Here is a 144,179-nt window from a genome sequence, read left to right as displayed (position 1 = left end):
GAAAATTAATTGCCACAGTGTATACAAAGGGCATAAACGCGTGCTTGCTGAGTTGCTAGTCAGTTTCAGCCGTTACTCCATGCATAGACGCACTGCCTGGGCTCGGATCCCCGTGAGCTGTGATCTGGCTGCTTGAAGTGCCCGAGTGATAAAATGGGCAGAGTGCTTTCTCCATAGAATTGCTACAAGAATCAAGTAAATGCTCAGAAGAGAGTCTAGTGCATGCTGAATTCTCAGGTATATCCTACTTTTGCTGTATTTTAGGTAACTTTATTTAATTGTTCACATTTATGAGGTATGACGTGATATATAATTCATTTATACACTGTATAATAATCATAATCAAATTAGCATGTAGAAGTTATCATTTCTTGGCAGTGAGAAGATCCTAACTTCCCTTTTCTAATTACGTTGATCATAACACATCACCGCTGACTTACAGTGTTTGGTTGTGGTAGAACAGCGGAACTCACGCTGCCTTGCTGCTGTAACTTTGTGCCCGTCCACTGATTCCTGTCCCTTCTCCCCCAGCCCCGTGGTTTTCAGCCTCTGCCAATCAACCCTTCAACCCCATACTTCAATGAAATCGCTTTTTATTTGTATTCTAACTGTGAGATCATGTCATGTTCTGTTTCTGGTTTATCTCATTTAACAATATTGAGTAAGTTTATCCATGTTTTACTGATGAAAGAGTCCCATTCTTCTGTGGCTGGGTAGTATCCCATTGTGTATGTGGACCACATTTTAAAATCCATTCACCTACTGATGGACACTTAGGTTGAGTGCACATCTTACTTGCTGTATGTACCTTTGGATACACAGCTGGGTAATGAAATTGCTGGAGTGCAGCTATTATTTTAAACTATTAGCTTCCTAAAATAAGAGTGTGGAACTAGATTTTTAATAGTGGGACCAATACACACACACACGTATAATTAGATATTTTGATTAAGAAAAAGGACGTGCTCTCTCTCTTTCTCCCTCCCTCCCTTCCTCCCTCCCTTCCTCCCTGTCTCTCTAGCTTTGAATAAAAAGCCTGAAATCCAGATTCTGTAAATGCCACTATCTCAATGCACACGTGAGTTAATTAATTCATTCATGAACTCAGGTGATATGAATTACAGTTCAGTTGTTAACTAACAGAAATGAGGCTGAAACAAGGAATTCTTTCCTAGCCTATCCAGAGAAATCAAAGGGACAAACTTTTGTTATTGTTTGCTTGTTTTTTTAATCATTTACTAATGTAGTCAGTGTTATGGAACTGCCTCAACAACCATGCCTGCCTTCTCAGAAGCAAAGTGCTCTGAAAGAGTAATGTCTAAACCTTTAGTGTATGTCCCATTCTGGGAAAAACTCGTGAGACTAAACTGAAGGCACCTGAAACTAAAACCAGACCGAGGGCGCGGCCGCAGATCAGCTGTGCACTTCCAACAAGATTTGCAGAACAACACTGCCACCTGTTGGACAGAAAGAAAACGGTAGATTCCAAATCTTATTTGTTAATGGTACTCCTATGCCCCCTCTGGTAGATGCAGTGTTAGTGTGTATACGAAGAAGAAGAAGGGGGGGGGGGGGGGAATCTCCACTATTTGGCAACCAGACAAAAGGCCATCCTACTTCCTAGTTCTCTCAAAGTCTGTGTTTGAAAACCTCAGCTCTGCCTTCCCATGCCTTAAAGGATTCGCGTTCTCTCGCGGCATTTGCTCGGTTGCTCCCGCACATTTGAGCCTTCATCCACCTGTGGGAGAAGAGCAGTCCCCAAAACTGTGAACTCTTTTGGCATCACTTTACTAAGTTTGATTTTATCCTCAACTGACTTGTTATCATGCCATTATAGTTATTACCTACGATACAATTATGTATGTATGGGACAATGGGATTCTTTAACTCGTTGTATATTATTTTAATGATTAAATCAGGGTAATTAGCATATATCATATTCCAAACCTTGTCATCCCTTCGTGGTGAGAATGTTAAGACCCTCTCTGTAGCTATGCAGCACATGACTGTGAACTGGCGTCTCTATATTGCACAGCAGTGCCAGAGTAAGAGAAGCCAGTATTATAATCTTATCTTCTCTGAGATCAATTTTTTTATACCCCACAAACGTGACTTCCTTTGGGGAGCATCACTTAATAAAAACCTAGACAGACATAGTACGTGGGAAGTGAGTCAGAAAATCAAAGACCAGAAAAAGGAAAAAAAAAAAAACAAAAAAAAAAAAAAAACAGAACTACCTTCTAAACATTTCTGTTTCTACCCAGAGATTGTTTGGCTTCTAATACTTGCCAGAGAAACTTTTTTGTTGTTGTTGTTTTTACAACAGGTAATAGTCAATGAAGAGATTAAAAATTGGTCAAAGTGCTGAGAATGGGAGCACTCAGTCAAGGACAAGAAACATCTATATCACACGACCCAAACACCCCCCAAACACACACACACATCACACACACCACATACCACACATACACACACCCCACACACACCCCACACATACACATATACACCCCACACCCACACATGTAAACATACCATACATGCCAAACACCCCCATACACACACACCACACACCATACACATACACACACACACACACACACACACACACACACACTACCACCACCACCATCACCATACCACCACCATACACACAGGGCTCGGGGACTGTTGCAGAACAAGAAGTAGAAACAGTCAGAGGAGGGAGAGGAGAGTGCACAATGCTGCACCCAGAAATAATGAAGTCACACCAGCTGTGGTTACTTGCATAAGACCTGCACAGGATCAAGCCAATCACAATTCCAGCATAGATGGAGGGGCACATGTGGGTTAAAGCTTCTGGGGACCCACCCATAACTGCTGAGCTATGGGCATCCATGGCTGCTGAAGGAGGAAGAATTACTCTTCTTTGGAGGTACAGCTGCTGACAGGTTACCCAAGCCCAATTGGATGGTCCCACACCTATGGCTATATGGGCAGCAATAATTGGACTCAGAGGATTATTAATTTTAAAAACAAAGGCATGAAGTTGGAAGGGAGACGTTTTGCAGGGTTTTGAGACAGAGGTAATAGAAGTGGACATGGTTAAATTGCAATGTATATGTGTATGGAATTTTCAAAGACTAGTTATTTTTTTAAAAGCTGGTTAAAACACAACAAAAACAAAAGTGCAACAATTAAAAGGGACAAATAAAAAAACAGACATGTCAAAAAAACTTAAGAGGACTACAGAAGGCATCTGATGCTTTTGTCTGTATGTGTGGGTTAAGGAGATTACACATATACATACATACATACATATATATATATATATATATATATATATATATATATATATGTAGTTTTTCAAGACAAGGTTTCTCTGTGTAGCCTTGGCTGTCCTGGATTCACTTTGTAGGCCAGGCTGGCCTCAAACTCACAGAGATCCACCTTACTCTGTCTCCTGAGTGCTGGGATTAAAGGCATGTACCATCAACATCTAGGTAAAATCTTCTTCTTCTTCTTCTTCTTCTTCTTCTTCTTCTTCTTCTTCTTCTTCTTCTTCTTCTTCTTCTTCTTCTTCTTCTTCCTCTTCTTCTTCTTCTTCTTCTTTTTCTAACTACAAATATTATCCCACAAAGGCAAAGAAAAATATGCGTGTATTCATAATAGCAAATGCCAAGGCAAGATGTAATATCATGTGAGTGACTTGCATTATTCAGAAATACAGCTAATAATAATTACAGTTGAGATAAGCAAGGGAGACCAGGAAGCGAAAATTAGAGAAGATTAAAACAAGAAGATCTAGTGTCCGGTGAGAAGTAGAGCCAGTCTATGGGAGGCACTATTGGAAGTATTTCATTCTTCCCACCTACCATTCTTCAGGTACATAACATGGTTGCATGATCCTACCTTCTTTGAGAGTTAGCCATGGTCATATAATATACACCAATGGGGCAGGAAGAAAACAGTGGCTATTACAATGTTCATGTTTCTGGCCTCCACAATTATGGATGCAAATGTTATGATGGAGTGTCTCTCAACCAGTATCTAAGAAGATCAAAGTTTCTCTGCTGACTCACACTGGCTCTGTACACTAATTTCATTGAACCATAAAGACTGAGACTTATGGTTGTTAGAAAAGCATAGTTTAGCACATACTAACACACAACATACCCATATAAGGCAATGTTAACAGTAAAATTATAAGGAACACTTTTCAGGGAACATAAATTTTAAAACATTAGTTTGGAGAGAACTGGGGGGATGAAGGTTTTAGCAATGAATAAAAAACAAATGTGTTTCATGGATGTAATAAAAATGTGTATATTTTGAAAAGATCTTCCCAAATGTATTCAGTTTACCATTGGATAATATGTTGCTTGTTTTCTTGTATCCTACACTCCCAAAATAGTAGCCTGGTGTGTTTTTCCAGCACAGAGGCTTCAAGCCATCTTCTTTCTTCTACTGTAAATATTCTTTATCACTTCACAAACTGAAATCATAGTATTAACTGTGTTTCCTTTTTTATTTTCTTTTTTTATTTTTATCTCTTTATTAATTAAGCATCTTTTATTTTTTACATATACATTTGTATTATTAGACATCTATACAATAAACTACCTATAGCAAGAAGAACCATGACACAAACAGGAATTATATAAATGATATATTCTTAGTGTTTTGGCTATTATTTGTATTTGTATTTGACAGCCTTGCAGAAAACATCTTTCCTATCTTGGTGCATCTAAAATTTTGAATGTAAATCAATCTCCATCTCATCTTGTCATTATCAACTTAAAACATCTATCTAGACCTGAAAACATCTTAACCCCTAAACAACTAAGCTTCGTTGTAAAACTGTGCTACCTGATCTTCAATTCCATCAAAGACTTGAGAAGGAATAAACTTGATTGTCTGAGTCTGCCAGGAGTGCATGTTAGTAGCTTTTCAAATGAGAAGATGACAGAGACAGTTTGCTACCTGAATAGTCACCCAAAGCTCTCTGTAACATTGGAGCATCTTCTTGAGCCTTCTGGCCCAACATATCTGACGAACATATTTGTGAGGCAGGAACTATTGAGGACTTGCTTACTTTATCTTGGCAGAGTTTGGCCATCAACTCTGCTTGCATCCAAGCTTGCCCTTTTTTAGGCAGACTTCTGTCTGTGGTAGAAATGAGGACCTTTTGCCCAGTGGCTAGTTTGCCACATTTGAAGCCATCTCCAAAAGGAGGTTCTTTGATGCTCATCATCCTCTTTGAGGTAGGCTGAGTGTTGCCAGGACTTAACCTGTCCCATTGTCAGTGAATTTGTATGTGTGTGTGTGTGTCAGGTTTTTTTTTTTAATTTATTATTATTTTTTTATTAATTTATTCTTGTTACATCTTAATGTTTATCCCATCCCTTGTATCCTCCCATTCCTCTCCCCCCCCCCCCATTTTCCCATTATTCCCCTCCCCTATGACTGTTCCTGAGGGGGATTACCTCCCCCTATATATTCTCAAAGGGTATCAAGTCTCTTCTTGGCTACCTGCTGTCCTTCCTCTGAGTGCCACCAGGTCTCCCCCTCCAGGGGACATGGTCAAATGTGAGGCACCAGAGTACGTGAGAAAGTCATATCCCACTCTCCACTCAACTGTGGAGAATGTTCTGACCATTGGCTAGATCTGGGAAGGGGTTTAAAGTTTACCTCCTGTATTGTCCTTGGCTGGTGCCTTAGTTTGAGCGGGACCAGTGAATTATTAAAGTAATAAAAAACATGTCTCTGAGGTTTTTGAAGACCTTATCTAACTATCCTACCTTATCTATCTATAGAATCATATCTATCTGCCACACCTAAGGTGTTTATTCTTGTGATAAAAGTAGAATAATAATTGACATGACCATGATTTGATCAACTAATACTTAACTTTTATAACTTATTTATCCTAAACACCTGCAATAGAACTTTCAAAGTATTGGAAGTGAAACCTGTATTATAATTGTCATATGAACACAATACCTAATATTAGAGTAGAAATGTGCATATATGTTTATATAGAGTGTGTGTGAAGAACAATCTTACACTTGAATTCTATACCACTATATCTAGAAGTAAACTTATTTTGTGTCTATATACACAATTCTATACCAGTAAATTAAAAATAACCTTGTGAGTGACAATTGAGGCATTAAGTTGAGGAGTAGATTCGATAATATACTTTTTGTTCTATCTTCCCTATATATTTCTATATTCTTCCTTCTTTCTTTTCAACCCTATCTCCAAACCTAAGAATGTAAGATAAAGGAAAAGAGAAACACCACTGAGTCTAACCTTGTTTTCTCTCTAAATAAGGCCAATAATAACTTGTAACCAACTCCCATTGAGAATAACCCTCTATAGGCCAAGAAAGCAACCAAAAACCTACCCGACCCCACAACTCTATTTCTTGCTTCTGCTTAATCCATGGAGTCAGTCTGTAAAGAAGCCAGAAGAAACTGTGCAAACTTCAGCCAGGCTGTCCTGCTCCTCTGGACAGCGTCCTCCCGTGGTTCACCATTCACTGTGGAAAGTCAGCCATAGATGGAGCTTGTAAGATCCTGGGTGAACCTCCCAACCATCTCAGACTTTCTCTCACTCTGGGTGTCAGTCGCTCCTTCTACACACAACTGTTCCTTGACTGTATCCACTACACTCTGGCATCTGTGCCAACAATGTTCCGCCTCATATGTGGATATCATGTCTTTCTCCCATTGCTTCTGCACTCTGCTCAGAAAGACACCATTCCAACCCCACACCCCAGTCACTGTCCACTGTTGAGCAACTCCCTCTATCACAGGCACGTGTAATAATTTGCTTATCTATCTATTAAGATATTAAGATATCTATTAAGAGTTACCTATGGGCTGCAGAAGAAAACAAAGACCAGTGTTTACCTGTGTTTATTCTTCCTGTATGAGGGAGGTGTTAAATACCAACATCAAATGCTTTCACACATGCTATGCCCCTATGGATAGAGGTGATAGCCTTGAGCCAGAATCAGAAAGTATTAAGTTTGTATCTTAAATGCACCCCCTCCAAAGGCCATATATTGAAGATTTAATCAACCAGCTGGTGGTGCCAAAAGGAGTGATGGACTGAACATTAACAGAATAAGAAACAAAACATTGTCTCTAAACCTGGGTCATGACCCCTTTTGGGACCAAATGACCCTTTCACAGGGGTCACCTAACACCATTGCAAAACACAGATATTTCCATTATGATTCATAGCAGTAGCAATATTACAGTTATGAAGTAACAACAAAAAGAATTTTATGGTTGAGGGTCACCACAACATGAGGGACTGTATCAAAGGGTCTCAGTGTTAGGAAGGGTGATAGCCACTGAAATAGGGCCTCATGAAGGGGAAGCCAGGGGTTTGGGAGTGTGCCATTGAAAGGGATCCTGGAATATGGCTGCTGGTTTGTTTGCTTTCCAACTGCCCTGGGGTGAACAGCTTCTTCCCATGCCTCACTATAGGCACCCAAATCATAAAGCTAACTTACCACAAACTAATGCTAGGACACTAGAAAGGAGCATTTGAGGGAAGAAAAAGGATCTTAAGTGAAGGAGACAGTATAATACAGTTGATAGGAAGGGGAAAGGGAGTAATAGGAAGGGAGCTCAAATGGGAAAGAGAGAGAGTTAGCTAACACTAGAGATACTTTTAAAAGCCATATAGAAACCTACTATTTGATAAACTTCCTAGCAGATAACTCAACAGATACATTGAAGTGGTTTAAACCAGCCTTATTTCTAAATGAAGGATGGTGCTTTTCCCAAAAGCCATACGTTGCCAAACATAAAGCTCACTACCAGGTACTGAATACCTCCTTTTGAGTTGTTAACAGATGGAGTGGGTTTTGGAGACCACCAAAACAGTGCAGGCTATTGTCATTGCTCTTGAATGGCAAGATACTATGGTGGATTCATCTAGAATGGCCCCTATAGGATTATATATTTGCATGCTTAGTCATTGTCATTGGGAATGGCTGGTGCTATTTGAAAGGATTAGAGGGATTAAGAGGTGTGGCTAGAGGAAGTGTGTCACTGTGGGTAGGCTTTGAAGTTTCAAAAGCCTATGCCAAGCCCAGAATCTCTCTTTCTGCCTATGAATCAGGATGGAGCTCTTGGCATCTCTGTTGCCATGTGTGCTGCCATGTTCCCTACCAAGATGATAATGGACTAAATGTCTGAAACTGTAAGAAAGCCCCCAATTAAATGCTTTCTTTCATAATAGTTGCCTTGGTCATGGCATTTCTTCATGGCAACAGGACATGACTACAACAGACAGTCACAACTGGTCACAGGCCTTGGAGAAATAGAGCAGTTATAGAACTAGAAGCTGTCTCTCCCCTGGCCAGCTTTTATAGTAACTGAAGGTCCTGTGCTGGCTGCTGAGAAAGAAAAGTCATGGATAGTCTCAGACAGCTGAGAAACCTGAAAACTACAATATCAACAGACCTGGCTGTATATGCCATGAGTGACACAGTGGAATGAATGTGTAGGAATAGTTAACATGGAAGGGGGGGGGAATCTCACTGGGCCTCTCCCTAGACAAAGAACTACAGGTAACTGATGATTTCTGAGAGAAGAATTAGTTTTCCCAGAGATGAGGCCCCTAATCAGTTATCCAATACAAAGTGGTCAGCCCTGAAATCACAAACATTCAAGCAACACTAAGTAGATTCAGCCTGTTGGACTTAGATGTGTGTGTGTGTGTGTGTGTGTGTGTGTGTGTGTGTGTGTGTGTGTGTGTGTGTGTGTGGTGTGTGTTTGTGTAACAATAATAACAAATGAAAAAGCGGTCATGAATTTGAGGAGGAGTCAGGGAGGAATTGGAGGAGCTAGAAAATAGAAACAATGAGACTGGAGAGTAGAGAAAGAAGAAGGGAAGTCAGTCAACTATATTTTAATTAATTATATTTTAATTAAATATGTACCTCAATACCCATAGGTTGGTACAGCTTAATTGGGGTTTTTATTGCTTCAGTGAGACACCATGACCAAAATCCAGTTAGAAATGAAAGGGTTTATTTGTCTTACACTTCTATATCACTGTTAATCATTGAAAGGAGTCAGGACAAGAACTCAAACAGAACAGGAGCAAACCTGTGTGAATGCACATTTTTTTCTATTCTTTGGGTAAAAGGCCAAGAGGACATGAAGCTGTTTAATTTGGATCCCAAGCAATAGCAACACTTTGTGAATTTATATATATATATATATATATATATATATATATATATATATATATATATATATATATATATATATATATATATATATATCAAGCAAGTCAACAGTCCAACATGGATGGGGGAGCATGCCCCATTCCTCACACACTCACACACACATGCTCTTGCCCTTAGCTGAGGTGCTATTAACAATTGATGACTGTTATAAGAGAGTCAGTTTCCTTCAAGCATGTGGTCCATGGTAGGTTGACTATGCTCTAGTGGATGGCCTCACATTCTTATGTATTTGACCAACACTAACTAGACCCAGTGAGTTATAAAAAACATAAATAACACATGAAATAGGGAGAAAGTGTGAAGGAGGATGTCCAGTAATAGTTGGGGGTGGTGATGATTATGATCCAAATACATTGTATATGTGTAGGAAATTCTCAAATTAAAAAAAAAAAAAAAACAACTAATTTAAGCAAACCTTGGATACTGTGACCCAAAATGAGATGTTCTTCCTTTTAAATTGTTTGTCTTAGACATATTTCATAGCAACAGAAACATGGCTGTCAGAAGAGCCTTGCATTAGTAATTGAATAGTGTTACTGTTCCCTGGGATCTGAGCCAGGTGGTTCCATGTTCTTGGCCCTCTTGTCCAAAGAGCTGAAGAAGAAGTGTTCCCACAGACTTATGAAAAATAGCACAACAGATGAAGGGTTGGTGAAGATCTTTTCCCATTCTGTAGGCTGTCATTTTGTTCTCTTGACAGTGTCTCCTGCCTTACAGAAGCTTCTCAGCCTCATGAGGTCCCATTTATTAATTGTTGACATTAAGGCCTGGGCTGTTGGTGTACTGTTCAGGAAGTTGTTTCCTGTGCCTATGTGTCCCAGGCTCTTTCCCACTTTTTCCTCTAACTGAATTAATGTCTCTGGTTTTAAGTTGAGGTTTTTAATCCACTTGGACTTGAGTTTTGTGCATGGTGACAAATAAGGGTCTAATTGCATTTTTCTACATGTAGACATCCAGTTAGACCAGCACCATTTGTTGAAGATGCTATCCTTTTTCCATTGAATAGATTAATATCCAAAATATATAAAGAACTCAAGAAATTAAACACCACAAAACCAAACAACCCAATTGCGAAATGGGGCTTGGAACTTAACAGAGAATTCTCAACAGAGGAATATCAAATGGCTGAGAAACACTTAAAGAAATGCTGGTCCTTGTTAGTCATCAGAGAAATGCAAATCAAAATGACACTGAGATTCCATCTTACACCCATCAGAATGGCTAGGATCAAAAACTCAAATGACACCACATGTTGGCGAGGATGTGGAGAGAGAGGAACACTCCTTCATTGCTGGTGGGAATGCAAACTAGTACAACCACTTTGGAAAGCTATCTCAGAAAAATGGGAATAGGGCTTCCTCAAGACCCAGCCATCCCACTCCTTGGAATATACCCAGAAAATGCCCTACCACATAACAGGGACATATGCTCACCATGTTCATAGCTGCTCTATACATAATAGCCAGAACATGGAAACAGCCTAAGTGTCCCTCAGTAGAAGAATGGACTAAGAAACTGTGGTATATTTACACGATGGAATACTACTCAGCTATTAAAAACGAGGAAGTCCCGAAATTTGTGGACAAATGGATTGATCTAGAAATTATCATAACGAGTGAGTTCACCCAGAAGCAAAAAGAGACAAACGGTATATACTCACTTATATCAAAACACTAGTCCAAGGGATACGTACCATGAAAATCTTTACTTACCAAGAAAGTGGGTCAGAGGAGAGGATATCCGATTGAGACTTTAGGCAAGAGTAGCATGGAAGAAAGAGGAAATAGTAGGACCCACAGGGTCCTGGAAACCTACAAGAAAAACTTTATGACAGGCAGATCTGGATCCTGGGGTCCTCCTCAAACTAAGGCACCAGCCAAGGAGAATATAGGCAGTAAGCTTCGAACCCCTACGAAGACCTAGCCGACAAACATGATACTCTCCACCGTTGAGTGGAGAGTGAGATCTGACTCTCACACGAACTCTGGTGCCCCTTTTCTGACCATGTCCCCAGGATGGGGAGACCTGGTGGCACTCAGAGGACGGATAGCTAGTTACCAAGAAGAGACTTGATATTCTGAGAGCATATATAGGGGGAGGAGGTCTCCCTCAATCACAGACATAGGGGAGGGGAGAAGGGGAGAAATGGGAGGGAGGGAAGAATGGGAGGAAACAGGGGAGGGCTAACAATCGAGATGTAATATGAATAAATTAATTTAAAGAAAAAAACAAAAGAAGAAAAGAAAAATAGCACAACACCTTTATTTAGAGAGAAGCAGTAGTACAGATTAGAAAGGAATACACTGTTAAAACTGACACCAGGCTTCATGCCTAAGTACTCATGGGCCCTGACTACTGCTTGGAGCTTCTTTCTAATAGATTCAAGAGGAAGAAGTTGATTCCTAGCTGGTGTCACCAGAGTGGTCCTCTATCTGTTGTTTTAAATTCTGTGCTTATTTACTGTCTGGGAGGTGTGTGCATGCAGAGGCTGGGCACGGGCATGAGAGGACTTACTCAGAAAGCCAGTTCTCTCCTTCTCCCATGACGGATGGAGATGGAACTCAAGTTGTCATGCATGGTGGCCAGCACCTCTACCTGATGAGCATCTGGCTTGGATTCCATTTTAATATATAGGTCAGGTCATATAGTAATTTTTCTACTATGCATCCTTTCCATAATGCATCGTATTTTAATTATATACATGTCTAATTATATGTACGCATAAGATAGTAAATGGGGAATTCTCCATAAAAAAAAATTTTTGCTTAATGGACACAGTTTTGCATTATGGTGCATGCACTCCAAACCAATTCAAGCTGAATGTCTCTGTCCACTTTTCATATTTGGATACGTTTGGGGATGCATTTGAATAGAAACTAAGTTTGCTTGTTTATAGAGGAGGAGAAAGCCCATCTTGCTGTTCAAGGTGGAGTGTGTGCGCATCGTGATGCAGGGAAAGGCCTGAAATTGAGAGGTGCTTTCTTCACTGAGGAATGGATGTGGTGTAGAGTATGTAAGGAAAGGGTTAGGCTGCCAAGTGCGCTGTTAGAGGAGAGAGTACAGGACCGTATCCACATAGAGGTTCAGGCTCCCGAGAACTCCCTGTGCTTGCCTGCCTCAGAAGCGGAAATACATTTTCTCTTTTTAGTGATTTTACAAATGTACCTCAGTATTTCTTTGTTATTTAAAAGAATAACACAGAAAAATATGGAATAAAATATAAAGGCCCTAATGCCTTCCCTTCCAGAGCGAACAGGTTTGCATCTATTTCTAGATCTTTTTTTCCTATGTATTTACATATATGCATAAGTAACCTTTTAGAAATAGCATATGGAAATCTTGTAAGTCAGTGACAAAAAAAAAAGAAAGAAAAATAAGTATATCCATGCGTGCCAGTGATGCTCATGTCAGTGTGATCAAAAAATAGCAAAATAGCTTTATTTAGAGAGAAGCTAATATGAGAAAGTATGGTGTGAAAGCAGTTGGCAAAGTATTAGAGACAGCAAGGTTTAAAGCAGGATGGGTGCCAAGGGACCGAGAAAAGGCGTAAGTCATGGGAGGGTCAGCAAAATTGATTCTGTGTAGAAAACTCATTTGAAGCCTACTACTACTTAAGCTAACCAAAATACTCACTTTCTTTCTTTCTTTTTTTAACTCTTTTGAATAGAGATTTCTTGCATGGGTTGACAGTTCTGCTCCCAGAAGTTAACAGTTTTAGGAGAAAATCCCAGTGCCAAGAGTAGAATGCCTCTCTATGAGTGGTTGGCCAGAGTGTCCCCAGAGGCTCCCAAAACAAAGCGAAGCATTGCTGCTGCTGCTCTTAGTTGCCCACCAGAACTATATGGGAAGACCTTAGTGCTGACCACACCATGTGCTTCGGATACAAGCACAACAAAATCAAGCAGAAGCTAAGCTGGAAGCATCCTCCCAGCCGGCAAGCTCACATAGCGCCAGGACGTACTAGGCAAGCCCCTGAGATGAAAGTCACCAGTAGATTTCTCAACTGCCGACCCTGCCTGCTACAATTCTGACCTGCTAGGAAAGCCCTGCCCATTGATGTAATAGGTGCAGGACTGTTTTGGGGTCAACCAACTGCTTTCTTACTGGATTCGAGTCCCACTCCAGGAGAGAAGATATACCTGGTACTGAGCCTATTGCTGGAGAGATCACAGGCCTCACAGGAGAGTGTACTATTGATACTTTGCTAAATGGGCATGTGGTCAAAAATGCCTTCTAGGTATTTACATGTTTTATTTATTTATTTTAAAGATTCATTTATTTATTATATATACAGTGCTCTGCCTGCATGTACACCTGCAGGCCAGAAGAGGGCATCAAATGTCATTGCAGATGGTTGTGAGCCACCATGTGGTTGCTGGGAATTGAACTCAGGACCTTTGGAAGAGCAGTCAGTGCCCTTAACCTCTAAGCCATCTCTCCAGCCCTTTACCTGTTTTATTTAAGAGAGATTTTCTCATATAACATATTCCAGTTATGGATTCCTCTACATTTCCTAGTTACTCCTCATCTCCCCTCCCATCCGGATCCATATCCTTTCTATTTCTTGTTGGAAAAAAAATAAAACAAGGCATCTAAAGAACAATAATAAAACAGAATAAGATAAAAATCAAATAAAAATAATCAAATAAGAATAAAAACATACCCACAAAATAGTGGTGCTGTCATCATGGCTCTAGAAAGCTTCTTTCAGCAGAGGACAACAGTAAACAGAGACTCATAGCTGGTACAAGTGTTAAGAAGAGGTGGCTGTGGAGTGCTCAGCCTATATCACCCCCTTTGAGGCCCAGGAAACATCCAAAAGAGGCTGAGGTTGAAGAGAAGTGCTAAGAAACAACCTTCTGGGTATAGTGTGGTCACCCCAACCACCAATTCACAGCATTTATGGATATCTGGAAAGAAAAAAGAAGACAACATGTTGCGGTAGGAAGGGGGATTGGTTAAGAAAGAAGTAAACAGTAGAGAGAAAAGGATGTGAGAGAGAAAGGAGCTAATTGGGTATGAATACGGTCACAATATACTCTATGTAAGTGCACAACTATCAAAAATAATTTTTTTTAAATTAAAGACTATTATATAGTGTGCAGAAATAAATATGAATGGCCATAAAAAGAGAAGTGTGTGACTTTTATTCCTATGAACATGGTATTAAAATACGACTCCAAAAGTCAGCACTGAAGTTGCATGGGATATTTAGGGAGGCTACAGACTCAAGAAAGTTTGTCTCAAGACAGTGAATGAGCATCAGTGCCAAGAGCAGAGTGGACCGAATGAGTTAGCACAGATTAGAAGGCTGAATGGAAGGGAGGATTGGGTGGTGGTGGGGCATTCCTGGATGTTCTGTTTTCTCGCATACCTCTTGCTTGCATCCTTGAATGCTGCTTTGTACCATCTTTCTCTGTGTATATGTATGCATATGTGCTCAACAAATATAGTAACCAAACTCCAAACTCTAATGTAAGGGGAAATACCCTTAGCCAGAGGGCTTACCCAGTGTTCAACACTAAATAAACACTGAGCATCTTCCTCACTCACTTCCATTTTTAGTTAGTCTCCTTCAAGAGCACTTGATTGCTCAAGCTGATAAGAAGTCCTCCCTCGATGGACCCCACTTCCCTTTAATAATATTGGCTCATGAAATGTCTTTAAGTTGTGTTTCTTGTTGTCTGGGCATCTAACCCATAAGCAGACAGAGAATACCAAGTGCATGCCAGATCACAACCAGCAAGGACTAGTCATCATGGCTTACAGGAGGAATGGGGTGTGATTCCTTTGTAGAGCTTATGCCTGTGCAAAAGGCTCAAATTCTCATGGACCTTCTTCTCTCCCAGCATGCCTTAACTTCTACATGGGCGACATCTGGGCCACATCATAAAGTATACAGTGGAATCAGCATTGGTAAACTCAGAAAATCATTGGATTCCAGCATAAGGAAGAATCTTAGCTAGACTTTAATTCAGCGGGCATTTTTCTTACAGTTATGTGATAAACACTGCTAGCAAATTTCCCAATACAGTTACATACACTTAGGAAGTTTCTTTTCCACAAATTAAGATGTAAAAATCTTCCATCTTGAAGCCTACTCTTTGATTTGTTCACTAACTAAATATTTTGAAAATTGAGCTCTAAGCTTATGATAATGCCAAGTTCTAGGCCATATTTGGAGGGTAGACAGATGAGAAAAAGATATCTCCTGATTTCAAGAGCTTTCATAAGTTGATGGTAAAATGGTCACATAAATAGTACAATTCATGTGGTGATTTACGTGAAATTATGGGTATCTGTGCATAACAGGAGGATGGAGGTTCACCTAAGCTCATCCAGGCTGATGACAGGAAGGAAAGAGGGGTGCCTGAAGGGTGTTGCATATATACATACTTCTCTATTTTTTTCTTTTTTTCTTTTCTTTTTCTTTTTTTTTTCATTCTTCTCTAATTTGTTAATCATTAAACTGTTTTATCAGCTGCTAATTGATTCAGCTGTAGCACACAGTCAAAAACACCTACATTGGCAGAGACATGTGACTATGTCCCATCATGTTTTCTCCACTCTGTTCTCCCACCTCTATGTAGAGACAATGAAATTTAAGTAATTGTTGCCCAAATGTAGGCACAGTACCTATTCCTTGCTAAGACCCTTAGTCTTAGCTATCCATGCATAGCATTTCATTGATAGTGAAGACTGGGTAAGGGATGGGCACATTGTATTGGTAAAAATGTGTTCAGCACTTGGAATGACATGTTCTCTTACACCCTCTTCTTCTAGAGAGGAGTGAACAACATGGAGCCTACTTTTCACTAGAGTAACTGACATGAATGATGATGCTGACACTGCTGTCAGGTCAGAAAAACAGAAAGAACCCGAATTCTTGGTCACATTATTAACCTGCTGGGGAATCATCCCTGACATATGCTCCAAAATATGGAAGTCCAAGAGTGAGTGGGTTTGATTTGATTGACTTGGGCCTCAAGCCCAGTCCACACTGTTCGATTTGCTGACAGCCTTACTAAATAGAATATTATATGGATGCCTTTCTTTCTTCCTTTCTTTCAAATTGCTCAAATAATATCAAGTGTGAGAGTTTCTTTGGCCCGCCTTATTTTTGTGAATTAATTAAGTGAGGTTCCCAGTACCTCCAGTCACATTTTCCTGGAGAAATGTTCTTGATTCACTTAGCATATGAATAACAGTTGGAAGCAATTCAGTGCCGCACATATTGATTACATAGCTCCACTTTGACCTGCCTTATGGTAGGTACCAAGTTATATGCAAAGTAGTTCTGAATAAGGTTTGCCTCCTTTCTTCAATGAGCTTAAAATCCCTTTTGAAATGTGATATCATCAGTTTGAGGTTTGGCTTCATACACTCAGTTTCACAATCTGCCTCGCCTGTTATGCACCGAGCACTAGACAAATGCTGTCTTGTCTAATCTTCACATTGACAATACAGGTGATTATTTATGAATGAGGAAATTAAGTTCAAAGACATAACTAACTTTCTCAATGTGACTTGTCAGACTAAATAGACTAAATAGTGCTGGGAAATGAGTGGATGTCAGAGTTCCAAACCAAAAGTATGTCCAATGTTTAAGTGTCATCAGAATATGTCATTAACAGCTATGCACCCATGACAGCCAATTTATGTCTATTGTGGCTTTTCTGTCTTGGAGATATGCTCTGAAGTCAAAGGTGGTACTCAGTTGGTCCTTTAGAGGAAAAAAAATCTCATAAATCAAACAAAAGCTCATATGATGGCAATTAGAGCCAAAGACAAGAACATTAAACAAGACTTTAGCTATTCATCTATTAAATGAAGATTTATTATAGCTAATATAGGATGAGCATTGTGCTAAACACAATGAAGATGACAAAGATTCATGAGGTTCATTTCTACTCTAAAGAAGCTATGACCTTTTAAGTAACAATAGCTGCATGTGTTAGATGCCTACAAACCACTAAGCATTTTTCATAAGTTATCTGTTGTCAAAAAAAAAAAAAAAAAAAAAGGATTGCAGGATGTTTTTATTCCAATTCTATGGAGGGAGATCTGTGGCTGTAAAGGGTATCATCAAGTCACACAAGTGAAGGCAACATTTGAACCCATAGGAGTCACTCTGTCAGTTATATCTCAAGGGGCTATGAGATGGCTCAGCCAAGCTTGAGAGTTTGAGTTCAATCCTTGCAACTCATACAGAAGTAGGAGAGAGATGATTCCGACAAGTTGTTCTCTTTCATCTACCTCCATGCCCTTACATGCATGCTTCCTCCCTCCCTCCCTCCCTCTCTCTCTCTGTCTCTCTCTCTCTCTCTCTCTCTCTCTCTCTCTCTCTCACGCACACACACACACACACACACACACACCAGATCTGAAGAAAGAAGAAGAAAAAGAAGAAAGAAAAGAGAGGAGGAATGTCAGTGGGTGCGTGGGCATATGCCTGTTTGTGCACACATGCAAAGGCCAGCTGATGTCAATGTTTTTCTCTATCACTCTCCACCATATTTTATTAGGCAGACTCTCTCACTCAACCTGGAGCTCATCAATTAAGCAAGATCAGCTGGCCTGCCAGCCTCTGTGATCTGCCTGTCTCCACCTCCCCAGTGCTGGAATTACATGCACAACTCCCCCCAATGCTTATGTGTGTGTGAGAGACCTAAACTCGGGTTCTCATGCTTGCACTCTGGCACTTTGTCCACTGGGCCATCTCCCCAGCTTGAGGCATTCCTCCCTTACTACCCACCTCTACTGTGGACTTCCTACCTCCCTCAGCACCACACATGCCAAACTCTGCTCTCTGCAGACACTCCATGAATTCACAGGATGCATTTTTAGCTCTGTGATAGAAAGTATCATCTATCTCTTCCTGGTGCTAATCAAGTGATTGAGTCCTTGAAATCTGTGATATTAACATTATAGTTCAAGTTCTATTGGCCATAATAGGCTTCTTGCCTCTGCCATACGTGCTACGCATTTCACTAGCTGATTCATTTTACAAACAATGAGCCATGTGCAGGAAATGGTTCCAAGGTCACTCACATCACAAGTGAAGGGCCAAGACTCAAAATCCAGTACTCTCTATTATGTAGCTTTAAGTAATATGCCCAAACTTTGCAATATATTTTCAAGGATAGCCAAGATTAGTACATTTTCTGCTAAAACAGATGTGAATGCATTCTATGGTGCTTATGGTGAGAACCACTTTTCTTCAAAGCATTTGTTCTTTGTTCCTCTCGTTCAATGTCCACTACTGCTTTCAGAATATTTCACATGCATGCAGACCCTGCTTTTCCTCCACTGGGGTCTCATGATTACTGGTCCTAGACCCACATTCTCCCTCATAACTATTCCCAGAGGTCATCCATCACCAGGACATAACCCATCTATCAGCTAAGTTTTCATGAAAATGTCTCTTTTGTGCCATTTACCAGGGAGAAAATGTCTCCCAAATGCCTTTAAATAGACTAGGGCAATGCTTTTCTCATAGTCATTTTAAATATCCTCAACAACAACAACAAACTTGTGATTCCTCCTCCCCATAGAAGCCAGGCAGTTTGACACATGAAAACCATAGGGGTTGACTCTCTTCAAACCCTTGGCCTGACGAAGACAGTGATTTATAGTTCTGAGACTCGGGTAGTCTCTGAGGAATGCTTTCTTATTTTCAGAAAGAAGACATAATTGAAATTAAACTGTAAGATTTACTGTTTTTAATCAGAATTTATGATAAAAACCCCGTAGAGTGGAGTGCTCATTTGGGTGGAGGTCACAATGGCTTTTGCGCCTCTTCCTATGTACCTTTCCCTCTATTTCTAGCATAACATCAAACTGGTGGGAGGTTTCAAGAGTTGACCCTTGAAGGGAACTATAAGCGACAGGGTCAATGAGAGAAGAAAGGGGTCAGCCCTTACTACGTCTAAGCCATTGAAAGCATTTTTGGAGTTCCATCAAAAGAACCTTGGAGTAAAGTAAGATGAAAACTACTCTCTGGTTGTAAATGTTTAGTCACAAAGAGCAGAGAAAGGATATTTCTAGGCTTTGAGAGGCTATCCAAAGTCATGCCTTCAACTAACACTTCCTAGCAACATAATAAAATGCAAAGACCAAGGGGTAGTGTTCTGATGGCCAAATCCCACCTGAGTGACTTTTAACTGAACTGGTGTGCTCTCTCCAGATTAGTGGGAGTTAGTACCTGAGAGGACTTGGGTGCAGCTGATGTGAGATGACACAACAGGCACCATGCGCACTGATTCCTGGTGCTGAGAGAACATCCTGCCTGTTGCTTTCATTAGTTTCCCAATGTAAATCTTCTGCCCAGTCCAAGTGGCATGACAGGACGTTGCCATTTGGCTGTCTGGTAACCGCGCCAAGTTTATAACCCTGCTTAGCACAAATGTATTATTGTGAGATCCAGGTCAAAGGACAGATCATTGATTTAGGAAACAGATAAATCACCCACTCTCTTGTCAACCCTGTACTACATTCATGTTTGTTGACACAATTAACCTTTATATCCAATAAGTGGCTAGATTCCCCAGGGCATTGACGCAGAGGGAGATGCGTCATTCAAAGTCTTAGCGTTAATAACCTCAACCAAACAGCTCTAGAACTTGTGTGATCGAAATCCAGTATTTTGAGGGGAAGAAATCTTGACAAGAAAGAACTGGAAAGCTACCATGCAATATGAGGGGATTTGAGAAAAGAACCATAAATGTGTCAATCACTTGATCATTCTGATTGTTAAAAATCCCTTTATGGGGAGTAGCTCTAGCTCTGGAAATCAGTTTTTATCTAGTGCTGTTTTTGCCATTTTTTAAAGAGAAATGTATAGCCTTGAACACATTAATAGCCTATCTTTGCCAGATCTCAGTACAATATGAATGGTGACTGTCTCACTGTGTTCTTATGCAAATGAAAAGTATTTGGCACATATTAGCTGCTTAATAAAAGGTCATTGGTAAAAAAAAAAAAAAATCCCTTTATGAGAATTCCTTGGCAAAAGGAACAAGCGGAAGGAGGTTTGACAATACAGGAGTTTGCACATTCCATAGACTGTTTTAACTTTACTTTTAAAATCAGATTCAAAATATCCATAGTGTTTGTCAACCAAAAACAATGATTCTGTCTCCTCCAACTGTGTGTTGGTTCTGAGTTTTGAAAACAGCCACCTTCAGGTCAAACAAGCAGTGATTAAGTTTCTTCAAGCCAGAGTAAGTATTCCACCATTCAGATTTCCAGCATTTGCCCAATTAGCTGACTATTTAGAGACTGTCAAGACCAAACAGGAAGAGGCCTGACTCTAGATCTACCCTTTTCTTACCTTGCCCATCAATATTTCTTTCCCAAATAATTATTCACTAACTTTTGCTACAATGTGTCTGAATGAAATAAAAATTATTGAAATTCAGTGGTTTAAAGGAACAAGCCTCTATTTTCACAGCAGTGTGAGTCGGCTGGGTTGACTGAAATGGAGGCCAGCTGGTGGGTGGCGTCAGACTCCGAGTAGGCATTGCTTCACATTGCTGGTTGGTGAGCCAGATGAGGTCACTTAGTTCTGCCTCTCTCATTGTCCTGGGACCCCACAACTCACCTAATCACACCTTTCTTATGGAGGAAAGGGGGGCATTGTAAACTGCACACGTAACTGGCTTCTCTGCCCTACCTACATGGACAAAGGAAGTTACATGACCAAATGCAAAGTCTATGAAAAAAAAAAAAACTGTGAAGCTACATATGTCACCCTGAACTAACATCTAGCCTGAGCTAAAGATGCTTCCCTCTAAATAATTTTTAATTTCTTTTGAAAAGATTTCTCTTCTGTCACTTTTCACAATCACGTGACGCTCTTGAACCACTTTTCCCCTGTCCAGAGCCTGGAACACCTTCTTCCCATTCCCTGCCTCTCGGTGGAAACTTTCTCCACTCATTGTTTATCAAGCATGACTTCTTTTTCTGTTTGATTTTCCTTTTCAGTTGTTTGGAAACAAATCTGTAAGACTCTCTTTGGAAGGACGGCTTAAGAATTTGTGGCATTGTCCCAGTCGTGACCATAAATAATAAAGATGTAAAGTTTACAATACACCCTAACTATAAACTTGAATGGATCACTAAAGTGAAAAGAAGCTAATCATTAGCTAAGAGTTACCTGACCATCACCACGAAGTGTTTGAGCAGATGGCATAAAGTTGGAGAAATGACTACACCATTTCCTGTGAAAAATAAATCTACACACAGTCCCAGCTGCATCACTCCACTCAGCAGTCACATGATGAGGAGTAGCAGTGTGAACTGGCTGGTGTTTTGAGCCTTTGATGACTATTCGCCACCATGCTACTTTTGTCCTCAAGGGATGCAAACTGTCAGTGAAGGGTAAGAAGGCAAGATCACACGGCACTGTGACTAGAGCAGAAGTAATATGGATGATGCGCTCTCTTGGCTTCTATTGCTCCGCCCCACCCCCACCCCTCCTCTTTCTGTTGATATCGGAGAACACACAATCAAAAGTAAGTTTCTTCACAAGTAATAAGTAAGTCAGAATATATCACATCTGTGTCGGAAGCCATTGGTCCATGATAAGGATACATGCTTTACTGACTAAGGCTATGTACTATTCTGATGCGTTACTCTCTAATTTCTAAAACTAAATCATTGTGGGGAAGCTGTCCCTTGAGCCTGCTTCAGCATTCTCCATTGCGCTTAGTACTTCTGTGTTCTAACTTGTGTGTATCCATCATTCATCCATAATCTCTGAGAAGGAAAAGAACACCTGCCCTCCTCATTGTTTCTTCCTTTGAAAAAGTGCCTGGCATGAGGTCAATGCTCGTGGAGCATTCACTGAGAGACATAAACACCAGCCTAAATATGACATAGCAAAATAAAGCTGAAGCGTTTTTCAAACTTTGAATGTAACATAGATATAATTATTATAATATTAATAAATTATATCAAATGAGAAAAATTACAATAAATAAACCAGAGATTAAAAAAGAAACAACTCACTATCAGCTCAGGCAATCTGATAGCTTTACAATGGTCTGGTTTGGGGTTTTATATTTCTATCTAGGCATTCTCTTGCTCAGTGTATTCCTAACAACACAGGCTCTGGGATATATGAACATGCTTGATGGTGGGGCATAGGCTTGTATGCACTGGCTACACACGGACCCTCACATTAGTGATAGACAGAAAACCTTGGACTCAACACTGAAATGGTTTCACCAAGGTTGTGAAATATAACTGAAATTCAAGTGCAAATTAAAATATGAGTCTCACCAGAAGGAAAATGCACTTTTTTCCTCTGCATTAAAAAAAAAAAAAAAAAATCTTCCCTCGTAACGATACGACCATAATGATTCAATTTCTCCTTCACCAATCAGCATCAGGCCATGAGATTCAGACCTGGCACATGGAAACTTCAGCCTTAAGTCAAATATTATTTCAAAGTTAATGACAAAATCTATTTTTGCAGTGGTCTTGTTTAAAATATTTCCCTTAATACTCTTGAAATGCTGTAATTGAAAGCAGTTATTTGAGATGCCAGGGCATGCTTCTTTAATTATGTCCCATGCCATCTGTTTCCAATGGAAGCAGAGTATCTGTTTGCAGTTACTGATCTTATGAAAAACAGGCTTGTCCCGAAATAGATTGGAACTAAAACCAGAAAGCGTTTCTTTCAGAGGCATCCTTTCAAGCCAATTAACTTTAATCATTATAGAAATGTTTACTTCCCATCTTGGTCTCTCTTCACATGTAAATTCCTTCAGGGGAAAAGATCTCTTTTTGTGACTGTTTGAATAGTTCCAATTTGGATTAATCAGAACCCGCTGGCCTGCTTATGTCCCAATTGTGAATGCTGGCAGCTTTCTTGATGAGAGAGGCACACATTTCCCACAGACAGACCCTGAGGCGCAGTAAATACACACCTACCAGTCAAAGCAAGCTGGCAAAGCTCCCAGCCCCCGTCCTTGTACCACTGCTCCCTTCCAGAGCGAGGACCCATGAAGCCATTGGTTGGATAAGAGATCCACAATCCTAAGTATCATCACTGAAAACCCATTTTCTTTCCCCAAAGATCTCAATATCATCTCAGACCAAACCTTTACATGTCACTCTCAGAAAGCTGCAAGAAGCGTTGGTGGCTTTGCAATGTCTGTGGTGGTGGCTTAGGAGCACCATCAGTCTACCAAAGAGAATATTATGTCTGAATTGCCTCTATTATTTAAGGGACATTTCTACCATAGGTAAGAATGTTTAAAACAATTTCGGATAAATGTAGATTAAGGAACTTCATTTATCCTTTCACTCATTCACTCATACAGAATATAAGCTCCTGAGTATTTTCTTTTTACTGTTTTAGACATTCATGTATCTCAAATTAGATAATGTCTCCATCAATATTTGGTGAAATTTTTCACTTCTCTAGACCCTAGATACACATTAATATAAGATATGAAGAATCTTTATTCTTACAGGCCTTTGTTTAACATGATCAATCTTAAAAATGGTTTTAAAAAGATGCTGTCTAAAGAGACACAAGGAATCATATTACTAACTATTTACCTAAAATAACCTTACAACACACATAATTCTATGTATAAATATACATATATAATTTTTCATAAACTGTTTTTTCTGGGCCAAAGTTTCTCCCACCAAGAGCTAAAACCTACCTAACAAAATGAAAATACATAAGAAGCCTTCTTTTGAGTTGTTGGTCAGGGATGTCCAAGAGACTCCCAAAACATATAGCCTATTGCTGTTGCCCTTGATTATCCCCAGAAGTGGAAGATGAGTCCCTGTTGCTGAAGACACTATGCACTTCAGAGTAGGATCCAGAAACCCCTAAGATGAACTGACTTCAATGCCTCCTCCTTGAAAACTAGCTTTCATGGTATCAGAAGGCGCCAGGCAAGCTTCTAAATAAGAAAGGAAACCAATATTCCTACCCAGCTATGACACCTTTTGTACCATATCAATGATCAGAATGGCACAATAACCCCAAGGGTGCAGTGTGGCACACATGCCTTGGTAGTAATCAGAAGCTCTCTAATGGATTTAAGGCCATCTCAGCAAGAGGGAAACTGTGCTTGGAAAACTGGCTGACTGCTCATTAAACTTGTGATTATTGGAAGAAAATCTACAAGCACCAACTTACTCAGCCAGCACAATCCCTAACAACAACATTTGTCCTTATACCCACAGATAAGTATGGTCTTCAGCCCTCATCTAGGAAACTTCCCTTCGCAACAGACAGAGGCCACTACAGAAAACCACAACCAATCAAAATGCAAAGTGATGGCCCCCAGTTCCATTGGCTACATCTATAAAACAACTCCAAAACCTCAGGCTCAGGGAACATTATGGAAGAGGGGGCAGAAAGACTGTAAGAGGCAGAGGGTCAGGAAGTTCGTTGTAAGATTGTGACTTCTAGTAATGTCAGAAGCTCTCCCCATAAAAACCTCGCCAACATGACTGGCCAAATATAAGCAGAAGAAGAATGACACCAATGGACGTGCCAGGGTAAATGACAAAGGCCATGGAGTCTCAGCTCTACACGGAGAACTACAAGTAAATAAAAAAGGCTGAGAGCAGAAGAGGTGGTCTTTTCCTGTGAAGAGCACATACCATTTGTCCAGTGCCAAATGGTCATACCACAAAACATACATACAAGTAATATTAAATGGACTAAGCAACTTATATTTAGGAACATAAATGTATGTATGTATATATGCATGTATTTGTATATGTATATATACATATATATGTATATACATATATGTATGCAATAACAATTAGTGAAAAACAGAGGTCATGAATTTGAAAAAGAGAGGGCAGGGTATGTGGGTATGTGATGTGGGTATTTGGACAGAGGAAAGGTAAGGGAGAAATGTAATTATATTATAATCTCAAAACTTTCTTTTTTGAAATCTTCAGGTTCCACATAGCATGAAAAAAAATCTTAAAGCCTTATGATATATAAAGTCAGCTTCCCAAAGACTAATAAGAAAAAGAAAAAGAAAAAGCACACTAACTGCAAACAACTGAAAGATAGATCAAGTGTTTAGACTGTGTCCTGTTCATCTCTGTGCCTAAATGCAAAGTGTCTGGTGCAGATTTGGTGTTTAATAAATACTTGATTAATTTCACTCAGCAACCATGCATGTGTTGGCCACCATCTAAGAAACCTGCCATTTACTGGGCTTCTAATAAGTTCCACTTGCTGCAATGAATGCTTTATACACATGAGTTCTCTAATGCTCAAAACAAACAAATAAACAAGACTGAGGGAAGCAGATAGTTAATGTTTCCCATGTTCAGAGGAGGAGCTTATGTATGGGGAAATCACTTGCTAGGGCTCATCAGTTAGTACATCCCCGGATGTGATTAAGAACTGGGGTCTGTCTTAAAGTCAGAATTCACATCTGCTTCCTGTTATCTTCCGTGACAACTCCAAGTGTCGTTTAGAAAGGCTTGCCTCTGACATGTCAAACTCATGGCCACATATTTAAAAACCTGAAACCACCTCATCATGGGGGAAATGCCAGCTCTCATCCCCATCTCTCCCTTGAAGTTCCCGGGGTTTTATACTGACTGGGCCATTAAGAGCAACTGTATCTTTTAAGCTGGGTTTCCTGAAGCTTGCATATCTGTGGTTTTCGGATCTCATGGGCTCCATCCAAGAAGCATATATTCTACTCAGTTCCCAGGGATCATGAGAGTCAGCAATGCAGCTTTTTTTTTCTTTTTGGAGTTGAAAGTTATCCTATTAGGTTGGATGGACTTGGCAGTAAAGAAAACCACCTATCTATCCCAGGCTTTCTTCATCTGATGATTCAAGTAGAAGTGTAATAAAATCTCCCCCAAGCTTTCCTAGTTTAGTCCCATTTCAAACTTTCCAGAAATCAGTCAGAAATTCCTGTGGGAACACCATATGAGAGGCGGTACAGGATGATGCAACAAAAGCAAGGGTGGAGAGAGATAATGTAAAGTTGGGAAGGAGTGCCAAGACATCCTAGTTACACAGCGACCAGTGACTGAACATCTAAGCACACTCTTCTGAAAGGATGTGCTCCCAGATGAGGCTGGGTGCAATTCCCTTGAGGGAGAGAAGAAGGAAGAAAGAAGGGGAAAAGAGGAAAGGAGAGAGGAAGGGAAGGAGGGAGGGACAGAGGGAGGGAGATAAATGTTCATGCATGGAATAAGTGTTCTTGCAAAGAATATGAATATCAGGGTAAGTAGGAAAGAAATGAACATGAATTTGTTGAGTTGAAAAGACTAACAATACAACAGCAAAAGTCTTAGTCCCGTGTAGTTAGTGTCCACCGTATTCCAAGACTTGGGCCTCAAAGGACCTTAGTTGCACCATCTATACTATCTTCAGTGTATGAATTTAACACTGTTAAGGATTCCAAGAGATCTGCGTGTCTAAATCTTACCTTACTCCCATCTCAGAGATCTCTGAGGAAAGAAATAACTGGGAAAGCCAAAGTAAGAAACAACACACTGGTACTTGAGTTTTCCTTCAGTCACGTGAGAACATCTCAAGCTTCTGTCTTCCGTGAATGGCTCTTCATAGCACATGCCAAGTTACACTAAGTACACAGTTCCATGGAGAACAGCCAACCTACTCAGCAATCCAGGGGCAAGAGACTACAGAGTCCAGAATGTGGGCTACACTTCCTTCCAAATGGACCAACACAGGAGCAGGGTGGTGACAAAGTGGCAAGAGAGGGGAGTAATGAATCTCTAAATTGACAACCAAGGGCTCTCCTGGTATTAAGAGTCTATAGAATAATGAATCTGGCTGCCTACCAGCCAACCAGTGTTAACAAACATATGATTAAAAAGCCCATTATGCACACAAAAATAATGGTAAGATTAAAGGCAGCTTTTAGGCAAGAACAATAGCTATCAAAGAGGACAAAGGGATAAGATATTAAAAATGCTGCAAATGATGGTGGAACCAGGCTATTTTTGTTCTTGTTCTATGTAAGAGGAAGGAGAAAAATGTTTACCATGCAGAATTTCTCACTGAATTCATTAAAAATTATAGACTCAATGACTTTGTCATTTTTCAGTCAGGCAGTTCCCAGACTGACATGGTTTATAGCTTTTTTCTTTCTCTTCTGCTGGCATTTCTTGAATGTCTCTACCTTGAAGGTGGAATCCTTGTGCTCACTTGAAGTCTGCTTTCTCTAGACCCTGCTCAAATATCTATAACCCAGGACTTTATGTCTAAAAAGCCTGGAGCCCACTTAGGTTCTATATTGATCTCTTTCCCCTTGTTTGTTATCTCATATGTTGTAGTTTGAATGTTGGATGCTTGGCCCACAGGGAGTGGCACTAGGAGGAGGTGTGGCCTTGTTGTAGTAGTTGTGGCCTTATGGGAAGAAGTGCATCACTGTGGGGGGCGGGCTTTGAGGTCTCCTGTGCTCAAGCTGCTCCCAGTGTGGCCCACAGTCTCCTTCTGCTGCTTTCTCAGCTCCTTCTCCCGTGCCATGTCTGCCTGCACGCTGCCATGCTTTTTGCCATGACAATAATGAACTAAACCTCTTAAATTGTGAGCCAGCACGGATTAAATGTTTTCCTTTGTAAGAGTTGTTGTGGTCACGGTGTCTCTTCACAGCAATGAAACCCAAACTAAAGACACCACGAGTGCCACCAATACTACAGAATTAGAGGTGGCTTGGGCAGGCACTGGAGCTAGAGGCTGGACTTCTGGGCAGTCGGGACCTCAAAGTAGTATGTGAGACTCTTGAGTAAATGGAGGAGAGTGAGAACAGAGAACAGAGTGAGTATTCCAGGTGGTTGGGAAAGGTATGTTTGCCAATAAGGAGGGTGGAGTGTAATTTGTTCAACAATTTGTGGTCTATGTACACAACTGGTAGATATTTAGATACATGGTATATGGGCCTCCGACTCTATTTAACTGGAAGACCTGCAGAACAGTAGAAGAGCCCTGAAAAAAAGGGGAGAATTGAAGTGTGGAGTGCCAGAAGCCACAGTAGGCATGGAAATTAACAAACCATGCAGCAAATCATTGTGACTATAAAAATTAATGACTCAAACATTTGTGAGCTAAAAATAGTAAAAAGAACACACACACACACACACACACACACACAAAGCAAGACATTTTCTTGTGATGTGTTAGTGAGTATGTTACAAAAGAAAGATGCAAATATTTTACCATCACAATTTTAGAGCTTGTTATTCCCCAAGGCAAGCCTAAGTGAATAGAAATTCTTAATGAACACAAGAGAGTGGCACACTCTGAGCTGTCATTCACACTTCTTTTAATTATTAAAATGTGAGTTTGTTTTATCTTATTCTGCAGTTTTCTTTGCTCTGCTGTGAATTCCTCTGCTTCCTACCCAACTTTGTGTCTCCCCCTCCCCCCTTTTTTAACTGACCAAGTCCAATTTCTCCCATCAATATCCTTTGTCTCTCCCAGCATCTATTGATGTCAATAGCTCCTCGGCTATAGTAGAACTTTCACCTGTATACCGTCTCCATGCTGAGCTTTTCGTGTAGCTTGACCTTGAGCAGTTCTGTGTGTGCAGTCACAGTACCTGTGAGCTCATCTGTGACACTGCTCTCCTGCCTTCTGGAAAAACACCTTTCCTTGTAAGCATCAATAACGTTTGGCTCTTCCAAAATGGTCCCTCAGCCTCAGGAGGAGAGATGTGTGACATTCATGATCCATTTTGTAAGGGTCCGAAAATCACTGAAGGAAGACCCTAGAAGCAAATTGTCTGTAAAAACAGAGTGTTTATTCTGCAGAAACAGACTGCATGCAGAGGTCAACCATCCATACAATGTGGCAGGGACCCCAAAGAGGAGCTCACAGGCTCTTTTAAAGGCTTCTAGGGGGATCCTATCTGTGGCTATGTGACTCTAATTGGGACTGGTCAGTGCCTGTGGAGGCGGGGCTGGTGCTCGTGGAGGGTACTGTGAGGTGACTCTCGCCACAAGCCTTTTAGCAATGTCTAGTCCTCTCAACTTAGAACTGAACATTCTGCAGTCTTTTATTTCCTGTACCTTGGCCCACTATGGCTGTGTTAACTATCATTGACTTCAGAAAACAAAAAACAAACAAACAGCATCAGCCACTTTCTCTGATGGGGGCTAAGAGATGCACTGTGTTCCCCCCCCCTGCATAATCTCTGCATTGGTTTTCATACTGGCTATATCAGTTTATACATCCAACAACAGTGAAGAAATGTCCCCTTCCCCTACCGCTATCTCAGTGTTTATTGCCATTTGTTATTGTGGTCTTAGTCATTCTGACTGGGTTAAGAAAAAGCCTCAAAGTAACTTTAATTTACATCTCCCTGATAGATAAGGATTTTGAACATCTTTTAAATGTTTCTTGGCCATGTATATTTATTTTTAGGGATTTTTTGGCCTGCTTCCATGGCCCATTTTTAGAGCATGTTGTTTGTTTTATTGGTTTCAATCTTCTGAATGCTTTCTGTATTCTAGATACTAATCCTCTATCATATGAATAGCTGCAAAAAATTTTGCCCACTTTATAGGCAGCCTTGTCACTTTAACACCAGTTTCCTTTGTTTTGCTTTCATGAGATCCTTGAAAACTTTAAGCCACTGAAAAATTGAAGAGCATACCAGAAGGTGAGAAGACTGCCCTTGTTCATGGATTAGTAAGTTAGATATTGTGAAAACAACCATCCTACCAAAGGCAATCTACATACAAAATGCAGTTCCCACTAAAATTCCAATGCAAATCTCTCCAGAAGTTGAAAAATAATTTTACATTTCTTCTGCAAACTCAAAGATCTAGAACAGCCAAAACCAATCCTGAACAATAAAAATTGCTGGTGGTGTCATCATCCCAGATCACAATTTATACTACAGAGCTATAGCAATAAAAAGAGTGGTATTGTCATCAAAACTGACACACTAGTCAATGCAATATCATTGAGGACCCTCATACCAACCCACATTCCTACAGTCACCTGATTTTAGACAGAGAACAATACACACTAGAAAAAAGAGAATGCTTTCAACAAATGGTGCTGCTCAAACTGGATAGCTAATTGTTGAAGAATGACACTCAATCATTTTCTCTCTGCCTCCATACAACTCAACTCCAACATACATCAACAACTTCAACATAAGACCTGATATCCTGAATCTGAGAGAGAAGAAAGTAGGAAATATGCTTGAACTCAATAGCCCAATAAAGGACTTTCTGTCCAGGATCCTGGGAGTATAGGTATTAATACCAACAATTAGTAAATGTGACTTTATGAAACTTAACAACAGTTTAAAGTAATTTCCATTATTTCTATTATACAGAATTTCCCTCTTGAGCTGTCAGTTTAATTGATTCTTCATTTTGGGAAATCTTTCCTCACTGCAGTCTTTCTTTACAGTGTGGCAGTCTGTGACTTCAGGAATTCCAGTTGCATTTCTGGAAGGTGTAATTATTATTAACACATGACAATGATAAGAAGGTGATAAGATGTCAGGCAGCAGATATTATGTTATAAAGGAGTTTATAAGATAAACATGAGAGGAGAAAGAAAAGGGGTAGGGCTACCCCAGAGAGAGACAGAGACAAAGACAGAGGAAGAGAGAAAGGGGGTAAGAGGTAAGAGAAGAGAGGGTAGGGAAAAGAGAGCTGGTGGGGGGGGGGACATGAGTAGGGTTTGTCCTTTTATATAGTCCTGGGCAGGGCCACACCCCCATGGCAGCTAATCAGTGACATCACAGGTAGGCAGACTGAAGCAGAATTCTAACAGGTGTCACCTCTGAGTGTCCTCTGGAGTTGTTCAGCTCACAATTCTTAGTAGTAGTTAAAGCCCTCACTAATTTGATTTTTCTAGAATGTGTCAACACTTGCCTTCGGTGTTTGTTGCTTATACTTAAACCTTTTATTTTTAAGTATGAATTTCTGGAGGATGCCACAGAAAAGTTCCACTTCATCTCATCTATTCAGCATTGTTCTGGCAATCCTAGCTAATGGAAGAAGACATAGCAAAGAATTATACGGCTAAGACTTTACTGTATAAAAAACCAAGAAACATATTACCACTCTGCTAAAGCTAATGTACTCATTAACCAAAGATCAGGGTATAAGGGAAATGTGCTTGAAGTAAATGGTATTTAGAAAATAAGGCTTTAAAACTATATCTAGTAGTTATCTAAGACTCAATTTAGAGCTGGATACAGTGATTGTAAGTGCACAAAAACATAAACCTTATTAATAGAAGTTGAGAACATAAATAAGTAGGGAGGGCTATCATGGACATATATTAAAATACTCAGTAAGGTGATGTTAATTAACCTATTGTCTCAGAGCTGTATCAACGAAGCTACAACGCTTTATTTTAATTGAGCTGATTATCTACCTTTAAAAAAAACTGTAAGAGAATGCAAGGCACTGTGAACAGTCCTAACAAGTCATATTGAAGATATTGTTGTGCTTACTTACATAAAATGACTGAATAATTAACACTGTGAAAATGGCTATATTGTGGTAAGCTATCTACAGGTTCAGTGGAATAGCCATCAAATCACATTCCTTATAGGGATGAAGAAACCTGAAATGCAGGTGGAAGTACAAGAGATCATGACCAGCCAAAGGAATCCTAAGCAAAAAGAATAATGCTGGACACTGCCTTGGGTACTGTATTAAAATATCCGATTTCAAAATTGTAGTAGCAAAACCATCATGGTACTAGTGCAAAAATAGACACACAGTTCAGTGAGATACATTAGAGGACCCAGAAATAAGCTCCTGCGGCCATGGCCATCTGATTCTTAACAAAGAACTCCCAAAATTATGTTGGACGAAAGGTAGCCTTTTAATAAATGGTGATGAGAAAATGGTATATCCACATGAGAGTTAGATCAAAGTAAGTCCCTCACTTTCTACAAAAATCAATTTAAAATGGACCAAGGCCTTGAGCCTAAGACCTGAAATCTGGAGGGAAAAATATTCCTATGCCCTGTTCGTAGGAATGTAGTGAGGCTACCATGGAAACCATCATGGCGGGTTCTCCAAAAACACTTTTTAAGAGCTACCAAATGATGGAGCTATACCATTCCTGGACATATGCCACTATAAAAGGAGGCAAAGGAAGCATACAACAAAGATGCGTCCACACCCATGTTTATTGCAGCACTGCTCACAATAGCCAAGTTATGAAATCAGCTATGGGCCAAACAACAGGTGAATGGATAAAGACAATATGTTCCAGATGTGCACACATATATGCCCACAATGGAGCATTAATCATCCATAAAGAAATGATCATTTACAGGGAAAGTGGTAAAACTCAAACCAGAAATGAATAGAACAATTTAGGCAAATTAAAGCACCCTCAGAAAACAGATATTGCATGTCTTCTTGCATACATGAAATGAAAATTTTCTAAACAGATAAAAATAGAGGACAGACTCGGAAAAGGGAGAAGAATATCATAAGGCTTTAGTGGACAAGAGTGAGTAATGAGGGTGGAAAAAGCACACTAAATGCACATATATGAAAAGCTACAATGATACTCATTGTTTTCTTTTGTATACACACACACACACACACACACACACACAATCCCTTATCTAAAATTATTGAAAGCAAAAGTTGTTCACATTTTAGGGCACTTGCAGGGAGTTGAAATATTTATACTAACATGCTGAAGCATCCTGTAGGTGGGATCCGAGCGTATGTAGGTTTACTTGTATTTTACATGTGTTTTAAACACATCATCTGAAGGCCATTCTACTTGCTTAGTGTGCCTACATCTCAACTACAGCCCAGTATCAGAAGCTGAGTATGCAGCTTCCATCATGTTGATATTCAAACAATTTCAGATTCTCAAGTATATCAGATTTGAAATTTTTAGGTTAAGGATACTTAATTTGCATATGGCTATGGTAATCAAGAAGGGTCACATTAATGCTAACACAGCAAAACAAATAAATTAAACTGTGTTCACAGATAATAATCTCTCTCTCCTCTTTCTTCTGTCTCCTCTCTCTTTCCTTGTTATAAGTACTAAACAATTTAATGAGGAGAAAAGCATATTGTTCCAACAAACAGTACTGAACCATTGGACACTCAACACAAAAGTAAAACTCAAATCTCATATCATACAAACAATTATTTAGAGGTAGATTATAAATATAATATAAAAATGTATAAGAATGAGATACTAATGTCCATTTTGCATATGAGAAAGTATATTATATAATTAGTTGCTATATAAAAGCATATTCAAAGTACTAACTCACATAAAATAGAATGATTGAAATTTAACAACTGACAACATCAATCATTCATAAGAATACACAAAACTGTAGTTTCTCATTCATTTCTGTCAGGAATATTGTGTGGTAAAATCACTTTGGAAACTGTCAATCTTTCTGAAAGTCAAATATATGGCCACTTTTGATCTATCAATTCAGCACTTAGGGGTTTGCCCAAGGTTCAAAGAAATATGCCCCTAACCAGGTGAATGTTCATCACAGCTTTGTAACAGTTACAAACCTAAATATTGTCCCCAAATGCACATCAACAGGAGAGTGAGCACATGGGGAGCATCTATGCAACTAAACACTGCCAGCAACAGCCTCTGAGATGTCCAGGGAGTTAAAGAAGCTGATACAAAAGAGTTAACAACACGTAATTTCATTTCATGTGGTCCTATAACAGTTAAAACTAATCTATGCTGAAAGCAATTGGAACAGCGTTTCCTCGGGTGCACCAGTGAGTAGGCAGTAGGGGACTGGCTGTGAAGGAGATGGCGAGATAGCCATGGGGTGATTAGCATATTTTATACATTAGAAGGAACATAGATCACATGAGCATACAGTGAGTAGCTGAATGCAAAATTAAAATCATTTACTTAAATTTTTGTAACCATGTTAACTTTATTATAAATACACATTCAACACCAGTGCCAGGCATTGTTTTTATACCCTGGAAGTGCAACAATGAGTTTCCCATAAGAAACAGTCTAGAATCATCTTAAAATAAGAGAATCTGGTAAGGGCTAAAAACTAGATGGAGAGAAAAGAGAGATGTCCAGCCAACTAAAGGAAAGCTCAGCTATAGCTATATGAAGGGGGCTATTGGCGGTAAAGATTGGAATTGTACTTATTATATGGAATTAGACCAAAATTAATGACGGAAATGAGTTTAATGGCTAAAAATTACATTCAGGGTCATCAGCAAGGCAACTCATTGCTAAAAATTACATTCAAGGTGATCAGTAAGGCAGCTGAGACCCACCATATTCTTCATCCAAGAGGCAGGGAGGTAGTAGTCCCATAGAAAGAGCCTTATTTTCTGGTGTGCAAGGGATCAAGTCTGCAGCTGATGCTGGGGTTCATGATGGTCAGCGGCTGACTTACTCACTTGCATTTTCATAACTACTGCTCAGTATTTACTCATCCACTCATCCCTGATAACGTCACTGTTCATAAAACTTCATGTGATTCATTTATATAACACGTATATATTTATGTGTGTGGTATATGCATGTGTGTATAGATATGTGCAAGGGTGCACATGCTCTTAAATGCATGTGCAGAGATGAAGGGACTGCATTACATGTTTCCCTCTACTGCTCTCTTAGTCTACCCATTGGCTAGATGGGCTGGCACGTCACCTTGGATCTGACTTCTGCCACTAGGGGGATACAGGTGAGTACCACCACACAGATGTGATGTGCCACACACACTTTGCATGTGTGCTGGGGGTGGGGATGGCTTGGTCTTTATGATGTCACAGTGAGCACTTCACCCACTGAGACATGGAAAAAGCTCTGTAACGGCTGTCGAAGATGGAGCCGTGTGGGCTTCTTCTTGTTGTTGTTGTGCTTGGCTCCTCAATTGAGACAACAGCTCACAATCAGGGATTGTTGAGAACAAAATCATTTGTTGACTCTGGTAGTTCTGGAGATCCGTATTCAAGCTCAAATCAGGAGCATCAAGAGTCTTCATGGATGAATTCCAATCTGTGTCAGGTTGCCATGACAACTGGTTCCAGTAAGCAAGATCCCACAATCTCAACATTGAAGACAGCGGCAAATGATTTCCTAATTGAGCCTTTTACAAAGGAGTTGGCTGTGGAGAACATACATAGGTCTTCCTTGTACATACTGTTTTGTTTCCCTCTATTTTATGGCCACAGCTTTAAAATATGTCAATGTGTTCTGCAATGAGAAAAGGAAATTCTTAAGTGTAAGGGGAAAAAATAGGGATCTCCATGATTGAACCTTCTTAGATTGTACTGCCTTGCTTTTCTTTATTTTAATCTTATGTATTATCCTCAGGAATACGATATAAACATTTGACACACACTCCCAACCGATAGGTTCTGTCTATCTAAATATGAGATATGTCGCTGATGGTTTTAGCATCATTCTTCATTTCTATACCTTACACTGCCAACCTTTGCTTCTCATTTCCTGGCACAGAGTGGTAGGAAGATAACATGTCAATCACTAAGACGTTGGCACATGAGCATTCCACTGGCTCCCTAAGTACTTCAATGACCCAATGTACCCAGTGCCATTTGCTAACCGCAACCTGCTCTGAGGGTGTATAGTCATCATGAACCAGCAGAAGTGCATTCTCTACCTAGTCCTAGCAAGGTTGCTGCAGTTTTACTAATTGTTCCTTCTTTGCACTTCATGAGCAACTGAAGTTTTAGTGCTGGCTGGCTGAAAATTTTGCACAGATTTTCTGAAGAAACAAACACCCATGACAAACTTCTCAGAAATTTCTATTATGTGCTTTCTCAAAGCACCGTGATGCATGAATGACGTATGAATTAAATAAATATGCCTAATGACACACAGATGATAATATGTAACAGATCCAGTGTTTGTGTAACTGTTTACCCTTTCTCACCACACTGGGAGCTCAGGGATAGCAGACTGTCCATTTTATCTGAACTCCACATAGCTGCTGATCAGCAAAGCACTGTGCACACAGTGAGGTCTCAGTACACATTCTTGAATATATGAATAAACAATTGCATCCAAATCAAAGCAGATGCTTAAAGGCTTAATATGGAAACTGAGCTAACCACATTTCATGTGTTAGAGTAGCTAATGAGTTGTTGAAAGAGTGACATGTAAATTCCAGTGTTTCAGCATGCTCCCCACTCTCTTGTCACTCCCCAAATTAAACACATACATCTACTGTAGCTAATTTAGACTGTGTGTTACTTCAGAAACCAAAGGTAAGACACATTTGTCAGCCTCATAGTTAATACAGGCAGAAAGATGTGTCAGCTTTATCTTGAACTACATAGCTAGTAAAGGGCAATTATTGAATCAGAGTTCCAGCTAGTGGGTAGAAAAGCAAAAATAGAGTTAGAAATCACCATTTTACAAAAGCTAATAAAACAATGGAGGTAATCAATGGCTGTCAACATACATTAAAAGCATTAGATGCAAAACTGACCTTGAAGTAGATGTCTCAGAATGGCAATGCTGTTTTTGGTGTTTCAAGACAGGCTTTCTCTGTATATCCCTGGCTGTCCTGGAACTTCTTCTGTAGATCAGGCTGGCCTTGAACAAGAGATCTGCCTGCCTTTCCAAGTGCTGAGATTAACATCATGCACCACCACCTGGAGAAATAGCAATACTCAAGCTCCTGTTTTGTCATACAGGAATTACTAGATGTTCAGTGGCTGCAATCTAATCATCATCTAATCTAAAGCCTAAATAATCGTAAAGGCTAAAATATAAACACACGTGAGATGCAATGCAGTTTTGGAGGTAATTGCTCATAATGCCACAGGAAGGGATAGAATTCCCCACCTGTGACCTCACTGCAGAGAATAGCCACAAGTTCTGTGGTTCACAGGATACTGTCACTTCTGATAACTGGCTATGATGAACTGGAGGCTTCGTCAGACTCTTTCTGGTTCCTCAATTCACTAAAATGATCCCCCCGGCCAAGGGAATTGATACATGTATCATCTACATTTTATCATGAAGGATACAATACTGGGGTCTGCTGGAGTCTCAAACGTGAAGTGTCTTTGTCCTTAGGATTTGCCAACCTCCAGGTCCAACCATCACTGTTCAGAATTTTCATTCCATAGGCACGGCTTGTGGAGTCATTCTCCCTGTGGTCAGACTCCACCCCTAGCCTTCTTCCATTCTCAGAAAGTTAGCTGATACCAGCTGGCTCACAGTGTTCATCTCTGATCACCTTGTTGGTCTGTCTAAGATGGCCAGCCCTCATTTTGAAACTGAAACTAGGAATCCATCACAAGGTGCCTTGTTCTGATTTCAGCTGCCCACCATGAAAAAGAGCAAATACATTTTTTTTATAAGTTGAGAATTTCCAAGAGTTTTAGAATAACCTTTCCAAAAAACAAGGCAGAGTCTAGCCATTTAAAAAATGATTATTACATAACCATTAAACTGATATCATTACAATTATGATAAATTTTATAAGGGTATGATGATTCATAAAAGAGTACTGGGTTCACAAAACAAGTGACTGGATGATCATGTTTATCATGGTACCAATCACAAGTAAGTCAATGGATCAGAGGACATAGAAAATGTGAAATAATAAAGTGTGGAGTACTATTCAGCCATAAAGAAGAATGAAGTTTTGTCATTTGAAGGGAGTAGATGGAACTGGAGATCAAGTCAGATTTTTTAAAGGTAGGTATCTTGTTTTTAACTCATGTGTAGAGATTAGAGCAAAAATAAAGACAATAAAATAGAAATAAAGTATTAGAAGAGCAACACCCTCCACTGTGAGAGTAAGGAAAGGCAGTGCAGAGACAGATGTTATCTAAGTACATGTGTGTATGAAAATGTCACAGTGAAAACCAATATTCTTTTTAATTTATCTTACTCAGTAAGCATTTTCCATAAATGTTAAGTGTGTTAATGCCCAAAATATGCTCTTAATTTTATATTTCCATGCATTACATGAAAACTAATGGATTTCATCTAAAATCTCATTGTCTGCTATACTACTTTGGGAGCAATTTTTTTGTATTACTGTAATTTATACTGAAGTTGCTATCCAATGTCACATATTTTTCCTGTCCCAAATAAAGGACCATATAAGGAATTGTCATTTATACTATATAATAACCTGAAATATTTTTCCTAAATTTATTCAATGATGTGTAAAACTGAGAATCTTCTCATTGCAGCATTCAGAATTTGTATTTCAGGTGCAAATTCTTTTTAAAATCTTTAACTTGTTAGTCTGTGTTAGATTTTCACTTATTATATTTCTAAGTTCTATCATTGGAATATGTACTGATTAGTTTTATCTGTCAATTTGTCACAAATCAACAATACAATAAAATGGGAAGAAAGTCTTAATGAGGAATTGCCTAGATTAGGTTGACCTTTAGGTGTGTCTATGGAATATTGTCCTACAGGAAGATCCAACCCACCATGGGTGGCATCATTCCCTAGGCAGGGGAATCTGCACAATGTTGAGAGAATAAATATATCTGCAAATTAGTAAGCATAGATGCATTTATTTTCTTTGACTGTGCATGTGGTGTGACTTGCCTAAGTTTCTCCTCTGACTTCCCTTTAATGATTGACTGTAACCTGGAATTGTAAGCTAAGTAAACCCTTGCCTTCCCGATGTTGGAACTAGAAGGAAAAAACTGCCATTGTAGCATACCCCTCAAAAAAAACCTTCAAATATATTCTCACTAAAAGTTGTTTTGACATAACTCAAGTAGATTAAGATCTTCTCCTTTTGGGATATATGCTAAGAAATTTCTTATCAGCTCTTCTGTAATCTTTGTTATCTTGTCTTTATTTAAAACCAGATACAGCCAGAAGTCAATATAGAAGCATTATTATCTTACAGGGAAGAGTTTTCAAAAACGTTCTCATTAGAAACCCAGAGTCCCCAAGACCTTACCAAGAGGCCCACAAGACCAAAACTATTCCATAATAAGCATTGGTAGGGAAAACAAGGGTAGCCATATCAGATTACACTAGCCATAGTCTTCCCTGCCACACATGAAAACCAACAGCAGACAAATGTAAATAACCCCAGGTGAACAGTGTTCTTAAATAGGAAGTCCATGCGATACATGCCTGCTGCACGGGGAGAAACTATAGCATGACATTCTCAAGGGAAAACGCTAATGAGATTCCTTGAGTTGTGAGCTGAGCTCTCTGCTGCAGCCATGAAACATCTTTTATTACTTGGAAAGAGTGACAGACTGCAGTTATCCAAACCAGACAACTTGGCAAATGTTTTTCTCAAAAGTGAATAGAGTCTGTCACTTCAAGGGAAACAATTACCTATTGCCAATAATAAAATTAAAGGTTTCAAGAGAAGAGTGGGATCTTGGAAATTTTTACACATCACTATGCCTTTGAAAGTTTTCCATAAGTTAAAGACTTTTCTGGTGACATTGATGATCATATTAATAAGAGTGACTATGTGTCAGTGTCTGAAATAGCCATGCAACTTGGTAAGCTAGTATGTTCCAAATAACTAATGTGTAGTGTTATAAGATCTAGCAAGTCAGAAAATTGAATTTTAGTGTAACAGAGTATGAAAAATGTATTGGTATAGCTTAAGGTTGCACATAGCCGCTATAAATAAATTACAGCTCATCATATTTGAGTGTAATAGCTAACAGTGGCCATAAATATATAAAAAGATACGTGGGAATATGTGACAACAAGGGGACAAGGGATGCTGCAGTAATTGCTACTACTACAGTGGAAGAATCCTTGGTTTCAGAAGTGTTTTCTATTGCAGTGAGTGCTTAGTCTATAAAACATGTTTCTGCAGAGGTCACCTCTTCTCAGCTCTTTCCTACCAACACTTCCCAGGGTGAGGAAGAAGGAAAAGGGCTTCACACGCCTGGAAAGGCCCATTCGACTGACTGTATCCACCTTCAGAAAACCCATGTCTTAAATAATAGCTTCAAGTTTTAATTCCCTGATGAAGAAGCCTATAATTTAACCACTTGAATCTTCCAAGGAAAATGGGCCAGGTGAAATGGGAGTTTGAATGTGACCTTGAAATGGCTTTTGTCTTCCCAGCTCCTCCAAAGTTCTTGGCAGTACAAGAATTGGATACCCACTGAAGCTGGTTGCCCAGGATGACAGGGCTCATGTGAGCTGTTCTTCTGAGTGGTTAAGACACTCAAGAGACACAAATATTTCCTCAATTTTAAGGCAAACTAATAGCATTTTCAGATACCTCCAAAGAGACCTCACAAAGTAGTCCATGCTACTGTCATTCATTATGGACTCACTGGAGTGGCCATTCACAAGGATCACATCAGCCATGAGAGTTCACATAAAAAGGAAGCCAGTAGAACAGCATGGATGAGTCTTGGAAACACCGATGAAAGACTTGCTCACAAAATATGCTGGAAAATTGACTCCAATGAAGAGTCTTCTTTTGAAGAGCAATGGAGAATGACTCTGCTTGCCACTGGCCCAGGAGCCATGTCTACCTCTTGTTCCAACTTTCCTCCAGACACTGCATTGACACCTTTCTTTCTCAATTTTTAAAGTCTCACAAGCTAATGCACAATTGCTTTCATGGGTGACTGGAGTCTCTAGGGTTGGCTTTTGGGGACCTCTGAGACCTCTGAACTACCATCTGGATAATTATTTTAGCAAGTTACATGAGCTCTTTGGGCTCTGGTTTTCTGCTTAGAAAATTAAAAGAACAAAAATAAATGATTATAGCTACAAACTCCGACAGTTTTGTGTGTACTGCTGAGTGACTGATTTGAAGGCTCTGCATAAGCTATTGGTAGATATCACCATACACCCACTCTCCTAGTCCTGCCATACCTACACACAAGTTGCATTTTTCTGTGCCGGTATATAATTCTGATCAAGAATATTTCATAGGTGATGCTATGAATAATCAGCAACAGGTTTTCCCCATGTTGAGAAATAGTCTAAAGGCTTAGTCTTGTGTATTTATATGCAACCTTGCAAGTCTTTGTATATACAATAAGTTGTTGATGATTTTGCAGTACACAGGTTCTGGGTAAGCAAAGATTGTATTGGCCTGACCTGTATTATTTGCACAGTCTCATAGCATGTCACAGTAAAAAACAAACAAACAAACAAGCAAACAAACAAAAATCAGCTATCTAGCGAGTGCAAGATTGCTTCTGTGCTGGCAAGGCACACTCTACTGTCTTCCTGGTTTAGCAATCTGAGTCTTGTTCTAGCAGATAAATCTCCTCTGGACAAACCCTTGATATGGTTCAAACATGTATGAATCCTTAAAGAATAGCTCTCAGTCATGAATTGCATGAGAGCATATGCCTAATGGTAAAGAGATGACTTGGGGGTTCTTTTTGAGATCATATGTGAGTTTTGCTAGAAATCCATCTGATAGGACTCAGTAAGGCAAGAACGCTCTAGTCTAAGGTAGAGTGGCTGAACATGAGCATAGTTTCTGAACTATTGCAGCCATCTTGAGGATCTGCCTTCCGAAGCCTCTTTCTTCTTTTCCTGGTCCCACATCTTGTCACAGGAGTCCCTGCAAAAAACCCTTACCCATTGCCTGACCCCAGTTAAATGTGCTGTAATAGTTATTTTCCACGATCTCTTTTTTATGATGGTAATTTCTAACATGATCAGGTATATAATATCCTCTGCTGGCACATCACACATAGTTCTTGGGTTTTCTTTCATCAGTGCCCTTGCTGGCTTCACAGTGCTCATTCCACAGAGCCCCTCATATCTCCACAGAAGAATCACAAGGTTGCCTTTCAGTTTCTGAACTCCTTGAGAGCTATGTGTGCTTGGTGTTATCATTTTACCAAGGTGACACCATTATGTTGAAACATCAATATAAGAGCACATGCTGTGTCTAGAAGCCACACTTTCTCCTCACTTTACAAAGATGTTAAAACTATCGCATCCTCAGTGAGGCAGTTGCTAAAGAAATAAAGGTGTTTATAACCCTTTGCTAAAATAATTTTTGTGTATCTGCAGTCTTTGAAATAGAACGGTTATGTAAAATATGAGTTCTCTTAACAACTATGCTGATATAGATTTCAGCTGGAATTGGCTGGTCTGTGGACTGGGATATGGGAACCATCATCCTTATAGGAACATAATCATTTTTTCTAGAATATATTTTACTAAAAATAAAAATTTCCATACAATCTATCCTAATCACAATCACAAACAAAAACAAACATAATAAAACAAAATGAACAAACAAGAAACAAAGGAAGTAGTCGGGCATGGTGGTGAACACCTGTGATTCCCAGCACTCTGGGAGGCAGAGGCAGGCTGATCTGTGAGTTCAAGGTCAGCTTGGTCTACAAAGTGAGTCCAGGTCAGCCAAAGCTACACAAAGAAACCTTGTCTCAAAACACAAAAAACAAAAACAACAAAAAACAAAACCGAAAGAAAGAGCATGATAAATATATATACACAGACACAGACACAGACACACACACACACACACACACATACACACCATAAAAACACAAAATTGAAAAACATAAGTGACAATCAATAAGTTTTTTAAAGTCCAAATAAAGAAGTATGAGATTAAAAACAAAGACTCCAAAAATATCTTTGAGTTTGTGTTAGCCATGGAGTGCTGGGCATGGGGCCTGGCCTTATGTGTGGTTTGTATATCCAGTACGACTCCCTTGGAGAAATTAACTTTTCCTATGCAAGCAGTTGCCAACTGGTGATAGCTTCCTGTTTATAGATGAGAGCTTGTGTCTACTTGCTCATCTCAGGTCTGGGATCCCATCTGGTTTAGATTTTGTTGCGTGACAAAACGTTTTTAGGAAATACACAACACGCACATCTGCTCATCCCAAATAGGGATCCCACAAAAGATCAAAGTACAAACTCTACCCAAATCTGACTCCGTGAAGCATTGAGTTTCATTGTCATTACTTACAGGAATATGGGTGAGTGGTTACTTATAGAAGCAGAAATGACTCAAAGACAGCTGTCTCACCAAAGCCCATCCCAGCATGGGTGAAAGCTCATAAATGCTGGGAACCTGGATCACACTGCACATTCTGCAGGCAGCTCAACAGACTGGAGAGTACCCTTTCCTGGTGCCTGAGTTGGTCTAAACATCTTCCGGCCATTTTTGCTGGTCTCAGAGTCTTCTTTGCAGTTTGGCAGGTGTGAGAGAGCTTTTCTTTCTTACTCTGGGAAGGGAAAGCCTAGTGAATCTGGTCAGTCTCAGGGATTTCCTGAGCTAGTTTGAGTTGTTTACCTCCCTCCTAAAAGAGCTTCCCTCCAGAATAGAATGTTTCCATATTGGAGGACTGTGTTACCCAACAGACCTGTGCAGGCCCTGTACATGCTTCTGCAGTCTCTGTGAGTTCCTAAATAAGCTAGTCCTGTTGTGCCTGGAAGACACCATTTCCTTGTCGTCATTTATCCCCACCGACTCTTACAATCTTTCTGCTTCCTCTTCTGCATAGTTCCCTGAGCCATGAGGGGAGGCGTTGGATGAAGACATCCATTTAGAATTGAGCGTTCCAAAGTCTCTCATTTCCCCCACGTTGCTCAGTTGTGGCTGTATGTATTTGTTCCCATCTATTGCATGGCAAATCTTCTCTGATGATGGCTGAGCAAGACACCAATACAGCAGACTGTCATTAGGGACCATATTTATTTATTTATTTATTTATTTATTTATTTATTCAAATTATATCTCAGTTGTTAGCCCATCCCTTGTATTCTCCCATTCCTCCCTCACTCCCACTACCCCCCCACCCCCCTCCCCTATGTCTGTGACTGAGGGGGGCCTCCTCCCCCTGTATATGCTCATAGGGTATCGAGTCTCTTCTTGATGACCTATTATTCTTCCTCTGAGTGCCACCAGGTGTCCCCATCCAAGAGACATGGTCAAATATGGGGCACCAGAGTTTGTGTGAAAGTCAGATCTCCTTCTCCACTTAACGGTGGAGAATGTCCTGTCCATCGGCTAGTCTGGGTAGGGGTTCGAAGTTTACTGCCTATTTTCTTGGCTGGTGATTTCCTTGGCTTCGAAGTTTACTGCCTATATTTTCCTTGGCTGGTGCCATAGTTTGAGGAGGACCCCAGGGCCCAGACCCTCCTGTAGTTTTCCAGGACCCTCTGGATCCTTCTATTTCCTCATTCTCCCAGGCTTCTCACACCTAAAGTCTCAATAGGATGTCCTCCCCTCTGACCCACTTTCCTGATAGGATGGTTCAGCCGTTAAAGGCTAGGCTCACGTCCCCATTAGGAACCATCTTATTGCTATTTTCCTTTAGCAGAACAATAGTAGGTTCATGGCCTACCTAATCCCAGGTTCTTGGCCTGAGATCAGTGTTGGGCATGGGTTTATCCCATGGAGTAGATCTTAAATCCGGTCAGTGGTTGGTTACTCCCACAACATTTGTGCCATTACTGCACCAGCATACCCTGCAGGCAGGTCACCATTAGAGATCCAAAGAGTTGTGGTTCCTTCTGCGCTGGTTGCATGCAGAGTGCCTTCCAGTACCATGAGCACTCACCAATAGGAATGAAGGCTCTAGATAGGCAGCATCTCAACTTCTCTGTAGAAACTTTGCTTTAAAACCTAACTAAGTTTTGAAGTAAACCTTCTGGGGGAAGAATCTGTGCCTTGCCAATAACTAACATATATTAAGCGTGTGCTTTATGCTAATTACTTAAATGCCATAAATGAAAAATCATGCAATCCTTATAATAACACTGAAAACAACACACAAACTGACACCTCACAAATGGTGAAAGTGTAAAGATTAAGTGACTGTGGCATGCTGAGCCTCAGATAGGATGTCTTTACCACAACTCTTTCCCTACTAAAGCTCAGGGAACATTCCAGAAGACATTACTGAAACATTATAAGAATGAGTTGTCAGGAAAGGGGAAGATTTCTGCAAAGTAATGATTTCTGGACATGTTATGTCTGTTGAACTCATGAACTCAGAGCATCCGTGCCTGTGAATACAATACCCACATTGTGTCAAATTAGCAAACACTCCAGAATACCAAGGGAAGGGGAGTATGACCCTTCCACACCTAGATTAGGAGCTATTAGCAGTTTATGGCCACTGACAGGGAGAGTCAATTTTCTTCAGTAGTGTAAGCCATGGTAAGTTGAACATGCAGCAATGGATGGTGCCCTGTATCCATAAGCATACACAAATATGGACAGCATTAATTGGACTTATGAGTTATGAAGAAGGAGCAGGAGGAGGGAAAGAAGAGGAGGAAGATCAGGAGGAGGAAGATGGCCAGTAGGAGGTGGTAGTATGATTTTAACACATTGTATTAATGTATAAAAATATCATGGAATAAATATAAATTTAAAAATCAGCACGAGACAAAGAGATGTTCAGTATCTCATGCTAAAGCCTCAACTAACAAATGCCACAACTGAATTTGAACCAAAGCTTTGTGGTAGAGGATCCAATGACATCAACACTTTGTCAGTATGATGTCAGTCTCCCTCCTCCTTTCCAGAATGAAGTGGGAAAAGGAGAGGAGATACTGGTGTTCTGGTGTGATGTGATGGGGACCCACTGTCCTGGGACAGCTTCTCGCTTTGAGGGCATTGCATATAGATAGGTGGCGAAGAAAAGTGAAAGTCTAAGAGCTAGCAAAGTGGCAAAGAATAACCAAAGGAGACAGAAAAAATGAGAATGGTGTCAGGAGAAGCTGCTGAAAGGCAATGAGCTTCATAAGGAAGTTGCTTCCTTGGTACCTGGTGTAATAGAAGCACACCAGGCTAATGTGCACTGCAACATGCTCTGGCTCTCCGGGACATGCAGATTATGCAAATCCGTTGGCATCTTAACAAGAAAAGTTTTAAACAGCTAGGAAAAGTAAAATGTGGCTCTTTAAGGGTGTGCAGCAATTGACTAGCAAAACCTTGCTGAGGATGCATTATTTAATATTCCTAGAATTTCAGTTGAAGGTGAGGAGAAACAGTGGCAGAGGAAACAGTGTTAAAGACGAAGCTTTGTGGGGGAGCTTCCATGTTGATCAGAAAGCAACAGTAGAGAATAAGCACAGAAGAGGAAGCAAAGTTAGTCAGTTAATCAAAGTTAATCTGCCTTTCATAAGGGGACACTGGGACAATACAGGGGTGGGTAGGTAGATTCATCCAAATGAGGAGTTAGAATGCTTTCCTCTATACTGTTGTATTAGATTACATCTACTCACTGTGATTAAAAAAACATTCTGAATCCCACCCATGAGGCCATGTGTCAGTTTTTAGCCCTGGGGCTTGGTCCACATGAATAATGAGAGTGGCTCCTGACAGGCAACTCACTAATGTGAGGTGATTTACGTAGCTTCCCAGGCCTGGATTCGGTCTTCGTTTCTAAGATGCTCTTGTTCTTCTTTGCTATGTAGAGACACCAGGATATCCAGTTGCCTTCATTGAGTCCTGCGAAGAATAGAAAGTGCTAGAAGAAATTATCCTATTGAGTCTTACTTGCTAGAAACAACTTTACTCCTGTTATGTTTCAAGGACAGTTAGGAAAGGCAGCACATGACCATAGTCCAGGTACTTGGGAGGTGGAGGCAAGAAAGTCAGAAGTTGAAGGCCAACCTCAACTACACAAGGCCAATCTGGAATATCTGAGACCCTGTTCAAAAAATAAGAGATTTCCCAGGGTTCATAGTCACCTCCTCTTAGTGAGAATGCTATTTAGGAAAGACAGGATTCAGAACGTCTCCTCTTAGGAAACATTTCCAAGGCCCACTGGAATCAATTCTTAAGAACATTACAAGGAGCAGAGTGTAAATGAATCAGAAACAGAGTTGGATCTCCTTCGAAATACAAATGGATAAAACGAAAGGGAAGAAAATAATGTCCTCCCACGGGCCTTAATGAGGAATGGGAATGTTGAGCCAAGAAATGGCGACTGGTGTTTCCAACCTTGAGAGTGCACCTGGAAGGAAACTTGATATTCAATGGCTTTTCTCCACTCTGAAGAGGGGACTGGAGTCATTAATTCAATTAATGGAAGCCCAGCCTTTCCTCCCATTACATAAACTAAAGGGCCTCCACAGGGCCTGCATGGATAGCTAATGAACACCCAGAAGCACTTGGCTCTGATTGGCTTCACCCACGGGCTTCTCTCGGGACCCAAGAAGGATTACATCACCTCCCAACAGCAACAGGAAGTTTCCATGGTGAATCTTGCTTTTCTTGGATGTAAAAGCACAAGGATGAGATAATAAGGGCACAAGAATTCACCCCTGACCTGTAGGCTCAATAGTGTTATCCTCTCTCTTGAAAGTCAAATGCTTGCTTCCCAAGCATTAGAACACTAGAAAAGAGCTCGAGTAACTGTATCAGATACATTTTGTTGTATTAAAAAAAATTACATGAAAATTTGGTACCTTAAAATAACAAGGATTTAGTCTCTCTCAGTATGGATTGCTCTGGAGATTTTTTTCAGGTCTGAGGTGGAACAGCCAGAGTGTCAAAGTCTACAGTGGTCTACAGAAGAAAGAAAAATCTTACCTCTGTACCTCAAACATTTGCTGAAATGAACTGAAAATGGATCATATACAGGAGGGAAACGTGGTGTTAATGTACACTGATACTTCATAACACTGGACTTGCCCACAAAATATGCTCCCCCTCTAAGGGCTTTGGATGATGGGAAGAGGGCGAAGGTTAGCCTGAGAAGGTAGAGTAGATGATGGAGATGAGGAGGAAGGGCCAGAGGAAGCTCATCTTACTGCATAGACTCAGACTCAGAGGTAACTGTCCTTAGAAGCAGAAAGCGTGTCTGGACAGAGCTTATAGGTACGCAGACTTTGAGTTCCTTTTCCCCACTGATTAATCATTCCTGCCTGCTCTTGAGAATCTTAGATCAGGGGTAAAGACAACATATCTGCTTCTTTCAGGTAAGGGGGAATCTAGAGAACCTGTCCCTGCATTTGGGGGTGGCGCTAGAGGAATAAGGCAAGGCCAGGTGAGTCCCGAGTCCAGGCAGCATGATTTCTAGGCTCTCTCAGCTTGTCAAAGCATCAATGTTTGGCTTGCATCATTTATTTCTTTTCATTTATTAGGGGTGTGTGTGTGTGTGTGTGTGTGTGTGTGTGTGTGTGTGTGTGTGTGTGTGTGTGTGTATGTGTGTGTGCGCGTGTGTGTGTGTGTGTGTGTGTGTGTAATAGGACAACTTTCAGGATTTGGCTCTGTCCTCCCAGGGACTGAACTTGAGTCACCAGGCTTGTGACAAACACCTTTGTCTCTGAAGCCATGTCACCAGCCCCTGGTGCACCATTTTCAAAACCTAAGTAATACCCTTACTTACATCTCTGGATTTACCTTTACTCGTCATCTATTTCATACCTATTTATTCCAAATCCTATATATTAAATTATCCATTCTTTTTGAATCTAGGAAGCTATTTTTGTTATTTTCTTTATGAAATGATACCCACAGTATATGTAGTTTTAAAATCTGATTTCAAGGAGACAACTTCCTGAACAGAACACCAACATTCCAGGCCTTAAGGTCAACAATTAATAAGTGGGACCTCATGAGGCTGAGAAGCTTCTGTAAGGCAGGAGACATTGTCAACTGAACAAAGCGACAGCTTACAGACTGGGAAAAGATCTTCACCAACCCTATTTCTGACAAAGGTCTAATATCTAAAATATATAATAAAAAACTCAAGAAATTAAACACCACCAAAACAAATAACCCAACTGAGAAATGGGACTCAGAACTAAACAGAGAATTCTCAACAGAGGAATATCGAATGGCTGAGAAACACTTAAAGAAATGCTTAACATCTTTAGTCATCAGAGAAATGAAAATTAAAACGACTCTGAGATTCCATCTTACACCTATCAGAATGGCTAGGATCAAAGATTCAAGTGACACCACATGCTGGCGAAGATGTAGAGAAAGAGGAACCCTCCTTCATTGCTGGTGGGAATGCAAACTAGTACAACCACTTTGGAAATCTATCTGGTGCTATATCAGAAAACTGGAAATAGGGCTTCCTCAAGACCTAGCTATTCCACTCTTTGAAATATACCCAGAAGATGCATCAGCATACAACAAGGACTATGCTCAACCATGTTCATAGCAGCCTTATTCATAATAGCCAGAACATGGAAACAGCCTAAGTGTCCCTCAGTAGAAGAATGGATAAAGAAACTGTGGTACATTTACACTATGGAATACTACTCAGCTATTTAAAGCAAGGAAATACCAAAATTTGTGGACAAATGGATCGAACTATAAATGATCATAATGAGTGACTTAATCCAGAAGCAGAAAGACTCAAATGATATATACTCACTTTTAACCGGACAGTAGCTCAAGGGGTATGTCCCATGAAAGTCTTCACCTACCAGGAAAGTGGGATAGATGTGAGGTCATCCTATTGGGACTCTAGGTGAGAGAAGTATGGGAGAATGGGGAAATAGAAGAATCCAGAAGGTCCTAGAAACTTACAAGAAGAACATTATGATGGGCATATCTGAGCCCGGGGGTCCTGCTAAAACTATGGCACCAATCAAGGACAATATGTGCAGTAAACATCGAACCCCACCCAGATCTAGCACAGATGAGTGAAGAGGGGGGATCGACTTTCACATGAACTCTGGTGCCCCATATTTGACCACATCCCCTGGATGGAGAGGTCCCGTGGCACTCAGAGGAAGAATAGCAGGCTACCAAGAAGAGACTTGATACCCTATGATTATATACAGGGAAAGGAGGTCCTCCTCAGTCACAGTCATATGGGAGGGGAGTAGGGTGAAAATGGGAGGGAAGGAGGAATGGGAGGATAGAAGGGATGGGATAACAATTGAGATTTAATATGAATGAATTAATAAATAAAAGTGGTGAAAAATCTGATTTCATTTGGTTAAAACTGTATCCTTAAGGTCTTCTCATCTTTGAAAATTATCTCAATCATAGTTCCAGTGGCTGTATCATATCTGTCACTTTAGGTATGCTTCAATCAAAGTAACTACCTCTGCTGACACTTCCCTCATGCCTGTTTCATGATATAGTATCTTCTGGTGAGAACCTTTGTGAAACAAAGTTTGAGTGGACTTCTCTCAAAGCATAATGATGTGTCACAGGATGTGAGCTCTTACAGGACTCTCAATCTGTATTTTCAGATCATATGTCAAGAAGGACATGTGTGTGTTGCCACTATCACTGACTGGGGCAGGTGGATGCACAGAGTGCTATGTCCTGGAGCCTACACACTGTGGCAAGTCAAAAGAAAAGAGAAAGGGGCTAAGCATTAACCATCATCACTTAAAGCCTAAATAGTTAAGATATTATATTTATTGCCTTTATGGGCAAAAGCCTACAGACCTTATCTTAGTGACATTTGGCATTTTTTATTGGGCACAATCCTTTTTATTGTGAGTTCTTGGCCTTTTATTGAAGACCTATGACACCGCTTCTCTGTCATTCATACCTCTGGCATATGGCTCTCTAATTGGTTTTCACAGTTTATGTTTGATTTGTTTTGGGGTGGCCTGGAACTTATAAAGATTCTCCTGCCTCTGTCTCCCAAGGGCTGGGATTACCAGCTTGTACCACAGCACCCTGATATTTTTGGCATGATTATTTTTGATTGAATGTGCACAAGCTTATGATATTTCTGATGCTTTGAACTTTTCCTATCATGATCATGGTTAGGAAGAATTCTTCCCATTCACAGTTCAGAAATGTCCTTGTTTTCTCAGCATGTAATATAGAAAGATGTTAGATATCTATGTCTTCTTTTAAAAAAGAGTTTACCTCTATAACCAAACTGAACTTCATTGCTGTACCACACAGCGTGCCAATGATGAACTTATTTTCTCCACAAGCAACTGGCTCGTCCCGCAGTGTTTACAGACCAGCCTTTACATTTTCCAGCATCCTATGGTACATCTGATCTGATAAACTGACTTCATATATCCAACTATCTACTCAAAACTTTGCGTACTAAACTGTCCTTCCAACAATCCTTGCTGCCACACACTCACAAAATAGAGAAATCTACCCTTCAATGTCTTGTGTTGCCCAGGGCCATTCTCACTCATCTTCAGTGCTTGTCCATCCACTGACACAGAAGATCCATGCTCATAGTAGTTAGACCTGCATGACTCTCACTCCCTAGTCTGTCTCCTCTCTGATTTGTCACCACCAACTATATTCTGTTGTATTACAATCACTCATAACTTGTTTATGTATTTTTGTATTAGACTAACTACAGATTATTCTCCAGACAGCGGTATAATGAGAGCTTAGATAATGTCCTCCCTCTGCCCTCTCTTCACTGACTTCCTCTTTCATTTGTAACAACCGTGGAGTGGTATTTCTCATTTCCTCTCCTACCGCTCCACTCTTCTTCCAACTGCTGTGGTCTCTGCAGCATCTAAGTGGCCCATTCTCTTTACATTTGCCCGTCCCTCTATTTGGGATCCTTCCCTTCCCCTAGGGACTATATATGGCTCATATGCTCCATTTCTGACATTTTTGCTTAAGTGCCACTTTCTCACTTGCTCTTCACATGACTTAAAATCGCAGACTCCACCTGCTCCTCTCTTCTACCCACATCTCTCCCACCAACTCTAGGTCTTGTTTTGCTTTTTAGCACATAAAGTTCTCAGACATCGTGTATTTATTTTCTCTGCCAGTCTCTGTTTCACATCAACGCTTCATGGGGACAGAAATGTTGTGCCTTCTTCTCACTGACTCTTCAGTCTCCCAGCTTTTACACTTCTAAGTTGCACCAGAGCATCCTCTGGCGTCTCCATTTCGTTCAGTGCCATAAAAATACAAGTGTAGGCATCAGCTTATGTTATATATTCAAAGCACGAGGGTCGATTATAAGTTTGAAGTGTTGTTTTTGTTGCTTGGTTTTATTAAATGGGATTTTGATCTACTTTTGGAATTGGGTAATGGGAAAGTCTGGAAAGGTTATTATACATTGTCTTCCTGTCCTAAATATCATACGAGTCTTTAAAAATAACTTGATGACAGGGTTCTGGGACCAATACAGATGTTTTTTATTTGAAGACTGCCAAAGAAGAATCTTGAATTTCTTTAACTTCTCAAATTTTACTATAAAATATAATGTAACATAGAGTGCATTGCATCATTATTTATAGATGGCCCTCTTCTATTTTCCATTATAATATTTTTATTTTAAATTCAATAAGTTATCCTAAGTCTCACTATGTCTAAATGCAAATGCAATATTTTTAGTCTCTTTCATGCTAAAGTTCCACATTTTCTGAAGTAAAACCTAGAAGTTAATACCTGCTATGTAGAAAACTTTTAATGCAAGAGTGACAAAACCAAGACACTATTACTTAGCTATAGTTTTTAAAAGATTTTAATGAAATACATATTCATCTTTTAATTATATATAATTATTATTTAATTGTATATAATTATGCATGGATTTATATGGTCTAATACAATGGGATTGCACTACAACAACCATGCTAGAAATGGACCAAGTACTCTGCTTTCCCCAAAGTTTTTACATCATTTCTGGCTTTCCATTAGGAATTGCTTTTAGTAGTGTACACTCACTTTTAATTTTGTTAAATACTAGAGAATAGAGGAATCACAGTGGTCTCTACTCATCCCAAATATACTCTTAGATTTTAATACATGATGAATTAAAAAAAGAAAAAAAGAAGGAACCCTGGTGGGGTAGTTCAGAAGAGAAGTTGCCTAGCACGCACATGGTCCTAGGTTCTATTCCAAGCTAAGAAAAAGGGGAGGGAGGGAGGGAGGAAGGGAGAGAGAGAGAGAGAGAGAGAGAGAGAGAGAGAGAGAGAGAGAGAGAGAAAGAGAGAGAGAGAGAGAGTCTTGACTTTGGAAACATAAGAAACACAGAAGTTGCGGTCATTTTCTTCTCTAATACAGTGCTGCAGACTAAGTTATGAAAAAAGGAGATTCATTTTGACATGTAGTTCTGGTTCAAGGGTAAGAGGCCATATATAGTTCTGGCCTTCTTGCTTCTTGCTGTCAAAATCTGAAGACTGTGTGGCACACTACATGGAGAGCATGATATTGTGTGTGTGTGTGTATGTGAGAGAGAGAGAGAGACAGACAGACAGACAGACAGACAGATGGTCTTGCTTCATATTCCTTTAATAGTGTTATTCAATAATAAGGGATTAATATTGTTCCATTCTTGGTCTGTATCTAAGCCTGATCACTGCCAAAGACCTCTACATCATATTTAGATTAATATACTTCACAATAGGGGGGGAACCCCAAACATGAGTTTTGAAAAGGGTAAGTCTCATTAAAGCCACAGCAGTGGACCAACTAAAAGCTTTGAGGACAAAGAAAGCAAAACTTTGGGTCTGTCTCCCCTCCCCGATTACTCCAGATGCCCACTGCCTCCCTTTATCTCAAGTGCCTGTCATTCATTCCAGAGAGCTGATTCTTCCTAAGTCTTCAGGATTTATCGAGAGTCACCATAAAGAGAGTAAAACATCTGTTAACAACGGGTCCAAGAATAATTTTCTAACAACTATGTGATACCATATATGTAAATACAATAGCACAGCCAAAAAAATTCTTGTTTTGGAAAATTAATCCATAAAAATATGTCTGATTTTCCGTTTTCAATTTTCTTTTCAGTAATAATACATACTATTGGCTATTTATTTTTGTCATACAGACAGTCATTGGCACCAAATATGTAAGCAAAATTCATGAGTGAATAGTTTTAAAGTAGAGAAATTCCATTCACATTATTTTTTATCTGCAAGCTAGGAGAAGATGACCATTAGACAATGACACCAAGGTCAAGCTCAGAGATCCTGGCCACAGGAAGCTGGAAGGGGGTGGGGGGACTGTTTCCTGCTACCCAGGATGCATAGGGTGCTCTGCCAATACCCAATAGTAGGTCTGATAGTACAGACTCACCCATAACCAAATGGGACTGGAAAGTGTTAGGCAAATTATAGAATCCTGTACTAAGCAATATTATGTTCATTTATTTACTTCAGGATAATCAGCCACTTTAATATATTAATGTATAATATAAATTTGTATAAGAAAAGTGGTGGTGATATAATCCTTTGCTACTAAAATATACTGTCAAACTGGGGGCCATAAGAATGCATCTCTAGTCTCTTTCAATAGAAAAAATCCATATATAATATATTTATATGTGTGTGTATATATATGTATATATATATATATATATATTCAGTGTATGTAAATAAATTCATCTGAACAATATAGGACTCTAGGAAGTTAAGCCTGGTGACATTGCTTGTTTAATTTTTCCTTGTGTGGATTTTCCCTTGGGTTTCAATAAGGAAATAACAATGTATGCCACCTCAGGGGCATGAAAAGCAGCTGAAGTTCAGAGAAGAAACCACACAGCCATAGCCTGAATGTCCAGTTTACAGGTAGCATGTGGTATGTGATTATAGACTCATAAGAGCATAAGTGTAAGTTACATATCAGTGTGAGACAGAGAGGGCTGGTCCTTCTCACCACAGCATGGGAAATGTTAAGCACTGTTTTAAAAACCTGTTTAAGATCAAACTCCCTGTTCCTCTGGCTCTTACAATCTTTGCACCTCCTCTTCTGTGATGACCTCTGAACCTTAGGGCAGGAACTGTGCTATAGAGTGTCAGTTAGAACTGGGCTCTACAATTCTGCACTTTGATCGGTTGTAGTTTTCTGTAATGGTCTCTGTCTGTTTCATGGAGAAGTTTCTTTGATGAGCAGTGAGGACTACTCTTGGCTGTGGGTATAAGGACAACTATCCAGACTGCAGTTAGGACTTACAGTGTGTTGCCATAGTGGCAGTTGTTGTGCCTCTTGGGAATGTCAGAAGCTAAGTCCATAAAGTCTCACTGGCATGAACACAAACTGAACAGAGATGACACCAATAGACATGCTAACATGGATCAGGGTTGGGAGGTAGTTGGAAGAAATCCCAGGAGGCCTCAACCTTACACAGTGACCTACCAGTAACTAAGAAAAGCTGAGAGTGGGAGAAATACTCTTCCGCAGGGAAGAGCACACCCATCGGTAATCCAATACCAAATGGCCAGCCCTGGGAATGTATATAAAATTAACATTAAACAGACATAGCACGTTGTATTTATGTATTTAGAACACACACACACACTCATAACAAGAACTAATGATAAAGGCCATGAATTTGAAGGGCATTAAGGAGGGGAATATAGGAATATAGGAAGAAGGAAATGGGGAATAGATAATGTGATTATATTATAATCCTCCCCAAAATAATTTTAAAATCAATTAAAATCACAGTGTGATGATAAATTATTTCAGTATTTATTATAAGCGTTTCTGGGGTTAATTTTTCTGTCCCTAAGGAAAAAAAAAAGACAAAGACAATTAGAGGATGGGGCAGCCTAACACACTGGGATTGGACTAAGACACAAAGCTCTGTTTGTTATGTGAGTTGTTCAAACACCCCTATTCACTTAATGACTCCTCTGGGAGACATTTGTATTCTGCCTCCCTGGAAGATGCAACATTAAGTCCAAGGAAAGTCTTTTTTTTTTTTTTTTTTTTTTTTTTTGTTTCCCCTAGTGTTTTTTTTTTTTTTTTTTCCTAGCCTGCTTTTTGTATTGTGGCTTGAGCTGGCGCCATGAAAACAGAGACATGGGGGACAGCCGAACTGCAGCGATAGTGAAGGCAGCGGACCGCAGGGCAAGCGACAGCTAAGCAGGCAGGGCAAGCTGTGAAGGCTGCCTGAGAGTTGAAGAAGGTGATGGGCAGTTTGAGCATTTCCAGAGCAGGAAGAAAAGGTATGGCAGGGAAATATAGAGGGGGGAGAGCTGCGAGTAAGGAAAGAAAAAGGCTGTTTAAAAAAAAAACAGGGAAGAAAAACCGCAGTCTCTGGTCTTCACAGTCCCAGAGAGCTGTCGGATGGTTAAGGCCGAAGGCTCGGACACACAGGTCGAGAGTCGCAACTCGGGCTTCCTTCAAGGACTGAAGAATCCTAGTCAGTTCACCTGGAAGCTGCAATCCAGGCTCAGTCAACAGCTCCGAAGTTCTGTCTCCTAAGTCCACAAAGGACGTATTTGCACTAATAGGGGTCCGTACTCTAGGCTGGGGCATGGCTGCGGTACTGTTACCATCCCATCCGGCTTCCATTACTCACTCCTTGGTGTCAAATGCCAAGAGAAAAGACAACTACAAAAGACCCTCTGAAGGGCCACTCCTTCCCTGTCCACGTTTCCAGTAGAGAGTGAATGGACTCCAGCCAGTTGATTGGTAACCGGTATACATGTGCATAAGTATGTAATATAAACAGATGAAATTATGTGGTGCGTGTATATATATGCAAACGTGTGTAAATATAAAATGTATGAAAAATATGTTCGCTCTCAGTGAGCTATGGAAGATGTTCAGACTGCATTTTGAGGCACCACACAGCTAATCTCTTCTAGAAGATTGACCTTCAGTAGGAAAAGACTTTCTTATTTCTATTTTGTGCCTTTCTCTTCCCCTTCCAGAACTTCTCAGAATGCCATTTGCACAAATAAGGCATGCAGAACTCAGGATGCACGAATAAAGTGTATTGTTTTAATTCTGACCTTATTACAGCAGACACTTTATAACATTTACTCTAATTTACTGTCTTGCACTGTCAACTAGAAACACTTCTTTCTGTAAAGTGGTAAAGCCTAGAACAGCAGGTAAGAGCTTTCCCTCCCAGCCGAGTGAAATCCAAAGGCAAGCTATGCCAGTTCCATGATCACCACGGCCTTGGCATGGGGCTGCCACCCTATTGCACAGTGCATGGGATCATGCCCTTTCCCCAGGCATAGGGAGACACTCAAGAGCAGTGGGTCTCAACCTGTATGTCGAGACCCCTACAGGCATCATATATCAGATATTCTGCAATATCAGAAACCTACATAATGATCCCTAAGAATAGCAAACTTACAGTTATGAAGTAGCAATGAAATAATTTTTTGGTTGGGGTCACCACAACATGAGGAATTGTGTTAAATAGTCACAACATTAGGAAGATTGACGATGATCCCAAGCACTGTGCTCCATCTCTGGCCCCACAACTCTGCCTGCCAGCACCAGGGACCCCAGGTAAGATCCTTCTCCCCCCAAAGCCCCTGCCTGCCAATTCCCCTGAAAGCATACCCAACATGATAAAATGCACCCATATGTGAGCTCCGGTTCCCACCCCACTACTCTGCCTGCTTTTCTGGACACCAGCCAGTACCAGTAACACCAGGGAAGACACCCTGTCTCGCACCAACTTGCCTGAAAGCAAATCCAACAGAAGTAAGCTGTACCCCAAACCCTGTGCTCCATTTCCCATTCCACAACACTTCCTGCTTTCTTGGAGGACCGCTGGCACCAGAGATAACCAGGTAAGACACTGCCCCAACCCCCTAGCCCATATCCACTTAAAACATAGCCAACACCCTTAAACTGCATCCCACTCCCTGGACTCCATTTTCCAGCCAACAACTCTATCTGCTTTTCTGGAGGTCTGCTGGTACCAGGGATCCTAGACCATACTGGTAATAGGACTCCAGAGGTAATGCAGGCCACAAGAACCCCAGGGGAGACAGCTTACAGGACCTGAAGACTAGTTAGCCACTACAACTCCAGGCCACTAAACCTAGAACACAAAGAGGTAGCAGAAACCAAGAGGGAAAAAAATCCAACCCCCAACACCCATCCAGCAAAGGTAAACTCAGAAATGATCATCTAAACCTACATTAAGCAGAAAAGCTAGATGGCTAAAGGCCAGTGTAAAACCACCACCAACAGCCATGGCAATATGGTTATCATAAGAGCCAAGATATTGCACTACAACAAGCCCTGGATCTCTTAATACAGCTGAAGCACAAGAAAGATCTAACTTTACAAAGATAGAGGCCTTTAAAGAGGAAATGAATAAATCCCTTAAAGAAATATGGAGAAAATACAATCAAATAGGTGAAGGAGATGAATAAAACTGTTCAAGACCTAAAAATGGAAACAGAAGCAATAAAGAAAATACAAACTGAGGGAATCTTGGAGATGGAAAAACATAGGCAAGAGAACAGGAACTACAAGTGCAACATCGCCAACAGAATACAAGAGATGGAAGAGAGATGCTCAGGCATATAAGATATAATAAAATAAATTGGTACATTGGTCAAAGAAAATGTTAAATCTAAAAAGATCATGACACAAAACACCCAGGAAATCTGGGGCACTGTGAAAAAACCAAACCTATGAATAATAGGAATGGAAGAAGGAGAAGATTCACAGCTCAAGGGATCAGAAAATATTTTCAATAAAATCATAGAAGAAAAATTCCCAAACCTTAAGAAAGAGATGCATACAAACATACAAGAAGCTTACAGAATATCAAATAGATTGGACCAAAAAAGAAAATTCTCCTTCTATATAATAATCAAAACACTAAATGTACAGAAAAAAAACAGGAATATTAAGAACTACAAGGGAAAGGGGCCAAGTAACAAATAAAGGCAGACATGTCAGAATTATACCCAACTTCTCAAAAGAGACTCTCAAAGCCAGAAGGGCCTTGGCAGATGTCTTGCAGTCTCTAAGAGGCCACAGATGCCAACCTAGACTACTATATTCAGCAAAACTTTCAATCACCATAGTGGGAGAAAACAAGATTTTCCATGACAAAACCAAATTTAAACAACATCAATCCACACCTCCGCAACAACGATAGACATTACCTCAGAGTAAAGGGCTGGAAAAAGATTTTCCAAGTAAATGGAGCTGAGAAGCAAGCTGGAGTAGTCATTCTAATAGCTAATAAAACAGACTTCCAACCAAAATTAATCAAAAGAAATAGGAAGGACACTTCAGACTCACCAAAGGAAAAATCCACCGATATGATGTCTCAATTCTGAGCATCTATGCCCCAGATGCAAGAGTGCTCACATTTGTAAAAGAAACATTACTAAAGCTTAAATTGCACATGGAAGCACACGCATCAATAGTGGGAGATTTCAACACCCCACTCTCATCAATGCACAGGTCATTGAGACAGGAACTAAACAGAGAAATAATAAAACTAACAGATGTTATGAATCAAATGAGCCTAACAGGTATCTATAGAACATTTCATCCAAACACAAAAGAATAGATCTTCTACTCAGCACCTCACAGAACCAGAACCTTCTCTAAAGCTGACCATATACTTGGTCACAAAGCAAACCTCAACAGATAACAAGAAAATTGAAATAACCTCCTGTGTCTTATCAGACCATCAGGGCTTAAAGCTGGACTTCAGCAACAACATAAAGCCTACAAACCTATGGAAACTGAAAAACTCCCTACTCAATGGCCATTGAGTCAGGGAAGCAATAAAAAAAAAGAAACAAAAAACTTTCTAGAATTAAATATGTGGATCAGAGGAATGGAGGATGGGGAAACTACAGGCAAGTTGTAATATACAAAGGAATAAAAATAAAAATAAAGGGGCTGGAGCGATGACTCAGGGTTAAGAGCACGGATTGCTCTTCCAGAGGATCCAGGTTTAATTCCCAGCACCCACGTGGCAGCTCATAACTGTCTATAAGTCCAAGATCTGACACCCTCACATAAACATACATACAAGCAAAATACCAATGCACATTAAATAGAAATAAACATAAAACATTGCACATGCTTGATGGTAAGAATTATGTTAAAAATAAAAAGGAATTGAAACAAAGTAATAGAAAGCATAGTGTAGAGTCTAAATCAGTGTAAAGTCCCTCCCTTAACTCATCCTATTAATTTCACAAATAGACACTGAATGAATGAATGAATGAATGAATGAGTGCTAGTTATAGTTTTCAGACAAGCAGTAAAAGCAGATATACTAAAAATATCACATGCCAATTCTACTTGTCTATAGAGATGCCAAATTATTTGACTCATTCCCACCTGGGGGCAGCTGCTGACACTGCAGACATGATTCCTGGGAGAAGTTCTGACAGAGTTGAGGCTTGGAATTTTTTCACCCCATTATCCCAATAGAGTGATCACTGCAGTATAGTTCTTGGGTTTTATGAGCTTCTTTCATAACTTTTATGTCACAATCTGGTTTCAACCACTACACAGATACGGCACAAAAGGTGTGAGGTCATCTCCTGTGGGTTCTGGCTTTGAAGGAAGCCACTTCCCTGCGTTGCCACTAACATGATTTCTGTATCCCTTTTTCTAATGTAGGAGGGCGCCCCCAAGTTTTATCTTGAGTGACACCTAGTGGTTCCATGTGGAAGATGATTTCTAAATTGTTATAGCCCTAGGGATTATAATGCAGCTCCCTTCTCCACTCAAAATGTATAAAGGAGCAGGACCAGGGTCCTGCTCAAACTATGGCACCAGCCAAGGACAATACGTGCAGTAAACTTCAAACCCCGACCCAGATCTAGCCAATGGACAGGACATTCTCCACAGGTGAGTGGAGAGTGGGGTCTGACTTTCACACAAACTTTGGTGCCCCATATTTGACCATGTCCCCTTGATGGGGAGGCCTGGTGGCACTCAGAGGAAAAATAGCAGGCTACCAAGAAGAGACTTGATACCCTATGAGCATATACAGGGGGAAGAGGTCCCCCTCAGTCACAGTCATAGTGGAGGGGAATAGGGGAAAAGCGGGAGGGAGGGAGGAATGGGAGGATACAAAGGATGGACTAACAATTGAGATGTAATATGAATAAATTAATAAAATATTTTAAATGTATAAAGGAGTTACAATAGTTGCAATGCAACCCTGGGGTGAAGTGGGAAGCGCTGTAGGCAGGTCCCTTTGGCTGGCCAGAGCACAGAAACAGACACTATGGAGGTTTCAGAGAAAGATGCCAACAGCTCACATTTTTCTTCTGTTTTAATTTATAGTTATTTTTTACAAAAAAGCAGAATGAAACCCAGAACGTGACATTCCATATTGCAAAGCCATTTCAAAACCATCACGCAGCAGACCCAACCGTGGTTCAGCAGTTATGTCTTATTCCTGTCTCTTGTTTTCTTTCCACTCATATATCATAAAAAATTGGACAAAGTCAAAGGAATTCCCAGAGAAAACAGGGCTCCAATCCAATAAAACTTTCTTCTTAAATTTTACATACCAAAAATAATATAACAAACATCCATGTGTCAGGAATTTCTTTACCAAAAGAATAAAAATACAATGGGCAAAGCTGATCCTGTTGTTTTTTTATTTTCTCATTCCAGACCCATTAGCATCACCAATATTTATACTATGTTTACTTCCCAGCTCATTTTCCACAAAACAATGTATTCCAAATGAAAAGTTTTATTTTATACATCTATTATTTCTGGCGTATTTTAATTATATGTTACATATTATTATACACTAAAATTCATTTTGGCTTAATAGCTATTTATGCTTAGCTATATAATGTGAGTGCATTATTTTACCTGCTGAGCTCTACTGCCGAAAGAGATCAATTTGCCTCTATTAGAACATGTTCAAGTAATATTTTGCATTCACAAAACAATTTTATACCCACCTGCCATTGGTTAATCTTCTTAATTCCATCCTCATTTGGAATTATGGCTCCCTGGCTTTGTACATGCTCGGTACCATGTTTACAGGGATGTTCTGGACTTGCTCAGCAGATAACTTGATCCATCTACAGTCTGGCTCCCTGGTTTACCAGAGTAAATATTTGCAGATGCACACATGCTGCCTTCCTCTGTCACTTTCTTTCTTCCTTTCTTTCGTATTTTTGATGGTGGTGGTGATATTGACCAGTCCTCAAGGTGTATGTCCAAAGCCCATTTTGGGCGGTGGGAGGCTAGAGGTTTTGAAGGAGGACTGTTAGGAGCCAAGGAGGGCTGAGGAGGCTGACAGTAGTGGGGTCCATGGTGTGCAGCTCTCCCTACTTGGGAAGGATTGGAAGCTCTGAACCACTTTAGTAACAGAAAAACCACACAACATTTTCAGCCCTTTATAAAATGGAGACTTGTAACCATCTCACAAGGTAAAAATAAATAACAAGTGCAAAGAAATACTGAGAAGCCCCAGATTCAAGCAAATGAAAATGTTAAGGGAACGGTAGAATTTTGAAAAGAGACACTAAAAAATAATCTGACCCTTTATAAAAACAATGAGAACAAAACCAATATTATCAAAATTAAAATTTCCAGAACTTAATCAATGTAGTAATCAAGAGTTGAAATGAATGTTTTTCTTTCCATTTAAAAACTCAAGAAAAATATTAAGACTCAGTGAAAATATTGGTTCCATGGTGACTTATGTAACCAGACTGTGACCATCTTGTTCCTTCTAGTCTACAAAAGACTTGACACAAAGAACTTCACAACCACAGTTGTTTCAAAAACAGGAAAATCCTAATTGCTCAGTTTTACTTATAAAGACTCAGGAGCCAGATGCTGTGTTGAAAGCCTGCTAGCTCAGAGAGGCAGAGAAAGCACCCAGCTGATCTTCCAACTCAGTCGCTGCCACCAATGTCCCAAAAGGCAGAGGTCCTTCCTACTCAGCTCATCTTCTCAGAAGGAAAAGGCAAAAAGCTCCTTCTCCATTCTGACCCAAATACCCCTCAACTCAAAGCCTCTCCTTTTTCTTCATTCCTTCTCAGATGGTTTCTTGCTCCACCTAGGGTTAACTTTATTTAATCCTGTGTACCGAAAACTCTTGGATTAAGGTGTGTGCTAGGGCTGACCCACACCAAACAAGAAACAGGATTTTACAATGGTTCACAGGGTTCACAATGGGAAGAAATATCCTGCAACACAAAGTAACTGTGAAAATGTTGTCCTAGTCAACACAGGGGGAAGTGAACCACAGCCACAGTACCTGTGAATATGGTGCCCTAGCCAGCAGAGGGGAGGTGAAAAGGTTTGTATCCTCCCACCAGCTCTTCCGGAAACAATGCTGTTTGGCCTGTTTACCTTCCCCCTGAAGAAGCAACATTCACATCATTTGTTGTAATCTGTTCTGACTCAGAGCTCATTCCATGCAACAGTTTTCTCCCCACAGCATTGTTAACAACAGGCCAGGAGAACTGCTTGGCTCAGCAGCTGCCTTGGGTAACAAGACCATTTGCATTGAGTAAGCAACTGACCAAACACAGAAGTCAGAGGATGGACTGTCTACAGGGAGCAGGATATGCACATGCTGTGCACAAGCAAAGCCTCAGGCTCTCATAACATTCTTTAACCTTGAGACTCTGCACCCAATAAGGAAAAGTTGAGGCAGATGTATGAACTGCTGGAAATCTTAAAGACATTTGAACAACACACACATACATACATACATACATACATACATACATACATACATACATACGTACACTCAGACATGCAGAGAGAGAGAGAGAGAGGGAGGGAGGGAAGGAGGGAGAGAGGGAGGGAAGGAGGGAAGGAACCTTGGTGAAGGCTAGAAGACTATTTAAAAAAACCTTTTAGGAAATCTTTCTATTATTAATAGAGGATTATGAAGGTAAGTGAGCAAAGAAGTCAGTACCACTTTTGACAAATACTACAGACTCAACAGAATAAAGTGAGGAAATGTGCTACATCTGTAAAGTAAAAATCCCATCAACAATAACAGCAAGAGTAACAACAAACACAGACACTGCATTGTGTCCTTCAAAACATTTAGGTTTCGATGAAAATGTCCTGTGTCTCAGACACAGGAAAGAGTCATTCGTACACAGAGAAGAGTAGGTGTTGAACTAATTAGGTAAAGGATGTGTGTGTGTGTGTGTGTGTGTGTGTGTGTGCGCGCGCGCATGTGTAGTGCTGTATGCTTGTGTACATGTTTGTTTTGTTTATTCATACAAGTCAAAGTCTCCCTTTCTTGTTCTATACTTGAGTTTCCTATACTGCATCTCTCGCTGAACCCAGAGCTCATGAAGTCACGGCTGGTCCCCAGCAGGCTCCAAAGATCTTCCTATCTTTGTCTCCTTGCACTAAGATCACAGACATGTGACATTGTGCCCAGCTTTTTAGGTGGATGCTGGAGATTCGAATGCAGGTCCCAATTCTTGCATGTCCCCAGACAAAGACTTTTAATAAACTATTGTAAATATAGTTAACTAAAAAAGAGTTATAAAGAACCGAAAGTACAAACGAATATCCAACAAAAAGTACAAAATAATCAAATGCCACAGGAGATCCTGTCTCTAGTAATCAAAATGAAATCATAAAACAGAAAGGCCAGATGATGTAAGTGAAAAAAGTGCACTAAGTTCATCAACAGCAGATTTGAGTAATGGGGAAAAAAATCAGTAAGCTTGGTGATATGTCTATTGCTAGTCAACTTAAAGAACAGAAGTAGAGAAAAATGGATAGAAATTTATTACTATGGAACATCATGAGGCACACTAACATATACATAATAAAAGTCTTAGAGAGAGAAGAGAATAAAGGCTAGAAAAAAATCTATAATCATAATGGCCTTATACTTCCCAAATCTAATGAAAACCATCAATTCTATGAAGTTCAGCAAACTTCAAAGAGAATCTCTGATGAGTTCTAAAGGACCTCAGAAAGAAACAAGTAAAAGGCAACATATTAGAACAGGACATCATCAATCAAGGTAACCTGATCTGTGATCAGAAACCATGGGGACTGAAGACAGTGGGATGCCATTTTCAAAGCACCAGAAAATATTCATCAACCAGCATTTATAAATATGGCAAAATCACTCCCTGAAACTAGAGGATTAAAGACATTTGGACAAAAATTGTGTTTGCTTGATTTGTCAGGAGAACTTCCTATAATAAAATAAATGTTATAACAGGTAAAATATGAAGGAATACTATTCAGTAACTCAGTACCGTGACAAACACTGTAGCGTGCAGAGATGAAACCTGTAACAGCAAATACAGTTATCAGGAAAGAAGATAGCTGGGCCTTTGGTACAGGGCTGCAAGCCCAGCTACTCATGGTAAGGCAGGAGTATCACAGGTTCAAGGCCAACCTCTGCAACTTGATGAAGCCTCTATCTACAAATAGGTAGTTATATCAGTAGGGAGGTAGATAGACAATAGATGATAGATAGGTAGGTAGACAGACAGACAGATGATAGATAGATAGATAGATAGATAGATACATACATACATACATACATACATACATACTAGATACATAATAATACATGATAAATAGATACATAAATGAAAAAAGCCTTAAACTTTAACTTGCCTTGTTGAAAAATAGAAGAGATTGGGAAGATGATGGTCAAGGAAAACCCTCCAGTGGATATGTTTCCATAGAATTTGAACACTATTCATACACCTAACAACATTCACAACAACAGAAACAACCAAGTAAGAGACCACAGTATATGGTCTCAGCATGTGACAATAAATGCATTAAATATGACAGGAAAGAACTGTTCATATAACACTTCCCTCAATTCCAAGCAATGTAATATGGAGAGAGACGAGAATGAACAGCAGACATTGGAACCTAGGATGAAGTAAGCCACAGTGAGACCTAGCATGACACAGATCCCATAGCCCCTGAATTGCAGCCTGTATAGGGGACCATTTATAGCTGTTAGCCTAGCATCCCAGGGATTATTTCCACCATCTATCCCAAAAGGTCAGCCATTGTCACATGGTCCAGAGAAGGATTCCAAGCATTGAGCTGAGTAGAATGTAGAAACGAACATAGGACTTTGTTTGGGAATCCAGTGTTGGGTTTACCGCAGTGAACTTCACCACCAGACAGAATCAAGTGGCCCTTGCCCTGGGCCAAAACCCATGGTCATAATTTAGGGTCCTGACAATACCAACCATGGACTCTGTCCCTGTGAGACATAGTCATATCAGTCTGCACTGGCATCAGCTGTGGAGTGGGCCTGTGACATAACCTCAGAAACTATGTAGATCCCACTAGCTGTGAAGTACAAATACAGGTCAACTGAGCATCGGCCTTGATAACCAGAGAATCCTGAAATGAACACTGCCCACCCCCAGCTCTTTGTGCATACGTTTTATAAATGTTTTGTGGACAATGAACCTATGAACCTACAATTGGGAATTCTAGGTGTAGACTCCAATTTTGCCGTAAGCAGACCCAAGATTTATTTATTATCGATATGTATTTCTACCGAGGAAGAAAATATACTTTCTTTATTCCTTGCCAATATTTAAAAAAATGCATTTTATTTTTACTTATTAGCTATAAAATAATAATTAATTGGTTTGTATTTCCACAACATTGAGTATGACTAATCATTCCATATACTTATTAGCCATTAGGTCTTCTCGGTGAGTCTTATATTGAAATCTACCCAACTTCTATTGAACTGTATGAACAGTACTGACAGGGAGAATCAGCCACTGGATGGATATGTCAGTACATTCTACCCAGGTGCCGCATCCATTCTAGAGTAGAATCTTTAAACCATGCTGTTGCCATAACAGGTGTCAACCTTTCCTCGGAATCTCATGGTTGATAACTATCCAAAAGTGTGTGACCGAGTTTCTCTTCACTACTCTGTGTTATCAGAAATTACAGAGAAATTTCAGACAAGTAAGTAGTTGTTTCATTGTTTCTGTAAGCAACTAAAGGCCTGCTTTTCCTCCTTTTTCTTCTCTTAGTTTGTACCTATTACTGTTGCTTTATTTTTTAAAACCTATGGATAAATTACAGACTGATGACAGAAAAGTCATACAATCTCCAGTCTGGAAGCTGGAAACCCAGGAAATCAATGAGATCCTGAGAGCCAGAGAACTGATACTATACATTCCAGCCAAATTCTATTTATTTATTTATTCGTTTGTTTGTTTATGTATTCATTCATTCATTCATTCAGTTTACATCTCAGGCATAACCCCCTTCCCTCCTCTCCTCCTAGTCCCACTCTTCCTTCCCCATTCTACCCTCCCCTATTCCTCAGAAAAGGGGATCCCCCACTACTCACCCACCCCAGCTCATCAGGTTGCATTAATACCGAGTTTGTCTTCTTCCCCTGTGGCCTGGCAAGGGGCCCATCAGGGGGGAAGTGATCAAAAAACAAGTAACAGAGTCCATTTCAGAGACAATCTCCTTTCCCCTTATTAGTGGACCCACATGGAGCCTGAGCTGCCCATGGGCTACATCTATGCAGAAGACCTAGGTTCAGTCCATGCATGGCCCTTGCTTGTTGCTTCAGACTTCACAGGCCCCTCTGGGCTCTGGTTAATTGCCTCTGTTGGTCTTCTTGTGGAGCTCCTGTCACCTCTAGGTCTTTTTATTCTTCCCTCCACTTTTCCACAAGATTCCCTGTGCTTCACCCAGTGTTTGGCTGTGAGTCTCAGCATCTGTTTTGAACCACTGATGGGTGGAGCCTCTCACAGTACAACTCTTCTACGCTTCTGTCTGAAAGCATAGCAGAGTATCTTCAATAGTGTCAGGGGTTGGCTCTCTTCCATGGGGTGGGTCTTGGGTTGGGCCAGGCATTGGTTGGACATTCCCTCAATCTCTGCTCTAACTATTCTATCTTTATCCCTGTACGTCTTGCAGGGTTAAGTTTTAGATCAAAGTTTTTGTGGGTGGGTGGGTGTTCTCCTCCCTTCAGTAGAAGTCTTGTCCTCTTCAGTCTCCATGGCTCATGCTACCAGGAGTCTCAGCAATAGTCCTCCTCATATCCTCTCAGAGGCCTGTTCTGAGTCACAGAGATGACTCCGACAACACTTTCTTTTTCTCTGCAGGCCTTCTGTCTTCCCACACCACTGCTGTCCTCAGGTCTGATCTCCACCCTTACCTCTCTCTGTGCCCCTTCTCCTACCTTGTTCCCTCTCTTTAACCATTCTAACTCTGTCTATTCTATTTCCCCTTCTAAGTGAGATTTAGGCATCCTCCCTTGGGTTCTTCTTGTTGCTTATCATCTTTGGGTTTGTGCATTATATATTAAAGTATGTTTGTCCTGTAATAAATGATTAAAATCCACTTATAAGTGAGTACATACCACATGTGTCTTTCTGAGTCTGGGTTACCTCACTCAGGATGATCTTTTCTAGTTCCATTCATTTGCCCGCACATTCCAGCCAAATTGAAACTAAGAATGGTAAGTGTAGGATGAAACCAGTGTCCTGCCTAAACAGCCAGGCAAAAAACAAAAACAACAACAGCAACAAAAAACAAACAAACCAAGCAAACTAACAAAAACTCTGGGGTTTCTGTGCTCTCTGCACTCCTCAACAGACTGGGTGATGGCCACCCACACTGAGGATGGCTGCTTGTTTATACAGTTGAAATAGCAGTCACTCCAAGACACATTCTCACGGGCATACCTGGCTGAAACTCCAATAGCTCAGTCAAGTTGGCACAGAAAACCCACCACCACCCCAATATCTATCTTCTTTTCCACCTTCAATCACTTATCTTCTACTTTTGGGGACATTTGTATTAACATTTAACTAAACCAGTTAGGTACCCACCAGAAAAACACTTTCCCTAAACAGCTAAGTTCTAAAATTTCAGAAAACATTTTTCCTTATTAAAGCTAAGTTTTAGGGACTCAGGAAATAGAAAAGTTCATTGCTAGTTAAAAACAGATGATATAGTTTAAATAATAAAAGGTCTAGGCATAATGATACCTGCCTGTGGTCCCAGCACTTTGCCAGCTGAGATAGAAGGGTTACACGTTCATGCCAGTACGAGCTGACGCAGAGACCTATTCTCAAAAACATCAAAGATCATACAATCAATAATTATTTTTTAAAAATCACACATAAACAGAATGGCAAAAATTATATCATGGAGAAAATTCTAGACCTATCGTAGGATTTCTTCATGGGAGAATTTTGAAGAACAAAGCAAGGTCTTGATCTATCACCAGCTTCCTTTAGTGAAGCATGTAATATTTAGAAGCTAAAAAAAAAAATGCACGTGTTCCTGTTATGTGAAGCAGCAGTGGATATGAGAGTACATATGACATGTCTAAAATGTGACTTTATACATACCAAGGTCCATTGCTGCTGCCTGCAAATGACTTTTCTTAGTTGATGGGAGCCATGAGGCAAAGAAAACTGAGCAGCTTAGACAGGCAAATAGAATATATTCATTAGAAGACTATCTATGGCTCAGTGCTGAACTAAAAGGAAGCTGGTGAGACTGGACTAAACAGGAAACCATGGACAAGTTACTGAGACATAGAAAGGGCAGGGGAGGTCAGTTCTACAGTCATTCTAGGGCTGCCACTAAACTAGCAGGAAAATAGTGCTACCTAGCCGGGCATGGTGGCACACGTCATTAATCTCAGCACTCGGGAGGCAGTGGTAGGTGGATCTCTATAAATTCAAGGCCAGCCTGGTCTACAAAGAGTGTCCAGGACAGACAAGGCTACATAGAGAAACCCTGTCTCAAAAAACAAAACAAACAAACAAAAAAAAAAAAAAAAAAAAGGAAAGAAAAGAAAAGAAAAAATAGTAAAGCTCAAAGTTATGGAATAAGATTAGTTGTCCATGAGTGGATGAATAGATAAAGACAATTTAAGGATACATACAGTATAAAGTATTGTTCTGTCATAAGGAATTATGCTATTTACAGAAAAGTCTGTAGGACTATAGATCACTGTGCTCAGCGCAGTAGGAAAGACTCTGACGACAAATATCCCACGTGCTCTCTCCTGAGCAGAGTCTGTACTTTACGATGTGAAAGGCAGAGGAAGACTGCAAAGAGAAAGATCAGCAGGAAGGCCGATGAGAGTGGGCAGCATGGGGATGAAGGCATGTTATATACACATGCGTGGAACACCGCGTGAAACCCTTGACTTTGTACAATTAGCATGTGCTCATCAAAAGTAAGCTTAACTGTCAAGCTCACATATGTAGTTCTGGCCCAAGGGGATCCTCCGTGATGCAAAGCATTTGGTGTGAGAGTGCTGTATCTTCATTACAAACATGGAATAATTTAAAAGGAATCAATACAGGATATAAACAGAGATTCCACTTAAAGCAGAGAAGTAGCAAAGCCAATTAAATAACTGGGAAGACATTGTTAAAGAGTAAATAACTAAGATCTTTACATTTAATGCACAGATTTTTATCTACAGAAGGTGAGCTTAAAAGTAGAGATGGAAGGATTTAAGGAACAAACACTGCAACTCAGAGAAGCAGAGGAGAAAATAGAACAAGGAATGTAATTGCCAGGAGCTCGTCAATAAACTAATAGAAAATGAACTTTATTAGCCCAGCAAGAAATGCCCAGAGAAAGCCTGGCTCTGTGCACAAAAGTTATTCAAATATAGAGCTAAAGCATAAAGAGGTGAGGTGTCATTAGCAAACTGTATAAATAGTATGTAAATGACTCACTAATAAAATAATAAAGTAGAAGATATGCGGAAGATCATATAAGTACAAATTAATCTCATGTTATATAATAATATAATATAATCTCAGGTTAACACGTAGAGAGTGTTAACTAATGAAGGACTGTAAACACAAAGTGTAAGGTCTCATTAAGTTACTAAGTCAAACATAATTTTATGAGTGAAGAAGAGGAAAAAACACACGTGCGAAAGTTTTGTATTTGTTCCTATTTGGAAGCAACAAGTTCTGCCTAAAGTTTGACTTAAAAGGTAAGCCAACTATCCATTATATCAAAAAGATAAACCCTTCATATTAAAAGAGCACATGAACATACACACACACACACACACACACACACAGAGAGAGAGAGAGAGAGAGAGAGAGAGAGAGAGAGAGAGAGAGAGAGAGAGAGAGAGAGAGAGAGAGAAATAATAGATTCAAAAGTAACAAGAAGAAAACAACCTAAGATGCATTAATAAATGGCTATGGATTGGCTATCTATTAAATGACACGGACCTGGTTAAATTGTGACTAAATACCAGCAATACAGTTTATAGTGGTAGCATTTACAAATGAAATCTTTCAAAAGGTTGAAAATAAAAAGACAGGGGAAAACCCTACTGGAAACAGAACAGTGAGATCAAGACAGAACAGAAAGGCTTTGATCTGAGCTCCAACGTGCATATGAATGTGTTGCTGTTTCTGTTATTTTACGAAGAATCACACACTGAGAAAGTACAATTCATATTGCATATTATTATGAAAAGCCTGCCTGTAAAAAGACAAGCCTCAAATTTCTTAGTCTCGATAAGGGTAAAAGCTGAGCCTCTGAACATGTCACCTCCCATGTCCCGTACACATCAAGGCAGAGGGGCTTCATCTATGACCAATTGCCTTTAACTTAATCTATAGAGCGATTATCTCAGTGGGCCTGACTGAACCTCAGGGGCTCTGTAATTCTGTCTCTAGTCTGTAGGCAACAAGACAATGTGGGTGCTCCGTGGACAATGTCTTTGTGACCGGGGAACTGTAGATGGGTTCTAGAAGCTAAGCTTGACCAAAACCGCCAGAGAAGAAGGCACAAAGCTGATGGGCTCAAGAAGTCTACCAATAATCCAGATGACCTTGAAAGAGGCTGGGAAAGAGGGACCCTGAGCAGAGGGCACGAAGAGCCTGTGCTTAGCGTTGCGCCTACAGAAACTGAAATGATAAAGCACAGGTGTGTGGTACTAGGAGACCTAGGATCGGACGTTAATGCCACTTCCACACACTGTAATAGTCAACAAGAATAGACTGAAGCCTTATCAGGAAACTTTGCCACAATACAAATTATCATGAGCATTTTCTTTTTATAAAACTTAAGGCTGAGATTTGAATCATGGGTTGGCTCATAAGCTCCTGCACACCCTCTGTTTAGAGTAAATGCCACTTAGCTAAGGCACATTGCTCTTCCATGTGACAACCTAGTGTGTGCTAATTTCTGTTAAGTGTTACTCTGGAATATGATAACTTTATCTGTGGAGAGAGAGAGAGAGAGAGAGAGAGAGAGAGAGAGAGGAGAGAGTGGTCTTTCCATCCAAGTGAATATGCCTTCAACTTTAGAGATAAGGTCTAACTAGTAACAAGAAAGAGAATTAGTTTCACTGCTCTTTACATGCTTTCTTTCCTCTTTCGCCTAGTGGCATGTCTCCAGACTCTGCAGTCCACCATGAAGTGCTACAACATGGTACGTGCTATTCTATAAGGCCATTAATTAGTGCATCTGAAATCTTCCCCAAGGGGGGGGGAGTACATTCATTGTCTCTATTGCAAATACGTTCAATATTAATACTTAACTTGTGTCGATAAACAAAGAGTGGAGACAACTTAGTGGGAACTTATTTTTTTATGCTATCCTGTCCTACAGCATTTTGTTCTGATTTCATCCTCCTGAATTTTTGAAAATGACCTCCAGCACCAATTCAAAAGGATCTCCCGAGTCCCACTGATTCACCACCCACCTGCCACACCCTGATGCCGTTGTCATGGAAATCAACAAGCTGAATGCCCCGCCCCCCCCCATGTCTGTCAGCTTCACTTCAGATGACATCAAGCCACCCTGCCTTGCATCCCTCTTTTTCTATTTATCTTCTACAATTTTTTTCTAGGCCTTTGGACACTTTTCTTGTCCTTCACTTCCAGATGTCAGAGAAGTAATTATTCATTTTTGTGCTCTTACAGTGTGTAAACTACCCAATGCCTTAGTAGTTATTAGTATATCAGTTTTTAAAAAGGCATGAACTATAATATTAAACTTTTAACAAACTCTACACCATTTTAATGTCAATATTTAATTTAAGTCAAAATTAGTACAAAAAATACAACCACAATAAAATGTGTACTCTTTCAGGAATGGGCCAATATAGTTATTAAAGCTCCTATAGACAGTTTTATTATGGTCCTAGGTATAAAATAATCACTGATAATTAAAATTAAAATATTGATAACAGTTTACAGACAAGTTGAGTTTTGACAGCCAGGACATGAGATGATATTTGCCAGCATCCTTAAGTCAGAGGAGGAAAGGAAGAAAGAAAGAAAGAAAGATGAAAGAAATCCATTTATTTAAAAGTAGCTTTAGAGTATCTGTGATGTGGCCGATAGCATGTTGTAGTTTTGAGATGCAATGCAGAATGAAATTCAGAAACTAATTTCAAATTGCCTGTGGTCCAATGGAAAAGGGAATTAATGCTAAGAAATGCCTGTAACTTATTAGAAAGATGTAGCAGGTGGAAGTAGACAGGCACATGCTCCAAGAGACCTTAGAATTTACCTGTGTTTAGAGAGGACGTAAGTGGACTTGATAGGATGGGGAAAATATCTGGTTGAAAGCACAGCACATCCCAGGAAGAGGATGGAGCACAGGTACACAATAGAGGAAAGAGTGTCACACGCTGAGCAGTCATCCACTTTAGGTATGGTTCCCTGGCACACAGAGTCTAAATCGCATTTTTACATCCAGCAGTTTCTTGAATGTTCAGGAAATCTTCCTGAGGGTTAAGGCTGGGTGTGGACAGAGCCTCAGGATTGGGTAGAGTGAAGAAATACGATGCTCTGCGTTGGGAAACTGTCCTTAGCCACGGCTTCACAGGGAGAAACGTCTAGAACCAAGGTGGCTTTTCAGACCTTCTTTGAGACAAAGGGGTGGAGGATTTAGCTGTCTGCTTTACCCCAACCAGTCATGAGCAACTAGTGACTTCAGCTAACGAGTAGAGAGAGGTTGTCCCTAGAGACGGCCATGTTCTGATGAGAGAAGGCTCTCTTGCTGATGAAAATTTCAGATTATTCCAGAGAGCTCTCAGCTGCCAACTCTACTAGCAGCCAAGAAAACGTGTTTTAACCCTGAAGTGGGGAGTTTTGATCAACAGGGCTTCACGGCCTCCACCCGTAACAACAGATGGCATGTGCAATGAAGGCTCGAGGAAGTGGTACAAGCTGTGGATCTAGTAGTCTAAGCACAAAACCCATGTTCTTTGAGACTTCCTAACAAGTTTTAAAATGCTGACTCATTGAATCAAGGGAGTCATATTGCTTCAAACGAATAATAGATTCCAGGGCTGGAGAGACAGCTCACTTGTTAAGAGCACTCGCTGTTCTCGCAGAGGACTTGGGTTAAGTTCCCAGCAATCACACTGGACAGCTCATAGCCACTTGTAACTAGTTCCTGGAAATCAAATGTTCTCCTCTGGTCTCTGAGGGCACCTGCATGCATGTGGTACCTATACAGGTAAGCAGGCACACGCACACACACACACACACACACACACACACACACACACACACACACACACAAATAAATCTTTAAAAAAAGAAAGCCCGAATGATTAACTCCAAAAATTAAACCCTCCACAAAGAAACTCATTAGAAATCATAGGAAACATCTGACTGGAAAACAGAATTAAATGCAAATGGTGAAAACCAAATGCAACCTGTAGCTGGATCTTGAAAGTAACCCTCCCAGAGAATGAGTTCTTCATTAGGAGGGACTTGTGGCCACCACCTTCTGAAACAGAAATGATGACCAATGGGAGGGAGATGAGACATCATGGCATGAATGGAAAAAGAAAGATGGAAAGACATGAACAGGGAAGAGAGAAAGGGCTGGTGGAAGAAAGAAGAAAGGAAGAAAAACATCAATTCCAGAGCTACATAGAACCTCAGAGTAGGAAGAAAGGAGAGAGACAGAGACAGGGACAGAGAGACAGAGAGAGTCTCAGAGTCAGAATCAGAAAGAGACAGAGACAGAGGGTAAACTTCCCCATTCAAACAACTCCAGTTAATACTCAACACTCACACAAACTAGTGAGTGTCTCCCCAAGGGCTTAAAATGAGTAAGAATCATTCAATCTTCATAACTGCCCGCTTAGGGGTTTGGGGTGGGGAGTGCTTCTGTCATTGCACTTTGAAAAGAAGCAAAATTGGCAGGAGGTGACTTGCCTGTGGTGACATAATTATTAAATGACAGGGCCATTATGCAAACTCCAAGTCTGGCAGGAGAGTTGGTAGCCTAGCAATTGTTGACACTAAAACCAAAACACTTACCTGCCTGGCCTTGGGACTGAGGAAAGCCATCGAATGGATGAACAGGATTCAGAGTTGATGTCGATGATGAAACTGTTTTTTTAATTAAAAATTTTCATCTAGTATATTTTGTTTATCTTTGTCTTCCTTTTACTACTGTGGACTCTTCCCACCTCCCTACCTATCCAGACTTATTTTCTTTCTCTCCCTCCCTCCCTTTGTATCTCTTCCCACCTCCCACCACCTCTCTCTCTCTCTCTCTCTCTCTCTCTCTCTCTCTCTCTCTCTCTCTCTCTTTCTCTCCCTCTCCCTCTCTCAAAAAGAAAACCCACAAAAACGAAAATCAAAGCAAAGAACCAAGAAGAAAACAATATACCAAAACAAAATAAAAAGCACACAAAAGAGACCATAAATGCTTTTATATTGGCCAACTATTCAGGGTGCAGGGCCTATCCGAGAGTATGGTTGATATACCCAATGATACTCCATTGAGGAACACTGACTCTCCCTTTGCCAGCCAGTATCAGTGACAAATAGCTCCTTGCTCAGTGGCGGGGCCCTGTGTCCACTTCCCGTTCTCATTCCTGGGACCCAATCTACCTTGAACCCGTGCAGACCTTGTGCCTGCTGCCACGGTCTCTGTGAGTTCATGTGTACATCTAGTCTGTCTTGTCTGGAAGACATTGATTGTTTCCCTGGAGTCACTCATGGCACTGTTAGTAACCAAAAGTTACAGGCAACCTTTTGAAATTAGAACTATCAGTAAGGAGATAGCCATCTAGTAGAGTGTGGTGATGTGCTTTAGAGTCACCTGGGAGACTTAAAGTCCACTGGTGACTGCCCTTGATGACACATATTTAGGAGTGTAGCATAATAGTAAAAAAAAAAAAAAAGTTCTGTATTTTTAGCTTCTCAATGCACTACAGGACATTTTTGAATATTACTAACTGATTTCCAAGGGCATGAGGCCAATTGGAATCTGAGAAAAGACCTGGATAATCCTGCTATTCAAAGGCAGGCTGTTAGGTTAGTCAGTGCTACAGGGACAGGAGCCAGTGCAGTTTCAGACCAGTGGAAGAAGGTGAGGGCTGTCTGCAGTGCAGATGTTGTGACCTTCCCACAGTGTGTGGTATGGGAACGATTCACCCCACCAAAAGTCATTCCCTAGAGGCTAAATAAAATCATACTTGGTATATTGTAAGAGAGGAAAAATATATCTTAGAGAAAGGAAATTAACTCCTCTATGCCACCCAGTGTGAGTGAACCTTGAGGAGGAAAGGCTATGGAGTGTTTGTTGAGCTGTGTCTGACACAAGAGTGCTATGCTTGAAGGGGGAATGCCATTTTCTTTATTCAGACCTCAATCAGGAAGCTCCTCTAATTTAATGCCCGAAAAAGAAGCCCCCCACCTGATGGGTTATTGCTCACACAGAGGCAGAACACAGATCCCACAAGACTCAACCCTGGAGACCCAGGAAGAGCATGTAGCAAATAGAGAAGAGGTTTTCTTCCAAAGTAGTAATTAATCAATGGTAGGCATTTGTCTGTACATTAGAGGGACTGGGTCTCATTAGAGATGTCATATGATATATCATAAGTAGGGATCAAGAATTTCCATGGCCCTAAAAGCAGGAGTAACGTGGCAGCAGAGGCTTGCGTGTGCAGCAGAGGTACAGAGTGAAAAGAGGGGCTCTTCGACCATTCTTCCTTAAAGTCTTCATTGTTAAGTGGCCATTTGTCTTTCACTATTGAATTCTTTGTGTATTTCAGCCGTCAATCCTTTGTAAGTGTGTTTTGCCTTTATTTTCCCCCACTCCACATGTTATCTTCACAGTGCTTTTAGTATTCCCTGTCTCTGAAGAAACTTTTTAGTTTAATTAAAATCTGACTTATTTTCACATTTGTTGCTTATGCCTTAATGTCACATCCAAAAATTCAATATGAAGTCCAATTTCAGGGATGATTTTTCTTACCTTTCCCAAGAGCTTTACATCTTTTTATATTACATTTATATCTCAGTAGATTACTACTTAATTTGTATATGGCACAACACAAGGGTCTAATATCATATACCACTAACATAGGCGACCATTCCTTTGTCATTTTGTGTTCTTGGTACCTATACCAAAGGTAGACTGGCCATCTCTGGGTATAACTATTCCTGAAACCTCAGTTCCACTTTATTGATTTTTGGGTTTGTTTTTAGTCTGCCTCTCTCATTACTTTACAATGTGCAAGAGATCCACTCTTCCTTTTCTGCATTGCTTTGGCTAATTGGAGTCTAGTTTTCCAGTTTGCAGGGGGCAGCCTTACATGTTTCTACTGAGACCTCTTCAATTACCACGTTTAGTGGCCACATGGTTATATTAGATAGCTGCACATCGAATAGCACCTGATCTATATCCTCCAGTGTGAATTTAGGTGGTCTGCCATAAGACTCAATTTAAATTGCCCTGCTGACATTTCCATATCTTGACTCTACACCCTATGGAATTGCACTCTCATCTACACCTATAGATTGCACTCAACTTTTCAGTGGTATGCAGACACACACCAGGTAATGACATCCTGGACAAACTTAGTTTGAGCTGCTACAAAAGTGTAATGGCTGGCAGTAAAAAGCCAACAACACTGTGGGTCGAGTCACAAAACTTCTAGGTTTGGGTTTTTGGTTTGTTTTTTTTTTAAGTTGTAGTTTTTTTTTTAAATATCTTATTTATTTATATGAGTGCTCTATTTGCATGTACACCTGCATACCAGAAGATGGCATTAGATCACGTTATAGATGGTTGTGAGCCACCATATGGTTGTCTGGAATTGAGCTTAAGACCTCTGAAGAGCAGATATGCCTTTATCCTCTGAGCTGTCTCTCCATCCCCAGAACTTCTAGTCTTAATACTATGAATTTTTCCACCACAGTCAGATTTGCTTCCTTTGTTTCTCTGTTTTGGATGGTGTTATGAATATCACTTGTCCATAATTGTTGATCTGCTGGTTTTGCTTTGTTTTATTTTTGCCCCCATGGTCCTTAGGCATTTAAAACTGAAATACTATTGGATATCTACTCGAGCCTGTTAAGTGATCAATCCATGATCTTGGCCATGAACTCCAGGTACGTATGCTAGTCTGCTCCCTGATTTCACTAGCTAAATATTGTGCAAATGTTGTAGATTTAACAAAATAATCACAAGAACTTAATTATTCCCAATTCATCCAGCCTATTTCATCAAGCATAGTTTCTCTCTGAGAGTTTCAGGATTGCCTGGATACACAGATCATTGGTTGATGATGGCGGTCGGGTTTCTTTTGCAATCAGTTTGAAGATGCACACTAATATAGTGCCATTGGTTAGAAAAATGTAATAAGAGTACTGTCCAATTATGTGAGGCACCATGTAGCTTTGTGGATTTACCTGGGCATGTAATCAGCCTATAATGGTATTTCTAAGGAAATATATTCTTCTTTCTAAATAACTGTACACCATATTTTCAAAGAACTTCATTCTTTTATATTTAAAGCATCATTGTTAAGATAATATTGCAACTTGTGTGTCTTATAAAGCCCAGAACTGTATCTCATGCTTAGTCCTTTTATTCTAAGAAAACTGCAATCAAGTTAGTTTACATTTGAAAGATCACTGACTTAGTAATTCTATTCCTTTTTCTTGTCAGTTTTGTTGATCCTTCATCACAGTTTGACTCGCAGTTGAGGATAATAAAGGTGTCTTTCAAAACGGTATTTTCCATGCCAAATCTTAGCATAATGAAAGCAATGAGGGACAGCTCTGAGGACATCGAGGACCTGGAGGTAGGCTCCTCCTTCCTTTGCTAATGTCAAAGCCTTGGCACACATTGCAGCAGGCTACATAGTGCAACTCTGTGGTTAGAGTCTGCCTCTGTCTTTGTTTTTTTTTTTTTTTTTTTTTTTTTTTAACATATAATACTTTCTTTCACTAAACCTATTTCTTGAAATCCTCATGACTATATCCATTGGATTCATCAGATAGTACAAGTTTATAGACCAAATGCATGAAAAGAGCTTGAGTTAATTGGTTTAGCAAGACAAAGAAGCTTGTTGGAAAATACTGAAGGGCAGGGTAGACACAGAAAAATGCAGTAAGAAGAATCCTAAGATCAGCAATATTTGTGGCTTCTGTCTTGTCTACATTACTACATAGTGCACGTGAGCCATAAGCTGGAGCTGCAACTGATGAAAGATGGTAACAAGTGAGGTCTTCGCAGCAGAGCTACCAGCACCTAAACTTTCTTACCTTCACTTTACAGAGAGAAACTAGGACACTTAAATGCAAAGCTATACATATTTGGTAACATTTTAGTGAAGGCTGGCTGGTTGATTGCACATTTCTGTTTTGTGTTCCAGAATTTATACGAAAATATTTTCAACATATATGAAGACACGCTTCTTATTTTAGTGTCTAAAGACTTCTACAAGATACAAATCTTAAAGGTAAAAGCAAAACAAATGGTTTTATTACAAATATAAACAGTTCAGTGCATTCTTCCAACTGGCCATATTTGTCTGTTCATCTAGTACTGAAATGTTGGATTTCTTTTCTAGATTTCTAATGGTGTGAAATTACAAAATTAACCCTTTCCTTTATTTGAGTTGTTAAAAGATTAAGTTTTAGGAAATGGTATTAATGGCTGCTGACAAGTCAAGTACTCTGTAGAAATGTATGAGAGTTGAGGGCAGTGAAGAACAGTATTGGCTAAGCTCCCCTCCAGTCTACACAACAATAAAAACTCCATGACGATGCCTGTTGGTGTTCTGTTGACTACTGCCATGCCTAAGGGCTCTGTCACAGTCTGATTTCTGTTGCTGTGATTATACACCTTGACCAAAAGCAATTTTGGAGAGGAAAGTTTTGGGGTTTGTTGGTGGTGGGTTTTTTGTTGTTGCTGTTCTTTGTTTGTTGTTGTTGTTGTTTTCTTTTTGGGTTGCAACTGAAGGTTGCAGTCCATAATTTCAGGGAAGTTTTAGCTGCAAGAACTCAAACAGCTGGTCATATCATATCCATAGTCAAGAGCAAAGAGAAGTGAATACACCCTTGGTCCCTGCTTGGTAGGTTGCCTGTGCTCAGCAAGCTTTCCTCATTCCTGTAGTCCAAGACTGCCTGCTCATGGGATGGTGCCACCACAATGGGTTCGGTCACTCATCAGTCAGGACAGTTCCTCATAGACACAGCTAGAAGCCAACCTGATTTAGGACATTTCCCAGGTTGGTCTCAGATGATTTGAGGTTATGTCAGTTGATATTTAAAATTAACCAGCCCTGGAGGTTTATGTGTAAAAAAATGCAACTGGACCCATATTTGTCACCTTGCACAAAACTCAAATCCAAGGGAATTAAAGACCTCAACATAAAACTGGAAACACTAAGTCACTTAGAAGAAAAAGTGGGGAAGAGCCTGGAACATATTGGCACAGGAGACAACTTCCTGAACAGAACACCAACGGCCCAGGCCTTAATGTCAACCATTAATAAATGGGACCTCATGAGGCTGAGAAGCTTCTGTAAGGCAGGAGACACTGTCAAGAGAACAAAGCGACAGCCTACAGACTGGGAAAAGATCTTCACCAACCCTACATCTGACAAAGGTCTAATATCCAAAATATATAAAGAACTCAAGAAATTAAACACCACCAAACCGAATAACCCAATGGAGAAATGGGGCTTGGAACTAAACAGAGAATTCTCAACAGAGGAATATCAAAGGGCTGAGAAACACTTAAAGAAATGCTCAACCTTCTTAGTCATCAGGGAAATGCAAATCAAAACAACTCTGAGATTCCATCTTACACCCATCAGAATGGCTAAGATCAAAAATTCAAGCAACACCACATTCTGGCGAGGATGTGGGGAGAGAGGAACACTCCTCATTGCTGGTGGGAATGCAAACTAGTACAGCCACTTTGGAAATCTATCTGGTGCTATCTCAGAAAAATGGGAATAGGGCTTCCTCAAGACCCAGCTATTCCACTCCTTGGAATATACCCAGAAAATGCTCCAGCACACAACAAGAAAACTTGCTCAACCATGTTCATAGCAGCCTTATTCATAATAGCCAGAACATGGAAACAACCTAAGTGTCCATCAGTAGAAGAATGGATAAAGAAACTGTGGTACATATACACTATGGAATACTACTCAGCTATTAAAAACAAGGAATTCCCCCTGGAGGGGGAGACCTGGTGGCACTCAGAGGAAGGACAGCAGGTTGACAAGAAGAGACTTGATACCCTATGAGCATATGCAGGGGGAGGTAATCCCCCTCAGGAACAGTCATAGGGGAGGGGAGTAAGGGGAAAATGGGAGGGAGGGAAGAATGGGAGGATAGAAGGGATGGGATAACCATTGAGATGTAACAAGAATAAATTAATTAAAAAAAAGAATGGTGATGGAGATAAAAAAAAAAAATAAAGCTTAGAATTGATAAAAAAAAAAAACAAATAAAGCTGCTATGAGCATAGCTGAATAAAAAAATAAAATAAAATAAAATAAAATAAACCAGCCCGGGGGGAGGGGTGGGGAATAAAATTAAGCAGCACAGGCATCCACGGACAGCTTATCACCATGGCTACCACTCTCTATGCTTGACTACACCCACCAACATTCACATGTCAGACCCTCCATTCTCCAATGCAACAGTGTTGAGAGCTTTAAGAGTTGGATGGGTCATGGGAAGTCTTCCTTCACCAATTAATTAATTCCATTATCATGAGAATAAGATCTTGATGGAAAGAGTGACTTGCCTCCTTTCTTCTCTTTCTCCTTTAAACTCTTCCCCCTCTGCTTTCTGCCATGGGATGTGCAGCAAGAAGGGTCCTTCCTACATAAGAGCTCACTGACCTTAAACTACCTCATACCCTCAAGAATTGTAAGAATTTCTAAGAATACATTATTTATAAATCACTTAATCTCAGATATTCTGTAATAGCCTGGAATGGCCTTAGATAGCAAATTGGTACCACGAAACAGGACTATTCTTATCACAAGACATAAATACACAAACTCCATTTGGGAAGTGGGTGGTGAGGGTGGAAGAATGTGAAGACACCATCTAGAAAAGGCCTACGGTGCTATGGATGGAAATTTACAGGCCATTGCACTGAGAGCCAGAAGATGAGTGGAGCAGAAGCCTAAATCATCTTACGGGCTATGTGTGTGATGCCGGTCAGGACACTGGTGGAAAGATGCGAACAGTGGCCAAGTGGACGAAGACTCAGAGAGGAGGAACTGGTGCTGGAGACTAGAATACAGGACAGTCTTGATACACACCTACTGAGACTTGGAGGAAGCGCTTGCATGTCCTAGAACTTTAAGGAAGGCAGAACTTCAGGGTAAGATGGTCTTCTTGGTGGAGAAGCTAAGATGTCAGTAACCCCATCTTGTCTGCCTCCACTTTGGGACTAGGTTATCCAAAAGAAGTTTCTAAGTAACAGAGTATCTATTTCACTATATGACTTCTTTTGGATCATTATAGTAAAACGAGAGAAGGGAAACAAGGTTTTAATATTAAAGGTTAAGTGGAAAGTGTTGTACAATGAAAATATCTGGATAACTCTCACCCTTGGCTTGAAACTATAGCAAAGTGTGCTTGAGAGACAATGCTAATGAATTGGCCAGGTGGTTACTGACTCAGGAGACTGCGCTGCATAGAAGTAAGCCAGGTTCTGTCCAACAAGTCAGCAACCTTAGAAGGGTCCTTTTGGAGGCAGCTAGGTCCTCAAAGGCAAGGTTTCTGGGAAGGTACCCGTTAATTGATCTGCACCATTAGGATGCTCCGCTACCTGAATCTCAGCAAACCATACTTCCACTGACTCAGGCAGGTCCAGGTGTGGCTCTGTCCACAATTCTGGAAGGTATGAGCTATAAATCTTAGGGGTGATCTCTGGTAGTTCTTTTTTAAATTTTATTAATTTATTCATATTACATTTCAATGGTTATCCCATCCCTTGTATCCTTCCATTCCTCCCTCCCTCCCATTTTCCCCTTACTCCCCTCCCCTATGACTGTGACTGAGGGGGACTTCCTCCCCCTGTATATGCTCATAGGGTATTAAGTCTCTTCTTGGTAGCCTGCTATCATTCCTCTGAGTGCCGCCAGGTCTCCCTATTCAGGGGACTTGGTCAAATATGAGGCACCAGAGTGCATGTGAAAGTCAGACCCCACTCTCCACTCAACTGTGGAGAATGTCCTGTCCATTGGCTAGATTTGGGTAGGGGTTTGAAGTTTATGGCCTGTATTGTCCTTGGCTGGTGCCATAGTTTGAGTGGGACCCCTGGGGACACTGTCAAGAGAACAAAGTGACAGCCTACAGACCTCTGGTAGTTCTATAGGCACACAGACCCCAAGAGACTGTCAGCCAAATACATAAACCAAGAAGCAGGATCATTGTGAGATAAGTTGACATTTCTAAACTAGATACAATTTCAATTCTCTCTTGAAGGCGAAATACAAATTCTATAGCTTTTAAAGGGAAAATGCAAACTTAAACAAAGAAGTGAGTTTACATCATCGTCTCATTCAAAACATTTAATGATACCCGGAAATTTGGGTTGTTGTGAATATTAATAACTGTTGCATAAATTTAGTGTTCGTATAATAGTGGAAGTTGTACGTAGTTGAAAGGTTGGGTTCTGTTGTAATTTTGCATTAAGTGAGATCAATAATCAGGAGACAACGTTGACTGCCTTGGTAAAGTTAAAAACTACAAAGGGGAACCTTTCAGACAGGTCAGTACCGTGGCTCTACAACAGCTGTTATGTTTCCGGCAGGAAATGATCACCTGGATGACTCAGAATAATCTGTATCTGCAAGAACGAGCAATGATGGCCATCAACAGGGTGTTGATCTTTGCATCCAAGAGAGCCAAGAAATACGTAAGTCACTGGCTTCAGTAATGCTGCCAACCTAAGTCGGCATTTCTAGAGGGCTGCTTGTCAGGCCCTAGGCCTGAGACCACTGATGCCTGCTCAGTGTTGATGGGCAGGGGAGCAAGGCTCTGTGGAAAGTGTCAACAGCTGTGTGACTGTGAGTCAATTAGAGTAGTGTCTTTTCCAGCGATTGACTATCCATGCATTCTATTTCACATACTGCGAGCAGGCCAAAAGCCCGGGTTTTCTATGCTGACACTGTGCTATTTGTAACACCCCAAATACTTTATCCTTACCTTCTTTTCTTTTTCTCTAAAATACTTGAGAACTTTTCTTATTTTAAACGCGTACAACTAATGGGGTGTGTGTGTCAGACGTTTTGGAGTTTTGTCGTGTGTGATCACTCCCTTCTTTCTTTCTTTCCCTTGATGTAGCATAGCACATTCACCTTTGCTCACACTTCAGGTGTGAAAAATATTATCTCATACACTCAGGTATGAATCCAAAGTCGTACAATGTCAGCTTCAGTGTCGTACACTGTTATTTGGGAAAGACCAACTAGGATAACTTAGAACTGCGGTGCTTTGCAGTGGTTGCTAAAGGCCACAAGGTGGCAGCACAACAGCGTGCTTCAGAGCACTGCTCGCCGCCCAGCTGTTTAGGCTGGTCATGAGCACGTACACTTCATCAAGTCAGCTTTCTTTTCAAATTAATGTCTTAAGAAAATGGTTAGGTCGGTGAAATATATAACAACATAACTTAAACCACTGATGATAAATTAAAAGCTAGGCTTCCCAGGCCTATGTCTACCTCAAGCTCTAGCACAAAGAGTATTTGTTCTATCCTCTGATGAAGTTATTAAGGCAACACATAGTCTGTGTGACAGTGTTGTCTAGACACTACACAGAGCACTTTTCTTTATAAACCACCGTTGCCTAGGTCATTCCAGGATTCAGAGTCTCTTGGCCCGATAAAGAATCTTGATTACCATTTATTTCTTATTAAAAATACTTTTTAAAATGGTGAGTCCCTCACATAATGATGTAGACATTAGAGGACCCCCCACATGCCACGGACACATGTTCATTTCAGTTAAACAAAGTAGCTCTCTGCAGGCACAAACATGTAAGCCAGGAATGTCTTACTGTATCTTTAACAGAAAGATTGCTCCTATAGTCATTTCCTTTGGCACACTTAAAGATGAATGCATTGCTACTGCCCCGGAAAAAGACAGAAACAAGAGAGAACAGAAAACAGCACAACAGTGTGCAAAGTGGCTGATGAGACAATCAGGTCCAATGAGGCAAAGTCTGCTCTGGGCAAGGATACGTCAGGGAAAAATCAAAGGCAGAATTTGGGCTAATTCTCATGTATTTGTAATTTATTGGTGTATAACACACTCCGCTATTTGGGGTGTTGCCTATAAACTACACAACAAATTTAATATTAACAGTTTTAGATGACTACTATATTTATCCAACAGTTTCTGTTGCCAAGGGTCCAAGTACAATAATTAGATGCCTCTGGCAGGTAAGCTTCTCAGGGGCTAATTGAGTTTAAAGGGAACCCAATATCAAGTTCACTGAATTCCTTCTTTGTAGGCATTCATTCCTCAGGAGCCATAAGCCCAAATAAACTTCTCTTCCTTAAAACAAATAAGAAAATAAAACAAACAAACAAAAAACAAATGGAACAGGGTTTTGAAGCACAAAATGACAGTGCTCCTATTAGCCAAACGTGCATACGCAGCAATAAAGGGAGTCAGCGAAGGGCTTTCACTGGTGACCTGCTGGAAGGCAGACTAAAAGGAAGTGACAACTAAAACAGCAGACAGAGGAGGCCAGAGGCAGCAGCCAAGGGCACTGCAGCTGCACAGCTGTAAAAGAGACTTGGGTGGGGGAGAGGAGGTGTGCAGAGCCAAGAAAATAGACAGTGAAAACCTATTGCCAATTGAAAAGACTGACTATTTATAGGGAAGACTCTGTATCCTGCTCCTTGACACAAAATGAAGCTCAGTGGCAGGCCTTTGTGAGGCCTTGCTTTCCTCTGACCATCCTTGCTAGGCATCCTGAGGAAAAGCAGTTCCTTAACCCCAAGCAACATTTCCCAGGTGATGCCTCTGCTTCCATTTAAAACCCCGACCATGGTGCATTATTATATTCTTTTTTTCTTTTAATTTTAGGGGTTTGGAGACAATTCTGTACACACGTACAATGTATTTTGTATATATCCACCCCTATTACTTTCTTATCACCCATCCCCACCCCACTCTGCTGACCTCCTCCTCCCTCAGCCTACTCTCATACCTTAAAATATAGCTCATGTCTTGTGCAGGAAACCAATGGTGCTGTGTTTTCATGTTTGCGACAGCCATGGTATATGGAGAAAACGGTATTTCAAAGCAGTCCTCCCCATCCTTTGGGCCTTATAATCACTCGTCTTTATCTTCCAAGTCTTCTCAGGGCTTTGAACAAGGCAGGGAGTGGATACGGATCTTAAATTTAGGGCTGGGTTCTCAGTGGTCACTTATTCGCTGCCTGAAAAGAGTTAGTTGCAGGAAAATTCACAATAGCCCCAGTAGAAGCAACCCCAAAGCCATCATCTGAATGGGCAAACAGGACAGGACAGAGCCATACGATGGTTGTTTCACTCACATAAAGTCTCATAGCAAAGGAGAGAAGATTAGCTGGAAACCGTTTCATATGTATGATCCCCTTTATGTAAATAGCATGATGGGGGTATCTTTAGACAGAGAGCAATGTGTAGGTGCCAGAGCCCATAATGAAGGGCTTCTTTGCTGGCAAAGGGTGACTATCTACCTGAAAACACTGTGGTGCTAGGTGGTTGCAACGCATTGTGAGTGAATGTCATGCCACCACTAGATTATACATATTCCACAGTGGTAAAATAGCAAATCTTATGTGCACATCAATTTGCGATAAAGATGGCAAAAGTATAGTTCAGGGAAGGAGGGCATTAGAAGTAGCAGAGAAAAGTTGAGGAGAAATAACAGCCCTCCAAACTGCATGTCGTAAAATAGCTAGCCGACACACTGTCTCTGTCACATGCAACGGGAAATAAAAGCACAAGCAAGAGATGGCTCAGTGGGTGAAATGTGCTTACCTCCAAACGTGATGACCTGAATTCATGCCCAGGACCTGCATGGTAGAGCCAACTCCCAACTCCCACAAGTTATTTTCTGCCCTCCACATGTTCTCTCTCTCTCTCTCTCTCTCTCTCTCTCTCTCTCTCTCTCTCTCTCTCTCTCTCTGTCTCTCTCTGTCTCTATCTCTCTGTCTCTGTCTCTGTGTGTCTCTCTGTCTCTCTCTCTGTCTTTCTCTCTCTCTCTCTGTCTCTCTCTCTCTGTCTCTCTCTCTCTCTGTCTCTCTCTCTCTCATAGACGTTCCACAAAAACAGGGCATATCCTGCTAAAGTCCTCAAAAAGCCCGATGTCTGAGAAGCTCTAACTGTGACCGACTCCCTTCTCTGAAAGGACTGCTTACAGTTTAACAGTCTACCTTGCTCTTCTCTTCTCTTGCTCAATCCTAACTCACACCATGGTAGGCAGCAATCTGGACAGCCACCCCTACTGTGCCAGAGCTATAGGCCTAAACAAATGCTGTCCAGCAAACAGAGAGAGATCACAAATAGCTTTCATTACAAATGTAAGTGTTCAGAAGTTCACACCCACACATTCATGGGAAGGAATAACCGGAGAGTGTCTAAAACAAGAATGTAATATGTATACCCTTAGGGCCTTCCCTGTAAACAGTCCCCAGCTTCAGTGACCTAAGCTATGAGAACTATTTCTTTTTCAAACCAAACAGAGAATGAAATCTTCACCATCCCATCCCTTAGGCCCATAACACAGGAGTGGTCCTTAAGGTCTTGCCTGTTGAACGCATCAAGAAACTCAGTAGGCTGACCCAAAGAATGGGGATGAGAGCACAGCTCCCCATAACCACATGGCTCCTGCTGTCTTCTTGGAGACTCTGGGTTGTAGAACTCCCCAAAGTGGAATGTCCCAGGACAGTGTAACACCGAGGTGTGGGAGGGAAGACTTCAAGGACGCCAGAAGAAAAAGGAGATGTATTGTCTTCCCTTTCTCCCACTGAGAATACCCCTCTAAGCATCTCAATTCAGTTATGGCCCTGGGACTCACGGAAGACAGAAATGGCTTAAGAAAGGTGAGAAAGAAATAGAACAGGCATACCTGATCTCAAACTGTACTATAACGCAATAGTAATTAAAACAGCATGGTACTGGCACAGCAACAGGCTGGTTGATCAGTGGAATCGAATCGAAGACCCAGATATGAATCCACACACACATGGTCACTTGATTTTGGACAAAGAAGCCAAATCCATTCAATGGAAAAATGATAGCATCTTCAACAAATGGTGCTGGTCTAACTGGAGGTCTATGTGTAAAAAAATGAAACTGGACCCATATTTGTCACCTTGCACAAAACTTAAATCCAAGTGAATTAAAGACCTCAACATAAAACCAGAGACACTAAGTCACCTAGAAGAAAAAATGGGAAAGAGCCTGGAACATATTGGCACAGGAGACAACTTCCTGAGCAGAACACCAATGGCCCAGGCCTTAATGTCAACCATTAATAAATGGGACCTCATGAGACTGAGAAGCTTCTGTAAGGCAGGAGACACTGTCAAGAGAACAAAGCGACAGCCTACAGACTGGGAAAAGATCTTCACCAACCCTACATCTGACAAAGGTCTAATATCCAAAATATATAAAGAACTCAAGAAATTAAACACCACCAAACCAAATAACCCAATTGAGAAATGGGGCTTGGAACTAAACAGAGAATTCTCAACAGAGGAATATCAAAGGGCTGAGAAACACTTAAAGAAGTGCTCAACTTCCTTAGTCATCAGGGAAATGCAAATCAAAACAACTCTGAGATTCCATCTTACACCCATCAGAATGGCTAAGATCAAAAATTCAAGCAACACCACATTCTGGCGAGGATGTGGGGAGAGAGGAACACTCCTTCATTGCTGGTGGGAATGCAAACTAGTATAGCCACTTTGGAAATCTATCTGGTGCTATCTCAGAAAAATGGGAATAGGGCTTCCTCAAGTCTCAGCTATTCCACTCTTTGGAATATACCCAGAAAATGCTCCAGCACACAAGAAAATTTGCTCAACCATGTTCATAGCAGCCTTATTCATAATAGCCAGAACATGAAAACAACCTAAGTGTCCATCAGTAGAAGAATGGATAAAGAAACTGTGGTACATATACACTATGGAATACTACTCAGCTATTAAAAACAAGGAATTCCTGAAATTTGTGGATAAATGGATTGAGCTAGAAATGATCATAATGAGTGAGTTAACCCAGAAGCAGAGAGAATCAAATGGTATATACTCACTTATATTTGCATACTAGCCCAAGGGGCATGTCCCACGAAAGCCTTCACTTACCAGGAAACTGGGACAGAGGGGAGGACAATCTATTGGGACTCTAGAGGAGAGAAGCATGGGAGAATAGCAAAGTAGAAGGATTCAGAGGGTCCTAGAGACCTACAAGTAGAACATTACGATAGGCAGATTTGGGCCCAGGGGTCCCACTCAAACTAAGGCACCAGCCAAGGACAATACAGGCAGTAAACTTTAAACCCCTTCCCAGATCTAGCCAATGGTCAGAACATTCTCCACAGTTGAGTGGAGAGTAGGGTATGACTTTCACACAAACTCTGGTGCCTCATATTTGACCATGTCCTCTGGAGGGGGAGACCTGGTGGCACTCAGAGGAAGGACAGCAGGTTGCCAAGAAGAGACTTGATACCCTATGAGCATATACAGGGGGAGGTAATCCCCCTCAGGAACAGTCATAGGAGAGGGGAATAGTGGGAAAATGGGAGGGAGGGAAGAATGGGAGGATACAAGGGATAGGATAAACATTGAGATGTAACAAGAATAAATTAATAAAAAAAAAAGAAATAGAACAGGCTTTGAGATCATTCTAAAGGACGCGTTTGAAATCCGACTCCTTCCATCAATACCTGCTACAACAACCACCAAAACCATCTGTCCAGGATAGTAATCACTCATCTTAGTTGCCAGCTGTGCGAGATGAAGACTGATGAAAAAGTTTATGTTAAAAAAAAGTACCCCACAAATTTGATGAAGGGTGTTCATTTGTTTACAAAAACACATGCCTTCCATCGCATCTCCGTTTATGTCTCTACTCCCTTTTGTAATTGTAGCCACAGGAATCATTGAAGACAGAAATCTAACTATTCAATACCTACTGTGTCAAGAAAGTGTGGGGAGAGATGCTTACCTGGTGAGGACAGCCTGGAAATTGGAAGTGTGTGCTTTGAGGGTTTTGTTTTGTGGGGCTTTAGAAATTAATTGCTCTGGCAAGAGTCCATCAACTCAAGGAAAAAAATAATTTCACATTTCACTCATAGACTCATTTAAAGTGTTTCACCTGGGAAAACTGGAGCTTTGCAAGACCTCAATCCTGAGCTGTACACGGACAGGTGACCCACACAGGTCTCTGCCTACGGGCAGCTCACTCCTCCCCAGAGGCATTTGCTACTGACCGATTGCTACCTGGATTAGGAGATTAAATGAGCGTTGGATTGCTGGTACTTCTAGGAGCCTCCCCCTACATTGTCTTTTGTCACTACAGCACCTCCACAAAGGCAGTGTTTGCTTACTTTCATCTCATACAACAGGAAGCTGAGACTCAACAACAGAGCGAGGATCTGTGGACAGGTTTTTAAGACTCTTAAGTCAGTGGTTCTCAACCTTCCTAATGCTGCGGCCCTTTGATATGGCTCCTCATTTTTGTGGACCCACAACCATAAAATTATTTTTGTTGCTACTTCATAATTGTAATGTAAATATTTGTGGAGCCAGAGGGTTGCTGAGAGAGTTGTTACCCCCAGGTTGAGAACCACTGCTAAGTGTTACTCTTCCTCTCAAAAGGGTCCGATGTAAATTTTAATGTCAGTTTACAAAGCTAATGCTCTTTCTCCTTTATTCTCCAATTAGCGAAGTGTCAATGCTCCGTGCTTAGGTCTCCTGGCAGCAGAGATCTCACTCTTGTGTTTCCATAACGACCCCTTAATCATGCAGCAAGCATTGGCCGCGATGAACTACGTCTTCTACATCGCCATGTGTCAGAATCGTAAGAATAGCTCATCCTCTCTTTCTTTCTGCTGTTAAGAATTTGTTCTAAACATGCAACTTTTGAAGAAGCCTCTATGTCTGTGATTTATTTGTAAGTTCTACCCCAAGATCCATGACTTCATTTTCTAAAATATGGCTTTAAAAATGACTTAAGTATTTTAAAGGACAATTTGTAATTAAATAGTTGGTACTTCAAGGTCTTTACAGCTTCAAGATCCAGCTATACTTCTTGGACTAATGTTGCCCATTAATAGTAGGGGTAAGGATAAGTGTAGTGGCAGCAGCAGGAAGAGAGGGGAAGGAGATTTTTACAAATGAAGAGTTTAGAAGAAGCATGTTTTACCCCAATGGTTATTACAGAGAATTATTCCAGGAGCTGACAGAGGCTACATTGAGTGCTCATAAAGCTGTAACTTAGCATTGAAAATCTCGTAACTCACAAGTGATGTGAGTTAATCTTACTAGGAAGAAAAGCTATGCCTAGACTATGATAGTTGTCATTTAAGACTTTAAAACACAAGCTAATTGTAATCAGGGGAACCCGTTCCAAATACTCTAGTTGCTCACCAGAACAAACCTGAAGACTGCCTCTGAGAATGAAAGCAGCTCAGGTTCGATGAGGCAAATGTAAGAATGCCTGGCACCCAATACGATTTACAGTGCTGCAGCCAGGTCTATAATCTCAGCCCTCAGGAAGCATATGGAAGAAGATTTTTTTTTTTAGTTCAAAACCAGACTAGCTTATACAGTCAGATACTTTCTCTAATGAAAGCAAACAAGAAAAAAAAATCGGGCAGGAGACGAGAGAGTAAAATACAACCCACTATGAGGATAAAACTAGCCAAAACTTACCAAACCACCTAACTAGTGGAGAGGAATGTTAAAAACAGTTGTTACAACTATATTTTACTTATTTAAAAACTTAAGGAGTCAACATGGGTCAAAGGGACACAGAAATTTTTTTGAAAAGACCCACAATGCCCCACTACTTCGGAGGCTGTGGCAGAAGAGCCATGAGTTTGATGCTTTGCATGATCATATAAAGCAAGTGGGGGGAAAAAGAGAGAAGGAAGGACAGAGAAATTCATGAACTCATACTGAGCTTCTAGAGGACAACACACTATCTAATATGAAAAACACTTGGGCAGGAATTAACAGCAATTAGACTTTGCAGAAAAAAATGTTCTTTGAGATTACAGCAATAGTAATTATCAATGGTTGAACCCAGAAGTAAGAGAAAACAATAAATGACTATATTTTATAAATTTTATAAAAGCTACAACTTATAGATGCAGAAAATTTAACAAAGTAAAAAAAATAATAAAGCACAATAAGGAAATATCTCAATTAAATTTTTTATCACCAGAGATAAAGATTTGATGGTCTTAGATTAGAAACTAGGAGAAAGAACAATTTATTTATGTATAATAAGATTTCTCATCAGAAACAATGAAAGTCTGAGAATAAAATAGAGAAAAAAATTATCATATTGTTCTCTAACCACCAAAAAGACCTTTCGAATACAAATTTAGTAAAGACATTTTTCAGATGTGCAAGCAAAGATAAAAACGAAACAAAAGGCAACAGAAAACAGGAAAAGAGTGACAGATTCTTTTTGATGGTCGTGGGGACAAGAAGAGAGAAAACTCAAATTGCCAGTGTTGAAGATGGCCTCATTTAATCATTTTATAAATTCTGGCTCTGTGCCACCTTAGGCTTTTGTGAGGACAAACCGTAGGCAGTGTTGAGTAACCAGAGTGTTGTCGTTGGGTAGGAAGCTGGAAATAACGTCTTCGTATGTGAAAGCGGTGGTCTAATGAGAACCTTATCTTCCTTTCATCAACACAGCCAACAGTGTGAAATACAGAGCCATGAAGATGGTTAACGAAGAAACCAGTAACTCCAAGATGGTAATGTCTGATTTTGAATTACTCATCAAGTTCACACAAGAAGACAGAAACAAAATTGCCCAGGTATCCTAGCTCCAGCTTTATTCTATGTAGTTTGTCTTAAATGTGTTGTTGCCCTTAGCGATCATTTATTTCCTCAAAGCTAATGTTTTTGACAAGTTCCCTTTCCTTTTTTTAAAAAAAATATAGTTTATTAATTTATTCATATTACATCTCAACTGTTATCCCATCCCTTGCATCTTCCCATTCCTCCTCTCCCTTCCATTTTCCCTTTACTCCCCTCCCCTATGACTGTGACTGAGGAGGACCTCCTCCCCCTGTATATGCCCATAGGGTATCAAGTTACTTCTTGGTAGCCTGCTATTCTTCCTCTGAGTGCCGCCAGGCCTCCCCACCAAGGGAACATGGTCAAATATGGGGCACCAGAGTTCGTGTGAAAGTCAGTCCCCACTCTCCACTCAGCTGCGGAGAATGTCCTGTCTATTGGCTAGATCTGGGTAGGTGTTCAATATTTACTGCCCGTACTGTCCTTGGCTGGTGCCATAGTTTGAGCAGGACCCCTGGGCCCAGATCTGCCCATCATAATGTTCTACTTGTAGGTTTCTAGGACCTTCTGGATCCTTCTAGTTCCCCATTCTCCCTTGCTTCTCTCACCTAGAGTCCCAATAGGAAGTCTTCTCCTTTGTCCCACTTTCCTTGTAAGTGAAGACTTTCATGGGACATGCCCCTTGGGCTATTGTCCAGATATAAGTGAGTATATACCATTTGACTCTTTCTGCTTCTGGGTTAACTCACTCATTATGATCATTTCTAGTTCAATCCATTTGTTCACAAATTTTGGAAAGTCCTTGTTTTTAATAGCTGAGTAGTATTCCATAGTGTAAATGTACCACAGTTTCTTTATCCATTCTTCTACTGAAGGACACTTAGGCTATTTTCACGTTCTGGCTACCAAACCAAATAACCCAATCGAGATATGAGGCTCAGAACTAAACAGAGAATTCTCAACAGAGGAATATCGAATGGCTGAGAAACACTTAAATGCTCAATGCCCTTAATCATCAGGGAAATGCAAATCAAAACAACTCTGAGATTCCATCTTACACCCATCAGAATGGCTAAGATCAAAAACTCAAGTGACACCACATGCTGGTGAGTATGTGGAGAGAGAGGAACACTCCTTCATTGCTGGTGGGAATGCAAACTAGTATAGCCACTTTGGAAATCTATCTGGCACTATCTCAGAAAACTAGGAATAGGGCTTCCTCAAGACCCAGCTATTCCACTCCTTGGAATATACCCAGAAGATGCTCCAGCACACAACAAGAATATTTGCTCGACCATGTTCATAGCAGCCTTATTCATAATAGCCAGGACATGGAAAGTTTCCTTTTCTTATATCAGAAAGACAAGTGACTGGCTGACTCACAAAGCAAGTGGATTCCTACCTTTCATGCCACTCAAGACTTATGTCTACTATCCTCAAGTACAGCAATTTAAATATACTACTTGCTATAAAGTAGAATGTGCATAGATGTTTTTTGGTTATACTTTTATATGAAGTAACGTCCACATTTTTGACCAAAAAAAAAAAATGCAGTCAACAATTAAGTCTTTTCTAAAATGTGACAGTTTTCCCCCACAAATATCAGAATGACATTGTAAGGTAGATTTTAGTTTTTAAAAAATGATGAAGATTTACATATTTATACATGCCTGTAATTCTGGTACTCAGGAAGCTCAAACATTGGCGTGGCAAGTTCAAGGCCAGTGTGGGTTGCATAGAGATACCCTGATCTTAAGGTGAAAAAAAACCCTCTTTATATGATGTGCTGATAAGTATTAGCATTAAGCAAATAATTTTTACCCTTTTCTAATCTAAAGATACCAATAAGCTCTATAACCCTATATTCTCTTTCGTTCTTCACAGTTCACACTTTTTAATAGGACTTTGTGAGGCTCCCCAGCATTGGGCCCAGGTTGGGCTTTCAGTGAATTGACTTTCAGACACATTACTGTGCCAACAGCTCAGCATAGCTGAGAAGGACTCTCAGGTTAGCTTATCTCCTAGGATAAGGAGACTGAGGGCATCCTTCCTCCAAACTACATATACAGAATCGAAAGCTGTACCAAGGCACTCAAGAGATCACAGGCAGGTTCCAAGATGCAGACAGGAATACAAGCAGCAAGGTTGTTCACTAGGAGAGCTGGGTACAAGGCAGCACTGACGTGTGGAGCCTGTCGTGAACAGGAAGACATTTGTAAGCCAAGCCACTCCCTTCCATGCACGAACAGTTTGTGTGGACAGGACTTCATGCACAATTCACAGAGGATCATGGACATAACATTCACCAAAACAGTTCACACAGTATGAATTAATAACCTCAATCATAGAAATTTACAAAGGAAACTCAGAATAATTCATCTGTTTGTAAAACGTGGTTCTTCCTAGACATAACTTTAAATATGTTTATTCGTGGAGAATCCTATACAATGTATTTTGATCCCATTCATTCCAACTCTGCCCTGTCCACCATCACCTACTTACCACCCAACCTTGTGCTCTCTTTGTTTTTTATTTAAAAAATAAATTAAAAAAAAAACACGGAATGCAATTTATTCTGTTCATTTACTTTTGGGTGTAGAGCCTGTCCCAGAGTGTGGTTGACCTACCAGAAGCCATACTCTTAAAAACAAACAAACATAAAAACAACAACAACAACAACAAACCACGACTAACCCTCTCCTAGCAGCTGTCAAAGGTCAATAGCTCCTCAGATAGGAGTGCGACTCCTTGCTAACCACCCCACTCCATGGTGGGATTTTGTAGAGGTATTTTTTTTTCAGAGGCATTTTTTTAACTAGCATGGTTAACATGAGAAATACAGCCAGGAGTGGTGGTGCATGCCTTTAATCCCAGCACTCAGGAAGCAGAGGCAGGTGGATCACTATGAGTTCAAGGCCAGCCTGGTCTACAAAGTGAGTCCAGGACTGCCAGGGCTACACACAGAGAAACCCTGTCTCAAAACAAAAACAAAAATGAGAAATACATGGCAGATTATGACACCTCAATTTATAGTATATTTTGCAGCCATTAAATCAACTAGCATCAAGAACATGCAATATTGCAATGTAACAATAATAAACAGATGGACATCTCTGGATTCCAGATGATCTTTTGTGGTTAGTGTGCCCCTGCTAAAGCAAACCCTCTCCCCCTCCCCCTCACCCATCCCCCTCCCCCTTCTTCTCCCTTCCCCGCTCCCTCCCTGTCTCTGTCTCTGTCTCTGTCTCTGTCTCTGTCTCTGTCTCTCTCTCTGATGTAAGGGAATGTCATTGACCACTGTATTACTACATGGAGGTCAAAAGATAACATAAGGTGTCTGCCTCTATGATTTCTCTATTTATAACTACACTAGCAGGTCGCTGGCTCTAAGGATCTACCTGTCTGTTGCAACCCCAAGCATGGAGTTCACAGGTACCAACACACAGATTTTACAAACTCCAGTCTTTGTGACTGCACATCAATCATTTTATCAACTGAGCCATCTTCCCAAGCCCCACAAACTCTAATTTTTAATATAATCTAATGTCTAATTTTTAATGCAACCAATCTTATACTACCAGCTCTAGGTTTCACTGAGAACAGAATTTCTCTGAAATTTTAGGTAGAAATTAGAATTAACATTGTTGAGTAAACAAATATTTCAGCAAAGAACTTATTGTTTCTAGTGATATTTTAAGATTTAATTTTTACAATTAAATCTGTTTTTCCTCAAGCAGGGCAAACTACAGCAATCACTTACCTATAAGCCAGAATAGTTCTTTGATTTTCTCCCAGAGTTTTCCAACATTATCATCCCTCAGTGCTCTGCCCAACGGATGCAGTCTAAGAGTGCAGGGCTGGGAGCAATCCATTTATGCTCAGACAGCCAACATGCCTTAGTGAGAAAAAAAGAACAGTAATTCATCTCATTTTAAAGAAATGAGTGCTTTGTCTGAATGTCTTTATGTGCATCCCATGCATGCCTGGTGCCTACAGAGGTCAGAAAAAGGCATCTGATGCCCTGGAACTGAAGTTATGGAGAGTTGTGGGCCACCATGTGGGTGCTGCAAAGAGAGCCCAGGTCATCTGCAAGAGCAACTCCCAAGCCTCTGGTCCAGTTGCAGTACTTTAGCCCTTTAAGGATAGTAAGTCAAACCTTTTATTAATGAGATTAGAGGCCTTTGGTGCTTGCATGAAAGATGTGTTTTTCTTTTTTTTTTAAACACATTTTTATTGAAAAATAAAATAGTTCATATTACATCTCATTTTCTATCCCATCCCATGCATCCTATTCCTTCCTCCCTCCCACTTTCACCCCAATCCCCCTTCCCTATGACTGTGACTGAGGGGGACCTCCTCTCCCTGAATATGGTGCTAGGGTATCAAGTCTCTTCTTGGTAGTCCGCTATCCTTCCTCTGAGTGCCATTGGGCCTCCCCAACAAAGGGACATGGCCAAATATGGCGCACCAGAGATCCTGTGAAAGTCAGACCCCAGTGTCCACTTAACAGTGGAGAATGTTCTGTCCCTTGGCTAGATCTGGGTAGGGGTTTGATGATGACTGCATGTTTTGTCCTTGGTTGGTGCCTTTGATCAAGCAGAACCCCTAGAGTGTCGTGGCACCTTTATATATTCAACTCCAGTCTGCTCTGTCTTAGAGTTTGTGGTCAGTCTCTAACTTCAAAAAGGAAATGTTTACAGAGTGGTTATTTGACTTCAGCCATCTGCATAGGGAACTTCTCTTTGTTCCATACATCTTCCTCTTCCTCCTCCTCCCTCCCTCCCTCCTCCTCCTCTTCCTTCTCCTCCTCCTCCTCCTCCCTCCCTCCTCCTCCTCCTCCTTCTTCTTCTTTTATCTCTCTCTCTCTCTCTCTCTCTCTCTCTCTCTCTCTCTCTCTCTCTCAAGAGAAACTGTATACTTTCATATCATCTTGTCTTTCTTATTCCTACTTCCTCCAGCATCTTCTACAAACTACATTTGCTCCTCACACTGTTGAAGACATTTATGGTAATGTTTGGACATTGAAATTGTCTTAAAGGCAGAAAATAAGTTTTGTATAATAACACCTCAGTTTCCATCATCATTACACTAACACTACCGCAAAAGCACTTTTTGACTTTTTTTTTAATAGAGAAAACAGCTTCCATAGTTCCTGAATGTCTTGTGGCCCTGCCTGGTCTAGAGCGTCCCCTGGGCTATCTCTGCCTTGCTGTGTTGCTTACACTGGTTGTCACAAACATCCTTTTTCAGAATGTGGGACAAATATTACTGCCCAACTTGCTGACTGACTTTGTGTGGATTCTCCTGAAAAAACTCTCCTCTTCTGACAATCAAACAGCGGTTGAGGCTGCATCCTTACTGAAGCTGACTTTGCAGTATCATGCCCAGAAGATCAACTCGGTAACGTGCTTGGCAATGAGCTAAGAGGAGCAGAGCGCGCTCTCAAAAGAGCACTCTTCAGCTTTGCTATCTGTCTGTTTCTTTGCATCCCTGTCTCTTGCTTTTGTTCCTTGAGTCACTTGAATTTGATGAGGCTTTTGTGAAGTGTTTTAAATGGGGAAAACTGTTGAGACTGTTCTAATAAATATTCACTTAACAACGATATTGAAACTAGAACACTCTGCTATATTTACTTTGTTGGCTTTTTAAAGGGAAATATATTAATAACAAATACCTTTGTACTTGAAATCTCCCATGCAGCATTTAAGTAACATTTTCAAGGACTCTCAGACTGTGGTGTTGCACTGGCTAAGGCATTTGTGTAGGCTGATACAACAGGAAACAATAGAACTTTGTCTCATTCAAAGTTCAAAAAGATTAAGTTAGTTGTTCCTTTTACTTTATGGCCTCCACCTCTCAATTCTTTATGTCATTTTTATTTGCTACTAGATGTCTAAGTGAAAGAAAACTTACTTTTTATTATTAGCATAGTCTGTTCAAGTGTACATTGTATAATGACATAATTGTGAATATAAGAATAAATGACTTAAATGCAGAATCAACAAAATAATGGAATTCATATTGTGTAGTTCATACATGAATATTCATGTCAGTTTTATCATGAGTTAATACTAAACTAGCTCACTTGTTTTTATTTCATCTCTTGTCACTCATACCTTATTAACATTTTCTGACTTTAGTGCAGTAACAAATAAGGAAAGATTGAAAAGAATTAATAGGTTGCCATTGTATCCCTATTACAGAATGACTTTAGAATGAGTAGTTTATAGTGAATAGAAGTCCGTATCTTATAGTGCTTGATACTGGGAAGACCCAGGATTGTATTTAGCAAGGACCTCTTTGCTGTATCATCTCATGGGAGAAGTAGGAAAAGCCAGGGGGCATTGCAAGACAGAGAAGGGGCCAATCTCATTCTCTTATCAGAAACCTACTCCCACACTAATAAGCCCACTCCTGGGGATAATTATAATGACCACTCATGAACACTGACCAACCCCTAGGACCTAGTCACCTCTTAAATGCTGCACATCTCAGCCTGGTGAAATGGCTCTGTGGGTAAACATTTTGGGTTTGTTTGTTTGTTTTGTTTTTCTAAGCAATCATGGAGATGTGAATTTGATACCCAGAACCCATATAAAATCAAGGCCCAGTGGAGTGGGTCCATAACTCTATCACTGGTGGGCTGAGGCAGGTGGGTTCATGGGGCTCTTTTGCTTAGCCAAAATAGTAAGCTTTAGACTCAAAATACACAGTAACTCAAAAACATAAGGTAAAGAAATGGTAGAGGAAAGTCTTTATGACATCAACCTCCAGCTTTCACGTGCACTCACACACACACTCACACACTCACTCATTCACAGTTGCCTTTGAGAGCTGGGTTCTACCATGACATTTGAGAGACATACCTAGACCATAACACTTTTTTTTTCTTCCCTTCCACATCATCATTTTCCAGCTAAGTGGTTGGAGTTTCAGTTAGATGACTCTCACAATCAGCTTGTTTTCTCACTGAGCTTCTCTGTATTGTGACAATTCTATGACAGGAAGCACAGTGAACATTACATGTAACTGGAGTTGCAGGAACCATGCAAGCTTCGCATACTGCAAGGATTTCCTGTGCTCCATTGTACCACTGGGCTTGAATTATAAAACTCAAACTCAAAGATTAATTGACATCTTCAAGAGGACACATCCAAGCATTCGACGGGAGCAAGAAGGCCATCTGAGCATGCATCTCCATGCAGATGCTTAAGTCGCAGACCCATGAACACAGTCCTAATGGTGATAGGCATTCAGGGCTCACAGTGCCCTCTCCTGATACATGTGTGCACTGTGAAAGAAGGTAGACTGAGAGAAGTTATTCAAACTCAGGAAGCAGGCAAGGGAATGTGCCACCTCATAGAGAGTTCTCAGTGCTGCCGTGGGCAAGAACATTCCACAGGCCAAACCTAAGGGAGATGAGAGGGAGGTCCATGGTCATCTCCTTCACTGAACAGAGTTTTCCAACAGAATAGGAAGGAACACCCAGAGAGCTTAGAAGAGGCCGTAGGACATCACTGGGGCAGGGAGGGAGGTCAAACAAGAAGCTGGAGGTGTAAAACTAACTTCTACTATAGGAAATCACTAACCAAGGAGAGACTGAACAGAAATAGGGCTTAGCAGTTTATCACCCCAACCCAGCTACCCCTTTTAAAGCCATTTTCCCCAATTTCCATAACTACATTCCTTCATTCCTGACCTTAATAAGTATTTTGTATTGTAATCATGTAAAAAGACTTTCTGGTACTGCTTGTTTGTAGGCTAATTGCTATGTTGGTCGTTCCAACAAAGGTTGGATTCTGGTAACTGAGAAATGGCTCACTTTAAAGGGGAACGAGGCGTGAGGCGACACTTTTGTTGACCTAGGAAACTCTTCTTCCAGATGTCTAAAATTGTGGATGACATTTATGAGAAGCTCTGTGTGAATTCGTCCCACAGAATGAAGGACGCCATGCTGCAGGTCATCACTCTGTTGACGCGTGCTTCCCCTAAGAAGGTTATCTTTCAGCTCTTGGAATTCCCAGTCCCTGCAGACAAGTAAGGCCTCCCCCACCTCACCCCTCTGCCGCACTCGCCTGCCAGCTCCACAAATATATGACCCAAGTACGAGTCTTTCTCTCTGGTAGTTAGGCATAGTTTCTTCTTCTGAAAAAATTCATTTTTGCACCATCTAGGCTGGCTATAAAGTTTAAATAGGATCATAGGTTACATGTAACTTTGTGCAATGCCTAGCACACAGTAGGACCTCATTATTATTTATTAATGCCACTATTGGAGGTGGGAATTGGGTTCTGTCACAAATCTGACAAAAACAAACTTTCTTCAAAAGATAATGATTTTTCCCATTGTTAACTACTCATTTTTCTTGAGAAAAACCTCAGAGTTTTTTTTAATTTATAAAGAACAGAGATAAGCTATTATATAAACCAATAAAATAGAGAACAATTTTAAATTACTAAAACAAGGGCTAGAGAAATGGTTCAGTGGTTAAGTGCTGCTCTTATAGAGGACCAGAGTTCAATTCCCAGCCCTCATACTGGGTGGCTGCCAACCATCTATAACTCCAATGTCTCTTCTGTTATCAATATGTACCCACATGCATGTGTGCACACACACATGGATACACACATGTATACATAACTAAAATCATTTTTAAAACCTTTTTAAAAAACTGAAACTAATTGAGAATTTTCTGCCTATGAACTGATCTGAAATTCATGACCCAGGACCACAAGGAATCTTAAAGAACAAAAGTGTTGAGCCTGTGGGTCAGGGCAACTCTAACTGGTGAATTAGAAGAGATTGGAAAAATCACAGGGCTCTATTTCTATAGTTCAGAGACTGGGGGATGAGGGTGCCACCCCTCTTCTACTGGCTGTGAAGAAAGTAGAATATTAAAGGATAAACATGGCTCTCAACACCTTGTGTTTACAGAATTCTGCTACTGATGTGGAAAGCAGCAAGTGTGGAGTCAAGTGTCGCACCTCAAGTGCTGAAGACAATCTTGTCAATATTGAAAGGAAAACCTGGGGAAATAGAAGATGCCCTTGTAGAAAAAAGGCGCTTCTCCCTCAATGCCACCAACATGATGCCTGTGGCGGTAAATGACACCATGGGTATTTCTATTCCCTGTTGATTTCTTCACCAGGAAACTCCTAGCTGCATAGGTGAAGACCTGTCTTGCTGGCAAGGTCTCCACTCATGCATGCATGCATCCATGCATCCATGCATCCAACCCACAACATTCATTGTGCACCACATCTTGATCACAGAGCATAACTTCCGCAAAAATAGAGAGACAGAGAGCAAATATGCACATTCGAGATCAAAAGAAATATAAAGCAGTATGTGTGAGAGAAGGAAAGTGACAGGATGGTTTGAGGTAAGCTAGACATGGCACACTTCCATATGGAAAGGACTTAAAATCAGAACCCTGGGCTGATCCAAGGTAATTTGTATATACATCTTGGAGAGGCAGAGAGCGGAGCAAAAGTCCCATCATGGTGGAAGTGTGGGTGATATGGCAAGGAGGCCAAAGAATCTGAGGGAACTGCCTAATGGCAAAATTGTATGTGACTGTAGAGAGTTGGCCACCAGCTAAGTCATAGAAACTTCAGTAGTTGTATGATGATCTGACATCACCCGTATCTATCATGTCCCTCCCATGGACCAACATCACCACACCTGAAAGGAAGCTGAGAGAAATGTAATGGAAAAGGGTGACATTGTTTATTAATATGGGGTGTTGGGATGATAGTGAATATTAAAGGGGTGACTATGAAGAAGTAAAGTGACTCAAGGATGACTTGATGCATCTCCTGTTGATTATATCACTTCCCTGGGTTTTTTTTTTTTAAACAAGCTTAAAGAATACTTTGCTTACTGGTAAGACTGTTTCTCATGACCACATAGGAAGGGGACCTTGGGATATATGACCTCCTTGCGGACCAGCTTCGTTTTCACAAATTTGGCAGCTGGAAGGGAACCATTAACAGTGCCCTGGAATCCCATTACCAAGAAAGCTTGGCCCATTTCCTGCTTCACAGTGGACTTAGTGCCTGTGGTTGATTAGGCATGCATGCTGAAAGAGCGCAGAAGGCTTGCAGTCTTTTCTCGCCCTCTGTATGACTGGTAATGTTTGAAGGAAGCAAGTTGCCATTTTTAACTCCCTTTTCCTTCCCTCATAGGCATCTCAGGCCCTGTGCACATTCCTACCTGTGGATTCTTATAGGAAAGTTGTGGCCAAGTTATTCCCTGAGTTCCTGATGGCCCTCTTGCTTCAGTTCTTCTACTGCAGTCATCATTTAAAGGACACAGCACACGACAGACCTCTGTGAGAGAATGATATTTCTGGTTAAGTGAGAGATTAAGCATCCAGAGACTCCCCTGGGTTTAAGTGGGGCTTGCTAGAAGCCTTCGTGAGGCTCTGTTCTCATTTATTTCCCTGGGCTCTCCTCTAAGGGTAGAGTGTCTTCAGAAAAGTAATCCTCCCGGGGTACATCACCATTCACTAGGCTCTGCCCTCCATATGTGGGCCACATAGAAAGAGTCACTAGTACGGAACACTGTTTAATTCCCACTGCACCTGCTGTCAGCTCAGTGGGAAGAGGAAGACATGAAAGGGAGCATAAGCTCCAAATCTAGGTAAGTTCAACCTCTGTCACTCATATAGCCCCCAATAGTAATGTCTCAGGGCTATCACATATGCAAATCACAAACAGGACAATGTGCAGAAATAGCCACTGTAAACGGAAAGCTGTCTCACGTTTAGATATGGATATGATATGGGTGAGGACAGTATGACAGCAGTCCTCCATTCCAGGGCAAAGTTCACAATTTCCTTTTAGACAAGAGACTTGGTCTCCATGCCCTGAAAAGGAAGTCTCAGTACACTTGTCAGCTCTCTGCCATGTTGGGTATGAACACTCAATCTAAACAGAGCAAATTGATCTCATTAAAATATTTAACACATTCATTGTATTTTAAAAAGACACACGCCAAACCACCACCAAGGAAATAGGAACATATCCTGCTTATTGAAGACATCCTCCAAAGGAAATTGATAGTTCTACCAAGTCATTGCACTTCTGGGAAAGACAGCAAGCTGCTAATGTGATTCAATCTAGATTTCCTGTGCTACCATTTTATTTTCACTTCTGCAGTCCATGCCCTGTTAATCGGGAAAGGTGAAGATCACTTAAAAGTTACTTTCCTCTGAGGTAGCCCTCTCTCTAAAATTGCATTCTCCTCAAGATGGAACGGAAAGGCAAGTTGTGTGTACTTAGTTATGTGCAGGTCACTGTCCTATACTGTCTACTCTTTTCTGGGCCACAGCTACGTAAGAGATGCCCTGAAGGCTCTCCTGAATTGTTCTGGACTACAAGAAGTGAATAAAGCTCTGGAGAAAAAGAATTTCTGGGATCAGTTTTCTCAAGTAATGGATCACCAGTATGGGATCAACCTCATCGCAAAGTAAGAATGGGGGATTCTGGGTAGAATTTCTGCCTCTCCATCTCACCATGTGTCTTCCCTTCCAGTGTGTCTCAGATGGGAACCAATTTCCTAAAGCTTTTCTAATAGTCTAATTGCAACTTGATTTCTGATTTTTTTTCTTTTTGGTGATCTGAAGATTTATTCTAAGACAGCCTTCCCCTTCTTTCCTTCTACTTAATGACCCAGAGATCCCCAGCCTTACTCCCCTCGACACACTGTACCCACCACCATAGCTAAAAGCAAATGTGATGTTTCCCTCTCTGGTATTAGTTGCTCCCTGCTCTGTGGACATTCCAAAGCGTCAGATGCCCTCCAGCTTTAGAGGGGTCTAACAAAGTTCTGTATTCAATAAGTCAAACATATTCTGGAAAATATAAGGAAAGAGCGCTTTTTATTTTTCCTGCACTAGAAATGTTTTGGGGTTTTCTTGTTTTGTTTTTATTTAACCTTTCTGATGATAGGGATCAGATTTTCTGAACAATAACAAAAACTAAGAATGCAGGGCCTTGGTGACATGAAAGACAATGTGTAATTGTGACCAACTCAGAATATACTCATGTGTCCACAGGCTTTAGATGTTTCTAAAACTAGTATTGTGTCAGCATATTACTTTCAGAACATATCTTTTAAAATGAACACTATATTTATTTGGATTTGTTTTGAAATTGGCAAAACCAAAAGATAAAAGAAGCCATATGACTTTGATCATCTCCACATACACATCATTAATTAGTGAATATAACAAGCACATTTTATAATTGAATTTGCTTTTCACCAACTTTGACTAGATGAATGTTCGGTCAAAAGAAAAATCCCACAGCTACATGAGCTCCTAGAACATGACTGTGTAGGGGAATAAATTTCTAACTTTACAGATTCTGGAAAAACTTAGACCTCTCCAACTTCAAAAACAGGTGTTTTCGTAGGTGGGGGATACAAGGAAAGTGTAGTCAGAGTCCATTAAAGCATGATCCAATACAAGAGCAGAGACTTTGCAGCTTTCCAAGTTCTCCATAAGACTATGAAAATGACACTATCATCCTCCTGGCAGCCCAGCAACAATTGGCAGCTGCATCAACAGCATCCTCCACATTGTACTCTAATTGAGATTAATATAGTCTACTGTAAAAATGTGGTCCATTTGCACTCTATAAGTAGTCACTAGTTAGGTATCATCCTGTTCTTAGTACTCAAAGAGTACTTAGCAGTTCAAAACACAGTCTACAGGCCAGCAGAAACATCGCTCGGAAGGTAAAACATTGTATATACGAGTTCTGGGTGGTTTCAATGAACATTTACATTTTAGCAAAAGAATCTGAAGTTTGACATGGAAAGTTATCACATGGTCTCTCAATATCACACCTCTACCCACTGAATTCAGGACAGTTCATAAAGACAAGTCTAAGCCTGGCCACCGCCTAAATGCTTCTGGAAAACGGTTTTGGCGAATCAGAGCTCACCATCCCTTCTCGGGAGGAACCCAAAGCCATCCCAAAGGAAGAGCGTGATCTGACTGGCACCCTTTGTGGCTACCTTGGATTGTTGTTTAGATATATATTTCTTCTCTCTTTGGTCAAGGACTAATGAGAGCTTATGCAAAAATAGGGCTTCTCTTAATGTGGAAAAAAATAAGAGAGAAAAGAAAAGAGGGTGATGATAAAGAAAGAACTATTGTAGTGATCCAGGCTTTCATGATTTCCCACTGTCTATGCAGGCTTTGTACTGATGCTGAAGTTTACCCTAGACTAGGGAATAGTTTAGAATATCTTTCTTTCTAATCTGGGTAGTCGACAGCACGGAGGGAACGACTTGACTCCTTGTCACTGTACTTGCTAATGCCGAATGTTTTTCCTCTTGGTTGACATGGTGCCTTGTGCTCCTACTCCCTTACAGAACACTCAGTGAGTGCAACTTTCCACAGTTTCCAGAGACCCTGCATTATGTCTACAAGGTCGCGGTAGAAGGTCCTAGAAGGTCAGAAGACAGCATTGTCACAATAATATTCTTTGCTGAAGTGAGTTTTAACAGTAAATTGGGGCCCACTGATCTCTCATTCACACTTTAGCATCTCATCTCCCTCTCAAAGTACTTTTCTCATAAAAATTTAAGAAAGTAAAAGATATATGAAGCCAACAGGGGAGGTGCGGAGGAGTCCTGACTCTACTCTTTAATTTATTGACTGTATTTTTTTTTTAAAGCTTCTAAACAACTTCTTCAAGAAATCATTACCAGAAGAATTTTTGGTCCTCTTCAGAAATTGGATTAATGATTCCAATCCTTCAGTTGGCAAAATGAGTCTTCAGAAAATTGCCAGCATGGCACCAGTTTTCAGTGAAGTATGCGTGGGTGAATTATGGCGTTGTGTGTCATTATTGGCTGTTTTGATGCTGCTCAGGATCTTGGAAAGAAATCTTGGTGCTTTCTCAGTGTATGTCCAGCTGAAACTACCAAAGTCTGAAATTAAATATGGTAGAGAGAATATAAATATAAAGTTATAAGATTTTATCATCATACTCACAATTTTTCCACAAAAACCATGTCATACTCAAAAAGGATTTATCTTCATTGCTCATGGCAAATACTCTTTTACAGTTTAAATTATAAACACCTGCCCCATTCCATCTCCATATTTGTGTGCTCACATTTTGGGCTACTCACTGGACCTCCACTTATAACACTTCCCTTCACTCATATGTGTTTGCATTTTTTGCCCTTTTTGATAATCACCTCAAGTGAGACCCCACTAATCTCTAGCAGCCTTCTCCCTCTGACAGCCGCACCCCATCTAGGAGCAATCATGTAACACTCTATAACATTGATGCTTAAAGTATGGTCTTTGAGCCACCCCCAATAATAATAAACCTTTGTTTATCTATTGATCACAAGTTTAAAGCCGTCAATCCTGTTTGTTGGTGAATACACATTTTTTTTTTTTTTTTTTTTGCATTGCGATTTCATGTGCTGTGGTCCATCTGCTTTAAACAAAACACGCAAGTGAACAAGAGACTTTTGTTTTACTCTTTTAGTAAGAAGAAAGTTATTTGCTGCTTTGCCCCAAATTCTTCTCCATGTTGTTCATAAGGAAGATTTTACTTAATTATAACCCTATGTAATTAATTTTTAACAATGACCTTTAAAACCATTTAGTTTATAAAACATTTAGCAGTTTTAAAGAGGACTTACAAGTTTGTATGCTAAACTCAGAAGTGTACATACTAATTATCAGAGCCCAAGTCTCCTTGTCTCAAAGTTCTACAATTTTTTTTCCCTTTTATACCTAGATAGAAAGTGTCTGCAAGCTGTTAGTCCCAGTCCTGGATGCGTTTCTTTCCAAGGAGCACACTGTTATCATCCGGGCCATGCTTACGCTTCGTAATATTCTGACCAAACTGGAAAGGGCTACCTACTCCACAGTGTGTGTCAGGGTTGCGTCCAGCTACTGTCCTCTGATGGATCATGTGAGTGACATGGTGTGATGTAGATGCAAGACCCTTAGGTTTTTGTTGCTCTGGTAAGGCCCAAATAGTCTTGTATCCTGGAATAACTCAGCATAAGACAGGCCTCTGTCCCTGGATAAATTTCATCTTAATTGAGACATTGATTAACACTGGACCTGGCCTGGGTGGGTGTAAATCCCTCTCCTACCTCTAATATCATAGTGAGATAGAGATTTCTTCAAAGTCTTGGTGCATCAGTTTTCCCATCTGTAAGACAGGCATGGAAGTATGCTTATTATAAGGCTAATAGTTCACCCCTCCAAGGCTTAGAGAAGCACATAAGAGGAGGCAGGAAAAATGCAAGGGACAGAAGATGGAGTGCAAAAAAATGATGTCTTCTGGATATGACATGTCCCCTGAACTCATGAACTCACTAAAGCTGTAGATATCCACAAACACCTACACAAGACTGAGCTTGTCAACATATTGTCATGAAGGGAGAGAGGACTCATAAGGGCCATCCCTTCCCTGAGGAACTGATGCAGTTAATGGCATCTAGAAGAAAGGGATGGAAATTTTTTCAGTGGTGAAGCCACTGCTAGGTTGGATATACTCCAGTAAGTAGCCACCTACCCACACTCGTCCAAGCAACCTTAATTAAACCCAGAGGTCAGTATACAAGTAAGATATTAAAGTATAGAGAGAAGTGTTGAGGCAAAGGAAGGTTTAAACAAAAGGGGGAGAGATGAGAACAGGAGGTAAAAATGACTGAACTCCATCATACACATATATATGAAGCTGTCAAAGAATGATAAACAAATAACCCTTCAATTGGAAAGTGACTTATGAACAAGTAAATACTCACAAATTCTCTTTCACTTAAATTTTACCTCAAAGAAATTTTTTCGTCCTCTATATTACTTCACTCCATTAAAATACACAATTTTTTTTTGCTGCGTAATTATAAAGTTGGTATGTGAAATACCTCAAGTAGATGTTTGTTATCAACATAAAAAAGACTTTGTCTTGTTTTAATTTTTCTTTAGTTTTGAGAATTCCATTCATGTATACAAGTTGTTTTCAACATTCCTAGTGCTGCAACCCTTTAATACAATCCTTCATGTTGTGGTGCCCCCAACCATAAGATTATTTCATTGTTAGTTCATAATTGTAATTTTTGTTACTATTATGAATCTCACTATAAATATCTCATATTCAGGATATCTGATATGCTAACCCCAAGGGGTCGCAACCCACAGGTTGAGAACCACTGATGTGGACAATAAAATATGACCAAATACACCCTCCAATCTAACCTTCCCTATATCTTCCCAATAGGTCACCCTCCCCCTCCCAACTTCTTGTATTATTTTCATACACCACTATTCCAGTTAGTACTGCCATAGGGGGAAAATAATACTGTAAACACAGAAGATGCGAGGGAGAAAAGAAACGAACGACTAGGGAGGCCTCCTATAAAGCAGACTCCTGCTAAGTGTCTCCAATTTGCCATCTAGGAAAGTTTTCCTGGCAACACCATTTACTAATTGTTGGTGTACTTTTAAATCTATTTTTATTTTGGGTTAATTTTGGGTTCCTTATGTTTCTTTCTCCTTTTTCTCCTCCAATCCCCTTCCAATACCCCAACACCAGGTGGGTAGGAGAGAAAGAAAGTTAGTCAGGACAAAGGGCATAGTTTTCCTTAGCTACTTCCTGCTGTTTAGGGTTGTTGGGTTCCTTAGGGCAAGTTCAATCTCCATTTTAGGATGTCTCCAACTTCTTCTGTCAAACTGCATCAATAGCAACCAGGAAAAGCAGGGGGAAATACTAGGAGCTACTTTCTTTCTCAGAGGCCCCAGTCTCTCTCTCTCTCTGGGTCTGAAATTTATTCCCACTGGCAAAGACCACACCCCCATACTAGGTAGTTCTCAGCTGACAAAGATCACATGCCCTCTCATGAGACAGTTATCAGCTGTGGACAAACTGGAGCAGCCCCCATACCCCGCACCTGGGATTAAAACAAAAACATGTTTACATATGAACCAAAACTTCCACAACAGCTAATAACAAACACAGTTAAAAAGCTAAGTAAATAAACATCAAAACTAATACATGAAAGAACCTCAACTCTGAGCTTAAACTGATTGCAGAGCTGCTTTTCAATAGCTTAAATAGATTTTAATTAAAAGGATAAGCAGTCAGAAAAGAAAAAGACTGGCAGAACTTAACAATTACATTACATGATAATATTTAAAATGATAGAAGCAAACTTTTCTTTCAGAACAAAGAATCTTTGTTGAAATTAACAGGTTAATCAGAGAAAGTCTCATGGTCAGATCCAGGAATTAAACTCCACAGAACCCCAGTATTTAGGACGGTGGGCATTTATCAGTAGAATAATAGTATCAGGCGTTCCTTTAGGGCCACAAATTCTTAGCCAGCTAATGGCACCAGGTATGAGTTTCTTCTTGTGGGACAGGACTTACATCCAGTTAGAGTATTTGGTTAATTCTATGATATTCATGCTACTATTGCACCAGTGGGCATGTCTTGCTAGGCTGGATGTTATTGTAGTTCACAGGGTCACAACTGGGTAAGATTGGAGATTCCTTTCTTCTTAAAGGCTATCCAGTAGAAATGGAGCGTCCATGTAAGTAACAGCTTGAATCCTCCATGCTCTATGGTTCAAGTCCGTGTTGTCTTCAGCCATGGAATCTTACCGTCACGTTCTGAGTGGTGACCTAGAGCATTTGCAATAACCTGTAATATTTCTGTATCTATGACACTCCATTAGCCAAGAGAGGTACGAATTCCTGCCACTGAGATTTTCATTTATTAGCCTGTGTTACCTTGTGGGAACATTGTCATCCTGGTAACTCCATTTTAACTATTTTATTGTGCATATATAAAATACACATGCATATTATGTATATATATATATACATATATATATATGGATGATCCAACAGTAGTAGTTTTTATATGACATTTTTAAAAGGACCTTTAGTGTTAAATCACATTTCTGACACTTCTTTACCCTGCTCTCCCATATCCTACCAATTTTAACCTTCCTATTCCTTTAATCAACTTTAAGCTTTTTTACTACTGCCTTCTATTCCTCCCTTTAAAGCCCCTCTCCCATGGCCCTTACTAATTTCTTAACCTCTATGTGTAATCTCAATTTTTTAACCAATATATTTTATTGCAACTTACTAACCGAGCGTATGTCACTTATAACCCAACTAACCAAAACAATAGGAAACGAGGGTTAACAGACACAATAACAAAACCATAAGGATATCTGTTCCGAGGAATGATTCTCCCAGCATACTCAGCAGGATTTCCTCTGCTGGAACCTAGAGTATCCAGAACCCGGAACCTCAGCAGGAGCCCAGAGCCCCAAAGCCTTGAGTGGTTCTCTCTAGGAGTGTATTGAAGTGGAGCGATGAACAACCAAAACTATCCGAAGTCTCCAAAAAGCCCCACCTCCAGCTCTGGGCTCATTTATATATCTCCTCCCAGAGTCTGTTCATGGTATCTTTTCAGCTGGCAGCAATCAAGCTCCCGCACAAGGCGGTTGGTCTTTTAGTGGATTAACCTCACCTGTTCTCCCAAGACTGTTCCAATCCCACACTTGGGAAATAGTTTTATCTCTCCTTCATTTATGGGTATTCCAAATGGAACCTACATATTTGAAAATTTAAAACTAACATCTACAAGTGAGAGAAGATATGTATTATGTATCTCTCTCAGGCCACTGTTTCCCAGCTTCATCCATTTATTTGTGAATGTTATAACTTGTTTTTTTTTAATGGCTGAATCCCATTGTATAAATATATCACATTTTCGTTATCCATTCACCAATTGACACACATCTCAGTTGTCTCCATTGCACGGCCATTGTGAATAGATTAGCAATGGGCATGTAGATCATGTGGTAAATCTGTTCTTAACCTTCATGCTGATTTCCACAGAGGCTGGTAGAAAAAAAAAGGGCTCCCCTTTCCCCACATCCACAACAGCATTTGTCAGTATTATTTTTAATCCTCACCATTCTGAATTCCAACATAATTGTTCATAAAATTAGAAATTAATCTTAAATTACACATAGAAACACAAACAATCCAGGATAACCAAAATGGTCCTGAACTATAAAAACAACTGTAGATGGTGTCTCCATCTTTTATTTCAAGTTATATTACGGAGCTATAGAATTAAAGACCCAACACACAAGTCTATGTTCCTTTAAACACCTGATTTTTTTTTTTTTTGACAAAGAGGCCAACAGTATACATTAGCCAAATAAATAAATAAATAAAGGCATCTTCAGCAACTAGTGCTAGTTGTACTGGATCGCCATGTGTAGATCCTGATCTCCCACCTTATACAAAATTCAACTCCAAAATGGATTAAGAACCTAAACGTAAAACCTGATATCCTGAATCCACTAGAGGAGAGGAAAGTGATATGTTTGAATTCATTGGCACAGGAAAATGACTTTCTGAATAAAACCCTGATAGTGCAGAAATTAAAACAATCAGTAAAATGAACCTCAATGAAACTAAAAGAGACAGCAAAGGGCACCATCATTCTAGGGAAGAGGCAACCTGCAGAGTGGGGAAAGTCCTTAGCACCAATGTATTTGACAGAGGGACAGCATCTAGAATATATAAAGAACTCAAAAACTGTTATGAAAAAAAAAAACAATTTTTTTAAAGTGAGGTATGAAACTAAATAGAGTTCTCAAAAATGAAATAGAAATTGCCGAGGAACACTTTAAAAAATATTCAACATCCTTAGCCATTCAGGAAATGCAAGCAACAACATATAAAATTTTAATTAAACAAAGTCTCACCAGAAAGTTGTGCATTTTGAGACTTCTTGTGTTGTCCATTTTCCATGTAGAAAATTGAGACAGAGAGTTCAATATTCACAGAAGGCCCTATAGCTGATAAAGTGGTTGCTATATTTAAAATATATATCCAAGATGAAATCATAACTGTTTCCTTGAGTTGTAATTTTGAAAATTAGCCTTGCCCTCTAAGTTTCTGTACTGCAAACTCCTTCCATTTCCCTACTTGGCACAAACACCCCTTGGAAGCCAGATTGTGTGCCAGTATGCAGAGTTACACTGGGATTCAGAACTCTAGCACTGAATGCAGCATGCCAACATGAATCTGAGTGCCTTTACAGAATGGCCCCCACCTTACACAGTTTATACTAGTTTATTCTTTTTAAATGTTATTAACTACTATCTTTTTAAATTCAAGTAACTCACTTGTCACATAATCTGAATCATGTCTTTTTATTTAAAATATTTTCATAGAATATATTTTGATGATGTTTTCCCTCTCCCACCTACTTCCAGATCCTCCCCCATCTCCTTTTCTACCCAGCTTCATAGGCTATCAATCAATCAATCTATCTATCTATCTATCTATCTATCTATCTATCTATAATCTCTCTCTCAAAAATCAAAACAAAAATTAAAGCAATGTAAAGCCAATAAGACAAAAAGTATTAAACCAAAGCAAAATGGAAAAAAAAAAAGACTGCAAAATGAAGTCCATTTTATAAGCTCTTTTAAACACAGTTTCAATGTTTTATTAAGGCTAACACTTTAAGATATACTTTAAGAAATAAAATTTTGTATATTAAGAACGCACATTATGATATTATTAAGTAAAGATAAATAATACATCCATCACCTAGCATATGTTTGAGTGGTGAGCACCTTTATATGACCTCTTAGCAATTTTCATGGGCAAAATACATTATTAAGTACAGTCACTATGCTATGCATGGAGTCTACAAATCCTTTGCAGTCCCAATCTTCACTAAAAATGATAATTATATATGTATATATCATAGAAATACTCAGTATATATTTCTATATACTACTTATATATACCACCATTAAATAAAGTAGCACTGATACGGTCAACTGAGGCCCTGACCTTTTCTTGTGTGCACACTCCAGGCTAATGGTGGCATTCAGTGTATGGCCATCCGGCACTTTGGGGAGTTACTTCTGGATATGAGTCAATACAAACAGATGCTGAACCATATCGTCCTAGGAAGTCTTGTGCCACTGATACTGTTTTTGGAGTCTAAGGAAGCAAGAATTGTGAATGTAAAGGCTTTGATCTTATTTCCCTTAATTAAAATCATCACAGTGTTTTATGTAATGGCAGACCGAGCTGCACTGATCTTTTCTATTGCTCAGGCTTGCAGGTATACACTAACTATCTGTGTGACACAACTACAGTGGCCAACAGCATATCTGCTCAAAGAGGAAAATTACAATTTTGAGTCTGTGGTTCTTAACATCTGTAACAACCTGGTAAGTAGCCCTCTGCTTTACCTATCATCAAAGGTCTTAGCACAACTTGAAGGTTATGCAAATGATGAAAGATGCAGACGCAGAGACAAAAGGGAGGGCCTTGCAGAAAGGATGTGAATGAAAACTGATAATAGTTATAATTACAGTAAGCATTTTACATCAGTGGTTCTCAACCTTCCTAATGCTGCGACCCTTTAATACAGTTCCTCATGTTGTGGTGACTCCCAACCACAGAAATTTTTCATTGATACTTTATAACTGTAATTTTGCTACTGTTCTGAATAATAATATAAATGTCTGTGTTTTCTGACGGTCTTTTGGGCATCTCAACCCATAGGTTCAGGACTGCTATTATAGATGAAAGAAAGAGTTTTTCACACTCTCAACACTGATCATTTATTCTGTTTCCTCCTTCCTATTTTGAGCTGTGGGTAGTTACAAACACATATAGAACACTGCACATCAACAAAAGAAAAACTGGAATTATTTTGACATGACCTCATGAGCTATTCATTTGAATTCTAGTATGAACAAGGGTGAAAACATGGGGCTGAGCGAATGCTAACTATGAGTTAGAAACACCAAGATGGGCTAGAGATACAACCCTGGGCTCAGGAACCATATGATAAGCAGATCAAGCTTTGCTAGCAACAAGGGGAGTACAGTTCATACAGAAAAATCTCCAAGTCTTAAATTGGTCTTAATTTTATAATAACAATTAAGTAATTCAGGTCTCTTGCTTTGATACTTCTCTAGAGGAAGCAAGTATGCTTTATCAACAATTAAGAGAATATTTTTCCTTTTTTCTTCTCAGCTTTCTTCTTATGAGAATTACATCACAAACTTAATATCTGATACCTTGGGATTCCTGGGAAGCTCCCGAGCCTTTCTTAAGAAAGGAGCCATTGTATTAGTGGGTAAATAATTTTAATTATTTCTTAAATTGTCTTTGATTGTACAAAATAGTATTTAACTCTGAAGTGTTCATTAAAGTATTTACAAATTTTTACGGTTGACAATATCTGTCATGAAAAATATGATGACTAGAGGTTAATATGTGTAATCACCATAGTTATATTTTACAACATAAAATGACTATATCTATACCAATAATCATTACATAAAATGAGTTCAATAAGATGGATAATAATATTTTATAATGTGTTGTCATTACTCTCTACTGCCTAAAATCAGTATCTAAATAACAAGGGTGATTTTTAAACTTCATATGAACATCATGTTTAACACAACCTCAATACCTGCAACTTTTACAAACTACTAATAAGGAAGAGCTGTCAGGTCCAATGAGGTTTAAAAATAAAATGTGTATGGGAGAAGCCCAGGAAGACATTAAGAGAGGAGAAGACAACTGAAGCTTTTGACCTTGGACAAATCTGACCAATAGTGGTGGTTTTTCTCATGACATTCTCACTATGAAAATAGAATTAATACTCCTCTAGTTTGGAATTCGGTGATAGTGTCTCCCCTTGTTTGTATTTGGAACCCTAGAATATCAAGAACAGAAAGAAATGAGGCAATTCATGGTTATGTTCCAATGTATAGATGAGTTGGGCATTCAAAACACAAGACCAGCTGAGCCTTGCTGAGTATTAGGGACTCTGATCTGTGCTGCTCATAGACAGTGAAAGGGGAGGGGAGGGAAAAGGAGGTTGGGGGAAGAGAAGAGGAAGAAAAGAAGGAGGGGTGTGTGTGTGAGAAAAACAGAGACAGACCCAGACGTCTATAACATTATTTCAAGCCATTATAATCTCCTGAATAACCTGGAGCTTTCCATCTCTGTGTGTTGAAACTGTGGCATCCCCAATAAATAACTTTTCCATAAAAGGGAAGCATCATGTACTGTAGAGATAATACAAGGAAAAAATACAAAGAAGAAAAGAGAAGGAGGAGGAGGAGGAAGAAGTCAAAAATATTTTTTACCAAACAGATGAGATTCACAGTAAATAATTATGTGAATCTAAAACTGTAAAATAAAGATTGATGGTATCTACAAATATGGAGGGTATTTCTATTGAAACAAGGCAAATCCCATGAAAGATTTTATAGTCTGTAGGACAAGTGTGAGGAAAGATACATAAGCATCACAGAAAAGGAAAACAACTGTAACCAGCAAATGAAAAAAATCTGCACTATTAGTAGTGAGAACCCACTATTACAAGAACAAAAGTCATAAAGGAGAGGTCAGTGTCCATCCTACTGCAGTGCTTTAGTATGTACAATTGTTTGCACATATTTTTTTTTCATTTAAAATGTAACCTAAATCTCACAAATCTTATAGAACAATGGTGGTCCTATATATTTAAAACCCCAATAGGAAATAAAACAGGGGAAAATGCTCTCATTTATAGTGGGTAAAAAAAATAAGGAAAGAAAAGGGGGAAGAAATGGGAGGGAAGGAGAGAGAGAAGAAAGGAAGTGAGGATAGGAGGGGAAGCTGGAAAATAAAGAAGGATGGAAGATGGGAGGGAAAGAAAGGGGAAGAAAAGAAGGGATGGCAGGCTGGCAGAGGGAGGGGGAAGGGATGGCAGGCTGGCAGAGGGAGGGGGAATCAAACAAACTCTGAAGTGCATGCAGAGCACACATAAAAGTTACTCATGAACATTTCTGAAGAAAAGAACATTTCAACAATGAGTAGAGGATACATTCTATTCTGAAGAAGGAACAAAATTAAAAGTCCCAATGCTTTTTTTAACCTTTACATATATCGGCAGTTTGTTTTCAAAGGTGATACATTGATTCCCTAGTTAATATAAGAAGTTATGTGCAGTAACAGTGAATATTCCAACCAGAAAGCATCCCAAGAGAGGAGCATCTATGCCAGATGTTGGCTTAGGCTACAGTAATTAAAGATCACATGCAATGAACAGAAAGAAAACACTGAACAAAATAACATTGAGGAATAAACTCAAATTATATAATACTTTGAAGAGTGAGCCACAAATTTTGACAGTGACAAAATATGGAATATTCTTTAAATGCATGGACACCTAGGAAATCATATATTCACTCTTATATTAAGCAAATCCCAGATAATCAAACAATGAAACTCTAATTACAAAATAATTTGACAAACCAATGTGGAAAATGCACTTGATGATCACAGGGAAGAGAGCTTTTCACACGGAATTTACAGTGTAAGCCATAAGAAAAGACTGCTAATTCTACAAAAATAAAACATTTTACAATTTAAAAAGCACTACAAAGTTAAAGTCCAAATTAAAAGCTATAGAAAACAATCTGATAAAAAAAATAACATATAAGTAGCATTAAAAATTGGCATTTAAGCATAAAATTTTCACAACTTCATAAAAATTAAATGCAAGACTGTGCTTTTCTCAACTTCCTTGGAGGGTCCGCTCCTGATCTATATGCTCTTGCTAGGTCCCTAACTCCTGTGGTCATTATAAATGAAGCACACAATATCAAAGGCATAAGGGCCAACATCCTCATATAGGAGAAAATATGCAATGTTTGTCTTTCTCCTCACTCAGGGTGACTGTCTCTAGCCTCTAGTTCCACCTATTTACCGGCAAATTTCACAATGAATCTCATTGTATAAGTGTACCACATTTATCCTTATCCATTATCCATTCTTCAGCTGATGGGTGTCTCGGAAGTTGAAAGCCCAATTGTTTTACTGTATTGTGCTATGCAGTTCTGACCCTGTCAAAGGAAAATGGAAATGAATTTTCATCATACTGATGCTATGAATTATTAACTTTCCCTAGAGGGACAATTTGGCCACACCCATTAAAATGCAGAATAGGTCTTTTTATTATTATTGCCATAAGTTGAGTTTCTGGAGATCATGATAGGCACTTGTCCACTGAGCTACATGCCCAACTCTGGTTTACTTTTTATTTGATCGCTTAGTGCACATACATAATGAAGTTTATCCTCCTCACTCTCTGTTGCCCCATCTCATCTCTCTGTCTCTCCCTGAAAGCCTATTCCCCAACAAGCCCCCTGCCTCCTTCATTCAGGCCTTTTATGTGTGAGAGAGTTTAAGTAGGGTTGCTTCCATGCACATGGGTGGGAAGCTGTTGACTGGAATATGGACAACTTACATGTGGTTACACGACTGAGGAATGGAGTCCTGTAAGGAGATTTCTGAGTGCTTGTCAGAAAACCAAAAAACCAAGACAAGAGTCTGGTAACCTCATTTTCTTAAAAGCAAAACAAAATTTGGAGCTGTTGCTTTACGCTTTTGTGCCCATCCTAGATGAGGATAGGAGTGAGTTTGCTTCGGATTATTCATTACAACTGGCTATTGCTGTTTGTTCATATGTCTCTATGGAAAACCATGTTTTTTGCCATGTGCGGCTTGCTCTGTGATTGTACACTTTACTTGTGTGACTCTTTTTTGTCCCTTTATAACTCCTTGAGCTTGTTTTGATTTACTATGGACCAGAATTAGAAACCTACTGGTGTCCCCCAGTTTGGTCACTTCCCCTTAGTGGAAAGGCCCAGTGGCACACAGAAGAAGGGGAAAGCAGGCTATCCATATGGGTGAGACCTGCTGATTGGCTGTGGTCAAATGGTGGGGGAGGTACTCCCCTTCTGTCAGAGGTCTAGGGGAGGGGAATAGGGCAGAAGAGGGAAGGAGGGTAGAAACAGGAAGATACAAGTGAGGGATAACAAGCAGGGTGCAATCTGAAAAAATTATAATAAAAAATAAATTAAAAAAAAGACTACACATTGATGTAAGAGTCATGAATTGTAATGCTGAAAACAATCCCCTAAGCTATGGGTTCCTCAGCTCCCAACAACTTCCTTCTTCCTTCTTTTGTGTTTATTATTCTCTCATAAATTTCCCCTGCCTGCTCTCCTCCCAGTCCCTGCCACCACCTACCCCCTTCCCCAGAGCCACTCCTCCTCCTTCCCTTTCAGAATAGGGAAGGCCTCCCAGGGACACCAAACATGGTATATCAAGTTATAATTAGATTAGGCACATACCCTCACATCGAGGGTGGATAAGCAACCCACTAGGAAAAAAAAGATCCCAAAAGCAGACAAAAGAGTCGTAGACACCCCCCCCCCACACACACACACACACTCCCACTGTGAGTAGTCCCACAAGAATACCAACCTTTACAACTGTAACATATATACACAGAGGGCTCATGCAGGCTTCCTGGTTGTCTGCTCAGTCTCTGTGAGCCCCTATGAGCCTTCGTTAGTTTATTCTGTAGACTGTTTTCTTGTGGTACCCTTGCTCCTCTGACTCCTACATTCCTTCCTCATCCTCCTCTGCAGGATTCACTGAGCTCTGCCTAACACATCTTGCAGGCAGGCCAAACTGTAGGTCAAAGGTTTTGTAGCTACGTTGTTGTACCAGTCCCTCTGCTTGAAGTCTTGTCTGGCTACAGGAGATGGTCAGTTCAGGCTTTGTATCTCCCATTCCTAGGGATCTTCACTAGGGTCACTCTCATGGACTCCTGGGAGTTTCCATTGTACTAGATTTCTACCTTGCCCAGAAATGCCCCACAATTCCAGCAGTCTCTCCCAGTACTCTCTCCCTCTTCCAGTATCACCCTGCCCTGCTCATCCCTCCTGTTACCATCCCCACCTGCCCCCAGTCAACCCATGACATCTATTTATATTTCCCCTTTCGAGGTAGATGCAAGAGGTTCCTGCCCTAAGCTCCCCACTCCCACCCAGTTAAGTCCTCCTCATCACTTAGCCTCTCTGGGTCTGTGGATTGTAGCATGATTATCCTCTCCTTTACAGCTAATGTAGACTTATAAGTGTATACATATCATGTTTGTCTTTCTGGGTCAGGGCTACCTCACTCAGGGTTATTATTATTTTTTCTAGTTCCACCCAAATTTCATGATGTTATTATTTTTTTAATAGCTGACCAATACTCTATTGTGTGTGACTCTTCTTAACCCTCAGAGTATACCTTGTCTGTTGCTCTAAATAAAGCTGGCTATTGCATGAGACTTGAGTCCATGGCTTTATTCTTCCGGGTCCTACCACCAACAAAACAAGCCAGTAGCCAGGCTGTGTTTCAAGAAATCTCTGCTCTCCAAGTCATAATGCTAACATGTGCGCTGTTGCTACAGCAAGGAACATGATGCCTCTCCCAAAGCCATGTTGCGCGAAGATGGCGGAGCCCCAAATACATGTGAAATGGGAGGAATTTGCAAGAGGCGTGTGGTTAGGGCTGTGCTGCATGAACCTACAGGATAGCTAAAGTATGTTCGCTTTGTGGACCGTCTTCATGCACACATTTTAATTTTTCGCTAAGTGATAATTGTTTGAAATCACTAAGAGACTGTTCAAGGGTAGCCTGGGATCTAGTAGGATAAAAAGAGAAATGCATTACAGAGTTTGTTTTGGTCTAACTCTGCTTCTACGTTACACATAGGGTACTTGGGGAAATCGGGAGCACATTTGCTACTCAGAGAAAGAGAAATGCATCACAGAGTTTGTTTTGGTCTAACTCTGCTTCTATGTTACACATAGGGTACTTGGGGAAATCGGGAGCACATTTGCTACTCAGAGAGGAAATAGACATCATGATTGAGGGTAAGATTGAGGTCCTCATGTATATTCAAACAGACTCATGATTTTTATTCCAGTCAGATAAGAGTTCTATATAAGGGTTACAGAATGGAAATTGGGTGGTGGTTGGGAAAGTAGTCCAGGGACTGGGTAAAGGATTGTTTTATTTTCTCTCTCTCTCTCTCTCTCTCTCTCTCTCTCTCTCTCTCTCTCTCTCTCTCTCTCTCTCTCTCTCTTCCTATTCTATCTCTCTTACTGTCTCTGTTTCATTTATCATCTTGAATCTAATTATTATGCAAGAGCCTTGAGAAGCTACTGGAAGTTCAGGAATCATTCACTTACATACCCTGCAGATACCTTTCCAATGTCCTGTATAGTAATAGCACAATGTTAGGCTACCCTAGAAAATAAAATGGCTCTTTCTCATGGGTTTTACATGTTAGTGGATACTAACATGCCTCACATTCAGAGGGGGGAGGAAATGAACAAGGGTAATGCTATTCTTCCAAATGGCTTGGGTCCTGGGCATCACTCTCTCTCTTAGCATCTCTCTGCTGCCTCATTAGAAAATAGCTGCTGGGGCAGGCTGGAGAGACATAACAGCACTTAGAAGCACTTGTTCTCACAGAGGACCAAAGTTCAATGGCCATCACCCACATGGGTGGCTCATAACATCCACAACACCATTTCCAGGGAACCCAACATCCTATTCTGACCTCCTCAGACACCAGGCACATACATACACTCACGCAAATGCTCATAGGCATAAAAAAAATAATCTAAAACAAAGAAATTTATGGAAAATAGCTAGGACAGCTGACTGCCCCTCTTTCCCTTCCTTCCTTCCTTCCTTCCTTCCTTCCTTCCTTCCTTCATTCATTCCTTCCTTTTTTAAAGTCTACCGTTATTCAGAGAATTTTCAAGTTCACAACACTGGTGGAAGTTCAGGATGTCCCATGCACTCACAGCCCCCTCCCTTGTCAGCATCTCTACCAGGGTGGTCCAGTTGTTACAAAGAGTTGTGCCCACTTGATGCATCATTATCCGCCTTCTTCATTCACTCAGTCACTTTCATTCATTCCACACTTCTGGCCACCTGCTAAATGCCAAGCTCTACACTTCTCCCTTAATCCTTCATAAGATCTTTCTCTTCTTTCTTCTTCTCCTTCTCTCCTTTTCTTTTCTAGAATATCTTCTTCGTTCTATTTCTTTTAGCCCTCTGCCAAAAATATATGGCTCACCCTGTAGTCTGAGCACTTGAAAGGCTGAAGCTGAAGGATTGCTCCAAGTTTAAGGCTGTTTATCACGAGCATATTTTCATTCCAGCGATTATGCATTGAGCTCATTATAGTAAAATACATGTGCTATCTTTATTTTATGGTAACATATTGATAAGCATTTGGACTTATTCCATTGTTTTACATGGCTGTCACCAATACAATGTACATGAGTCTCTCGTTACCATACTGGGCAAATGCTTGGCACGTATATGCCATATGCCGTATTTTTCTTTAATCATATTAGTCAAGTAAAGAGAAAGGGTAGAGAAGAGTTATAGGGGAAATAGGAGGGGGAGAGCCACTTGATAAAAGGTGTCTGCTTAGACTTAACGTTGCTTGGAGACAGCAAGACCTTAAACTAAGAACCTCTCTGTTACAGTTATTGATCGAGTGGCCCGGGATGAAGACCCTGTGATCAAAGTGTTGGCAGAAAAAACCCGTAACCTTTTTAAGCAAATAGCCTATCAAATGGCATCTTCAACCATTAAACAAGCCTTCCGAAAATGGATGAAGATGGTCCATCCCAAAAAATTGAACTTCATTTATAACTTGGCTACAGAGAGTATCCTTGAAGAAAGCAAAGACAGCAGCACAGAAGACTCTGAAGAAAAGAACCCCGGAGAAATAATGGAAAACTTAAATGAGGAAGACTCTGATATGTTTCTTAAAATAAACGAGATGCCTCTTGTCTCCTCATAACTTCAGTCTAGGCCTAAATCCTTTCCTGAGGAATACTAAGAGTCATCATCAATCCTTCTAATTCTCTACTAAAATATATAAATCTGAACATACAACCACCATCTGAGAATGAGCAGACCCCTCATTCGTGCAACACCAATACACCTGAGGTGCATTTTAATGCTTTCTTAGTCGAGAAGGCACTGTTCTTGTCTTGTCGGGGTTTTTTTTAATATATTTTATTAATTTATTCATATTACATCTCAATTGTTATCCCATCCCTTGTATCCTCCCATTCCTCCCTCCCTCCCATTTTCACCTTATTCCCCTCCCCTATGACTGTGACTGAGAGGGACCTCCTCCCCCTGTATATGCTCATAGGGTATCAGGTCTCTTCTTGGCAACCTGCTATCCTTCCGGCTTCCCCATCCAGGGGACGTCATCAAATATGGGGCACCAAAGTTTGTGTGAAAGTCAGACCCCACTGTCCACTCAACTGTGGAGAATGTCATGTCCATTGGCTAGATCTGTATAGGGGTTTGAAGTTTACTGCACATATTGTCCGAGGTGGCCAAGTGGTTAAGGCGATGGACTGCTAATCCATTGTGCTTTGCATGCATGGGTTCGAATCCCATCCTCATCGTGTGTAGCTCCCGTCTTGTCTTAACTTACCAGTTGAAAATATCTCTCATTGCACTTATCAGATTGTACTAAAATCATTTTCTCCTTCTGTCTCACAAAGCTAAAGTGTATTGAAAACATCCATCTTATCTTACACCATGTGTGCTCTAGCGCTCATGGTGGCTGGCATCTCATGTAGAAACAGCCAGTGAACACTTGCCAGGTTAGTGAAATGCCAATAGAACAACATATTACTTTCATGCCTTAGTGAAATCCCCACCTATTCATAAGTGCAACTTAACAGAAGTAATGAACAACTGGCTATTTAAAAGGGAACTGACAGACGTGTGTTAATTGTGTCTGAGGTACTTCACATGCCTCTAGCCATCTGTAATTCTCATGGTGATATTTTAAGGCAAACTGTATCATGCCGGAATTATAGAGAAGAAAAATCTTTGCAAGATTTGACAAAGGGCAGGGAGCTTGTGCCAGGCAATGTGTAGGGACAAGTGTTCCTGCTAAACTCCACAGAGCTAGTTCTTTCCCATCATAGCTGGAATTTGTCAGACTCCTTCCTATACTAATGTGACACATTTCATCCAAAAGTCACAGACACAACTCTCTAAATGCACTAAAAATCCCACCAGATGTAGATTTCAAAATGATTGACTTTGTGGTGTATAAATCTCACAACAGCTTTTTAAAGACTAATAGAACACGCGTCCATTGTGCCTGAGCCATGAGAACCCTGATGCTCCCTGATTTCCTAACTAAGCCTGTGGCCAACCTGAACCAGGTGAGAGTTATTTTAGCCTCCTCTGGAATGTGCACCATTCCCTTCCTCCTAGGGGTGGTCATGCCCCAGGAGGACTCTCCCTGGAGCTCCTGGTATGTGATCTTAGGCAACCTTGGAAAAAATGAAAAACACTTGCAGTCAGGTTCTCTTTGCTTATAGTGTCCTTACAGTGTTCAAGGAAGTTTGGCTCGCAAATACATATTTTAAATTGCATCAATATGAAGGTCAGTGCAAATGGGAGAGTCCCAATCCACAAACAAACTCCTTTCCCAGGCTATAGGCAGACTGAGGGGAAGAATTCACCACTTGAACTCTATTACATAGTGATAATCTCCCTCCCTCCTTCCCTCCCTCCCCATCCCTCCCTCCTTACCTCCTTCCTCCCCCCTCTCTCCTCTCTCTCACAGAGGAATTATGATTTCTCTATTCACTGTTAAGGAAGTACTTGTGATGATATTTCAAAGCAAACACTCCACCATGGAGGTCATTTGTTGCCCACACACTTTTTAGGGCCACACAACCAAATACTTGTCCTCCATAAGACTAGATGTGAGAAAGTTTCAGCAGTGGATGCTAAGCAGAAGGGAATGTTCCAACTTCATCAGCTCTGGCCTGATGAAAATCTAGTGCCACCCACACTTGATACCTTGATCTCTCCATCTTGATTTCAGTAGAGAGAACTCACATCGGAAACAGAAGCCCCTGGAGCACGGCAGAGACTTCCTGTCCCATCATTAGCATGAGCATCTGGATGCCTTCTAAGTTCAGGCTCCATCCACCAAGGCCTGGTACACGAGAGTCATTTGACATGTTTGCACGTAAATATTTTACTGCAGCAAGTCATCTTCCACATACTTATCCAATTCCCCCTTCAAAGCCATCTACCTCCTTAAAGCCTAGAAATCCATTATTAAAGCTTGACCTTTGCCTATAGAACATCTCCATTAAAATTTAAAAAAAAAAAGAACTTTACCTCTGGGAATCTGTGACAGTTAATCTTAATTGTCAACTTGGCTGAATCTAGAACCAGCCAAAAGAAAATTTATGGGGCATACATATGAGGAACTTTCTTGATCAGTTTAACTGAAATTGGAAGACCTGCCCTAAAGGTGGATGGCACCTCCTAGGAGTAGACCATATAAAAGGAAGTCCATGAGAGAAATGCTTTGATTTTTGCCTTGTTGCTTTCACATTGTAATGGCAAGGTCATCCACCATGTTAGTATTTTGCTGCTGCTGCTGCTGCGCTCTGCTGACATTAAAATACAGTGTGTCCTTGGCCTTCCAACGTGAACTAAAAACCAGAGACTCTCCAAGAATCCTCATGATCTGAGTTGATACTGGGTTCATAGCCTCTCCAGTGTAAATTCAGCCACTGTGGTACTGCCTGTAAACCAATTTAAGAAGTTCTCTCGTAATATATATTCATTCTATCAGTCTTGCTCCTTTAGGGAACCCTAGTATAGAGCTTTTCTGGAAGAGAATAAAGAACACAACACAATTTCCCCCACATTACCAGAACATATATCTTGCCCTATTATCCTGTTATTGTAGCTTCAGTTCTGTGGCCTCTCATGACATGCATATTCCTTAGTCATGTGTGGCTTTCTGCAACCTAGTCTACAGTTCACCATTAACACCACATTTAGAGCTGTGTTCCAAACTACTCAATTCCTTTTTATGCTATTGGTTTTTTTATTTTTATTATTTTGAACCTAATGGAATTCCTGGTACTGTCCTCCTTCTTTTGTTCTCATAGCCAAATCTCCCACTATTATGACACTATATCCTTTGACTCATACTTAAATTCCACCCCATTTAATATGTACTGCAAAGTAAAAGGATCTGCCAACTAAAACTATAAAATGTCATTGTTACAAGATACATATATCTTTATTTAAGAGAAATTAAAGCATTGTTCAATTATACTAACTATACTAAGTAGTCATTTGACACACTGATTTTTAAAATATGTGTGTGCAGTGGCATTATACATATATAATTTTAGAAATATACACAAATATCTTTTCAAAATCTGAGGATAATAAATGAAATTTTTATGTATAACCCTTTTTTTGTTTTTGCTTTAAAACTTTATTTGTATATATTTTTTCTCTCTTATTCTAGATCAGAATATAAATACAATAGGAATGAACAGTGAATTTCTCAACCACTGGAATTTCAAGTCCTAGAGCAGAGTCTGTCCATTTGTTTGTTTGTTTTTGTTTTTTGAGACAGGGTTTCTCTGTTTAACAGAGCCCTGGATGTCCTGGACTCATTTTGTAGATAAGGCAGGCTTCCAACTTACTGAGATTTGTCTTCCTCTGCCTCCTGAGTTCTGCAATTAAAGGTGTGTGGTATGGCCCAGCCCTAGCATATACCTTTAATCCAAGAGCTTTGTATAAACAGAATTAAATAAAGTTAGATAAAGAGGCAGAGCAAGAAATCAGTTGACAAGAATTAAACAGGAAGGAGGGACATTGAGTTGAAGGGTATTCAAGACACCATAGAGAAAGAAGAGGGACTTTTTCCTACTGGGACATTAGCTGATTAGGAACAGTTTTTCCTTCTGGGACATTGCATAAAGAGGAAGGTCAGCTGGGTGCTTTCTCTGCCTTTCTTAGCTAGTGGGCTTTCACTCCAGCATCTGGCTCTTTAGTTTTTATTGTTAAAAATTGAGTGTTTGGGATTTTGTTTTTAAAACGACATTTTGACATTCTAACTTGTGCCATGACACCACAGACAAATCAGTCCATCTTTAGACAAACTGAGAAGTCTTGGTAAGTCAGACTTGGTAAGTCATCTGGAAAGTCCTCAAGAAGAGAGTTAAGTACGTGAAGGGCCATAATAGAAGGCTTTAGGACCCTGGATAGTGCACTCTAGATGGCTTGAAAATAGGAACAGAAAATTAAAAGGTAATAACTTAACTGAAATTAGCTCAATACCAACTGTTGTTGTTGTTGTTTTTGTTGTGGTGTTTTATACTTTATTCTTAATAGGCATAATGACTTTCTGTACCCACTTCAAAAAAAAGAAAGCTTTAGAGATACAGGAAAAGTACGAAAAGTGTATTGATAAGATACAAGCCTTAGAAAGACTTACAGAGAAATATCGACAAGCCTTAGAAAGACCTATAAATGAGAATAAGGAAAAGTCTCAGACATAGACAGATTAATTTAGACAAGAGCCTACAAGTCCACTGCATAATGAAACTGAAAAGTGGAAGGCTAGTGTATCCAGTTATTGTACAAGACATACCAGAGATGATAAGTACCCCCAAGGTTATGGAGAAGATAAATGGAATCCTACAGACATATTAGATTTGAGGAGACTTAAGGAAATTATCATTTCCTATGGTGTTTATTCATCCTATGTGAAGCAGATACTAAATTCATGGGCAACTCAGAACAGGATTATCCTCCAAGACTGGGAAGATTTGGCAACAGCAATATTGGAACATTATGCTCAGCTACAATGGCAACCACACCAGAAAGAGGAAGCAAAAACCACAGAACAACAAAATCAGGCCAGACAATTGATATTTCTCATGATCAGTTGCTAGGTGAAGGTCAATATGATGATTTATAAAGGCAGCTTGAATTTGATGATCACACCTTGGCATTATGTCATTGGCAGCTTTAAATGCATAGGATAAGGTTGAAGAAAAAGGAAAAAGGTGTGAGCCTTTACTAAAATCATACAAGGCCCAAAAAGAAACCTTCACTGATTTTTTTGCGAAGATTGACTTCAGCTATAAATAGAATAATATCAGATTCAGAAGTCAGAAAAATACTAATTGAATCTTTGGCTTTTGAGAATGCTAATTCAGAGTGCAAAGGGGTGATTAGACCTTTCAAGGCAAGATCAGCACCAGTCAAGGAATGGATTAGACATTCAGCTGGTATTAGATCTCATATTTATGATGCTATCCTGATAGAAGAAATAATTTCTAAACATGTTAAGAAAAATCAAAATGTCAGGTGTTTTAATTGTGGTGATCAAGGTCATTTGAAAAGGGATTGTAGGAAAGGCATTCCTAGAAACAATGTTTTTTTTTTTCTAGAAATAATACAAAAAGAAAGACTCAGCCTTCTTGAGTATGCAGGTGTGGCAAAGGCCAGCATTGGACTAAGAAATCAACAAGGGATAGTCAAGGTAACTCTTTGCCATCAGAAAATGCCCAAGGGAGCCTCCCACAGGCCCTAACATCACATTCGACTCAATCATTCCTTGTCGGTGTCAGAGAAACTCATCCTCAGACCAATTAAAAGGTTTAATGCCTATTGTTAAACACGACTTTGCTCTGGATATAATCAAGGATAAAACAGCTTCAGTAGATTAAAAAAAATTCAGAAGTGACCAGAAAACAAGTATCTTGGCAAACTGCTATAAATGATCAGATGCCTAAGTTGAAAATAAGAATGTTGTTGAAGTTGAATGTTTAGCAGATACAGAAGCAGATGTAACAGCAATTTCACCAAAACCATGGTATTCAGATTGGCCTCTTCAGGAGGTGAATTTCACCAAAATCATGGTATTCAGATTGGCCTCTTCAGGAGGTGAATATTTGGCTTCTAGGGATTGGAACTTTATCTCAGATTTTTTAAAAAAGTGCAAGATTGGTCAAATATATAATGCCAGAAGGACAAATGGGAAAATTAAAGCCATACATAGGTAGCTAATATAGCCATGAATTGGGGACATGATTTGTTGCAGTAATGGAAAACACAGATTAACAGTCCTCCAATCTCAGGAACAAACCATAAAATAAAGAGTGCGTCTTAGAAAATAGTAAATATCAAAAACAGTCACAGACTGTCCAGGATGTCTATAAGCAAGACATGACAGGTGTTGGTCTTTCAAAGGTACCAACTGCCCTACCTTTAAAATGGTTAACTAGGCATAACAACCTAACAATTAAAAAAAATATTTTCAAATGCTAATTTATCAAAGACACATTTGCCTTTCTGGAATGAAATAAAAAATGGGTTTTCTTAAACCATGTGTCTTAATTCCATGTTAGAACATTAGACTGTAGAAAAAGGGGGCTTTTCTATTTAGGATGAATAGGAAGATCAGCTGGATTCTTTCTCTGCCTCTCTGAGCTAGTAGGCTTTCCCCCCAGCATTTGGCTCCTGAGTCTTTATTAGTAAAATTGAACGTTTGTGATTTTGTTTTAATATACAACAGGGTGGGATTGCATTTCTACAGCACCATGAATATTTCCCAATATAATATTAGGCCCATCATAGAAGTGAGCATCTAGTTTAGACTCCAGTTCACTAACCATAGCACAATATCTAAAAAGTGAATCCATCAATTAAAACACTTTATTTTTTAGTTTTAGAATATCTTTGTGTGTGTGTGTGTGTGTGTGTGTGTGTGTGTGTGTGTGTGTGTGTGTGTGTGTTTGAGACAGGGTTTCTTTGTGTAGCCTTGGCTGTCCTGGACTCACTTTGTAGACCAGGCTGGCCTCGAACTCACAGCGATCCACCTGCTCTGCTTCCCGAGTGCTGAGATTAAAGGCATGCGCCATCATGCTCAGCACTTTTTAAATTGTTATTATTTACTCACTTTATATCCTAATTATAACTCTCTCTCTCTCTCTCTCTCTCTCTCTCTCTCTCTCTCTCTCTCTCTCTCTCCCCATCCTCTTACCCTACTCCTCAGAAAAGGGGAGCACTACTCCACACCAACCCACCCCAGCACATCACATCACATCACATCAGGACTGAATACATCTTCTTCCTTGGTAGCTTGGAAAACAGACCAACCAGGCAGCAGTGCTCAAAAGGCATGCAACAGAGTCCTTGTCTGAGACAGCTCTCATTCTCCTTACTAGGGGACCACATGAAGACTAAGATGCCCATTGAATATATGTCTAGGGAGCCTAGATCCAATCTATGCATGGTACTTAGTTGGTACCTCAGTCTCCACTAGCACCTTCCCCACATTAGTTGGCTCTGTTGGTCTTCTTTTGGACTTCCTGCTCCCTCCGGGTCCTTCTATCCTTCCCCCAATTCATCCACAAGGCTCCCTGTGCTCTGCCCAATGTTTGACTATGAATCTCAGGATCTGTTTCAATCTGCTGCTGAGTGGAATCTCTCAGGCTCCCATCTGCAAGCATAGAAGAGTGTTGTTAATAGTTTCAAGGGTTGGCTTTCTCCCTTGGTGTGGGTCTCAGGTTGAGCCAGTAATCCATTGGACAACCCCTCAATCTCTGCACTATCTTTATCCCTGAATATCTTGTAGGCAAGGTAAATTTTGGGTCGAAGTTTTTGTGGGTGGGTTGGTGTTTCCCCACCTCCCTTTCTCTCTGATTAGAGGGTGGCCTCTTCAGTCCCCTCATATCCTCCCAGGAGCCTACCTTGTTGTAGGTCTCCAGTTTGTCTCCGAGATTACCCTGCACATGGTTTCTCTTCTCATTGCAAGCCATCTGTCCTCCCATGCCTCCTCTTCCTACATCTGATCTCCACACTCATTTTACTCAGCACTTCCTCTCCTATCCTGGTCCCTCTCTTCAACCATTTCTGCATCTCTGCTATTTCCCCTTCTGAGTGAGATTCAAACATCCTTCCTTGGAATTTCCTTGTTACTTAGCTTCTTGGAGTCTGTGACTTATAGTATTGTTATCCTGTATTATCTATCGAAATGTCTAAGATAAAAACTTCAAGTAACAGCACATGCTGGTGAGGATATGGAGAAAGAAAAACATTCTTCTATTGCTAGTGAGAGTGCAGACTTATACAACAACTTTGTCAATCAATCTGTGGCTTTTCAGAAAGTTAGAAATAGTTCTACCTCAAAACCCAGCTGTACCACTCCTGGGCATACACACAAAGATGCTCCACCATACAACAAGGACGTTTGCTCAACTATGTTCACAGAAGCTTTACTCATAATAGCCTGAAACTGGAAACAACCCAGATGTCCCTCAACCAAAAAGTGAATTAAGAAACTGGTACATTTACCCAGTGGAATATTACTCAGCTATTAAAACCAAGGAAATCATGAAATAGTTTGTCCCAGTGTTCTATTTATAGAAAACAATCAATTCTTCCAATGGAATCTTCCCTCTTCACCCCTCACTTCTTTGGGTTTTTCTCTCTGAATCCCTTCCTCCACCAACTTACCATAACAGGAAGAAAAATTAATCTAGTTGAACTCCGAATCTATGCCATGAAAGGATAACTTTTTAAAGGCATTTTGAAAGTTTTTTTCAAACACTATGAGAATTGTGAGAGCACTGTAATTCTATAATGGAAATGCAGGATTGGCATTAGATAGCTTCTTTGACATATATTTATAAAACCATGAGAACTCAGCTACTGAATGGTGTCAGCAAGTCTGTTTCCTAATATTTTCAGCTGCCTTTACAATATGAGTTCTCCTTCTCTTCTGTTCTTCCTCCTTAGACTTACAAGTATGGAAAATGTCTCACAGTAAACCTTTCCTTCACACCAGACACAGAGGGAGAACTAAAAAGTCACTCTTGAAAAGAGGAGAATGGTGAAAATCCAATGTAGTAGAAGTTTTCTGGGCTTACAGAAACTATAAAACATAAAGACTGTTGCATAAACTTGCTAATTTTACAGAGTGCACCACAAAGATACAGAGGGCATAAACCAAGATCTATGTACAATATTACAATATATACACACAACACTAATCATATAAGGAACTAGATAACAATCAAGAATTCATAAATCTTTAATTCAGTTTCCATTCATAGCACATCCATCATTCCACAGATGCACTGACTGATAAAAATCTATAAACTCATTATGGCAAAGAAACATTCTCTACTTAGAAATTTTTAAAAATAAATGACCCTATGTACTCAGAGAAATTCACCGGCATTTCAAGCATCGGTTATGCCCTTATTAAATGAAATTTATTTTTTAAATAGGTATCTCAGATTACTAATTAATGATACATATAAAAACCTTGGAAAAATAAGAACAAACAACTCCCTCAAAAGACAAACGAGACAGAAAGATATCATTAAAACCAGGTCTGAAATTAGTGGAATAGGAACAAACAAAAATACAAACAATGGATTAAATGAAGAGTTGGGACCTTGAAAAACATAACAAGGGGAGTTCCAAGATGGTAGCGCCTATCACGCACTGTATCTGATCTACCGCATGGAGACTAGGAACCGGATTGGGAGCCATAGACTGTAAGAACTGGAGAACATTAGGCGAGTGGGGTCCTGCACAGTGCAGACCACAGGCAGGCTTGGCCCCAGGTCAAACAGCAGCCCATGGAGGACCTGAATCCACTCTCCAGGCTTTGGAATGGAACCCACCTGAGGACTGCAGCTGGACTCTATAGCCCAGGAGCAGTGTGTGCGACTGTGGAACACCAGAGCTCCTGGCCTGGGGAAGTCTCAGGGAAACAAGTGAATCTATCCTCAGACACCCCCACCTGCCCCACCCCAGTCCACGGGGAGCACTGGAGGCTGTGGCGTGGGCAGTCTGGGCAGATCGGGCCAGAGCCAGACAGCAGGCCTCAACAAACCGAGCCTGCAGAATTGGACTGATAGAACCCAGCCAGGACAGTTCCCATGGCCCGGCAGGGACTCCCACGCTCATAGGAGAAGCTGGACTGGCCTGGAGGTCTGGAAGGGGGCGTGAATTGTGGGCACAGCTCAGTAGGACTGAACCACCAAAGGTGCGCAGTCTAGACTGGTCTGCTATCTAGACTGATCCAGGCAGGAAACTGTCTGTGGCCACAGCAGTTTAGGCCTGGAAAACTGAGCAGATAAAGCCCAGCAGGGATGCCCACGCTTGTGGGAGAAGCTGGACTTCCCTGGGTGTCTGGAGGGGAGTCTGAATTGTGGCCGTTGCTCAGTGGGACTGAGCCACCAAAGGTACGCAATCTAGATTGGTCCACTATCTAGACCGGTCCAGGCAGAAACCTGACTACCTGGAAAATTGGGCAGTTAAAACCTGGCCTGGCCAGTCCCCATGGCCTGGCAGGGTCTCCCACACACTTGGGAAAGGCTGGAGTGCCCTGAGGGGTCAGGACAGAAAATTAAACAGTGGCCTCCAACACAGCTGGTCTGAATCCCTCAGTTGCTTGAATGGAATCAAGCAAAAGCCTACCTTTGCCGACCCAGCCAGGAGCTTAAGGTATAGAGCAAAGTCTCCTGGAGCAGAAACCAGATCACCTGCCAGTGCCAGGGAAGAAATTCCTGATCCCCACAGGCAAGGACATGTGACCCATAATCACTCACCAACTATCCATTCTCAATGACCAGTGAAGGACACCAGAAGCTACCATGCATCATCATAGAGAGTAAGATGACTAAAGGACAGTGTAAAAACATAAACAACAAAAACCAAAACAACTTGGCATCGCCAGATCCCAGCTATGCCAAAGAAAGTAACCCTGTGAACTCAAACAAAATCTAAACACAAGAAAATGACCTCAAATCTTTAGTAATGAAGATGATAATGGAATAAAAAAAAATTAAATCTGTAATCAAATGCAGGAAGACGCTGTCAAACAGGTGGAAGACATAAAAGAGGCCTATATAGAGGCACTGGAAAAAATTCAGGGAAATATAAACAATCAGATGAAAGAAATCAATAAAACACTTCAAGATCTGTAGATGAAATGGAAACAGTGTTAAAGGCACAGACAAAAGAAAAGCAGGATCGAGAGTCCTTAGAGAAGAAAGCAAGCAACATGGAGGTGATCTTCTTTAACATAATCCAAGAAATGGAGGAACGAATCTTGGGACTTGAAGATACAATTATGGAACTCAAAACAAACATCAAAGAAAATTCTAAATCTGAAAAATTCCTGACAAAAAAATCTAAGAAATGAAGGACACCATGAAAAGATGAGACCTGAGATTAATAGGCATTGAGGAAAGAGAAGATGCCTGACTCCAAGGCCCAGAAAATATCTTCAACAAAATCATAGAAGAAATTTTCCCCAATTTAAAGAAGGACATGCATATAAACATACAAGAGGCCTACAGAACATGAAATAGAATAGACCAGAAAAGAAAATCTTCCCACCACATAATAATAAAAACACAAAATATACAGAAAAAATAAAAAAAAATATTAAAAGCGGCAAGAGAAAAGTAACATACAATGGCAAAATTACATCTGACTTCTCAGCAGAGACCATAAAAGCCAGAAGGGCCTGGACAGAGGTCTGGCAAACCCTAAGAGACCATAGAGGCCAGGCCAGACTACTATATCAGCAAAACTATCAATAACCATTGATGGAGAAAACAAAATATTCCATGACAAAAACAAATTCAAACAGTACCTATGCACAAATCTGGCTTTACAGATGTTACTAAAAGGAAAACTCCACCCCAAATGGACAAGTTACAACCAAAACTACATAGGAAATAGATACCTACACCATTGCAAAAATACAACCACACAAACTCTCTACTGTAACCAACAAAAAAAAAAAATTAAGGGACTTAACAGTCACTGGTCATTAATATCTTTCAACATCAATGGTCTCAGTTCTCCAATAAAAAGACAGACTAATTAAATGGATGCATAAACAAGATCCAACATTCTTCTGCATTCACGAAACACATCTCACCCACAAGGACAGACATTACCTCAGGGTAAAAGGCTAGAAAAACATATTCCAAGCAAACGGTCACAAGAAGCAAGCTGGTGTAGCCATTTTAATGTATAATAAAATAGACTTTCAACCAAAATTAATCAAACAGGATAAGGAAAGACACTTCATACTCATCAAAGGTAAAAGCAACCAAGATGACATCACAATTCTGAACATCTATGCTCCAAATACAAGGGCACCCACATTTGTAAACGAACTATTAACAAAGCTTAAACCACACATCAATCCCCACACATGAATAGTGGGAGACTTCAACACCCTACTTTCACTGAAGGATAGGTCAGTGAAACAGAAACTAAGCCAAGAAATAGCATCATTAACCAACACCATGAATCAACTATATCTAACAGACATTTACAGAACTTTTCACTCAAACACAAAGGATTATACCTTTTTCTCAGCACCCCATAGAACTTTCTCCAGAATTGATCACATCATAGGTCACAAAGCAAGCCTCAACAGATACAAGAAGATTGAAATAATACATTGTATCCCATTAGATCAGCATGGTCTAATGCTAGACTTCAACAACAGAAATAACAAAAAGCCTACACACACATGGAAACTAAACAACTCTCTACTTAATGACACCCGGGTAAGGGAAGAAATAAAGAATTAAGGACTTCCTGAAATTCAATGAAAATGAAGTAACAACATACCCAAATTTGTGGAATCCATTGAAAGTGGTGCTAAGAGGAAAATTCATAGCACTAAGTGCCTTTATAAAGAAATTGGAAACATCCCACATAAGCAACTTAACGACACATCTGGAAGCCCTAGAGAAAAAAAAGAAGCAGAAACACCCAAGAGGAGCAGATGTCTGGAAATAATCAAACTCAAGGCTGAAATTAATAAATTAGAAACAAAGAGAGCAATTCAAAGAATCAATAAAGCCAGGAGCTGGTTCTTTGAGAAAATCAACAAGATGGACAGACCATTAGCCAAACTAACTAAAAGGCAGAGAGACAGTATTGAAATCAACAAAATCAGAAACGAAAAGGGAGACATAACAACAGACACTGAAGAAATACAAAGAATCATAAGATCCTACTTTAAAGGCATATACGCCACAAAATTTGAAAATCTAAGGGAAATGGACAATTTTCTTGATTGATTCCACTTGCCAAAATTGAACCAGGATCAGGTAAACAAATTAAAGAGTCCTATTAATCCTATAGAAGTCGAAGCAATCATTGGTAGTCTCCCAACCAAAAAAAGCCCAGGGCCAGATGGTTTCAGCACAGAATTCTACCAGACCTTCAAAGAAGAGCTAATACCAATACTCTTCAAGCTACTCCAAAAAATAGAAATGGTTGGAACACTACCAAATTCATTCTATGAAGCCACAGTCACATTGATACCTAAACCCCACAAAGACTCAACAAAGAAAGAGAATTTCAGACCAATTTCTCTTATGAACAAAAATATGCAATAAAAATATTTGCAAAACAATTACAAGAACATATCAAAGATATCATTCACCATGACCAGGTAGGTTTAATTCCAGGCATGCAGGGGTGGTTTAATGTATGGAAATCAATCAATGTAATCTACCATATAAACTAACTGAAAGAAAAAAAACATGATCATCTCCTTAGATGCAGAAAAAGCATTTGACAAAATCCAACACCCATTCATGTTTAAAGTTTTGGAGAAATCGGGAATACAAGGCACATACCTAAACATAATAAAGGCTATATACAGCAAGTCAATCGCCAACATCAAATTAAATGGAGAGATGCTCAAGGAAATTCCTCTTAAATTGGGGACCAGACAAGGCTCCCTACTTTCTCCATATCTCTTCAAGATAGTTCTTGAAGTTCTAGCCAGAGCAATAAGACAACAAAAGGAGATCAAGGGGGTCCAAATGGGAAATGAGGAAGTCAAATTATCCCTACATGCAGATGATATGAGAGTATACTAAGACACCTCCAAAATTCCACCAGAGAACTCCTACAGCTGATAAACACCTTCAGAAAATTGGCTGGATACAAAATTAACTCTAAAATGTCAGTAGCCTTCCCATATAAAAATGACAAACATGCAGAGGAAGAATTGGGAAAACTACACCCTTCAAGATAGCCACAAGCAATATAAAATATCTAGGAGTAATTCTAACCAAGCAAGTGAAGGACTTGTTTGGAAAAAACTTTAAATCTCTGAAGAAAGACATTAAAGATGACATCAGAAGATGGAGGGATCTCCCTTGTTCATGGATCAGGAGAACTAACATAGTAAAAATGGCCATCTTACCAAAAGCAATTTACAAATTCAGTGCAATCTCTATCAAATTACCTACACAATTTTTAAAGACATTGAAAGATCAATTCTGAACTTCACATGGAAAAACAAAAAACTCAGAATAGCTAAAACAATCCTATACAATAAAGATCTTCAGGAGGAATTTCCATACCTGATCTTAAGCTGTACTGTAGAGCAATAGTAACTAAAACAGCATGGTACTGGCACAAAAATAGGCTGGTTGATCAATGGAATCGAATCAAAGACCCAGAAATGAATCCACACACATATGGTCACTTGAATTTTGACAAACAAGCCAAATCTATTCAATGGAAAAAGGATAGCATCTTCAACAAATGGTGCTGGTCTAACTGGATGTCTAAATGTAGAAAAATGCAATTGGACCCATATGTGTCACCATGCACAAAACTCAAGTCCAAGTGGATTAAAAACCTCAACATAAAACTAGGGACACTAAACCAGTTAAAAGAAAAAGTGGGGAAGAGCCTGGAACACAGTGGCACAGGAGACAACTTCCTGAACAGAACACCAACAGCCCAGGCCTTAAAGTCAACAATTAATAAATGGGACCTCATGAGGCAGAAGACACTGTCAACAGAACAAAGTGACAGCCTACAGAATGGGAAAAGATCTTCATCGACCCTTCATCTGACAAAGGTCTAAAATATCCAAAATATATAAAGACCTCAAGAAATTAAACACCACCAAACCAAATAACTCTTTCTGGCTCTAACCCCACCTCCCAACACCATGATTGTTTAGTTCTCCCACTTTCACATCATCTCTAGATCATCATGTAAGGTCATCACATCTGTTACTCCAATGTCTCACTCACCTAATGATTCTAGTCACCAAGCTTTTTGTATCAAATACCTTCACAATAATTTTGTTGTAGAAAACATATCACTATTTAATTTTGTTTTATCTTATTTTATTTTACTGTGTGTGGCGGGGGGTATGTGTCCATACACACATCCATACATGCACTTATGGAAGCCATTACATGGCCTACTTTATCATGATTCACCTCTATTCCCTTGGGACAGGGCTTCTCAGTAAACCTGAATCTCACTTTCTTGGCTATACTAGCTGGCCAGCCATCTCCAGGGATTTTCCTGTCTCTATGCCCTAGCACAGGGTTTAAAAGCATGCATAGCCATGCCCAAGGTGTGTGTGTGTGTGTGTGTGTGTGTGTGTGTGTGTGTGTTTAGTATGAATGCTGAGGATTCAAGCTCAAGTTCCCTTGTTTGCATAGCAGACACTCTTACCCATCAAGGCATTTCCTCAGCCTCATATACCCTATTTTAAATAAAAAAGATATCTTTAGATTTGTTGACTTCATTTCTCAAGAACTAGTCACAACTAAGCTAGGCTGGCATTATATGGGAAAGCACTAGCACTGGGCATCTGAGGACATGCAGATTCTTTCCCTAAACAACCTCCAGGTATAATCTATGATATACTTTTATTTGCCACCAAGTCAATATTTATCAAGCACTTCCTGGCTGGCAATGCCAGGAATACAGTATCAAGCATGAGGGGCACAAGTGTCCTTTTACATAGAGTGTACTATCTACCAGAGATGCAACCTCAAACAAATAAGCATACAGATAAGTGTACAGTTATGCTATCATGCATGCAAGGAAAGTGGATACAGTGTCCTCATCTTGCCCTGAAAAAAACCTAATGCAAAATGAGGATTCAAAAATGTTCATTTAACAGGAAAGTAAGAATTACATAGAGCTTTATCATTAGGAGAATTAAAAAAATTGTCCATCACATGTGAGGGAGATTGACATGGTCATGACCTGGTATGTTCATGACACAAAGATGGCCAAGTTGGATGGGCAGAGCATATGAGGGACAGAGATGTAGGATGACACTTGAGTTGTTGACAATGGCATAGGATACTCTGAATGCATGGTTATTCCAGTCCATTGGGAAGGCACTGAGGACTATTGAGTGAAAATAAAATCCAAATTGAGATTTGAAGAAATATCACCTTGAGCTTTCTGTCCAGAAAGGGTCAGAGGTGAGAAAGTATGTAAAATAGCCAGACTGTGTACAAGATCAAGAAGGAAGAGGTTGTAGGGAGCTACACTCTGGTTTGCAGGACACTCAGACAACACCAAACAAGATGGACATCCCAAACAAAGCTCAAAGTGTCCTAATAAGAGATTGTCCATCTGCACCATAAGACCAGGAGTAACTGGTGTATCAGTAAGCACACAGGTGCTTATGTTTGCAGTTCTCTCCACACTGGAAAGTGTGTCCAGTGCCCTGCTTCCTCTGTTCTGGCTTAACCATCCTGTGAGAACCAGCCCCGTGTTGTACACACTCCTTTCCATTACTTCATCCTCAGACACCAGCTTTACATAGTCTACCGCTTTCCCTCATGCCCTTTGGTAGTAACTTAAACAGTCATGATGCCAGAAAAAAGGAAAGGCAAACATCTTGTATTTTGGACAAAGATTCCCTATATCTTCAAAATTGAATATGATGGATGAAGGAAACTGAGACTGGTTCCAATTTTAGTGTTTTAACACATTGCCAGGAGATAAAAACCTGACTAACTGGTGAGATGTTTAGGAGCAAGGATTTTGGACTGAGTGAGATGGAGATTAAATCCTTATGTAACCTAGCTGTTACATAAATTATTCATTTAACTCAAGGGTGGAAAATAGAAGCCCTGTCTAAATGCCTAAGATTAAATAGATCAGCACAGTCTTAGAGTCCATTAGATAATAAATATTACCTGGTGGGCTGGAGTTTTCTCATAAGTAATCTAAAAGATATTTCACTTCATCTGCTATATCATTTGTATAATTTTTAAATCACAATTCTTTTTGGGGGGGCCCTGGTGACAGAAATATTCTTAGTCATTTAAGATCGTTGCCCCAGATCCATCCTATATAAAGTGTTTCCGAGAGGCTCAAGTGGCACCACATCTTTCAAGTAAAAGGTAGAGAGGTTCAAGGGCAACAGAGCTGCTCCTCAGTCATCAACAAGGATTCACAGTGACACTTACTGCGCCAGACTCAAGCCTGTCATAATCACCCACTAGGTTACAGGAGACCCTATTTACCCCATCTCATGATTAGCTCTCAGCCAACTATATTTCTCTGACTGATGATAAACTGTTTTTTCTTGCTAAGCATCAAACTTGGGCAACTAGGTAGTATTATTTAACGATGCCTCCATATCCTCTGAATTCTTATTTCTTACTCCATCCTGCTTCTGAGGAAACTTACAGCATCTTTCAAGCCTTTGTGTGCTTTTCTGTTCTAAAAAGATGGTATCAGGCCTAAGTCCTCTCTGCAACAAGATCTTCAGACTCTTGGGGTGCAGCTATCCTTCAAGCAAACATTGGGGGACACCAGCCCAGATACAAATCCTGCTGCTTTCTCCTCTATATGGAAGATAAGCCTGGTTGCCATGTGTTACAAATACAATACTAATCTTTTTGTACCTACTGTTTATGTCTTCAGCTCAAATTTTAACTAGTTTTCTGTGTTTGTCCTGTTGTCTCTTCTTTAAAGTTACTAAGTTATAACAATTTGGTAATAAATAATGATGTTACAAGAAACAGTCAAAATGAAACAAAACAAAAACAATGTATTGTCCTAGGATGCAGCTATCCTTACAGGCTACCTTAACCTGCTGGGTTTGTTAAAAGAAAGAAGTCTTTTTTTTTTTTTTTTTGGCTTGGCTTTTTTGAGACAGGGTTTCTCTGTGTAGCCCTGACTGTCCTGAACTCACTTTGTAGACCATGCTGGCCTCGAACTCACATTGATCCACCTGCCTCTGCCTCCCGGGTGCTGGGATTAAAGGAGTATGCCACCACAAAGAAAGAAGTCTTATGATGTAGAGATCAAGCAGTTAGATTCTGAGAATTGCTAATGGTTCAACTGCAAGCTTCATCACTTCAAACCTTGGAAGAGTGGCTGTACCTCCAATGCTTCAGTTTTCCCATCCATTGGCACCATTTGGGTGACAGTCACAGTTCTTTCTTCCCAGAGTTTCTTCTGTGCTGAATAAGACAAAAAAATGGAAACTGTATAGAACACATACAGTCAATGCAATGTGAGTGTTTGGTACTGTGGCTGCTACATAGCTATGCATTTCTAATGTACTGCTGAGTTTGGTTGTGAAACACCTGGAAGTTGGTTTACAAGGGGGGAGAAAAGCAAACCACTTTGTCCATACCAAAGGAAAAAGACTTTTGACCCATACTAAAATGCCTATTCTTAATCAAAAGAGTCAAATATAGAACATATGTTTAGAATGAGTTGATATAATGTCGTCCCTCATCTTCATATATTCAAGTTTTACTGTGTGTGTTCAATGTCTACTTACACAAGACACTGATTTGGATGCTGAGGATACAGTTCTGGCTTTATGATCATTACCATCTCCTAAGGGAAGACGGACACAAAAGCAAACTGAAAAAGAACAAATGGACCTGGAAGCTGTCCAGGGTTCATGATGTGCAGCTGCAGACTGCCGGCTTGTTCATGGGATATGTACTGGAAGAGCAAAAATGCAGGGTTATACTTGATATGGGCTTATGCTAAAAATAAGGTTCTCTAAAATGGAAAGAAACATTTCTCTATAATTTTGATATCACTAGGGAAAAGCTTCCAACATAGCCATGTTTTACTGGGGAGTACAAAGGAACATTATTCTTAGAAAAAAATTATTTCTATGGGTGATATAGTAGAATCTATATTTCCACTGCTGAATGCTCCGGTAAAGCTTGTGATCCAATGTGAATTATTACCGTTAAGTTCTATCTAGTTTGATAATGAATGGCAGTTCAGTTAGTGTAAAATATCTATCTGTCACAGACATGTGGCCAAGTCATAGAGGCCTTGCTTGACAAAGTCCCGGAGACCTCCGACTGTCCAGCATGATCTCTAGACATGCAAAACATCTGTTGATGTTTTGCTTGACAAAGTTCTAAAGATCTCTGGATGATCACCCTGCCCTTAAAATTATGAACTGCCCAAGTGAATTTTGCCTAAAAACTACTTTGAAATCTACTTTTTCCCTTAAAGCTGCCGTTCTTTATTTCTCAGCCCTAATGAAGTTTACACTGGAAAACTTTTTCCCATAGAGAATGTTGGGGAAAAGGCATCTGGCCAAAGGCTAGAGATAATAAGACAATCGTTGCTCTGATCATTGTGAGCACCCAAGCAGAAACTGCTTGAAAGAAAGGACCTCAACATAACAACAGTTCCTGACTAGATACTGCTAGGTGGAGAAAAGCTTCTTTAGAATCGTCTTTGAAAGCAGTAGAAGGTGGCATTAGAATGTCATGTTTACAGATAATTTACAATAGAGGACTTCTTGGCAGTTGGCTTAGGCTTGGATAGCACACCTCTTGGTTTAGGACTTGGAGTAAGTCAAGTTTTTTCTTTATTAGAGAACACTTAGTTTTAAGCTATGTGGCTATGACAATTGTGTAACTACAGTGGCTTTAGCCTGGGGAAATTTATGAATAAAATCCCTGTGTATTGTTTAAGAAATAATAATCAGGTCATGCTGACAATTACTTAGAAGTTGATTTTTGCTGTGTGCTTTATTGTAGGTTACAAAGAATTGTTTGTATTTCTTTGTTAAACTGTTCTCTTGCTCTATTGATTTTTAAATGCTCTATTGATTGTAAAAGATGAGAAAATTATGATGTAACCTGTAATAAAAAATTAAACTTCATGTCAAATAAAGTACTGGGGTTGACCCAAGGAATAATAGAGAGCACATAACAGAAGATAAGTAGAAGAAAAATAAAGTTCTCCTGGGCTACAAGACCTTTCAATTTGTTGCATATGCCTGGGCTAATATTTCATTTTCCCTCTGTTCCTCAACCTCTTCTCAACTAGTTTCTATAGCTAGTTGTTCACCAATGGTTGGTTTTCTTCTTTTTTATTATTATTAATTTATTCTTGTTACATCTCAATGTTTATCCCATCCCTTGTGTCCTCCCACTCTTCCCTCCCTCCCGTTTTCCCCTTCTTCCCCCCTCCCCTTTTCCCCTTCTTCCCCTCCCCTATGACTGTTCCTGAGGGGGATTACTTCCCCCTGTATATCCTCGTAGGGTATCAAGTCTCTTCTCGGTAACCTGCTGTCCTTCCTCTGAGTGCCACCAGGTCTCCCCCTCCAGGGCACATGGTCAAATGTGAGGCACCAGAGTACGTGAGAAAGTCATGTCCCACTCTCCACTCAACTGTGGAGAATGTTCTGACCATTGGCTAGATCTGAGTAGGGGTTTAAAGTTTACTGCCTGTATTGTCCTTGGCTGGTGCCTTAATTTGAGCGGCACCCCTGTGCCCAAATCTGCCTATCATAATGCTCTACTTGTAGGTTTCTAGGACCATCTGGATCCTTCTACTTTGCCATTCTCCCATGCTTCTCTCATCTAGAGTCCCAATAGGATGTCCTCCCCTCTGTCCCAGTTTCCTGGTAAGTGAAGGCTTTCGTGGGACATGCCCCTTGGGCTAGTATGCAGATATAAGTGAGTATATACCATTTGAGTCTTTCTGCTTCTGGGTTAACTCACTCATTATGCTAATTTCTAGCTCAATTCATTTATCCACAAATTTCAGGAATTCCTTGTTTTTAATAGCTGAGTAGTATTCCATAGTGTACATGTACCACAGTTTCTTTATCCATTCTTCTACTGAGGGACACTTAGGCTGTTTCCATGATCTGGCTATTATGAATAAGGCTGCTATGAACATGGCTGAGCAAATTTTCTTGTTGTGTGCTGGAGCATCTTCTGGGTATATTCAAAGGAGTGGAATAGCTGGGTCTTGAGGAAGCCCTATTCCCATTTTTCTGAGATAGCACCAGATAGGTTTCCAAAGTGGCTGTACTAGTTTGCATTCCCACCAGCAATGAAGGAGTGTTCCTCTCTCCCCACATCCTCGCCAGCATGTTGTGTCACTTGAGTTTTTGATCTTAGCCATTCTGATGGGTGTAAGATGGAATCTCAGAGTTGTTTTGATTTGCATTTCCCTGATGA

The 144,179-nt window shown here is 40.1% G+C and overlaps 1 protein-coding gene across 1 annotated transcript; it reads left to right on the top strand.

Moving 5' to 3' along the window:
- The first annotated feature begins 63,688 nt into the window (after positions 1–63,688).
- Positions 63,689–122,869, top strand: Mroh9 (maestro heat like repeat family member 9). The gene is made up of 22 exons (XM_051148337.1): positions 63,689–63,694; positions 66,633–66,741; positions 72,182–72,228; positions 78,094–78,173; positions 78,733–78,868; positions 79,442–79,528; positions 83,860–83,964; positions 90,993–91,128; positions 92,979–93,103; positions 98,337–98,486; positions 100,969–101,123; positions 102,021–102,186; positions 103,274–103,419; positions 104,421–104,558; positions 106,473–106,593; positions 106,778–106,915; positions 107,861–108,037; positions 113,997–114,149; positions 114,243–114,359; positions 115,174–115,276; positions 120,852–120,914; positions 122,550–122,869. The coding sequence occupies exons 1-22, from the start codon at positions 63,689–63,691 to the stop codon at positions 122,867–122,869; spliced, it is 2,778 nt and encodes a 925-aa protein (XP_051004294.1).
- The last annotated feature ends 21,310 nt before the right edge of the window (positions 122,870–144,179 follow it).

The sequence above is a fragment of the Acomys russatus genome, chromosome 6 (assembly GCF_903995435.1).
Source record: "Acomys russatus chromosome 6, mAcoRus1.1, whole genome shotgun sequence".
NCBI classification, from domain to species: domain Eukaryota; kingdom Metazoa; phylum Chordata; class Mammalia; order Rodentia; family Muridae; genus Acomys; species Acomys russatus.
The sequence above is the reverse complement of the archived record's forward strand: the minus strand, read 5'-3'. Positions and strand labels throughout refer to the sequence as shown.

Coding starts and splice junctions, on each gene's coding strand:
- Mroh9 (XM_051148337.1), top strand. Junction 79,529..83,859: donor ACAAGATACAAATCTTAAAG/GTAAAAGCAAAA, acceptor TGTTTCCGGCAG/GAAATGATCACCTGGATGAC. Junction 98,487..100,968: donor ATGCCCAGAAGATCAACTCG/GTAACGTGCTTG, acceptor CTCTTCTTCCAG/ATGTCTAAAATTGTGGATGA.